Source organism: Loxodonta africana, chromosome 6 (genome assembly GCF_030014295.1).
Source record: "Loxodonta africana isolate mLoxAfr1 chromosome 6, mLoxAfr1.hap2, whole genome shotgun sequence".
NCBI classification, from domain to species: Eukaryota; Metazoa; Chordata; class Mammalia; order Proboscidea; family Elephantidae; genus Loxodonta; species Loxodonta africana.
In genome coordinates, this window is record NC_087347.1 from 81405929 (window position 1) to 81550107 (window position 144179).

Genomic DNA, 144179 nt, shown 5'->3' on the forward strand with positions numbered 1-144179 from the left:
ACATAACAAAAAAACCTCTATTTCCAAACATGATTACATCCACAGGTGTAGGGGTTAGGATTCCAACACGCATATGGGAGAGAGGCACAATTCGATCCATAACACTAACAGATAGAAAACACAGCCAAAAACGTCAGTAAAGCTATGAGATGTTTGGATGTCATGATTAAGAAACTTGGCCTAATTAACATATGTAGAACGTTGCACCTAAAATTTGAATAATGCACCTTCTTATCAGCATACATGAAATATAAACCAGGCTTGATGGTAGAGGAGCCATAAAACAATTTCCTCAAAAATGTTAAATGATTAAAATTATGCAAGTATGTTCTCCGAATACAGGGAAATTAAATTAGAAATCAAAATAAATACATCTAGATAATCTTTCAAGTATTCCGAAACTGAATAGTACTCTTCTAAAAATGGAAACCCTGGTGGTATAGTGGTTAAGAGCTAAGGCTGCTAACCAAAAGGTCTGCAGTTCAAATCCACCAGGTGCTCCTTGGAAACACTATCGGGCAGTTCTAGTCTGTCCTATAGGGTTGCTATGAGTCAGAATCGACTCAACAGCAATGGGTTTGGGTTTTTTTGGGGTTTTCTTCTAAAAATATAATAATAATAATAAAAACCCAGTGTCATCAAGTCAATGCCGACTCATAGCGACCCTACAGGACAGGGTAGAACTGCCCCATAGATATTCCAAGGACAAGAATAAACCATAAGAGAAATTAGAAAATATTTTACAGTGAATGATAATGAATATGAAATGTATCAATATTTGTGGGATGCCAAACTAAGAGAAAAAATTATAGCCTTTACTGCATTTTTAAGAAAATGAATAAAAGCTAAAAATCAATTATTTAAATAGCCATTTCAAGAATTTAGAAAAAAATAGTAAAGAAAAACCAAAGAAAGTCTATGTCTAAGGAAGATGGCTTGGTTATCTAGTGCTCCTGTAACAGAAATACCACAAGTGGTCAGCTTTGCCCCATTGTACCTGTTGCTATCGAGTCATTTCTGACTCATAGCAACCCTATGGGACAGAGTAGAGCTGCCCCATAGGGTCTCCAAGGAGTGGCTGGTGGATTTGAACTGCCGACCTTTTTGTCAGCAGCCCAGCTCTTAAGCACTGTGTCCCCAGGGTTCTGTGGATGGCTTTAACGACCAGGACTTTATTCTCTCATGGTCTAGGAGGCTAGAATCTGAATTCAGGGTGCCGGCTTCCAGGGAAGGCCATCTCTCTCTATCGGTTCTGGGGGAAAGTCTTTGTTATCAATCTTCCCCTGGCCTAAGCGCTTCTCAGCACAGGAGCCCCAGGTCCAGAGGACATGCTCCCCTCCTAGCACTTCTTTTTTGGAGGTATGAGGTCCCATCTCTCTGCTTGCTTCTCTCGACTTTTATCTCTTGTAAGATAAAAGGTGATGCAGACCACACCCTAGGGAAATTTGCCTTAGATCAGACCAGGGCTGTGACCTGAGTAAGGGTGTTGCGCCTTACCCTTATCCTCTTTAATATAACCTAATCTTTTTTGTTTAATCTTGCCTCATTAGCCACAGACAAGAGATTAGGATTTATAACACATAGGGATATCATATCAGATCACAAAATGGTAGACAAGGGTATAATACTAGGAGTCATGGCCTTGCCAAATTAATACACATTTTGGGGAGACAGCATTTAATCCGTAACAGAAAAACAAACAAAAAAAAGAATTAATAATGAAATGGAAAATAACATACAGTAGAGATTTAAAAAAAAACAAAAGTTAGTAATTTGAAAGACTAAGCATGTAAAAGGAGAGGACACAAAACACCACTATCTGGAATCAGAAAGGGGGCAATACTAAGGATTCTGCAGAGTTTAAAAAAAAAAAATAAGGTTATTATAAAAACTTTATGCCAATAAAAAAGAAAAAGAGGAAACCTTTCCCAACTGTTTTAAAAGGTTAGTATAACCTTGATGTCAAAACATAACAAGCACATTACAAGAAAGAAAATTACAAGTGGAACTTTTTCACAAATATAGATGTAAGAATATGAAACAAAATATTAGCAAAACAAGTACAGCAATAAATAAAATGGATAATGTAAATGACCAGATCGGATTCAAGTTCAATAACACAATTAGGATCAACATTCTAAAATCAGTCAGTGCTATTTATGACAATATCAGAATAAATAAGAAAAATAACACGATTATCTAAATAAGCAGAAAAAAAAATTTTTTTTATAAATTCAGCACACATGCATGATTTTAAAACAACTCTTAGAAAATTAGAACACAAAGGAACCCTCTTTAATTTGATTATGGGTATCTATAAAATAACTTGCAGAAAGTCTATAGCAAATTGGATATATTTCAAGAACAGAGGAAATAGAACACAAAATGAAGAAATCCTCAGAAGATACAAATTTGAGTGAAGAATTAATTACCATGTGAATTGCAATTCAGATAGAACTAAAATAGTAGACAAAAACACATATAAGAAATGGACAATAGGGACACAATAGAAGGTCCCAGATAGAAAAGGAGAAAAATGCAGAGCAAAACTCAAATTCCTAGAAAAGGTAAGACATATTGGACCAATAGAGACTAGATAAACACCTGAGACTATTGCCCTAACATACCCTTTGAACCTGGAATTGAAGCCACTCCTCATGGTCACCTTTCATCCAATTAATAGGTTGGCTGACAAAATAAACAGTATCACTCGTGAGTACTGTGCTCCCTTAAATAATCAACTATATGAGACCAAATGGTCAATATTTACCCTAAAATAAAGGTGAGAAGATGAGATGGGGCAGGGAAGCTAGATTAATGGGAACAAAGCAAACAAAATGGAAATAATGAGAATATTGACACATTACAAAAAATGCAACCAATGTCTTAAAACAACTTGTATAAATATTGTTAAATGGGAACCTAATTTGCTCTGTAAACTTTCACATAAAGAAAGGAAGGGAGGGAGAAAGATAAAGAGGGAGAAAGAAAAAAAGGATAGAAAATAGGTAACTTCTAAATCAGTAGAGTTGGGGAAAAGAAAAAAAGGTGTAATAATACAAGAGAGGGCAGGAAGGGTGGGGAAAATGAAATGAAAATTAGAAAATAAGATGGTAGAAATAAAATCAAATATTTCTGTAGTTACAATATATGTTACTAAGTTAAAATAGGTTATTAACAGAAAATGTCAAATTGGATATTTTTAAATCTAAGTATATGCTTTTAAATATATATATACTAAAACATAGAACACAGATGTTTAAATAAAAAGACTGGAAAATAAGACATCTATAAAATACTACTGGACAATGTAGCCACATTACTATCAGCTTAAACAAGTACAGTCATACCTGACTTCACTGCTCAAGAATAATCAATTACTCCTCACAGCCAACAAAATAATTTGCAGACTCCTTAGCACAACTTTCAAGGTTCTTCACCTCTTTCTTTGGACAGTTATATTCATCTTTGATCTCTCAGGTCCTGTCATAAAACTGATACATGGCTGACACACAAATATTTAATTTAGATGAAAAGAAAAAAATTACTATCTATGGATCTGAAATATTGGAATATTTACTTGTATAAAGTCTTCTGAACCTTTTTATAAGTATTTTTCTTTAAAAACTGAGAGAATTATATTTACAGTCCAGATATAACAGATTGATAACTATGTAAAATTTCTTTCCTTCACACCTCTTCCTTCCCTCCCCCCGCAATGGCTGTGGGTATCAACAAAAAACTTCCTAAAAATAATTTATGAAGCATTTCCTCCTATTTCTTATACTCTTCTTCCCCCCTTACTTTTCCCTGTGTTCTTCCCTCTCATCCTCCCTCCTTTACCTTTTCTTCCTTTCCACTCCCGTTTTCTCTCTTCTCTGTAAATTGTTCCTTCCATATTATACAGAACTTAGGAAAACAAGTAATCATGAGAGGTGCACCAAGAATGACATTAACAATGGGAGTTTCTCCTGTCTAAATTCGTGACTTGATAGTAAGAAATCAAATCAAATTGTATGGCTGACTAATATGATCTCCCCCATTGGTCCAAATTAATGGCTCTCTTCATCAAAGCATGTAGGATTTACCTGGGGAGATATTACCTGAAATAATACTATTTTGTAAGCCATTCCCATATTCATCTCACCCAGTATGTCCCGGGAATGGTTAGGGTGCCATAATGTACGTGTGTGCATGTGCATGGGAGGAGTACGTAATTTGAAAAAGCTCCCTATTCTGATACCACCGGCTACAGTTTAGAAGGAAGCCTTGATAAAAATGGATCTGTGTCAATTCCTCAGGCTACAAGATAAAGTACCCCCAAACCAATGATTAGGAGCCTTGTTCTTATAACTGATGGGCTATATAATAAAGGTTTGAAGGGGACAAGTATATTTCCTGTAGAATATTCTTTTCTATTGGGTAAGGGGACCTTAACTCATTGGTTCTCAACCTCAATGGGAATCAGCATCAATGGAGAGCCTTAAACACAATTAGATGCTTAGATACTATCCCAAGAGATATGAATTCAGTTGGTTTAGTTTTTTTAGTCTTGGTCCACACATTGGCTTGTCTTTTTTTTTTTTTCTTTGTGGCTTTTCAGGTAATTCTAATATTCAATGAGAGTTGAAAAGCTTTTCCTTAATTGCTCATAATTAAATGCGATGACCAAATTTGTGTCATGTTGTAATTTAGGTTTATATATTATGAGGAGTTGAGATCTAAACTTACTCAGAATTTTTGCCAAGGAACTTGTAGGAATGAATACAGAGATGCTTTGTGGATTTTAAAGACTGACAACAAATTATTGGAGTCCCTGAGTGGTGACTACTAGACAAAAAGTTTGTGGTTAGAACTAACCAGAGGCACCTCAAAAGATAGTCTGGTGATCTGCTTCCAAAAGCTCACAGCCTTGAAAACTCTATGGAGTTCTACTCTGTACACATGGGGCTGCCAGGAGTCGGAATCAACTCAATGACAACTAACAACAAGTGCACGGAGCCTCTGTCTGTAGTCTGTAACGAGCAAAACGTTTGGTGAACAGAAAAGAAAGGAGAATAGTCTGAATGAAAAATACTCTGAGAGCCCAAGGAATGGATGGAAGAATACATGGAAAAGCAGATCAAGAACACATAGGGAAAGGGCTGAAAAGGAACAGAGTGAGGGGGGAAAAAGGCAGACAGGAAGGAGAAAAGATGCACAGCTTAAAATGTTCGTCAATTTTTTATTAATTTATGTAACTTTCCACTATGCTACCTAATGCCATATCTAGGTTTTTGGCCAGTATAAGACTAGATACCCAATACACTCTTCTGAATTAATTTCCATTCCATGAAAAAACTTAAAGATTAACTTTAATCTTCAACATGTATTCTTTACATTTATTATTTCTGATAATTTTTACATGATAGAAATTTACCTTCAGAAGGCAATTCAAAGATAGAAACAAAGACAGAACAATTAAATACAAAACAAAAGCAAAACCTTTATTTTTTTGGCTTGATTGTAATGTGGTTTACCGTTCTATGGTAATAGCATTTTCCTGCATGCATTTCACCAACACACTACAAGTCAATAGCTGTAGTATAAAGAATCTACATTTAATGTTGCTTGTGAAAAAAACACAAAATGTTTTGCTGTAACTAGTAATATAATTTCGCTACCTGGTTTTGTGAGGGGGAAAAAAAGGCATGAATCCCATGTTGTATCGGGTACAGTTCTAGTGCCATACAAGTCAGTAAGAAAAAGAGCTATCTGTGTAAACAAATGCTGGAAAAGACTGATGATTTACTGATTAAAAAAGACTGGGTGGAAACATCGAATTCAAGCAACACCAAGAATATCAACTAATCTTTCCTCTTTCGATAAGGTATTATTATTTGAAAGCAAACAAACATTGGACTCGGTCTGAGATTCATTTCACATTGAAATGTGTGCGAGTTTACAGTACTAATAAAAAAGCAGAAGCTACTCTGTATCTTTGTCTTTGCTTCGTATTCTGTGAAGTGCTTTAATTTAAAAGTGCTAGGAACAGAAACTAACAATAGTGACTGTGACATCAACCTGAAGATACTTTTAATTTCTCATTTTATGTACAAAAGGCTGAAAAATAAAATAAAATGAACTTTTTACAGTATTTATATTTTCTTAGAAAACTCTAACCATATATTTTCAACAGATTTAAGCAGCTTGCAACATGTTTGTACAGTCGGGCTCTTCACCATAAAGTGTTCAATTAAAATTGGAAGAATAAAAAGCAAGAAGCTCTTCATTGATTGCTGCAACCTATTGCTTAATGACATGAAGAATGAGGTCTTAGTTGAACAATTTGTTTCACTTTACCACTGGCATATGGCTTCCCATATTAGACTTGTGAACAGTGGAAGGAATACAGCAGCATAGGCAAGATAAACATGCAGCAGTGATAGCTTCAAACTATAATGGAACCAATTACGTCGTATTACCTGTTGAAAGCTTGCAAACTATACTTACTGTGGTACATATTTGATGCAATAAATACTGTGCTTAAGTCATCATTTTTGCTTGCTCAAACATGCACCACTGGGTAAAATTACTATTTACAAAGCAGACTATTTTTTTTTTTTTAATTGACATATACTTTGTCAACCTTACCAAGAGCAGAAGATGGCTAAACAATACTGCAGGAAAAAACAGAATCAACTTTATAGAAAGTGGTGGTGGGGATGACTTGTGGTCAATTCAGGTTCTTAGAAAGGACTGTTAGGATATTTTTATTTTATGTCAAAGGACACTTATCAAAAGTGTTATATTCATGCTGCCGGGACTCAGAACGACTATGTAACGGTATGTGGGTATCTGTGTGCATGTGTGTGTATACATGTATACGTATACACACACATATTCATATATACATATATGTGTACATATAATGGATTATGTAAAAATAAAACAACTCTTTAATGTTGTGAACTCTATGGAACATGTACAGGCACATTAAAATTTTTCTGGATGAGACAACCTTAAAAATATGAATAGCTATTTAAGCACCTCAAAAATCTAAAAACATCCTGAAACAAGAAGTAAATTCTTTCCTTTTGTGATGTGATTTTTTTATGTGTGAATAAGAAGTGCAGTATGCCTTCATTTAAAATACATCCAGTTATACAACAGAGAAATGTAGAATTCCCTCCCTTTAATCCCTCACCCCAAACATAAACCCATTTACAAAAATAGTCACATATAATAGTAAACAACCTGTGAAATAAAAAATAAAAGGTGATAAATTCACAGCACGCATTTTGTAGAAATATGGCAGATGTGGCAGTTAAATCATAAACTGTGGTTACAATTACTATTATGAAGTGTCACACGTTGAATTTACATAAAAATTTAACTTCCCTCCCCCATTCAAATTGGTTCCTATAGTCTGAGTAGCCATTATGTCTCTGCTCTTCAGCAGTGTCAGCTGGTTGTGAAAACAGAAACCTCCTGTCGACGCTATTTCTCTGGTTTGTTGAGTCCCAGTTTGCTGACCAGAGGCCCCTGTCTTGTTATAGGCACTGACCTTAAGTATGCATTTGTAAAAACTGTCAGTTTGGCATAGACTTCCTGTGGGAGCCCTGTTGACACAAATACATCACCATCACAGGCTGTAAACAATTGATCGCAAAATGAAATATTTCTTGTTTCTTTTTACTTTTTACTTTCCCTGATATCTTTCCCTTTGTCTTCCTTTTCAGATTTGTCTTTTTCAAATTTTTCTTTCTCTGGCTTTGTCACACTATCATACGAAGGTGGGGAAGTGGTGGAAGGTGTCACATCGGTTTTCTCTGGAGTTGAATTCTCATGTAGTTTATCAATAAGGGTATCTTCTTTGATAGGTGTTCCATCACCTTCTTTGCCTTTGTCTTTCTTACATATACATGAAACCTTTTTAACTTTCTGCTTCAAGAGGTAGCGTCTATAAGCCCTCTGGATAACGATAGCAGACACCTCCTCTTGTTTGCGTTTCAAAGTGGTCGTAATGGGCTCATAAGAGACTTTGGAGGGATTCGATGCCATGAATCGCTCTTCCATCTGTATTCGAAGGGCATCCATCTCTCCACTCTCACCCAAAACGCGCTTTGTAAAAGCAAACAAAATGTCCAGGCAGTGGATTCGGTCACCACTGACCATGGGCAGATCCATGGCAATGAGCTGAACTTTGTTTGGTTTTGCTATGAGAAGAGGAGGATCCAGGGCAGCCGCAAAATCAGAAAGCTTGGAGAACTCGATAAACTGGGTGGCATCAGGATCAAACTTCTCCCAAACCTCGTAGAACATCTCAAAGTCATCCTCACTCAGGGGCTCTGCACTTTCTTCAGTAGCAACACTGAAGTTCTCCAGGATGACAGCAATGTACATGTTCACCACAACCAGGAATGATATGATGATGTAGCTGACAAAGAAGAAAATCCCCACAGATGGGTTACCACAGTCTCCCTTAACTGAACTTCCAGGGTGGTCTTTTTCAGGGTCACAGTCAGGTGGTCCACTATTAAGAATGGGTGCCAACAATCCATCCCAGCCAGCAGAGGTGGTAATCTGGAACAGGCAGATCATGCTGTTGCCAAACGTTTCAAAGTTGAACATGTCATCAATTCCAACTTCTCTCTTAACATAAGCAAAGTTGGACATTCCAAAGATGGCGTAGATGAACATGACCAGGAAGAGCAAGAGGCCGATGTTAAACAGCGCAGGGAGGGACATCATCAAAGCAAAGAGCAACGTGCGGATCCCCTTTGCTCCTTTGATCAGACGCAGGATTCGACCAATCCTGGCAAGACGGATCACTCGGAACAGGGTAGGGGACACAAAATATTTTTCTATAAGCTCAGCCAGAAACATACCTGTGGAAAACCAATAAACAACACCAAAAATAGTGTTAAACAGCAAGTGAGAAATTTTACATTACTAAGATAAGTACTAATTAATTTTACAAAATGTGGACATGAGAATTACATGTATGTGCTTGTGTTTGCTCAAATATTTGTTCAGCAAGATTAAAGTGCTATATTTGGTGTAATAACATTAACTTTACAGTAACTGAAGGTATTAATGATCTTTTCTAGTTCAAGAAAAAGAATATCTATCAAAAGAAATACTTAACTGCTGAAGACCTAAAGATGTCCACACTGGAGGAATTTTTTCATTCACAAATATATAGCAGCCAAGCAAAAAATGGACTTATATTTCCAAAATTCTAGTCCTAGTAATTGCATAAGAACTAATGGATAAGGCGTGTGATATTGGATCAAGAATATGAGGGTTCTTACTGTTCTGGGTTTTTTTGTAATCCTATTTTTTTGTGGGGGGATGCAAAATGAGGTAGGGGGAAGAATACAGGCTTCAGAGACAGACATACTTGGGAATAAATCCTGGCTCTTGATTTTATGCATCACTAAATGGTATAAATGCCTTCTTCCTCGGTTTTTGCTGTTGTTGTTAAATTCAATATTTACTGAGTCTTTTCTTTGTACCTAAAAACCCTGGTGGTATAGTGGTTAAGAGCTATGGCTGCTAATCCAAAGATCGGCAGTTCAAATCCACCAGGTGCTCCTTGGAAACTCTATGGGGCAGTTCTACCCTGTCCTATAGGGTCGCTATGAGTCAGAATCGACTCGACAGCAACAGGTTTTTCATTGTACCGGGCACAATGCTAAGTGTATTTACTTGCATGATCTCATTTAATTCTCACAATACTTTGCAGAAATATTACTTGGAAAACTAGGGATTGAAGAGGTGAGATAACTTGCCCTAGGTCATAGAGTTAGTAAGTCTGTATGACTCCTGAGTGTCATCTCATAACACTATCTCATAGCACTTTTGAGAGTATCAAATGGCACAGCACATTATTAAAACACATTGTTCTACCACAGAAATTAACTTTAAGGTATAAATAGTGGTATACTATCTTTCTCTCTTTGTATATGTTCTCTTTGCTCAAATAGGCAGAATCCTGTCTTAAATCTCCTTATCTTTGCTTCTAAAAAAAATCTTTGCTTCTAACACCTAGTAAAATGTCCTATACATAAACACTTAATAAATGTGTTGATGATAATGAACATTTTTGGGTAAAATGTCTATTTCTGAAAAAAAAAAAAACTATAAACCTTAGAACACTATCTAAACCCAAAGAAAACATAATGCTTATATGTATATGATATAATCATATGTATAAACACACATACGTATTAGAAGTAATCAAATAATCCATAAATATGATCTCTTTGATAATTGGAATTATGAGACAAGATGATAAATGAAAACTGAAAATCATATTTTTTTATACATCATTTCAGGCACAGCATGCAATAAAAGAAATGACAAGGTGAAAAATGAACTACCAGACTTTTTAAAAAAAAGTTTAGGATGAATGATAGAGAAAAATGGAAAACATCTTCAAAGTTTAAAACACAGATTGTCACCACTGACTTTCTTATTTGAGTAAAAGCACCTGTTCTTACCTACAATAGAGAGAATGACTACCACAAAATCAAAAATATTCCATCCAATGGTGAAATAGTAATAACGAAGAGAGATCAGCTTCAGCACACATTCTCCAGTGAATAGAACAATAAATACCAAATTGATCCAGTATAGAATGTTTGTCATTTCTTGACTCTGGTCATCAGTTTCCACCATCATGGTGACCATGTTGAGGCAGATGAGGATCATGATGCTGATATCAAAGACTTGCTTGGTTACAAAATCAAAGACCATTCCTTGGAATTTGTTCTGTAACAAAGAATATGTAAAAGTTCTTTTAGAAACTTAAAAAAATTCTAATTTCTCTGATTTTAATATTAAATATTTATACTAAATATTTAATATTAAAATGTAAAAATTGAAAAAACACACCATATTTGCTTATTCATGGAATAAATTTTGTCTACTGGAGTACCCAACTCTTCTACAAATGTCTGTATTTTATCCATACTATTCATGATACCATGTTTTGTAAAGATAAAAAAATCTATTATTTTATCAGTACCCAGAACATAGTTATGTGTATAACAGTCAATAAATATTTGCCACTTATAAGTATTTACTGTCCATGTGTTGCAGGGGATTAATCAAAACTTACTTTAAAGAACTAATACACAAATAATCCTCCAAATGTTTTCTGTCATTTTTCTCCCCTGGTTTCTGTCTTTATATTTTCTCCCCAAAACAACAGCATCTTAAATTCCACCTTAAAATGCAGCTAAGAAAGTTTTAAAAATTATAGTTCAAGGAAAAAGACATTAGTAGAAAAACTAGTGAAAGTCAATTAAGTTCTGTACTTTATTTAATGGGACTGTACCAAGGTTAATTTCTTAGTTTGATAAGTGATCTGTGGTAATATAAGATGTTAATATAGGGAAACCTAGGTGAAGATTATATGGGAACTCTCTGCAAGAGCTTATTGGTTGTTTAAGTGATAGATAACGTAGCTTTTACTAGCGATGAAAGCATGTCATTCTTACAGCAGGTCGAGGAATGGGTTTTTGTGGTTTCTTTGAACCGAGTTTTTTCATTGCATTGTAGTATTTCTTCTGTTCTTCTGTCATAAAAATGTCTTGACCTCCAAAGTAAAGAGATGAAAGCAAAACTTGTTAAAACCATGTTATTTGCTAGCTATGATATTCACCTTAGTAGTGGTTAAGCACTCAGGTACTAATCGAAATGGTCAGTGGTTTGAACCTACCAGCCATCCCATGGGAGAAAATAGCTGGCAATCTCTCACTTAAGATTACAGCCGAGGAAACCCTATGTGGCAGTTCTACTCTGTCACACTCAATGGGCCAGTTCAACTCTGTCCTATAAGGTTGTTATCAGTTGGAATTGACAGCACATGACAACAATAATGTGAAAATTGGCTCTTACATTCTATACTAATATTGCTAATATCTATAATTACGAAAAGGCATACATTCACTATCTCAATTATGCCATATTAGTCAGTCATACTTCTATAGTGAAAATATCAAAACATGCTCTTTAAATGATCAAATACCTAAAAAATTGCAGCTGACTTAATCTCTCAAAATAATTTCTAAATTTTATATTCTTTCCATTTTATTGTTGCATTTTGGAGCCAAAAGGAAATAGTGTGACATGTTTAGTTCACATTTGAGAGCAAAGATGAAGCTTTAGTATACTTATCTTCTTTTTCTGTTGGTTGAAGTTATCTATGATGACACCAATGAAGAGATTCAGAGTAAAGAATGAACCAAAAATAATAAAAATGACAAAATAAAGATACATGTATAGATTGTCTTCATACTTGGGTTGCAATTCTACCTAAAAATATGAGAAATGATTACCATTAGATAGAATACTTGTTTTATAAAAAAGAACATCAGTGACTTTTGAGTTCTCAACCATGTCTAAATTGTTGGGAGTAAAAATGTTTCATAAAATCTAAAATATTCTGTTAAAGAGACTGGTAAGGCTATTCGCTGACTTGAGAAGATAAAACAACTCACAGGAAAGTCTGAATAATCAAAAATAAGTTCACTTGATAAATGCCAATATTACTAATGCATTTTACACTGTAATGAAAGATCCAAATAGGGCATGCAAATTAAGGATCTCCTCTTTCCCCAGAATAGATGTTAGAGTAACATTGTTCTATCTTAAAACCTTTGTAATTGGCTTTCTCTGACTCAGTTTTCTCATCTGCAAAATGGAAATAGTGGGAGCCCTGGTAGTGCAGTGGTTAAGAGCTCAGCTGCTAACCAAAAGATCAGCAGTTCAGATCCACCAGCTGCTCCTTGGAAACCCTGTGGGGCAGTTCTGCTCTGTCCTATAGGGCTGCTATGAGTTGGAATCAACTCGAGGGCAATGGGCTTGGTTTTTGGTTTGGTAAGGAGCCCTGGTGGTGCAGTGGTTAAGAGCTTGGTTGCTAACCAAAAGGTCAGCAGTTTGAAACCATCAGCTGCTCCTTGGAAACCCTATGGGGCAGTTCTACTCTGTCCTATACGGTTGCTAGGAGTCGGAATCAACTTGATGGCAATGAGTTTGGTTTGGTTTTTGGTAGTTGTGAAGGTTAAATATATTAATATATGGAAAGTGTTAAGAACAATGCCTGCCAAATATTAACTCCTAGCTGTAAAGGTTTAATATGTATCATGCACTGTTTTTTTTTTTTAGATAGGCTAGAATTATCATTTAGTATGTATATAAGTAAATGGGTAAGATATTTCTGAAAATGAGTCTTGATTCTTCTTATTCAGTACGTACGAGGCACTGTTTTTCTAACAGTGAAAGCCTCTCTTGTCCAGACTACTTTTGATTAGAAAAAGATGTGATAGTTGGTTTGAGCATTGCTGTCATCTATGATTCAGGTCTAAAGGGCATTTTTCTAGCCAATTCAGTCAACCAACCACAGATAGTAATAGATGAGATTATGACCCACTGTGTCATGAAATCAATTTAGAGAGTCATTGCCAACATGTTATCTTTTTTTCTAATGAAATAGAGTAGAGACGAAACTGTCAGAAATATTGTAAAGGTACCTATTCTTATACAAGGCTTTAATTTCTGTGTCTACGTCCCTGGGGGCACAGTGGTTAAAGGCTTGGCTGCTAACCAAAAGGTCAGCAGTTCTAATCCACCAGCTGCTCCTTGGAAGCCCTATAGGGCAGTTCTGCTCTGTCCTATCGGGTTGCTATGAGTTGGAATCTACTTGACAACAAGAAGTTTAGTTCTGGATTTTTATGTGTATATGTAGCGGACAATGGTATAACACTTTACACTTTTTTTTATTAAATACAATACACATACAGAAAAGCACTTAACATAAACATAAAATGTAATAAATTGTTATAAAGTGAAACCCACAACCCAGTACATTGCCAGAAGCTCAGAAACCCTTGTTGTAATCTCAAAGATAACTATCATTCCTGCTAGAGATAATGACTCTCCTGATGTTTATGGTAATCATCTCCTTACTTTTCTTTATATATGCACCTAAGCATTTATTCCTGGACAATAAGGTTAGTCTTGTCTGTTTTTGAACTTTACACAAAGAAAATCATAGTACGTGCTTAGTTTCTTTGACTCAACATTGTGTTTTTAAGATTCATCCATGCTGTTGTATATGCCCATATTCATTCATTTTCATTGCTGTATAATATTCTATTGTTTGTCCACTTTACTACTTTTCGGTTTTTCTAGTTTTTAGTTAAGGAAAAAAAAGTATGCATTCCTATGCCTAGATCCCAGTGTGCAAATTTTTGTGGTGTATATTGCTAAGTGTGGACTTGCAGGATTATAGACTATATTAAACTTTATTAAATAATGAAATAATGGAAAACTTTTTTAAAGGAATATTTATCCATTTTTTTTCCTACCAGCATTGTAGGAGAGCTCCTATTGCTCTTTATCCTTGGCAATACTTGATATTGTCAGACTTTTTATATTGCCAGTCTGGTAGGTATGTAGGTGATATCTCATTTTGGTTTAAATTTGCGTTTTCCTGGTGACTGATGAGAATAAGAGTGAACAACTTTTCATAATTTTAGTGGCCAATTGGATCTTCTGTAAAGTGCTTGAATGTTGAGAAGTCATGTAGCAGATAGTATCTGTTAAGTTACTAAAGAAGAAATTGAGAGTAAGTTGCATATCATAAAGAACCACTTAGGCTGTTGATCAGGAAGATGAAGAGAACTTTAAATGAATTAATTAAATAGCTAAGAAACTACTGTAGAAAGTGTTTATGACTCCAGTCTTTGCAGTCAGAGTTCAAAAACATGTTCTAGCACTTCACACTAAGCTTCTTTGCGTTAGTGGTGAAATAGAGTTAATATCACTTCTTTGATAAAGTTGTTATTTAGGATTACATAAGAGTGTAAAAAATCCTTTACCATAGTGATCAGTAATAATAAATTACTATTATTATTGCAAAAAAATGTATACAACTCGGATTCCTGAGAGCAATTACAGAGATACAATGCATGGTTTCTAGCTCTCTCTTTTTCCTAAGATGGAAAAGAAATAACTCAGGAATTCTTCATTCAGAAAGCTAGTTCTTGGTGTTAGGAAAATAATTTTTTGAGCTTAATTCCTATTCTCCAGTAATAGAGCAGAAATAATTTTTTTTTCCAAAATGTAATTTCCTCCTGCACTGTGAAATAATGAGAAATTAATGGAAATTGTAAAAAAATTTTCAACGGTACAGATGTATATTATGTAAATTGTGAGAGCCCCTTCACTCGACTACATAATTTTACCTCAAGAGACACGAATAAGATTTTTGTTGGTTTTCAGCTCGGTTGGTCCCCACCCTTTTAATCAGCTCCTTAATATTACAAATATCAAAAGCTGAAAGAAATGTGTACAGGTGAAGAACATTGCCTACAAGGACATCTATTGTACAAATGAATGGAATGATCAAAGCCAAAAGTGAAATGTCTCATTTTGCAAATACATTCAGTGAATTTTTTCAGTGCCAGGTACCATGCTAGGTGCTAGAAAAGATGTTAAAAGATTTTCAATGAGGAAATAAAAACATTCTAATCAAATTTTGGAAGAAATCATGTAAGCTTGAATATTTTATTTTTTGTTAAGTAGAGGTATTCCGTAAGTGTCCATAGTTTTATTTTACTGACAGTATCATTTAATTATAATAGTGTGGAAACACTCACATGATCAAATTAAACATTTTCCCTGCAAATAAACTTACATTCCGTGAGTCAACAGCTGCATACATGATATCCATCCACCCCTTAAATGTGGCCTGCAAAAAAAGCCACATTGTTTATTTTCCCCCAAAATTATGATTTTAGAAAAGAAATTAAGTACTACATTAATTCACCAATATTCATTCAATGCAGGTATATAAAAAATTTGGGGTTAATATTTAAACTCTTTAGGCAATGTTTTATAATATATGCATTGAAAAGACTTCAACTTTATTTTCTTCTATTACATTGTTAAATGTCTTTAAATTGCAATTTACTATAAAAAGCATACTACTATAAAAGCGATTATCAACAACTTTTTACTTTGATGTGCCTATAAGAACGTAACATGCAATTTAATTAATTTCATATATGTAGCTTCAGAGTGAAACAAGTTGAAAATTATACTGCACTGTTTGATCTTAATGCTTTATTTTCTACTTATTTATTTTTCTCTAAGGGACTAAACATAAATTGTGTTACCACCAATCACCAATGATAATGGTTTGTTCTTGAAAACCTCCTTAATATTGTTGAACATGCTATTTTGAGGCAATTATTCTACATGAAGAAGCAGTTTCCTTATCAGAAAACAAACATTATATTCAACAGCAATTCATCACTTTTAAACATTTGTTTTCTATTGTGTGGGGTTAGTAATCCTGAAAGCAATTATCTTGTATATTTTTTTCAGTTCCTTAGCACCACAGACTTTGCCTTTCTTCTACTATTCAAATATTGTTGGGAACTGTCTACATGGATTCCCTAAGGAACTGTGTTGATATGGCTTAACAACAGGGCCAGTGGAGGAGCTGATTGATTTTTATAAATTTATACCAGGCATCATAATCTTGATAGCAAGGTTTTTATTTGCAAAAGAACAATCTTCCTATCTGAGAGTGTTCAGCCAGCAGGTAGATGGGAATTGGTGTGGGAATCAGGGTCAGGGGTGTGACAGTGGGGGTTTTGGGCAATGGTGGTGATGAAGATTGGGTGGGTGGCTACAGTTTAGATACTCTCTATACCTGAGCAGGAGTACAGAAATCTACCACTCTCTCTTCTCACAACCCCACCCCAGGGTTATTGCTTCTCCTTTACTCAGAGTAGGGTCGGGGGTGAAGGGCAATGGGAAGCTAGATAGAAAAAAAAAAAAAAATCCCAGTAAAAAAAGGCTTGTGCTGGGCTACCTGTGGGAGACTATAAACCTTGTATAAGAGACCTGTTTTCTAACACATTTCAGAAAAATAGTTTGGCAATGGTTGAGGAAGGATCTAGGTAGGTGCACCCAAGGAATGCCTCACAGGGTCCAAGAACCCCAACTTGTGCTGGGAAAATAGCCAATAGTTATTGAATCCCTTAAGGGGGAAGGAGTAGTGGGGCAGAAGACTTGCAAATCTGAAGAGCTATCTGTTGGATCAAGGAGAATGTAGAATTGATGCTGGACATAATCCTTGGACATCATAAGATGTCACTACATAAAATCCAAAGGCCAGGCAAGACATACCGCATGGCCATGGTGGCCAGAAAAAGTAGTACCCACACAGGGATCGAATGAGCCTCCCTGGTTCCAGGACAATATTCATGAAAACATAAGTCATCTTAGGGAGAAAGGAAGGAGAATAGAGGAGGGAGGAATCTGAATTTGACCAAACAGATAACAAAAATAGATTCAAGCATAAACCAGAAGTAAATAATTTACTATGATCTAGCAAATTTATTGTTTTCTGCTCCTGGGCAGAAACGGGAGCTTTTCTGGTAAGGCGAGTTCAGTTACTGACAAAGGTAAATCTTTGCAAATAATGAGCAAGAAGAATTTTGGACTCGTTTTAATAATATATCCCAGAGAATAATAAAGTGGCTACTTACTACTTGAAGCAGAGAAAGGTAACCAAGTCCCACGTTATCAAAGTTTACTTTCACATTTTTCCACCTGGCAGTTTGATTGCTCTCTATAAGGGCTTTACATTCACTGTAGTTGTTGACCACGCTTACATCAAACATCTCTCCAGTGGTATAGTTAATACAATGGTAAAATTTGCCAGCAAAGAGATTCACTCCCATAATACTGAATATTAGCCAAAAGATGAGACAAACCAGAAGTACATTCATTATAGATGGAATGGCTCCTAAAAGAGCATTTACAACAACCTGGCAAAGAAATGAGAAAGAAAAATAAGTGGAAGAGAATAACAAATACCTACCTTTTTTAAAACCTATTTTTAAATAATGTAAAAAAACAGTATCGATGATAGAAAATATATCTGTTCTTCAAGGTGAATATTCAGTACAGATTAAATCCTAATAGAGCCAACTGAGAATTTTAAAATGATAATTTAGAAGCGTATAAATTAATTTTATACTTATATAATGTTTTCTTAAGGATTAAGGATATACACAGCAAATTTTCATCAAACAGTGGAACTAATTACAAATGCAAAGAATAAGGATATAAATTTTGATATGATTATAGAAGTAACATCACATTTTTTTAAATCATGCAAACTATAAACTTACTCTCCAACATTTGAGAGTAAAAGAGAACACTCGTGGAATAATTTTCAGAGTGAAAGGGAACACTAATAATAATTCTTCTCAGAAGTGTAAACCAGGCAAATGTGCTGTAGGGTCACCCTATATACAGAGGCATTTATGAGCTGCCTACCTTTCAGAAGTTATTTAACTTTCCTGACTCTAAGAGTCCTAATCTGTGAAATCTCTTTCAGAATAAAATTCTAAAATGAGAGACTACAATAATCATAAGATTGCTTATGACTGGCTATATTTTCATGTACCGTTACAACTTGATTCCAAGGGTTTTGCCTGATAGCTTTGATACTTGTGGCTTTCTCAACTAAGCAAGGCATTTTAAGGAATCCTTTTCAGTACATTTCTTAAATTACTCATTCCTGAAATAAATACTTAGCCAAATATACACATACACCTAAACCACATAAGATAAAAACATTGTAAAGGAATTGTTGTTGTTAAGTGCCATCAAGTTGATTCCGACTCCTAGTGACCCAACAGGACAGAGTAGAACTGCCCCATAGGGTTTCCAAGGAGTGACTGGTGGATTTGAAGTGCCAACCTTTTGGTTCCAGCTGAGCTCCATTATAAAGGAGCTACACAACCAGGGCTCCACTATAAAGGAACAGGCATGTAAAATGTAAGAAATATATGCATAAACTGTCCTCAAATCCTTTATGGTATATACAGGAATATAAAAATACATACATACATATATAAACATATGTGGATAAATATCTTACATTAAATATGAAAACTATTCTAGTACTGAAAGTTTGATACCTTTTGTTTAACAAACCTACTACTATAAGGATGATTTCAAATAGGTAAAGCGAAAAGAATCTACCAGCTAACAATTTCTTTCTATGTACACAGACGCTTAAACACACACCATGCATTTCTGGCTTGTGTTTCCAATATCCAGAGAAAGTCCCAAGTAACTATTTTCAAATACCACAAGAAATATCATTTTCTAAAAGTTCTTTTTTGAACATACAAAGCCACCAAGATAAAAAAAAAAAAAGATAGGGCATCATAATTTCCTTGCTGGTGAAGGCATTGTGAGCTCAGGTTTTGTGCCCCAGGGGATGACAAATGTCAGTAAAAATTCTTCCCTGTTCCTTTGTGCCACCTCTCTAAATGATTGCTAGACTTCCACAGTTGACCTACTTTTTAGCTGCCTCAGTCTGAGTTTGAAAGCTAAAAGGCTGGATTCAGGCTTGAAAAAGTCTAAAAACATATCATATGGAGCAGTGAAGAAGCAATGAAGAATGGTTTGGTAGTTTTAAATTACAGTGAATGATATTTCCCGCACATTTATAAATGGAATTAACAGAACTAATCTTGATTCAGATCCACAGCCTCCACAGCATGACAGAGACTTCCCACTGAGTGAAAATCTAGTTAATTAGCAACAATCACTCAGGCATTATATTCAGTGAATCTCTCCAACAGTGCCAACTATTATAAAAAAACATCTGATAAATATTATTGATTGATTGGATACATCAGTATGAATGTAGAGGACACTTACAAATTCTCTATGGATTTGTCATTTCTAAGGTACAAACTGCCAGTCTGCTTTTGATTATAATTTCAGCATTCTAAAGCATTTGGACTTACCCTCATTCCTTCAAACCGGGATAAGGCTCTCAGTGGCCGCAGAGCTCGTAGTGTTCTCAGGGATTTGATGGCACCAAGTTCTGAGTAACCCAAGGCATTTGCTGTTAAGCTCACCAATGAAACCTATACAGAAAAAGAAACACAGTTTTGTTATTTCCAGAAAAAAATGTCTACACAGTTCAACCTTGCTCTATGCAATAGACCTGTAGTTCTAAAAATTTAGTGAGCAACAGAATTACCTGGAGGGCTTGTTAAAAACACACATAACTGGCTGGGTCTGATTCAGCAGGTCTCGGTAGAGACCTGAGATTTTTTTTTCTAACAAGTTTCCAGGTTAGGCCAATGTTGCTGGTCTGAGGATCACACTTTGAGAGCTATTGCCATAAACTTAGGAAAGGGGGAAGCTATATGTGTTCTCTTTTTGAGATTATTTACAGTATTTTTTTAAAATTAAAAGTAAAGCAATAAAGCTAACACAGAAACACAATCTTCATCTACAGATCTCTGTAACTTTATCATTTCTTATATTATTTAGCAGACATGAGAGGAAAGTTAAAACATGGTACACAAGAAAATTATGAAAACCACTGGTTAATCTGAACACAAACACATTCAGAGAGATTTGGGCCTCTAAACAGTGACTTTGCTTTTTTGAAAATCTCCTGAGAATGGCAAAAAAACGTGGATTAGATCAAATGAAAAAGTGAACTAAAAAAAGAAAATTTGAAATATTAGTATAATTAATTAGAAATTGCCAAAACAAAGTCACTTATATAGATGACTAACGCTGTTGATGATAAAAAAAAGTTTCAGCTAAAAAGGAAAAGAAAAACTGTTAGAAGTGGCAAGAAATGTCCAATTTCCTTTGAAAATAAATTAACTCATTAAAACTGTATGGTAAGAAAAGTTATTTTCGCCTAAAGTTCAACTGAATTTCAAAAAAAGATGAATGAACATAGATGTGTAATATAGCTTTTAAAAGTATGTTGTTAATGGTTACTTGAAAATCATATTTTCTAAGAAAAACAAGTAAAGCACAAATAAATTTGTTAAACCAAAACAACCTATTTAAACTAAATTATGCACGCACAATCTGAATTAGTAAAACCTCTGAATTATTTTATAAATGCGGTTTTATAATTTTCCAGCATGTGAAAATAACCTGGATAACGATTGTTACTTTGGAGGAGCCAACTTTATTGAACTTAAGTTAGTATTCTTATTTGGTAGAGAGATCTTGCTCTATTTCAACGTGAATGTAGTTTAATAAAACTTTAAAATAATTGGTTCATAGCCAATGTGCTTCTATTATCATGTCTCATACTTTTTGCCCTTGCAAATTTCCCTGTAATTAATAATCCATCAGCATTACAGACCCTTATCAACAGACTCTAGTGACAACAAAGATAATAATGTCAAAGATGCCTGTGAAGAATTTAAATACAGTTATTTTGTGAGATGTGAAAGTGGAAAAAAACAAAACTTCTAAATTAATATATTATTTTATATAACTTGGGATTTTATATTTTAACATGAAACTAAACTGATTAAGTATAACAACATGGCATCTGACTGCTTCATCTATGAAAATGTACATATTTAAATTTCAAAAAAAATTGGGGGGCATCTTCTCTTTGGGAAAATGGAAAACATCATTGATATTTGGGCCCATACAGTATTTACTGAGCACCTACTATGTGCCAGGCACCATGCTATGCTAATGGAATGAAACGAGGAGCTGCAGAATACTCACATCGACAATCAGGAAATCTAGCCAGCACCAGGCATTGGTAAAATACATTTGAAAACCGTACGCAACCCACTTCAGAAGCATTTCCAGAATGAATATATAAGTGAAAACTTTGTCGGCATATTCTAACATCGTCTTAATGGTTTTTCGCTGTTCAATATATATATCTTCAAAGGCCTGTAAGTGAAAAAATTCTTTGAATTTCTTTGCCATGAGTGGTTTCAAACTGATGTCTTATTTGAAAAAAAAAAAAAGATGCAAACCTCTTCTCAGGTGTCTAAGGCTGGAAGCCTTAGTGTTTCCCATAGCTGCCTTTTACTTCATAGTTACCTGGACATAAATGAGTTTTTACCGGGCATTTATTTCAGTCAACCAATTGATGTGCATAATTTTTAAACTTTAGTATCAGGTTCCCCAAATTACTTAAAATTTTTGAGAGGCTGCCAGCTGCTTTTCTCTGGAGCAGGAGACAGAAAGTCATCAGGGGATAAATCTGCTTTGTTGAGCATAGTCACTGGAATGTATCCTAGTAATGCAAAGGCCAGGCTAGTAGGCCCCTCAGTGTACGGAAAGGATAATCTTCCTTCTCTCTCTGTCTCCCTCCCTCTCTACTTCTCTGACTTTCCTTGCTCTACCTCTCTCTCCTTCTCTCACTCTGGGTGTGTGTGTGTACATACTTCTGGAAGCTTCCTCTATCATCATTATGCAGAGCTCTTGGGGAAAGGGTAGGGGAATTCATTTGCAGGAGCCCCTGGACCTTATCTAATGTGATCCCCTTTTAGGAAACTATCAGCATTACCTGGTGGCATAGATCGAGAACAAAGGAAAATTTTCTCTTTCGGAGAAAAAGGGCACCTGGGCTTGTGACCAGGGCTTATGTTCTAGCTCAGCTTGCTGCTGAAGCTGGAATACCCTCAGAAGCCAGCATAGTGATGTGCTCTGGTGAGTTTTGACTAAGATCATCTATTGCAGCAAGGTGGTAGTCACTTACGAGGCTTCACAACTCCCTTTCTAGTTGACATTAATACACAGGGCTGACCCTCATTGGATATGTACAAGGCAGGATGCAGAAAAAAAAAAAAAAATTTTTTTTTTTTTGAGTCTTAGTTAAATCAGAAGTGGCCTTAGAGCCTCCAGATACTATTTCATAATTCTCCTAATGAAATTAACTCCCCAAACTCTAGAGTGACTAACTGAAAATAAACAAAATACAACCACATTTGTGTCACCAAACGGGGAGATGGGTCACACCATTTTCATTATAATTAATGAGTATTTTAACTGAATTGACCATTCAGTTGAAACAAATTAGATATAAACTAAGTTTGTAATGCTTTCACTTTTCTACTAGTCCATAATTAAGTTAGTAGACACTAACTTAGGCAGGTGCCTACTATTTGCAATTAGCTATGGCTGGTATTAGCAAATTGATGTGAACACGACAGATGAGTTCCCAGCAGTATGGAGCTTATGTTATGATATTTAGCCGATAATTTCATATCATGCTTACATAGTCATTCGTAATAGGAATTGCCTCTGAAGACTAAAAGTCAGAAATATCCTTCCTTAAATATTACAAGAAACAATAATGATCTGAGTTTGAGATGATCTGAGGCCTACTCCAGAGAAATAAAAGTTGCAATTTATTGAGCCTCTCACTCTGTGCTAAACATATCAAACATATTGTCTCTCATTCCCACAAACACCTTATTTTACAAAAGAGTAGTTATGAGGTTCATGAGGGGAAAGGTAAAGGGCTTCAGGTAAAAGGAAAAGGAGAGGAGTCACCCATCACCTACCAGCGCCCCACTGCTGAGCAGAATCATGAAGACGATGAAGGTTTCGAACCAATTGTGCTCCACTATCTTATAGCAAGTTTTTCTCACATTCCACCAGAGTTTCCCTTTGCCTTCTTCTATGCTTATCTGACAACACTTGAACTTCCGTACACAGTCTAAAATATGTGTGAGTAAACAAAGAAGAAAATCACTCTTTGATTATGTACATTTGTGTTGGTGGGAGATGCATCTATATTCCCAAATATACTGTAAATAAGTTTGTTTTTAAAGATAGTATGTTCTCACAAAAATGAAAATCATCTGTACAGTTTCAAAATAATTCATTCCACAAATACTATTTTTTATTTTATGGGATTATTATAATAGTTATATTACATTATAAAGATATAATATAGGAGAAAATAGAAAAACAGGAAGTTAAATACAAAATCATCACCAAAGTTGATACTTTCATCCTAACCACTCAAATATGTTGTTAGGTGCCCTTGAGTCAGTTCCGACTTAGAGCGACCCTGTGTACTACAGAACTAAATAGTGCCCAGTCCCACACCACCCTCACAATCATTGCTATGTTTGGGCCCAATGTTGCAGCCACTGTGTCAATCTATCTTGTTGAGGGTCTTCCTCTTTTTCACGGATTAGTTTGCTTAAATTAAATGGAACAAAATTTAGTTTTTTTCTAAAGAAGTATATGAGATGTTAAAGCATTGTTTAACAAAAAAAATGGCATTTGTTAGTGGGAATAATGAATGCCAAATTTGAGACAGTGGTTTATCTCTGGGAGAGAGAGGAGGAAATGGGATAAGGAAGGGGAATAAAAGGAGTCTCTTCATTCTTAAATAAAAAGTCTGAAGCAAGTACGACAAAAATATTCAAATTGTTAAAGATGGTTAGTCAGTATCTGTATATACTATTAATGTCTATAAGATTATGTTGGTGATATTTCATACTAAGTATTTTTTAAAACTTTCAAAGAAACAACTGTCAAAAGTTGATATTACTATAATTATTATGCAAATATTTTGACCCAAAAAATAAGTTGTCTTGACAAGAGTAATAACTAATACCACATAAATTTATTTTTGTGATATACCCCTTGAATATTTTACATAACAAATGTAACGAAGTAACTGCACTGAAATGTATGTAGAACATTAGGAGATAGTAAAAAAAGTGGCTTTCCTCATCGCTTATGCCAAACAAATAGCTCTCTCTCCAAAATTATTTAAAACCTAACAATATAAAAATATGTTTTCACCAGTGTATTTAAGTCCAAAATCAATAGGTGTATGCAACATAACCTTCTCTGATAACTTTGGAAGAATCTATTAACATCGATTGTCTTTTCTAACATCTGCATGATTGCATATGTAAAAATAATTTAAAGTTTAAATTAAAAAAGCTTTAATGTTCTTAATGTACACTTGCATCACCCAAATAAAATATTTTTAGAATTAGCTGTATTCAAATAGCATCTATACTAACAATTTGAGGCCACTATTATTATTAAAAGTCAACTTCTATATAAGCAATGACTATTTGGCAATGGATTTGGGGCCAAGACAGAGTATAAATTATTAAACAGCTCTTAATTAAAAAGATGATTCAAAAATGAAGTGATTCCTGGTATTTTAAAGAAACATTTCTGTACCTGTAATAGTGACTCAGATTCCAGTAAAATCAGTTGCCGTCAAGTTAGCTCCAACTCATGATGACCCCGTGTATGTCAAGTAGAACTGTGCTCCATAGGGTTTTCAATAACTGATTTTTTTTTTTAATAGCTTTTATTAAGCTTCAAGTGAACGTTTACAAATCCAATCAGTCTGTCACATATAAGTTTACATACATCTCACTCCCTACTCCCAATTGCTCTCCCCCTCTTGAGTCAGCCCTTTCAGTCTCTCCTTTCGTGACAATTTTGCCAGCTTCCCTCTCTCTCTATCCTCCCATCCCCCCTCCAGACAAGAGTTGCCAACACAATCTCAAGTGTCCACCTGATATAATTAGCTCACTCTTCATCAACGTCACTCTCCCATCCGCTGACCAGTCCCTTTCATGTCTGATGAGTTGTCTTCGGGGATGGTTCCTGTCCTGTGCCAACAGAAGGTCTGGGGAGCATGGCCGCCGGGATTCCTCTAGTCGCAGTCAGACCATTTAGTTTGGTCTTTTTATGAGAATTTGGGGTCTGTATCCCACTGATCTCCTGCTCCCTCAGGGGTTCTCTGTTGTGCTCCCTGTCAGGGCAGTCATCGATTGTGGCCGGGCACCAACTAGTTCTTCTGGTCTCAGGATGGTGTAGGTCTCTGGTTCATGTGGCCCTTTCTGTCTCTTGTGCTCTTAGTTGTCGTGTGGCCTTGGTGTTCTTCATTTTCCTTTGCTCCAGGTGGGTTGAGACCAATTGATGCATCTTAGATGGCCGCTTGTTAGCATTTAAGACCCCAGACGCCACATTTCAAAGTGGGATGCAGAATGATTTCATAATAGAATTATTTTGCCAATTGACTTAGAAGTCCCCGCAAACCATGTTCCCCAGACCCCCGCGCTTGCTCCGCTGACCTTTGAAGCATTCATTTTATCCTGGAAACTTCTTTGCTTTTGGTCCAGTCCATTTGAGCTGACCTTCCATGTATTGAGTGTTGTCTTTCCCTTCACCTAAAGCAGTTCTTATCTACTGATTAATCAATAAAAAAAACCTCCCCCACCCTCCCTCCCTCCCCCCCTCGTAACCACAAAAGTATGTGTTCTTCTCAGGTTTACTACATTTCTCAAGATCTTATAATAGTGGTCTTATACAATATTTGTCCTTTTGCCTCTGACTAATTTCGCTCAGCATAATGCCTTCCAGGTTTCTCCACGTTATGAAATGTTTCAGAGATTCGTCTCTGTTCTTTATCGATGCATAGTATTCCATTGTGTGAATATACCACAATTTATTTACCCATTCATCTGTTGATGGACACCTAGGTTGCTTCCAACTTTTTGCTATTGTAAACAGAGCTGCAATAAACATGGGTGTGCATATATCTGTTTGTATGAAGGCTCTTGTATCTCTAGGGTATATTCCGAGGAGTGGGATTTCTGGGTTGTATGGTAGTTCTATTTCTAACTGTTTAAGATAACGCCAGATACATTTCCAAAGTGGTTGTACCATTTGACATTCCCACCAGCAGTGTATGAGAGTTGCAATCTCTCCGCAGCCTCTCCAACATTTATTATTTTGTGTTTTTTGGATTAATGCCAGCCTTGCTGGTGTGAGATGGAATCTCATCGTAGTTTAAATCTGCATTTCTCTAATGGCTAATGATCGAGAGCATTTTCTCATGTATATGTTGGCTTCCTGAATATCTTCTTTAGTGAAATGTGTGTTCATATCCTTTGCCCACTTCTTGATTGGGTTGTCTTTTTGTGGTTGAGTTTTGACAGAATCATGTAGATTTTAGAGATCAGGCGCTGGTCTGAGATGTCATAGCTGAAAATTCTTTCCCAATCTGTAGGTGGTCTTTTTACTCTTTTGGAGAAGTCTTTAGATGAGCATAGGTGTTTGATTTTTAGGAGCTCCCAGTTATCGGGTTTCTCTTCATCATTTTTGGTAATGTTTTGTATTCTGTTTATACCTTGTATTAGGGCTCCTAGGGTTGTCCCAATTTTTTCTTCCATGATCTTTATCGTTTTAGTCTTTATGTTTAGGTCTTTGATCCACTTGGAGTTAGTTTTTCTGCATGGTGTGAGGTATGGGTCCTGTTTCATTTTTTTGCAAATGGATATCCAGTTATGCCAGCACCATTTGTTAAAAAGGCTATCTTTTCCCCAATTAATTGACACTGGTCCTTTGTCAAATATCAGCTGCTCATACGTGGATGGATCTATGTCTGGGTTCTCAATTCTGTTCCATTGGTCTATGTGCCTGTTATTGTACCAGTACCAGGCTGTTTTGACTACTGTGGCTGTATAATAGGTTCCGAAGTCAGGTAAAGTGAGGCCTCCCATTTTCTTCTTCTTTTTCAGTATTGCTTTGCTTATCCGGGGCTTCTTTCTCTTCCATATGAAATTGGTGATTTGTTTTTCTATCCCCTTAAAATATGACATTGGAATTTGGATGGGAAGTGCGTTAAATGTATAGATGGCTTTTGGTAGAATAGACATTTTTACTATGTTAAGTCTTCCTATCCATGAGCAAGGTATGTTTTTCCACTTAAGTACGTCCTTTTGAATTTCTCGTAGTAGAGCTTTGTAGTTTTCTTTGTATAGGTCTTTTACATCCTTGGTAAGATTTATTCCTAAGTATCTTATCTTCTTGGGGGCTACTGTGAATGGTATTGATTTGGTTGTTTCCTCTTCGGTGTTCTTTTTGTTGATGTAGAGGAATCCAAGTGATTTTTGTATGTTTATTTTATAACCTGAGACTCTGCCAAACTCTTCTATTAGTTTCAGTAGTTTTCTGGAGGATTCCTTAGGGTTTTCTGTGTATATAATCATGTCATCTGCAAATAGTGATAACTTTACTTCTTCCTTGCCAATCCGGATACCTTTTATTTCTTTGTCTAGCCTAATTGCCCTGGCTAGGACTTCTAGCACGATGTTGAATAAAAGCGGTGATAAAGGGCATCCTCGTCTGGTTCCCGTTCTCAAGGGAAATGCTTTCAGGTTCTCTCCATTTAGAGTGATATTGGCTGTTGGCTTTGCATAGATGCCCTTTATTATGTTGAGGAATTTTCCTTCAATTCCTATTTTGGTAAGAGTTTTTATCATAAATGGGTGTTGGACTTTGTCAAATGCCTTTTCTGCATCAATTGATAAGATCATGTGGTTTTTGTCTTTTGTTTTATTTATGTGATGGATTACATTAATGGTTTTTCTGATATTAAACCAGCCTTGCATACCTGGTATAAATCCCACTTGATCAGGGTGAATTATTTTTTTGATGTGTTGTTGGATTCTATTGGCTAGAATTTTGTTGAGGATTTTTGCATCTATGTTCATGAGGGATATAGGTCTATAATTTTCTTTTTTTGTAATGTCTTTACCTGGTTTTGGTATCAGGGAGATGGTGGCTTCATAGAATGAGTTGGGTAGTATTCCGTCATTTTCTATGCTTTGAAATACCTTCAGTAGTAGTGGTGTTTTTTTTTTTTGTTTTTTTTTTTTTCAGTAGTGGTGTTAACTCTTCTCTGAAAGTTTGGTAGAACTCTGCAATGAAGCCGTCCGGGCCAGGGTTTTTTTTTTGTTGGGAGTTTTTTGATTACCGTTTCAATCTCTTTTTTTGTTATGGTTCTATTTAGTTGTTCTACTTCTGAATGTGTTAGTTTAGGTAGGTAGTGTTTTTCCAGGAATTCATCCATTTCTTCTAGGTTTGCAAATTTGTTAGAGTACAATTTTTCATAATAATCTGAAATGATTCTTTTAATTTCATTTGGTTCTGTTGTGATGTGGTCCTTCTCGTTTCTTATTCGGGTTATTTGTTTCCTTTCCTGTATTTCTTTAGTCAGTCTAGCCAATGGTTTATCAATTTTGTTAATTTTTTCAAAGAACCAGCTTTTGGCTTTGTTAATTCTTTCAATTGTTTTTCTGTTCTCTAATTCATTTAGTTCAGCTCTAATTTTTATCATTTGTTTTCTTCTGGTGCCTGATGGATTCTTTTGTTGCTCACTTTCTATTTGTTCAAGTTGTAGGGACAGTTCTCTGATTTTGGCTCTTTCTTCTTTTTGTATGTGTGCATTTATCGATATAAATTGGCCTCTGAGCACTGCTTTTGCTGTGTCCCAGAGGTTTTGATAGGAAGTATTTTCATTCTCGTTGCTCTCTATGAATTTCCTTATTCCCTCCTTGATGTCTTCTATAACCCAGTCTTTTTTCAGGAGGGTATTGTTCATTTTCCAAGTATTTGATTTCTTTTCCCTAGTTTTTCTGTTATTGATCTCTAGTTTTATTGCCTTGTGGTCTGAGAAGATGCTTTGTAATATTTCGATGTTTTGGACTCTGCAAAGGTTTGTTTTATGACCTAATATGTGGTCTATTCTAGAGAATGTTCCATGTGCGCTAGAAAAAAAAGTATATTTTGCAGCAGTTGGGTCGAGAGTTCTGTATAAGTCAATGAGGTCAAGTTGGTTGATTGTTGTAATTAGATCTTCCATGTCTTTATTGAGCTTCTTACTGGATGTCCTGTCCTTCTCTGAAAGTGGTGTGTTGAAGTCTCCTACTATAATTGTGGAGGTATCTATCTCACTTTTCAATTCTGTTAAAATTTGATTTATGTATCTTGCAGCCCTGTCATTGGGTGCATAAATATTTAATATGGTTATGTCTTCCTGATTAATTGTCCCTTTTATCATTATATAGTGTCCTTCTTTATCCTTTGTGGTGGATTTAAGTCTAAAGTCTATTTTGTCAGAAATTAATATTGCTACTCCTCTTCTTTTTTGCTTATTGTTTGCTTGATATACTTTTTTCCATCCTTTGAGTTTTAGTTTGTTTGTGTCTCTAAGTCTAAGGTGTGTCTCTTGTAGGCAGCATATAGATGGATCGTGTTTCTTTATCCAGTCTGTGACTCTCTGTCTCTTTATTGGTGCATTTAGTCCATTTACATTCAGGGTAATTACAGATAAATAAGTTTTTAGTGCTGTCATTTTGATGCCTTTTTATGTGTGTTGTTGACAATTTCATTTTTCCACATACTTTTTTGTGCTGAGGCATTTTTCTTAGTAAATTGTGAGACCCTCATTTTCATAGTGTTTGACTTTATGTTAGTTGAGTCGTTACGTTTTTCTTGGCTTTTATCTTGAGTTATAGAGTTGTTATACCTTTTTGTGGTTACCTTATTATTTGCCCCTATTTTTCTAAGTAAAAACCTAACTTGTATTGTTCTATATCGCCTTGTATCACTCTCCATATGGCAGTTCTATGCCGCCTGTATTTAGTCCCTCTTTTTGATTATTGTGATCTTTTACCTATTGACTTCCATGATTCCCTGTTATGTGTATTTTTTTTTTTTAATTAATCTTAATTTGTTTGTTTTTGTGATTTCCTTATTTGAGTTGATATCAGGACGTTCTGTTTTGTGACCTTGTGTTGTGCTGATATCTGATATTATTGGTTCTCTGACCAAACAATATCCTTTAGTATTTCTTGTAGCTTTGGTTTGGTTTTTGCAAATTCTCTAAACTTGTGTTTGTCTGTAAATATCTTAATTTTGCCTTCATATTTCAGAGAGAGTTTTGCTGGATATATGATCCTTGGCTGGCAGTTTTTCTCCTTCAGTGTTCTGTATATGTCGTCCCATTCCCTTCTTGCCTGCATGGTTTCTGCTGAGTAGTCTGAACTTATTCTTATTGATTCTCCCTTGAAGGAAACTTTTCTTTTCTCCCTGGCTGCTTTTAAAATTTTCTGTTTATCTTTGGTTTTGGTGAGTTTGATGATAATATGTCTTGGTGTTTTTCTTTTTGGATCAATCTTAAATAGGGTTCGATGAGCGTCTTGGATAGATATCCTTTCGTCTTTCATGATGTCATGGAAGTTTTCTGTCAGGAGTTCTTCAACTATTTTCTCTGTGTTTTCTGTCCCCCCTCCCTGTTCTGGGACTCCAATCATCCGCAGGTTATCCTTCTTGATAGAGTCCCACATGATTCTTAGGGTTTCTTCATTTTTTTTAATTCTTTTATCTGATTTTTTTTCGGCTATGTTGGTGTTGATTCCGTGGTCCTCCAGATGTCCCAGTCTGCATTCTAATTGCTCGAGTCTGCTCCTCTGACTTCCTATTGCGTTGTCTAATTCTGTAATTTTATTGTTAATCTTTTGGATTTCTACATGTTGTCTCTCTATGGATTCTTGCAACTTATTAATTTTTCCACTATGTTCTTGAATAATCTTTTTGAGTTCTTCAACAGTTTTATTGGTGTGTTCCTTGGCTTTTTCTGCAGTTATCCTAATTTCATTTGTGATATCTTTAAGCATTCTGTAAATTAGTTTTTTATATTCTGTATCTGATAATTCCAGAATTATATCTTCATTTGGGAAAGATTTTGATTCTTTTGTTTGGGGGGTTGGAGAAGCTGTCATGGTCTGCTTCTTTAAGTGGTTTGATATGGATTGTTGTCTCCGAGCCATCACTAGGAAACTAGTTTTTCCAGAAAATCCGCTAAAAAAAATGCAGTCAGACCCCTATCAGAGTTCTCCCTCTGGCTCAGGCTATTCGGATGTTAATGAAGCCGCCTGGGGAGGGTGGGGGAGGGAACAGAGAGATAGGAGAGTAGCACCTCAGAATATAGCCAGAGTTGCTTGTCTTGCTTGGAATGACTATTATATCTGAGATTCCCGCGGGTGCGTCGCCTATGTGTGCTGGCTGTGTGGAGATTGCCCCTGGGGGGTCTGGCCCGCTGGAGTCACGGTCAGATCCTCCGCTTCCAGCCCCACGCCCAGCGTCAAGGCTCCCCTACTGGGACGGTGCACTCTCGACTCCAAAATCAGTCGGTGCCTCCCGGGGACTTCTCGTCCCTCCAGCCGCGTGGCCTTGCCGCCTCCGTGAACCAGGTGGGCCCCCTCCCGGGGTTAGTTCAGATGGGTAGAACAGCTCCCCGTGCTTGTGCCGTGACCGAGTGTCCCGGCTGGGACGCTGTTCTCCCTGCTCCAATACCAGTCGCTGTCTCCCGGGGACTTCTCCTATCGGCTGCGTCCCACGCCGCCCGCGCGACCCAGCTGGGCTGCTTCCCGGGGTTAGTTCAGGGGGGTGGAGCAGCTCTCCGTGTTTATGCCGTACCTGCGTCCAGTCCAAATCCCGGCGGGATGGTTCCCTGGCTGGGACGCTGCTCTCCCCGTTCCAAGACCAGTCACTGCCTCCTGGGGACTTCTCCTACCAGCTGCGTCCCACGCCGCCCGCGGAACCGGCTGGTCTCCCTCCCGGGGTTAGTTCAGGGGGGTGGAGCAGCTCTCTGTGCTTGTGCCGTACCTGACTGGTACGCTGGCTCCAGGCTCTGGAAACAATCGCTGCTTCCCCGTATTAGTTCGTTCTCCGTCTCTAAATCTGTGTTTGTTGTTCAGGGTTCGTAGATAGTTATGTATGTGATCGATTCACTTGTTTTTCCGTGTCTTTGTTGTAAGAGGGATCCGAGGTAGCGTCTGCCTAGTCCGCCATCTTGGCTCCGCCCCAATAACTGATTTTTTGAAAGTAGTTCACTAGGCCTTTCTTCCCAGGCACCTCTGGGTGGAGTAAATCCTTCAACCTTTCAGCTAACTAGCTGTTGAGCATGTTAATTATTTATACCACTCAAGGACCCCATGATTTATATAAGAAGTAAAGATAATTTATATCTTGTAGTATTGCACTTAGGAGCCCTGGTGGCATAACAGGTGAGCCCTCAGCTGCTAACTGAAAGGCTGGCAGTTCGAACCAACCCAGCAGCTTCATGGGAGAAAGACGTGACCATCCGCTACTGTAAAGATTACAGCCAAGAAAACCCTATGGAGCAGTTCTACTGTCGTATGGGGTCATTATGAGTCAGAATCAACTCAACAGCACCCAGCAACGACAACAATGGTATTGCACCTATTTTTTATGCGTCTCTGTGTCATCAGTACCAACCTCCCACACTGAATCTGGATTGCCCCGGTGACTTTGCTTTTATGAACTAAATAGGAGCAAACGTGACAAAAGTGGAAGCTTGACAGGTTCTTGGTATATAGGCTTCCTTTCTTGCTCCTTTGATTTCACCATGGCTACAAGTTTTTTGTTTTTTTTTTTTACAAGTGTAGGCTAGTGTACTGGAGGAGGAGACAAGTGTGGAACGGAGCTGCAGCAGCCCAGTCGTCTCATGTGAGGCCTCAGACATGTGAGAGAGCCCAGCCACGATCAGCAAAATCACCTGGCCTGCCATGGACTTGTGAGCAAAAATAGTATTTTTTATTATATGCTAAGAGATCTTGAGTGGTTTGATACACAGTATTAATGTTACAATAGATAACTTATTTTTACCTCAAATAGTACAACTTTATCTTCAGAAAATTCTTTGAGATTATTCCAATGCATGTTATCTCCTATTATGTAACTCAACTCATAGTGTATTTTGGTCTTTCATGATCTCTTATCTATTACCCTCATTCAGAACAAGTAAAAAAATTCAACGTTTACAGGTACAGATAACTGTTGCCCAGGCAGTTTTAAATGTATATTTATCAATTATTATCCATTATAATCTGACAAAACAGTAAATTATTTCTTTGATTTTCCTTCTCTCTCTCTCCCTTCCTTCCTTAAGCTAAGAGGAATAGGTATAATTTGTCCTTTTTTTCTGTTAGGTATTCTAGAAGGCCACAGAGAAGTCAGACTGCAGCATTTCTTAGAGTTAAATAGGATCCTCAAAAATAAGAGCAATCTAATTGGAACCCTGATGGCATAGTGGTTAAGTGTTTGACTGTTAGCCAAAAGGTCAGCTGTTCAAATCCACCAGCCACTCCTTGGAAACCCTATGGAGCAGCATTAACTTTTCCTATAGGGTCGCTATGAATCAGAATTGACTCAATGGCAATGGGTTTGGTTTTTGGAATTATGTAAATTAAATCTTACCTTTTGAAAATTGCCTTTTTTTTCTATGAGTCCTATCATTATTGTGATTTTATTGCAATAAGAAGTGTTAAAGCAAAATGAGGCATTGTTTTGAATGTGGATCCATTTGAAACATAGGGCCCACAGTGCACTGCATGATGGTCTTGGTCTTAATCCTATTATGAAATTGCCTTTGTTTTGATATTGAAAAAGCAAAACAAATAAGCAAATGAGTAAACAGTTGTTAGATATATATGTGTGCATGTGTGTGTTACATAAATGAGAGCGAGATGGAACGACAGATGGCTCGACAAGAGAAGCCTAACGACCACATAGGCATTCCTTCACTCACCTTCCGTAAAACAGGCTTCAGGTTCCAGGGATTCTTCGGGTTCAGCCTCAGGTTGTTCTCCCTCAGCAGGAGCTCCTATATCAACTGTGCTGCCTTCAGATGAACTAGTTGCATTTAGCTTCTGTAAATCAGAAAATCAACCCCACAGAAACACTTTTAAAAATTTTCTTTAATCTATAATAGAAAAATTCATTAGGTGTGCCCCCATGTCTTCTGTATGCATTTCCTTGATCTGTAATTTAAGAATAAATGTAATGCCAATCCGCTTTGGTAGAGGTGGTGGGTCACAAGATTAGATACAGCAAAACAGTATATATATATATTTTTTTTTCTTTGAATGTAGTGCTAACGACTTAAATAATTTTTTAAGCCCACGTATAGAGGTTCTGAAATAAAATCCTGCAGAAAACTTGCATAAGCTGCCAGAATCATATGATCCTCTGTGCTCTTACTTTTGTATGTTAGTTTGCAAATGGTAGAGCTCGTTTTATTCTAAAATTGTGACCCAACCAACGAAAGCTGCTCAAGTGTATTTTCATGTCAAATGCAGAAAAGATTTGATCAATGCACATAAACAGCAACAGTCTAAACTTATCCACTTTTCATTGACATGAAAACATGTACTACCAGTTGTTATTAAATATCTTCTGTAGTTTTCTAATTCCGGAAAGAGCAGGACATTGTTAGCTTTATAGCAAGAGCTGATAGTTTGCATTCTCTTTGGCCAATGCACTCCTTTGTTTCACTGTGCATTTGGAAACTACTTGTTACTTGGCACTCTTGCCTGTCCTGTTAGTACAGACAGAAATGAATCTTTGCCTGTTGTTTTGTTTTCCTTTAGCTTAAATCAAATATCACCAAAAGAAAAATGTAATAGAGAGAAACTTCTTTAAATCTTGAAATGCAATAAACTCTAGCCAGGTCAGATCATTCTTGGGATCAGAATAAATGAAGGGATCCCAGTCTTAAAATGCTGTAGAAATGATGCAGGGCCAGGTGTGAGTGCCACACAAAATCAGAGTAGTTTGGGCCACAGCATTCTTGGACCTGTTACAATGTTATTACCATTAATGCATAACATCGGGAAATGGCTGAGCTGAGAACAGCTATTGTATAGAGGGGATGAAGTAAGCACATGATTAAAATGCACATTAGAGTATGTTGAACTTCTATAAAATGGATGCTCTACTCACTAGGGGAATCATTCTACTCATATTTGGACTAGGGTTAGAAGCTTTTCTCTAGGAAGATGGTGCCTTTATTTTAGGGCAATAATCTATATAAAATATTTACTTGTAGCGGTGCTGATAAAGTAAAAATATTTTTCTGTGAAATATATGAGATTGAAAATGCTTTTACCTCATGTAATCTAACAATACCAATGATACAAGCAAAAATATCAGATACGTCTGCCTTCACAGAACTAGTTTCAGGACTATTTTTTTTATTTTTCTAAAATAGTTAAAGACCATATAAGATGTTTGAAGATTGTTGATTTCTCTGTCTACACATTAGGTATATCATAATACTACACAGACAATCATAATATTTTTGTCATTAAAATTCAAATACATTTTATCCTAAAATGAAATATCAAAGTAAAAAGATTTATTACAAATATTCTAATTTTTTAGATGTTTTCTAATTTCCTGTTCTTTGTCTTTGGGTTAGACTCTTAGACAAGTATAGCTGTATTTATATGCATGTAACTGACTAAAAAATGACTAAATTATCCTCTTATTCCAATCCTTCTAATTATCATGATGCTGTTATAGAGAACAAAAACAAAACACCAAACCCGTTGCCTTCGAGTTGATTCCGAATCATAGCAACCCTATAGGACAGAGTAGAACTGCCCCATTGGGTTTCCAGGGAGTGCCTGGTGGATTTGAACTGCCGACCTTTCGATTAGCAGCCATAGTTCTTAACCACTACACCACCACCTGAAAATACTAATCTTGCCATTTGCAGAATGTTGAAACAACAGATAATCAGAAAAACGGAAACTTCATCACTCTGATATAACCATAGACAGCCCACAATAGAAGATGAAAAACATTCCTTTTAGGAAAAAGGCTCACACTGCAAACAGAATGGGGAAGGAGCAGGGGGTGGGTCCAAGGGAAAAAAAATGAGGATCCATATTTAGGGTGGTCCACATACTCAGGCTGGGCCCTGGTTGCCACAGTGGTTGAAAGCTCAGCTGCTAACCAAAAGGTCGGCAGTTCAAATCCACCAGCTGCTCCTTGGAAACCCTATGGGGCAGTTCTACTCTGTCCTATAGGGTCACTATCAGTCGGAACCGGCTCAATGGCACCTAACAACATACACAGGCTGGCACTGGAGTATGTTTCAGCACCTAAATCAGTGCTAGGTGTGTTGTAGGTGCTCAATAAATACTGCTTAAATAATGAATGGATGAATGAATAAATTATTTAACGGAATGAAGGCAGTAACTAGTGACTTTGACAGTAATTGGGAGACGCCACTAGACAACATATTCCTGGGACTCTTGGTTCAGAACATTCAGAAGGTCCCAAAGGATGCCTGCAACGCCAACTATGACTCCTACTTCCAGGTAGCTGGATTGCTAAGCATTTCATTGACTTTAAGAACGGGGTCATGATGACCATTCCTTTCTTCACTATCTTTTGCAACAATCAAGCTTCCTTCCCCTCATCAAGCTTTTCAGACAAATCTGGACTCTAATTTTCCCCACCCATCTTCAACTCACAATATGCACCCTACATTGTTCAAAATTTTTATTGTGATTTGTTGTACATTTTTACTTTTGTTAAAACGTGGGTTTATATGTTCATTTATTGTTTCAGACATATTAATTTTAGTGTCCCTAACATGCTTGTAAAATCTTAGGAGGCAGGAATCACATATTTTAGGTCGTATGGATAATTCAACACTTAGAAGCACACTCTATATTTCCAATATGCTTTTCACGTAGCATTAAATCTTGATTAAATGAATGAATGACTAGGTAAGTAATCTGTTTTTAAGCAGATTGTTGAAATGTAACAATTTGCCAAATAATTTGATCCAAGTTTTAATGTCATCCAGACTTTGCCGTACTTGAAAATGAGACTCATCTAAGAGTTTAAAAAATTTGTTTTTTAAGTCTTACCTACAGAAATTCTACTTATAAAAGAGACTTCTATATTTTCTCTTATTGAAATAATATTAAAAATAGGAAAATTAACATTGTTCCCTTTTATTTAGTATAAATAACTTAGTACTGATATAGAATTAATACATACTTTTTATCTTGAAGCCACATATTTATCCACTGAAAGGTCAGCTTATTAATTTTTCAAAAATTCAATATAGTGTATTTTGTTTGTCTAGAAGATGTGTATCCCTAGACTTGATTTTTTGATGCAAAGATCATGCTTTTGCCATCTTTGTATCCCTAGCTTTATCGCCAATGTTTGTATTTAATAAATGCCTGTTGGGTTTAATAAATTAACGAACAACCAATACATGTTGTTGTTAGGTGCTGTCGAATGGATTCCGACTCACAGCAACCCTATGTACAACAGAACAAAAACACTGCCTGGTCCTTTGCCATCCTCACAATCGTTGTTATACTTCAGCCCATTGTTGTGGCCACTGTGTAAATCCATCTCCTTGGGGGTCTTGCTCTTTTTCCCTGACCCTCTACTTTACCAAGCATGAGTCCTTCTCCAGGGACTGGTCCCCCCTAATAACATTTCCAAAGTATATAAGACGAAATCTGCCATTATTGCTTCTAAGAAGCATTCTGGCTATACTTCTTTCAAGACAGATTTTTCATTCTTTTGGTAGTCCATGGTATATTCAATATTCTTCGCCAACACCAGAATTCAAAGGCATCAATTCTTCTGTCTTCCTTATTTATTGTCCAGCTTTCACATGCATATGAGGCAACTGAAAATACTATGACTTGGGTCAGGCACACCTAAGTCTTCAAGGTGACATCTTTGCTTTTTAACACTTTAAAGAGATCTTTTGCAGCAGATTTGCCCAATGCAATGCGTCCTTTGATTTCTTGACTGCTGCTTCTGTGGGTATCAATTGTAAATCAAAAGTAAAAAGAAGTCCTTGATAACTTCATTCTCGTCTCCGTTACCATGATGTTGCTTATTAATTCAGTTGTGAGGATTTTTGTTTTCTTTATGTTTGGGTGTAATCCGTCCTGAAGACTGTGGTCTTTGATCTTCATCCGTAAGTGCTTCAAGTCCTCTTTATTTTCAGCAAGCAAGGTTGTGTTATTTGCATATCAAAGGTTGTTAATGAGTCTTCCTCCAATCCTGATACCATGTTTTTCTTCATATAGTCTAGTTTCTCAGATTATTTGCTCAGCATAGAGACTGAATAAGTATGGTGAAATGATACAACCCTGACACACACCTTTTCTGACTTTAAACTACAAAGTATCCCCTTGTTGTGTTCAAAGGACTGCCTCTTGAACTATGTACAGGTTCCTTATGAATGCAATTAAGTGTTCTGGAATTCTCATTCTTCTTCAATGTTATCCATAATTTGTTGTGATACACACAATCGAATACCTTTGCATAGTCAATAAGACACAGTTAAATATCTTTCTGGTATTCTCTGCTTTCAGCCAGGATCTATCATCAGCAATGATATCCCTTCCTCCATGTCCTCTTCTGAATTCGGCTTGAATTTCTGGCTGTTCTTTGTCGACGTCCAGCTGCAACCACTTTTGAATGATCTTCAGCAAGATTTTACTTGCATGTAATATTAATGATATTGTTTAATAATTTCTGCATTCAGCTGGATCACTTTTCTTTGGACTAGGCATAAATGTCAATCTCTTTCAGTTGGCTGGCCAAGTAGCTGTCTTCCAAATTTCTTGGCATAGATGAGTGAGCACTTCCAGCGCTACATCCATTTGTTGAAATACTTCAAGTGGTGTTCCCTCAATTCCTAGAGCATTGTTTTTTTTTTGCCAACGTCTTCAGCGCAGCTTGGACATCTTCCTCCAGTACCATTGGTTCTTGATCATATGCTACCTACTGAAATGTTGAGCACTGACCAATTCCCTTTGGTGACTCTGTATTCCTTCCATCTTCCTTCAATTCTTCCTGCTGTTCAATATTTTGCTCATAGAATCCTTCTCTATTGCAATTCGATGCTCGAATTTTTTCTTCTTTTAGCTTGAGAAATGCTGAGCATGTTCTTCCCTTTTGGTTTTCTAACTCCACATCTTTTATAATACTTTACAATTATAATACTTTGTCTTCCTAAGCTACCCTTTGAAATCTTCTGTTCAGATCTTTTACATCATCATTTCTCCTACTCACTTTAGCTACTCTACATTCAAGAGCAAGTTTCGGAGTCTCTTCTGATGTCCATTTTGGTCTTTTCTTTCTTTCCTATCTTTTTAATGACCTCTTGCTTTCTTTCTGTATGATATCCTTAACGTGATTGCACAACTTGTCTGGTCTCCGGTCATTAGTGTTCAATGCATCAAATCTATTCTTGAGATGGTCTTTAAATTCAGGTGGTATATACTCAAGGTTGTGCTTTGGCTCTTGTGGACTTGTTCTAATTTTCTTCAGCTTCAACTTGAATTCACATATGATGTCTGTTCGGCCGGCAGTCAGCCTCTGGCCTTGCTCTGACTGCTGATATTGAGCTTTTCTATCATCTAATTCCACAAATGGAGTCAATGTGATTCCTGTGTATTCCATCCAGCGAGGTCCATGTGTATAGTCACTGTCTATGCTGTTGAAAAAAGGTATTTGCAATGAAGTTGTTGGTCTTGCAAAATTCTATCATGCGATCTCTGACATCATTTCTTTTGCCACAGCCATGTTTTCCAACTACAGATCCTTCTTCTTTGTTTCCAACCTTTGCATTCCAATTGCCAGTAATTACCAGTGGATCTTGACTGCATGTTTGATCAGTTTCAGACTGCAGAAGTTGGTAAACGTCTTCAATTTATCTTTGGCCTTAGTGGTTGGTGTGTAAAGTTGAATAACAGTTGTATTAACTGGTAGTCCTTGTAGGATTTTGACAGTGCATGCAACACCATTCCTCTTCAAGCTGTCATTCCCAGCATAGTAGATCATATGACTGTCTGATTCAAAATGGCCAACACCATTCCATTTCACCTCACTAATGCCTGGGATATCTACGTTTATGTGTTACATTTCATTTTTGATGATTTCCAATTTTCCTAGATTCATACTTCATACATTCCACTTTCTGATTATTAATGGATGTTTGCAGCTGTTTCTTTTCGTGTTGAGTCATGCCACATGAGCAAATGAAGGTCCCAAAAGCTTGACTCCCTCCACCTCATTATGGTCGACTCTACTTTGAGGAGGCAGCTCTTCCTCAGTCATATTTTGAGTGCCTTCCAACCTGAGAGATTCATCTTCTGGAACTATATTAGACAATGTTCTGCTGCTATTCATAAGCTTTTCACTGGCTAATTTTTTTTCAGAAGTAGACAGCCAGGTTCTTCTTCCTAGTCTAGCTTAGTCTGGAAGCTAAGCTGAAGTCTGTTCAATATGAGTGACCCTGCTGATATCTGAATACTGGTGGCACAGCTTCCAGCATCACAGCAACATGCAAGCCCCCATAGTATGACAAACTGACAGATGCATGGGGGAACTAATGCATAGACTCTTTAATTCTATCATTAACCACTTCTAATGCCTCATATCTGATACTTCCCTCTCACATTCAATGGAATGCAAATAATATTCTCCCTCACGTGGAGAGTAACACAAATCTTCAAGATTCTGAGTTGTGTAAACAATGAGCAATATATCTTATAATCAGGAGTGCAATGTCAAAACCAGGCTCCCATTAATTCAGAAATGAGAGGAATCTATGAAGTAAATTGGAGTTTAACCCTGGAGTCAGGGAAACTATTACTGAAAATTTTTGACAGTGTTGCCCCTCCTTCCGCTCTGTGTGCATGAATCTATAGGCCCAGTGGAAAATAGAATCTCTTTAAGAAGCGGCGATTTCATCCTTCCTCATTCTTCCTCCTGAAGTGGGACAGCACAAAGTCTACCTGTCATCTAGGTTACTTAAATACCTTTACACTCCTGGTAAGTGAATCAACCCAACAGCAACTAACAACAACACAAAACACTTACGGTACTTGGATTACAAATAAAAAAGAATATAAGCCTCACATTAATCCTTAAACATCAGCCAATATAGTGTCTATTTTAGTGGAGAAAATGTGGTTTTAATCGTCTTGTTGAAAGTCATTCTGGGTCAGTCCCTAGACTTGGGTCTTTTACACTTCATTCTGCCATGTTCACTAAAAAATTTCTTTCACGATTCATAAGCAAACCCAGACTTTTCTGCTTTAAAAACATTTTGTAGACTAGATATATAACTAAGCATTGTTGGCTCAAGATAATGCTTGTGGTTTCCATTTTTCATGATCATGAGCTTCAGCATTAATTCAAGTTATATTCCTAATTCTATTATGCAGGGTAGAGCTAAATATACATTGAAATATTTCATGAACAAAAAGGTTTACTTTAAACAATATCCTGAGATTTAGGCAAGAAATTTGATTTGTAAAGCTTTTTTCTGATAACATCGATTCAAATTTCTTAAAATGAATTAAGAGGCAACCATCATAGTATTATGAAATATGTTAACTAAAAAACTTAGAATGTGTGAAGAGTCCATAAAAAGACAAATGAATCAAATCAAGACTATAAATATCTTCAGCTTTAGATAAGGTCATAATTACAAACTCTTCCAACCGCAGTGCATATTCATCAATTAGAACTGTCAACGATACATCATTTTATGGAGCTATTAGAACTCACACACTTAAAGAAGAATGTTCAAATAGAGGTTGCTTGTAAATGCTCCAATCTGGACATCTTTCACTGAAGAATTCCACAAGAATAAAAGACCAAATTACAAACTGATTAGAAATGGAACAAGTTTGACAAGTTCTATACTTCCCTTTCACAAAATTTGGATGTTTAGGTTCCCTTTTTATTACATGTACTCATTTACCAGGAAACTACTAAACTGAATGATATTGTTAGAGCAACCCTTCCCAAGTAAAGCTTTAAATGGGCTCTGATGTTAGGACGTTAAAGATATCAAGCAGAATGACAATTGTTATTTGCTGTGAACAGCAATCATTTGCCTTCAGGTGAAAATGTTAGTTGAAAAGTTTATTTTGGTGGAAATCTCTTATTACAGTACTCTTCCCATTGACTCTCTGCTAGGTACATTTGAAGTGCTGAATAATTACAGTCATATGAGTTAGGCAGAATGGAATTACAGTCTTCTTAAAGGTCTTTTTTTTTTTTTAAAGGTCTAATAAATAACCATCTAGGCACACAGTATTTTATTTAGGTTTTTTAAACCCTATACTTCTAAGCTTTAGTTTCCATATACTTCTAAGCTTTAGTTTCCACATCATTGATAAGTTACTATTAAACTTCAACATCACAAAATAACAGTCTTCTTTTAGAAAGTACATGCAGTTTTTAAAATAATCACAACAGAAAAAGGGAATGAAAATATTACCTTCTATTTTGTTCTATATTTTTTATAGTCACACTTGTTTCTCATTATGAAGTTATGATACATTTTTTAAAAAACGTGATTAGTAAAGATTGTATATAATTTTGTGGGAAAATGTATATATTCTAATTTCATTAAAAAAAACAAATTCGGATTTAAAAAAAATGAATAACTTCAAATACTGATTAAATTAAGTGTTCAATACTTGATTTTGGTCTCCAGGAATGGTAATCTTTTGTTCCATCTGGATCTTACTGTACCTAAAGGGCTCTAAGTGACTTTACTAGAGAAATCTTCACAATGAAACAATGGAAGTTATATTCTTGCTGACTTTGGGATAGGTTTCAGGACCAAAGTGACACACTAATACTAGAAATGAATTCTTGATATTACTTTCTTAATAAGGATGATGGCAAAATCAAAAGTACCATCCAGAAAAATCAAAAGTTTCATCCAGAAAATAACACTGATCTTTATCGTGAATAAATTATACATTTTTCTAAACCGTAAGTAGCAGGAATTTTAAATCTCTTCCTGGAGATGGCAAAAGAAACACAAAATTCATGCCAGCCTATCCCTTTGCAGTTTGATTACCTGTGGCCCCAAAACGCATGTTTGACTCATTTTGTTCCCCAGTGATTAAGTGCTTGACTACCCAGTGCCGTTGAGCGACTCTGCTAGCTGAAATGTTGGGGGTTCAAACCCACCCAGTGGCTCCAAGGGAGAAAAGACCCGGAGGTCTGCTCCTGTAAAGATTTACAGCCTTGGAAAGCCTAGGGGCAGTTCTACTCTTCCCTATAGGGTCATTATGAGTTGGAATTGACTGCAATGGGTTTGGTTTTTTGGTTTGTATTAAGGACATTAGAGCTTCCCTTCCCTCCTCTGCCTCCATCACTATCTCACTGGAAAACTTTCCCAGGAGGACTACACATTCTTCAGGAGAAAATCATAGATGGGTTCCTGTTGAAACCATCCAAAACCCTCCCTATACATCTTTGTCCCCCTCCAAGTCCTCTGTACTGTAATTTAGTATATTCTCTAAGGCAGTAGAAAATATTTATGAGGGAGAATCAGACCTATTCTGGTAAATTGGTAGGTTGAGACCTAAGGAAGTCAATTTAAACTAGTTCTTGCTTAGTTTGTGCTCCATGACACAGTCCAGCTAAATTTCCTAGATACATCGGTAGATAATATACCTGATGGTCATTTTTCTTCAAATACCTTGGAAAATGGGCTACTTGGAGGATAAGGAAATTAACCTTGCGTCCTTCCAAGAAGCTGGGAAGAAGAAGCCATTATCATAAAGAGCCAAAATTTCATGTTTTTCTGAAAAATTAATATATAAGAGGGAAAAGCAATTCTCTTTAGTCCCTACATATATGCGTAAGCAATAATACATCCTGGATCCCACTTTATGTGACACTATTCCCCTAATATACAAGGTATTATCTTTCATGCATCTAGAGAAGCAGTGATTGATTACTTTGTTCCTAATACAAAAGAATGCTCCAGAAATGGCATGATCATGTCCTCTTCCAAAGAGCCAAATATGCTTATTTGGAGCATTCTTTTATAGTTTTAGTGATAGAAGGAGAGGAAACTGCAACTAAATACAAAGTATTCATTAACATTTCTTTAAAAAATAATTGCATTGGACTGAAAAATTTAGTTAACATATTTGTGTACTACACTGTGGTTTCAACATCAGGAGATTAATGGTTCACCCCATGGAAGTCCGTAGAAAAGAGTTATACTCATTGCTGTAATCATTTGATATGTAAAGCTCCTTCATTTGAAAAACACAAAAGGAGCAAGAGCTCACAATGATCTCTTCCTCTATAGGAGTCTGCAGTACATGATATATTTAAATAATATTCTTCAGAAGAAGGTTTCCCAGCAGATCTGAACGAAATAGAGGAGAGAAAAAAAAGCACAAATGGCAGAGAGGCCAACAGGATGAAGAAGGTGGAATCCAGGTCTACTTTCAGGATGAGCATGCCATCTATAAGTTTATCTTTCATTATATATATATTTTTCCTTTCTGGCATACAAAAGGATTTACTTCCTTTTCTCTCCTTTTTAAGAGATTTGGGGAAAAATATCAACAGAATCTCTAAGGAGATCATATTCTAGATGCAAAATACTTTGTTGATTGCTAAATAAAGTGATACTATAATCCCTAAAATGAAAAAAAAAAAAAAATGAGGCAGATATAAATTGTACCCATGCTGCTAACAGCCAAAATATAAACATTCCAATTCATTTAGGTTGTTACTATTAAAAAAACCTTAAAGAAGTTTGCATCTGAATAAGAGATTGCTTTAAATTGCAGATTACCCTTCAGGACACTTACTATGACACTAAAAAATTTACCGATGAGTTACATTCTTTTGGGGCTATTTTAAAGAAGGGGGGTTGGTAATGGGGAGAAAGCTATTATACAAGTTGTTCAGAGTGGTTACATTTTTCCTTTAGGCCTTTAGCATGTTCAAAACTCCATAACGTTAAATGGAAATTAAATAATCCATAAAGACATGCATTTTTCCCTTTTCATTATATATAACGTCTATTAAAGTGTATGGTAAGAACATTAGCAGCTAAATCATTAAAAAAAAAAAAAAAAAGAAAGAAAGTCAGGGTTGTCAGTCTTGCCTGACCATGCTTTATATGACTCAGCATAACAGCAGCTATGCGTTTCTAACTTACTGCCAATGGATGGATAAGGAATATAGCTGAGTAACATGCAGGCCAGTCAAATTCATTTAGAAACTGATTATGTTTACATATGTACAACTTGCTTGGGTAACCTGAGTAAAAGTGGTGGCACGAGCTTCTGGCTGGTTAAAAACCACCAGAGCTGCATTCTTGATGGCTCCAGCTTGATTTTACTCCTGTGAGAAGAATGGTAAGCAATGAAGGTCACCATATTGCACTACTAAATTTCACTCTGAAAATAATTATTCAAGCATGGGTTCAACACAACTAAAAATTAAAAAAAAAAATCAATCACTCAGAATCATAAAGTATAAAAGGAAGTACATTAAATATAATCAAAATAACATGAGAGTTAAAGCATAAACAACTATGACATGAATTTAAAATGACATACCGTATTTTTTGAAATAACGCACCTACATAAATAACACACACACATATATAAAGTGCAGAAATGATGAAATTAAGTAAAACAGTTCCGGCATAGTGTACCCACACATATACTGCACATGTCTCGTGGCATGTCCAGAAGTGAATTTTGGCCTCATTCACCCGTCCTCCCAATTTACAGGTAAATCATATTATTCTGTTTATTTTCTTCTGTTCTATTCATTCTCTTTAATCTCCTGCCTATTTGTATAAAAACAGCCCAAAAATGTTATTTTCGACCGTAATTGTATAATAAAGGCACAGCCATGGTCAAGAAGTCATGGATCAAGTTTGGTAATACCCCAGTAACCAGAAAATAAACAATCAGAATTGTGTATTTATTTCTATTAATTTAAGTTGATAATTACAACACATTAGCTCAACAGTTGATTTACTGGTAAATACTTTTGGCTTAAATTTCAAATAATATGAAATCAGTACCTACCATAAGTGAACCTTTCATTTAATCAAAAATTGAAATTGAAGTCTGCAACAGATAAAAAAACACTGGCGTACCATGCTTAGGAAAATAAAGCGTGGCCGGTTGCTTAGATGGTAAAAATACATATAATGTGCACGTTATGTGCATAAAAATACGGTACTCTAAAGAACTCACAGAAAGCTATTAAAAAAATTACATAAATTTGGCAATGACATAAAAAAGATTTAGTTCAGACACCTAAACAAACTCTGGGTCCATTCTGTTAGACTTCCTTATAAAAAGGTGTACATTTAGGTATTCCAAAAAAAAAAAAGTTCTCATTTTGTCCTTTAATTTTTTAATCATTTAGAAAAGAACAGCAATAAGCCTTAAACACCATTTCTAACTACTCTACAAGTGATATTTAATAGAACTCTTCCATTGCACCAGTTCAGAAAATGGCAACACAAAAATGACTAGACTGAACACTAAAAAGGTATTTCAGGTGGGAGTGTTTGAAATTCTTGGATACTTCTTTCAATTCTTTCTTGTTTTCTAGTGTAAAGCTACCATGTAAAACACTGAAAGGTGAAAACCTATATATATTTCTTTCCTAGACTATTGCCCTAATCTTTTATCATTTTATGAACTTTTATCCTAAAAATTTGATATAAATCCATAGTTTAAAATTTCTTCAAATAATGCATTTTATTAACTCTAAGCTTATTCCTAGGGAGGGAAGGTATTGGAAGGACTTCACAGCTCAAACAATATATTAATTCTGTATACTTCCAACTGGCAGATCAGTTCTCTGCTTTTAATTTCAAAGTATTGACTTCACATATGTTATTTTGGAGTACATTACTTAAAACAGAAAACAAATAAAAAAGTTAATGGTAACAAGAGAAACTGGGAAGATAGTTTAGGTTTTCATATTATAAGCCACACCTTTTTGGACATCCCTCCTATGTTAAACATAATGGTCTGATGTGAGGCAAAATACATTCTCTTTTGGAAAAAAAACTGAGGGATACTGAGGGTTTATAATTTCTGAAAATTAAAAAGACTGGCTGTCAAGTTAGCCACACCTCAGAAAGTACTCCAAAAGATTAAACAGATTTAAAATTCCAACAATTGATTTTTCATAATTCATCCCTAGTTTTTATACACTCTAAAACTAAACATATATAAAAAGTGACTTTCTTTACTATAGGGAAAATATCCAGTATTAAGAATAATGTCAAAATAATGAGAAAGAAATATACATTTAAATTCTAATGACCCAGTTTTATTTTCTGAAGGTTGACCTCAGCTTTTAGTGGTATACAACATCAGATATTGGGCCCCATTCTTTTAGCATAACTCAGCCAACCATTCTTATACAAAATTTTATTAATCAGATCTTGAGATGTTATTCAATATTTAAACAATGGTCTAGTTAGTAAAAATCTGAATTCAGTTAATTTCAGCAATTCTTTGACCTATAAGGTTTTTATTACTTTTCTCTTGAATCTCATCAGTTGTTTTGCGAAACTAGTAGCTATGGCCTTGTTGAAAAAAAAAAACAAAAAACTTGTTACTTAGATCTTAATTTATATTAATACATGTATTTAAACTTTGTCTGAATGTCATGTTTAAATCTACTTAAACACTGAATTAGCAATATTACCTACCTAATAAAGCAGAAAGACTGGACAATAGCATATTCTTTAGTAATCTTACAGAATGAACACAGGAATACTGATAAATAGTAAGGTTATCTTCTTAGAGAATATATTTTTCCTCATAGTTTTGTTAACTGGCCCCTAATTATGTTATCATGACTTTGTCATGCTACTCAAATTTTTGTGCCCCAATCTCCCCCAAATTATCTATCTTTCTTAGAATGAAAGCGGTAATAGAGGCTTTTATCTTCCCTGTAATCAATTCAAACGATAGGGATGGGTGCATCTTTGTTTTTGATTTATTACTTTTGTTTATTTATGCAAGTTTCAATAACTGGGAATCTTGTCTTCATTTTTGTATAGTTAAGCAACTAACAATTAAGGTTTTAAATTCCTTTTTCTCCTAATCCCAACTCTGTATTTATTAACCTATAAACTAACTGACTCCTATTACACTGGGTTTAAACTAACTGAAAGCATATTCACTCTTGTATTCACACTCCTTTTGTAAATTAAAGAATAAGCTACCAAGACTCTTACTGTAAGTTGGCCAATTCACAATTTCACATTTAGCTTGTTTGTTTGAACAGCAAGCACTGAGCTCAGTAGGGTTAAAAATATATTTCAGAGTGATTTCTCATCACTACCTTATTTTCCTTAAAAAATTATTTATTTCAGGAAACATGAAACTATATATAAAAATCAAGCCAGGACCTCAATCAGATATTCCATGAACAAATATGCTTGTTCAAACTAAATAAGACCACCATTTATGAAGTATTTCATAAGAGCCAAAAAAAAAAAAAAAAGAGCCAAGAATGTAATAAACAGAGTTCGAACTACTCTCCCATCAAGTCATTTTCTAGGGCATACAAAAGCCACCCCCGTGAAAGAATTACAAAAAATAACGTGGATAAATTGAGGCATTTTTCACAAGTCTAAAATTGTTTAAAAATACTTAAATTTTACATTAATCTGTATGTTAATTTTATCGAGATGCAAAATGGTGCATATTTGAAAAATGTCAGCGTTTCATTTATCTGCTTATATTTTAGTCTATCATCAATTTATCTATCACCAGTTTACCATAGAAAATGTATTAATAGAGATTTCCTATTTTCTTACAGAAAGAAAACAATTTGAAAATAGTCTGATAGTTTTAAGTTTTAATGCAACAGGAATACATAATACCAATATATCTTTTTGTTTAAAAATACCTACCTCTTTGCTTTCTTCCATATCTGATTCGCTGCTGAATTCTTCAGTATTTAAATTTTCAAAGTCAGATTCTCCGACAGCAATTGGTACAGTCACAGTGAGGCTGGGGTTGTTTATAAATGACATGTAATCACTTTCATCCACGACATATTTTTCTACACTGCTGCCTATGCCACTCGTAGTTCCATTTCCATCTTTGAGATAATTGAGGTCTTTGCTTATTTCTACCGTGGTATGATTGGAAATACAGCTGTCTTTTTTGTTATTTAGATCTTCAAGAGGTTTAATTTCATCCAAAGCTTTCTGCTTTCTAACAAAGGCTTTCTGAATAAATTCACGTATATTTCTTTTAACATAATCGATTCCCTTCTGCATCCTTCCCACAGCAATCTGGAGATTGTTCATTTCATTATCATCATCAGTGGCGGCAAGATTGTCAGAACTAAATGAACTCAAGAGCAAGGCCAGGAAGAGGTTCAGAACCTAAAATGCAAAAAGAATATGTGATCAAACCTTTTTTTGTTTTAATTGCTACTGACTATAAATTTCCCAACATAGTTCTTATATCTCGTTTTTTTCCTAATAGGTATTTCTTCTAGTTTATGATAAACTATTCTAAAAAGAAAAAAAAAAAGAAGTGAATGAGTTTAAAAATACCTGGCCTATATCAAGCAATGCTGTTAGCACTATATCCTATTTAGCTTTTGCAGAATTTTGAAAGCCACTGTTGCATGAAACTTCTATATTAAATTCAGTACCAAAAGAGAAATCTTAGTTACCTAGATTTGAACAGGGAAGAAGGGGAAAACAAAGTTTTATTTGGGATACTAAGTATTTTGACCATGTAACTTGGATTTCTGGGACACTGATAATTAATCTATAATTTTATTCCTAAAACCAAAGATGATTTCAATATATTTAAGTACAATGTGATTTTTATGCCTTTATATCAATTTTTGTACCACAATAACTTGCCAAAGTAGAAAAAAAAAAACTATTGCTAGATCAAAACTTCCAATATTTGGTTCAGAAAATCATGACCACCATGATTATACCTCAATTTGAGATACTATAAAAAATGGTAATTATGCTACAATAATGATTTAAATATTGAGATAAAGATTGTGGAGTCAAGGCATTGCCATGAATAAGGCTACTAATTGGTCCGTAAATTGGGTCTCCAAAAATAGGCCCTGTAGTATGAATGAGTATAAAAATTAGTGACTTTAAGCCACTGTGTATTCTCAAAAAAAAGGTGACTTATCAAGGAGTCAGGCAGTCTCATGAGCACAAGACTGAGTCATATAATTTTTTCAGGATTTGATTGACAAAGTCAATGACTTCCTGATTATTCAAACATACAGAACAAAAGAAGGATAAAGATAGTGAAAGGGGCCAATTGCCAAAGTAAAAAGCAAAACAAGAGAAGAATTCTAGGAAAGATTTTAAATTCCTTGAGTTTAATTCCAAAATTCCAATGAAAAGAAAGCTGCGTTCGTGTTGCATTCCTGTCTTTCCAGTGAGCTTATGAGGCTTGTGCTTACTTGTTTATTTACAAGTTAGTCTAAGTAACGGTGGTAAAAAAGGTAAAAATGTGTAAGATCCAATGAGGACTGTGTGTAATTTTGAGAGTAAATACTGACACATCTCTCAATTATTGTGCCATGGCTCTTGGTATTCACACTAAGACCAGTTCCTTTATTTATGGAATTTTTCAAGAAAAATTATGTTTTACTGCGATTAGTCTTTGAATGTATTATTTGGATGAAAAATAAATGAATGAAGGAAAACAAAAATAAATTTTGATTTTTTGTTCTACAGCAGTGGGTTTGATTTTGGGTTTTGGTTCACAGTAGAAGTGAATTTTGGTAGCATACTTATTTTCTCAATTTAATTTCATATGGTTTATTAATGCACTATACTTGTCTGTTAGGAAAATTTTCTTGATACACATCAATCAATCAAACTTCCCAGAGGGAGAGTCCACTATATTTCCTCTTCAGTGCACGAGGGGCAAGTCTCTGGGGAACTTTTCCCTACTTCAGGTGAGGAAGAGAAGAATTAAAGGAGGTGGTGCATCAAGTTCACTCACAGTCTTATTTAAGCAATATGACCTGAATGTATTTCCTTAATAGTGGTAAACATGACATTTTGTGGACTAAGCAATCTCATCAAAATTTAATTGGCCATAGATGTATGGGTTTATTTGTGGACTTTCAATTATATTCTTTTGGTCTGTGTGCCTATTATTATACCAGTACAAGACTGTTTTGGTTACTGTAGCTTTGTAGTATGTTTTGAAATTGGCAAATGTGGGTATTGGTTAAAGGGTACTGAGTTTCTGTTAAGGGTGATGAAAAAATTTGGAAATGGATAGTGATGGTTGTTGCACAACATGATGAATGTAGTTGACGTCATTGAATTGTACACATAAAAGTAGAGCAATGTTTTGTTACATATATTTTATATAATAAAAGAAATTAAAAAAGAATAGGCTAGAGTTATGTAAGCTGACTGTGGGAAGGCTGAAATCTGGAGATTAGTAGAAAAAAATGATAATCTTTGGCCTTTTTTCTTTCCTTTTCCTTTTGGCAATTGGATGTTAGTTTTTATATGAAAGAAAATCATGTCTATAAATTCCATACTTTGAAATATTGGTTATGGAAGTTCTTGTTCTATTCCACTGGTTTGTGACCTAATCAAGCAACTCAGTATAAGTACTTTATATCTGAGGTATGAGAGCCTGATCCTTCTCACAGAGTCTATTGCTCTCTGGTTCTAAAACATTGGTACACTCTTAATACTACATAATAATACATATGGCTGTCGTAATACATATGACAGGTAGACCCCGCACTGTCCTACTTCAGGGGGGTGGTCTACCATTCCTTCTACCAAGTTTTATCTTACATTTCCATTAAAAATATTTCTGGTCTAAGCTCCTCGGCAAAGCATTCGCCGATCATCCTTGCCATTCTGAAGCAATATTTCCATCTTGTATAATTGCCATATGGCATTTTGTTTTTACCATTTTTCACACATATTAGATAATCACTATTTTTACTCCTGTGAGTACATGTCTCATAACCCGATATCATACTTTTCTTCCTATGCCTCAAGAAATCAGTACGGTGGTGCCAGGCATGTTTCCTTTTACATAAAGTGATGAGACAAATGTTTCTTAAGCTAAGCTACTTGTTTATAATGTAGTTTCTAGGCACTGAATATGCTATATGCTTTTAATGATGAAATACAGACTGAGACAGTCACTAATTTACTTAAAACATTTTCAAGTAATCCATTTGTTAGTATCTATAAATAAAAGGAGTGACTGTTCTTAGCAGCATTTCCATGATTTGCAGGAACTGAAAGATAAAAGCCACAAATGATTGCCTCCATAGAACAGTAAGAGGTTTAGTAGGAAGAACAAATTTGGTTCAAAAGTTATTTTTTAAGGGTTTATGTGAATTTCAATCATCTAAACTATATTTGGCTCCTACAGTCATGAATAATTTAGAATTGGAAATGTCCTTGATATAAAATAACCATATAAAACATTCTTCAGTTGAACGCGCTTTTTTTTTTTTAATGGTTACACAACCTTTTAGTGAAAATGAGTAAAATATGTTTTACTACATACCACTAGGTTTCCAATGACCATGACCATCATGAAGACAGTAAGGCACATGGTTTGGCCAGCGACCTCCATACAGTCCCACATGGTCTCTATCCACTCCCCACACAGCACACGGAACACAATCAGGAAGGAGTGGAAGAAGTCATGCATGTGCCAGCGTGGGAGTTCACAGTCGCTGGAGATCTTGCAGACACATTCTTTGTAGCTTTTACCAAATAGCTGCATGCCGACCACGGCAAAAATGAAGACGATGATGGCCAACACCAAGGTGAGGTTGCCTAGAGCCCCCACTGAATTTCCAATGATCTTTATCAGCATATTCAAAGTTGGCCAAGATTTTGCCAATTTGAAAACTCGGAGCTGAAAATAAAAGCAAGGAGGTTGTTACTGACCTGCCTTCTAAAGAATCTGCTATTTTTCTTGCAGGGAAATTCTACAGTATAACTGTTCAATTATAGGATGATAAATTATTTGTGTCAAACTATCACCTGGCAACTATAGTAGTTATTGGATACCTTTAGGTATTTCTGTTTTCACTGTGAAATGGTCCATATTATAAATAAAATAATCATATTAGTCTTATACTGACATTTTAATAATAAGATACACTAAATTTTATAGACTCCCACAGTAAAAAAAAAAAAAAGGTATATGTAATATACCTTTTGTTTTTCTCTAAGGAACTAAGATATCTAAAATTAAATGGTGGTTAATTAGCAGAGACTGTTTCAGAGAAGTAGAGACTCTCATTTAAAAGCACAAAGTGAATATATTTTTCAGTTCACTTAATATATCATGCTGAAATAGATCAAATCATATAAGGTACAAGAGCTAAACCAACTAATTTCTTTAAATCTTCAGATTGTTTTAATCTCATTCTACCTTTAGCTTGCTGTATCTTAGGCTATATTTTAAAGCAGATTTACTACATTTAAAGCAGAAATAATTGGAATTAAGTAATAAGCTGCTTTTTGTCATGTTTTATGACTTTGGGAACTTAACCAACTCATTAGAGAGTATAAATGGCTCTCTGCCACTGTTTGACATTTTGGTTGTATCAGGTCATAAAAACAAAACAAACCCATTGCTGTTGAGTCGAGTTCAACTCATAGCGACCCTAAAGTAGAACTGCCGTATAGTGTTTCCAAGGAGCACCTGGTGGATTTGAACTGCTGACCTTTTGGTTTGCTGCTGTAGCACTGAACCGCTACGCCACCAGGGCTTCCATATTAGCTCATAGAGGCCTCTAAAGTACCACTTACACTTAAACAGCAGCAGCATTTTATTTCAGATGCTTTAGTAAATATCAGGCTGAGATTAGTGCATTATTTAGTGGTATCTAACTGGCCCAAAGGAGTGAATATAAGCAACTAAGGGTTTAATTTATTTCCAGAGAATAATTTACACAAACGAGCTTGATATGTTAGTAAGATACTAATGATATTATGCTTTCTATTTTCACAAGTTATATCACATTATCATGAAAGTTTACTAGTTTTTTTTTTTTAGTTAATTGCCCATACTACTTGTAATACAGTCATTTCTAATTTTGGTTTTATTTTCACATCCGTCTGGCTTCAGATTACACCCATATCTATCCTAGAGGACTAGGGAAGAAAACCATAGCTCTAAGGGTCTTGACACAAATCTGAACTTTGAAAGTAGTAAAGGAAATTCTAAACAGATTTCACAACAAAGTCTTGAGATTAATCACCATTAAGATAAATCACCTACGGGAATCCGTCTTTGGTAACTATTTACAACCTCGTTTATTTGCTAATTAGTCATAAAAAGTTAGTTAAGTCAAGTAGCAGAACCAAAAACATATCAAAACTTTAAATAGAAACATGTTATATTTGTCTCTTGATTTTAAAAGATCTGTAAATTTATGAAATAGAAAGAGCAAATGGAAGACATTTTCTATAAAATTAACAGAATATAATACAGGCAACTTTTCTCAGAGAGCAGACTTGGTGACTTGCTGATCTGGTTGAAGGATCAGATGTTTGGGGGTGCTTGTATGCTTATTTCTCACTCCCCTGTTCGTTATCACCAGTTCCAAGTCTTGGCTTCTATGGAAGTAAGGTAGGCAATGAACAACTGCAACTCCTGAGCCCCTGACTAAAAGGTGAACCCATTCTAGATCTCAGGCTAACCTTGTGCATGGTTAAGCAAAACTCAGCTAAGAGCTAACTATGGGGTTATTTAATGGTGATTTGGGTTTACCTGTGACTCCCTTTTTTTCCCTCCCATTTATTTACCATTTCTTTAATTGCTAATGAGAGAACTTTGATTATTCGTTTGAACAAATTTAATCTGTCCATTAATGCTATGAAGAAGGAGAAATTACCCTTTGGTTGCAAGGCAATCTGGTTTATTTTATAAATGTGTCCAAATAATATAATTACTGGAAATCTTATAATTATTATTAAATAAAAATGAAGACTAATTAAATTAATTATAAAACATAAATATTATGGATACTCCCAGTTAATTTACCAGCCGGAATGATCGGAGAACTGACAATCCTTCCACATTTGCCAAACCAAGTTCCATTAAACTAAGGCTCACAATAAAACCATCAAAAATATTCCAGCCTTCTTGGAAGTAATAATAGGGATCCATGGCGATTATCTTGAGAAACATTTCTGCTGTGAAGATCCCAGTGAAGACCTAAATAAGAAACACAGTTAATATGTGAGAATACCCTTGAAAACATAAGCAATTGTGAGAAGTTTAATTTATACCCACAAGTCACAATTAAATTATGAGTTTTAAAAATTTACTTGGGCTCACTGGATTGTTACCCTTCAAATGCCTTGGATTCAAACCAATATTTAATTGTTCGCAATATTTATGGCTTTTCAAGTCCTAAAAGTACATAATTATAATTAATATAGTGAAAGTACATAGATTAAGACAATAAAATTAACATTCTTATTTTCAGATGAAAGGTACAGCTGACTTATTATGATCACCTGCTTGGCTCCACTCTTGATGTTTCTACCCATCAGAAAAATCATCAATGTCTCAAAAATGCTCTCCTATGCTTTATTTTAGAGGTTTTATTGCTTCAGCTTTTACAGTTAGGTCTATGATTCATCTTGATTTTTATGTATGGTGTGAAGTTGGGGTGAGGTTCAATTTCTTCCATACACTTACTAAGTGTTCCAGAACCTTCCTTGAAAACACTTTCTTTATCTTATGGAATTACTTTGGCATCCTCATCAAAAATCGATTGACATATATTTTGAGTCTATTTTTGAACTCTTCATTTTGTTCCACTGATATATTTGTTTATGTCAATACTATATTCTCTTGGTTAACATAGCTTTAAAAATACTTAAAGTCTTGTATGTTAATTCTAACATTATTTTTTTTGTAAGTATCATATTGGCTATTTTAAGTTCTTTCTATTTTTACGTAAATTTAAAAATTACTTCATCAAATTCTGCAAAGAAAGTCTACTGAGATTTTGATAAATTTGGGTAGAATTGAGCTCTTAACAATACTGAGTCTTCCATCTCATGAACATTATATATATTTTTTCCACTTATTTATATCTTGTTTTTTTATATATATATCTTGTTTATTACTCAGTCATGTTTTGTAGTTTTAAATTAGAGGTCTTACACATGTTTTCTTAATTTTATTCCCAAATAGCTTATGTTTTTGGTATTATGTAAATGGAATATTTAAATTCATTGCTTAGTTCTATTAATTGTTTTGCAGATTGCTTAGAATTTTCTACATACGTGATTGTGCTGATAAACATAAAGACAGTTTTACTACATTTCAATATTTATGCATTTTATTTATTTATTTCTATTTTTACTTTATTGCACTTGATAGGACTTCCAGTGCAATGCTGAATGGTCAGAGTAAATATACTTGCCTTATTCCCCTTCTTCTTTGCTTTGTTCTTATTCATAAGGGCAAGTATTTGATATTTCACCATTAAGTAAAGCATTAGCTGTAGGTTTTTGTTAGATGTTCTTTTTCAGACTTAGAAAATTTCCTTCTATTACTAGTTTACTGAGAGTTTTTATCACAAATGGCTGTTGAATTTTGTCAAATGCTTTTTCTGCATCATATGTTTTTTTCACCTTTATTCTCTTTATATGATAAATGAATTGATTTTCAAATGTTAAACCAACCTCGCATTTCTGAGATAAACCTCACTTGTTCAAAGTGTGTTACTTTTCTATCTATTGGTGGCTCTTGTTTACTAATATTTTGTTGAGGGCTTCTTTGAGGTTGGAGGTTTAAGTCTACCCAGAGGTGCCTTGGAAGAAAAGCCTGAAAATCTACTTCTGAAAAGTCAGCCATTGAAAACCCTATGGAGCACAGTTCTATTCTGACACACATGGGGACGTCATGAGTCGGAGCTGACTCAGCGACAGCTGGTGGTGGTGATGTTCATGCGGGACACTATTCTGTACAGTTTGTATTGGGCTTCTTTGTTTCTCCTTTTTTGTTTCTGTTTCTTTCTCCAAGATATAACTTTTTGTATTATTTATTTTTTAGTGGTTGCTTTAGGGAAGTGGTTCTCAACCAGGGTCAATTTTGCCCCTAAGGGGACACTAGGCAATGTCTGGAAACATTTGGTAATATTTGGCAATATCTTTGATTGTCATAAAAGGAGGGACAGTTGCTACTGACATCTAGCAGGCAGCAGCCAGGGATGCTGCTAAACATCCTACAATACACAGGACAGTGCCCCACAACAAAGAATTATTCTGTCCAAAATGTCAGTAGTGCCTTTTTGAGTGCTCTAAAGTTTGCTATATGCATCTTTAAATTGACACAATCTTAAAATAACACAATCTTCTAAGAATTAATATTGTATCACGTTACATAAACTATAAGAACCTTGCAACAGTATAATTCCATTTGCCACCCTAATCACATTGTGCTCATCTTTTTATGTACAACTTCATACCAAGTACTTTACAACTACGTATGTCATAAACACTTGATTTAAACAAATCATTTGACTTTTAAAGACATTAAGATAAGGAAACAGTCTTTTACATTTACTCACATTTATCCATTTTTAGTGATCATCATTCCCTCCTGTAGTTTCAAATTTCCACCTGATGATTTTCTCCCTTCATCCTAAAGACCTTCCTTTAGCATTTCCTGTACTGTAGTTATGGTGGCAAAAACTTCTGTTGTTTTTTGATTATCTGAAAATTCTTTATTTCACATTAGCTTTTGAAAAACATTTTTACTGTCTATAGAATCTTGGGCAAATTTTTCTTTTTCTTTCTTCCTTCTCTCCCCTCCCCCCTGCCACCCCCTTTTCTCTCTTCATCAGGCTACTGTCTTCTAGTCTCAATTGTTTCCGATGAGAAGTTAGTTCCTTGCGTGCAAATGTATTTTTTTCTGGCTGATCCCAAAAATTTCTTCTGTTTTCAGCACCTTGACTAAACTGTGCCCAAATGTAGTTAATTTTGTATTTATCCTTCTTGGTGTTCATTGAAATTCTTGGATATGTAAGTTAATGTTTTCCACCAACTTTGGGAATTTTTTGATCATTATTTCTTCAAATATTGGTTTTGTCCCATTCTCTCTCTTTTCTCTTTTTGGGTCTCCAATTATTCAAATGTTGGACCACTTGATATTATCCCAAGGATAAGTGATACTCAGTTAATTTTTTCTTTCAAAAATTTTTTCTTCGTTGTTCAAATTTGATGTTCTATTGATTTGCTTCAAGTTCAACAATGCTTTCTTCTAACATCTGAAATTTTCTTTTACAACCACCAAATAATTTTCTTTAGTTTAGAAATTGTACCTTTCAGCTCTAGAATTTCCAGATGATTCTTTCTTATACTTTCATTTTCTCCATTTTTTGCAAATTTTTAAATATATTTGTTGTAGCTGCTGTCTTTTCCTCTTAATTCTAAAATCTCAGTCATCACTAAATCTATTTCTATTGACTGATTTTCATCTCAACTATGAGTCACGTTTTCTTATTTCTTCACATAACTTACAACTTTTATGTGATATGGGTGATGTGTTATAAAGACTCTTGTTTTCATTATCTCCTCTGAAGAGTGATTTTTATTCTAGCAGGCAGATAAATTATAGGTTGGTCACACCTGGAAATTCTGGTAGCTTGGATTTACATTTAGTTAGGGTAGGGATATTTTGGACTTTCCCTTGGTCCTAACTGAAAATTCTAGTCCTCTGACACAGTTTTTACTCCTCAGGCATAAGCCATCTGAGATTTTGAAGGAAAGCCCAAGGTGGTTATCTAATTTCCCTATCTCAGTTGGACCTCAAATACCAAATTCTGAATCACCTGCAGTTGGCAGCAACTGAAATATGTGCTCATTTCTTTCAGCTTTTCACTACTGTATTCTGATGGGCTTCTTGGTGTCTCCTTCACACAGTTTGTTTGGGGGTCAGCCAAGGATTTGAGTTTGTGAACAAAATTGAGTTTGGGACCCCCCCCTTCACATGGTTTTCTCTTTCTTGAGATTTTCAAATCAAATATCCAAGCACTCTGACAACCTTAAACTTCAACTTCTGACATTATAAACAAAAAGGATTTATTCTTGAGTTCTAGAAGTCTGCACTGCATAGACTTGGGGATATCCTGAAGGGAACAAGCATTATCAATATGGATCTCACCTAGTGTGCTTCTTTCTTTCAAGGGTCAAACCCTGTGCCACTTCTGCTTTCTTCTGGTTGCTCTTTATGTATATATATATGTTATTTATTGGAGATGCCATAATTGGAACATGAATCCTGCATAATCTTTTAAAATCAAATACCTGATTTTGTTGTTTCCTTCTGAAAATTCTTCAGTGGTTTGCTACTAAGTTCAAATCCTTAACTGACTGTGTAAAAGTTGCTTGCAATTGGATCCAGAATGGATCCAAAGCCATGCCATAGGAAGATGAATTTCTTGATTTTTGCATGCAAGTATCATCTCTCAGATTGGTAATAATAGCTACTATTTATTGATTACTTACTATGTACCTTGTATTGTATCTTACATGTTTTATCTCATTTAATCCATACAAGTTAGCCTTGTGAATCATATTGTATTATAGTCAGGAAATGCAGGTGTAGGTGGCTAAGTAATTTCCTTAAGATACGGATTCAGTAAGGGATATGGGTGAGTATGAAACCAGACTGTCTGACTACAAAGTCTATACTAAGCACACCACTGTCCAAAATAATCTTCATCTATAGATGGAACTTCTTTCCAAATTTTCAAGGCTGTACAATATAAGCAGATCCAGACCCATTAATCATTGGTTTAGCATTAAGCCCATGCTTTTTGCTCCTTTCATTCACTTTTAATTAGTCACTGTCTTGTGACTCTGGTTTCTAGAACTGGAATTCTGTTTTTTGTTTTATTCTTCAGGGACTAGTTCCCTGCCATATACCTCAGTCACAACTTTAATGCCTATTCATTCTTTTATTTTGTCCCCAGGACTTGCTTTCACATATTTCAGCTCTGCTACACATGACTTGACTTGACAGCAACGGGGTTTTTTTTTTTTTCACACATGTCTAGGCACTAGTTCTCTGCTAATCAAGTGTTCTGCTTGTAGCTACACAATTTAAATCAGTTCAGGTATTCTGCTATTACTACAGCTGTTTTCCATTAGTTTTATGTTGGGGCTTCCCATTTTTTCCTTCATAACTTTGACCTCTCTCATATTTTCCATTTCTTTATTGCTTTCTGAAGCATTCTGATTTTTCTTCAAATCTATTTCCCAGTTCACTAATCCTCCCTTCAGCAGTACCTAATCTGTTGATTTACTGTTAACCTAATGATTATAATATTTTTCATCTCTCAAAGTACTACTTGGTTATTTTTAAAAATTGGAGTGATCTTTTTCACAGTAATCTTTTAAAATATATTAATTATTATGTCTTTAAACATTTTATAATTTTTATTGTATAATCTGTATTCATTTAATTTCTTAAGTTCTTGGGAGATCTAATTCTACTGTTCTTGTTTCTGATGACTCTCTCACAGTGAATTTTGTTGTAATTATGGAAGATGAGCTCAGGATTGGGTAGATTTTTATGTGGGGAAAAACTGTGCAGCCTGGGTAAACCTTGGGTCTATTTTTTTTTTAATTGTACCTTAGATGGTTTACAGAGCAAACTGGCTTCACATATTGTTTTATAACATTCCTTAACAACCCCATGACATGTCAACACTCTCCCTTCTCGACCTTGGTTTCCCTATTATCAGCTTTCCTGTTCCCTCTTGCCTTCTAGTCCTTGCCCCTGGGCTGGTGTGTCCCTTTAGTCTCGTTTTGTTTTATAAGCCTGTCTAATTTTTGGATGAAGGGTGAACCTTAGGAATGACTTCATTACTGAGCTAAAAGTGTATCCAAGGGCCATACTCTCAGGGTTTCTTCAGTCTCTTGTCAGGCAGGTAAGTCTGATCTTTTTTTGTGAGTTAGAATTTTGTTCTACATTTTTCTCCAGCTCTGTCTGGGACCCTCTATTGTGATCCCTGTCAGAGCAGTCAGCAGTAATTGCCAGGCACCACCTAGTTGTGCTGGACTTAGTCTGGTGGAGGCTGTAGTAGTTGTGGTCCATTAGTGCTTTGGATTAATCTTTCCCTTGTCTTTAGTTTTCTTCATTCTTCTTTGCTCCCGAAGGGGTGAGACCAGTGGAGTATCTTAGATGGCCACTCACAGGTTTTTAAGACCCCAGACGCTACTCACCAAAGTAGAATGTAGAACACTTTCTTCATAAATTATGTTATGCCAATTGAGCTAGATGTTCCCTGAGACCATGGTCCTTAGGTCTGTTTTTGAGAGGGGGCATGCATTTACTTTGGCAAGGCTCACCGGATATGATCCAATTGATTAGATCAGATTATTCACAAAAAATATATTCCACATGGGTTGAATATTTAAATGCTAAGAAATATGAGAAAAAAATTAATTTATCAAATTTTAGAAGTGGAGGAGAATTTCCTATGAACACAAAATAAGGAAATATATTTGATAAATTAAAAAGTTGTAAGAAAAACAAACAATCCATGACTAAAGGCAAAACAGAAATGGTAGATTGAAAAACTTCTGAGAAATATGAAAGGCAATTTGTTAATATTCCTAATAGTCAAAGTAGTTTTGTAGCTCATAAGAAAAGGACAAAAAACTCGATAGGAAAAGAATGTGTAAAAGATACACAGAAGAAAAAATTCCAGTAGCCTAAACATATGAGACAATGTTCACTCTCTCCAGTAGTGAGAAAAACGCAATTTAAAGCAAAAAAGAAAACGTTAATCCTCTTCCTGAATCAAATTGGCACAACTTAAAAGGAGAAATGATGTCCAGTGCAAGGCACAGGGAAATGTGCACCTTCATATATTGTCGGTTGTAATGTGACTTACTTCAACTATTTTGGAAAAGTAATCTGACAGTGTTCATTAAAATTAAAGATGAACACATTATTGGTCTGCCCAGTGCCCCAGTGCCCAGTGCCGTCGAGTTGATTCCAACTCATAGTGACCCTATAGGACAGATTAGGACTGCCCCATAGAGTTTCCAAGGAGTGCCTGGCGGATTCGAACTGCCAACCCTTTGGTTAGCAGCTGTAGCACTTAACCACTACGTCACCAGGGTTTCCATTATTGGTATAAAAACTTTAATATTGGGAATCTATCCTACAGAAATTAAAGCAGCTTTATAAAAATGATATATACAAACGTGCTTTACTATATAGCATTATTATGGCAGTAAAAACTTTGGCACCAACTTTTATGTCCATCAGTAGGTAACTGGATGGATAAAATTGTGACATATTTGTAATATAGAATTGTAAGCAGCATACAATACAGTGGTTTTTAGTATATTCTCAGAATTGTGCAACTATCACCACTGTCTAATTCCAGAACATTTCATCACTTCAAAAAGAAACTGCCTACTTATTAACATTCATTCTCCATTACCCCCTTTCCCCAGCCCCTGACGACTAATTTACTTTCTGTCTCTATGGATTTGCCTATTCTATGCAAATAAAATCATACAGTATGTGGCCTTTTGTGTCTGGCTTCTTTTACTTAGTGTAATGATCTCAAGGTTCATCTATCTTGTAGCATGCATCAATACTTCATTTCTTTTTATTGTTTAAAAATATTCGTTTGTATGGATAGGCCACATTGTGTTTATCTGTTCACTAGTTGATGGCCATTTGTGTTGTTTCTACTTCTTGGCTATTATGAATAACCTGCTATGAACATTCATGCCCAAGTTTTTGTATAGACATATATATTAATTTCTATTCTTTTGGATATATATCTAGAAGTGAAACTGCTGGATCATATAGTAACCTTATGCTTAACTTTTTGCGGAACTCTCAAAATGTTTTCCAAAGTGGCTGTACCATTTTACATCCCCATCAGCAATGTATGAGGGTTCCAATTTCTCTACATCCTTGTCAATACTTGTTATTGTCTGTCTTTTTTACTCTTGCCATCCTAGTGGGTGTGAAGTGGTATCTCACTGTGGTGTTGATTTGCATTTCCCTAAGAACTAACGGTTAAGCACTTAGCTGCTAACCTAAAGGTGGGCAGTTCAAACCCACCAGCAGCACCAAGGGAGAAAAGATCTGGTGATCTGCTCCTGAGAAGATTAAAGCCTTGGAAACCTGGTGGGGCAGTTCTTCTCAGTCATGTAGTGATGAGTCAGAATCAACCGGAAGACACACAACAAAAACAATGACTAATAATGTTGGGCATCTTTTTGTTGCTGTTGTTGTTGCTTTGCTCCTTTGTATATATTCTTTGGAGAAATGTCTATTTAAATTCTTTGCCCATTTTAAAATTCGGTTATCCTTTACTTGAACTATAAGTGTCCTTAACATATTCTGGATACAAATCATTATTACATACATATAATTTGCATATGTTTTTCTCATTCTGTGGATTGTCTTTTTTACTTTCCTGAGGGTATCATTCGTAGCATAAAAGTTTTGGATTTTGATGAAGTTCAAGTTATCTATTTTTCTTTTTTCACTTGTGCTTCTGTGTCATATACAAGATTTCATTGCCTAACCCAAAGTCATGAAGATTTTTATAAGGGTTTTATAGTTTTAGTTCTTACATTTTGGTTCATGATATATTGTAATTTAATTTTTGTATATTGGATGAGATATAGGTCCAACTTCATTGTTTTGCATGTGACTATCCAGTTGTTTCAGCATCATTTGTTGAGAAGATTATTCTTTCCCCATTGAATTGTATCAGGGCCCTTGTTGAAAAACAATTAACCATAAATGTAAGGGTATACTTCTGGACTCTTAATTCTATTACATTAGTCTTTAAGTCTATCCTTATGCCAGTGCCACCCAATCTTGATTACTGTTAGCTTTGTAGTAAGTTCTGAAATTGGGAAGTGTGAGTTCTTGAATTTTGTTTTATTTTTCCAGATTGTTTTGGCTCCTCTGAGTCTCTTGCATTTCTGTATCAATTTTAGAATTAACTTTATCAAGTTTGGCAAAACAGGTAGCTGGGATTTTTATAGGAATTGTATTAAATCTGTAAGTTAATTTGGGGAGTACTGCCATATTTATAATATTACATCTTCTAATCCATAAATGCAGATGTTTCTTCATTTATTTAAGTCTTTAATTTATTTCAAAAATGTTTTGTAGCTTTCAGTGTACAAGTCCTGCACTTCTTTTGTTAAATTTATTCCTAAGAATTTTATTCTTTTTTACATTATTTTAAGTGGAATCCTTTTCTTAATTTCATTTTTAGATTGTTCATTGCTAACGTATAGAAATACAACTAATTTTGTATATTGATCTTATATCCTGCTACCTTGCAGAACTCAGTTGTTTCTAACAGTCTTTTGATTTTGTGAAGAATTTAGGATTATCTACTTAAAATATCATGGTATCTGAGAATAGAGATAAGTTTACTTTTTCCTTTGCAATCTGGATGCCATTTATTTATTTTTCTTGCCTAATTGCCCTGGTTAGAACTTCCAATACAATGTTGAATAGAAGTAATGTGAGTAGGCATCCTTGTCTTATTCCTAATCTTAGGGGGAAAGCTTTTAGTCATTCATCATTAAGTATCTTGTTCTCTATGAAGTTTTTTTGTTTGTTTTGGATGACCTTTATTAAGTTGGCAAAGTTCTCTTCTATTCCCAGTTGTTGAGTGTTTTTATCATGAAAGGTACCAGATTTTGTCAAACACTCCTTCTGCATCTATTGAGATGATCATTTTGTTTTATCCTTTATTCAATAAATACTGGTGTATCACATTGACTGATTTTCTTATGTTGATCTAACCTTGCATTCCTGGGATAAATTCCACTTGATCATGGTGTATAATCCTTTTCATATCTTGTTGGTTTCAGTGTTCCAGTATTTTGTTGAAGGTGTTTGTGTCTATGTTCATATGGGATATTGCTCTGTAGTTTTCTTTTCTTGTAATGTCTTTTCCTGGTTTTGATATGAGGGAAATGCTGGACTCATAGAATGAGTTGGGAAGTGTTCTCACCTCTTCCATTTATTTTGAAGAGTTTATGAAGAAATGGTGTTCATTCTTTTTTAAAAAATTTGATAGAATTCACCAGTGACGCTATCAAGGCCTGGGTTTTTCTTTGTAGGAAGCTTTTTGCTTCCTAACTCAATTTTTACTTGTTGTATCTGTATTTCTTCTTGAGTCAGTTTTGGTAGTTCGTGGTTTCCTAGGAATTTGTCCATTTCATCTAGGTTATCTAATTTGTTGGCATGTAGCTATTCATAGTAGTCCCTTATACTCCTTTTCATTTCCATATGGTTATTACTGAAGTCCTCTTTTTAATTCCTGATATCAATAATTCGAGTCCTCTCTTTTCTTTTGGCTAGTCTAGCAAAAGATTTAACGATTTCATGGATCTTTTCAAAGAATTAAATTTTGGTTTTGTTGATGTTTTCTATTGTTTTTATATTCTCTATTTCATTTATTTTTACCCTATTGCTTATACTTCCCTTCATTCTGATTGCTTTGGGTTTACCTTGCTCTTCTTTTTCTAGTCTCTTGAGGGGAAAGTTTTGGTTATTGATTGAAAATATTTCTTCTTTTTTAATATAGGCCTTTACAGCTGTACATTTCCTTCTGAGTACTGTATTATCCTGTAAAAAAAACCATTGCCGTTGAGTGCCATAGAGTTTCCAAGGAGCGCCTGGAGGATTCAAACTGCCAACCCTTATCTGCATCCTTTAATTTTCCTTGTATTTTCATTTTATTAATCTCAAATTATTTTCTAATTTTCCTTGTTATTTTTTCTTTGATCCACTTGTTATGTAAGTGTATATTGTTTAGTTTCCATATATTTGTGAATTCTTCAAATTTCCTTCTATTTTTGTTTTCTAATTTTTTATTTAATTTTATTTCTATTTTGTTAGAATATTTTGTATGATTTTAATCTTTTTAAGTTTATTCAGGCTTATTTTATAGCCTAACATATGGCCTATCTTGGCAAATGTTCCCTGTGCCCATGAGAAGAATTTGTAATCTGACTATACATTATATATTCAATGTTGCACCTCAAACACAAATCTTACTTTCCTTAACACGTAACACAAGTTTCACCTTGAATTGTCAATCTGTGGTTTACATCTTTTCAGTAGCCATTCATCCTTTTTCTGGTAATGACACCAATTTTTTTTTTCTTCATAGTTCTACTAATATTCTCTATTTCCACTACTAAGATGTGACTCTGGTTTGGCTAGTAAGGCATTCTAACTCTAGAATCAGATAGACTGGCTGGCTTAGGAGCGATTATGTACCTCCAACCAGATCAATGAGATTTAATTCTAGGGGCTTTACTGGAGCTACTAGGTGGGAAGCACATTCTTTCTGCTCAAGGAGCTAAGCTGGTATGATAAAAGTTGGTAGAATGTTGTTATCAATAGGGAAAAAGCCAGCCAGAGACTGAAACAAACATTTGGAAGCAGTGCAGCAAGAAACAGACTTCTAATGCCACTGATCAAGAATCTGGGTATAGCCAGATTATAGGCTGGAGCCAGTCCCAAATTTCCATGGGCTTTTAATTACTTGAGGCAATAAATACACTTTATATTATTTGAGTTGTTTCCTAATATCCACCTTCATAAAGCTTTTTTGAATTGCTTGCCATATTTTTAGCAATAATTTGAAGAGACTCTTATATAAGTTAAAATTTAGACTAGGTAACAATTATTGTCCTTTCCCACTCTAAGATTTTATGATTTTTCAACCACAATTTACTACAGTCTCATGGCTTTCAGACTCTCCATTGGTCTATCATATTCTCATTGGTACATTTTCCCCAACTGTAAAATAGAGATAATCATAAATATCTTCTGTGAGATTGACTTTGTGGGAATCTGGAGAGAGAGATTTCATGCAAATCATTTAAACCAGTGCCTGTTACAAAATAAGTGATCAATATATGCTAACAATTATCTCTGGATTCAGTTAAGACATATCTGAGATATAATAAAATAATATTGTGGTTACTTCAGAGCCTAAAATTATTGTGTATTATATTTTAGAATATGTTACTCACAGTTTATATACAACCTGGTTATATATTCATTTATCACGTTTGGAAGTGCATAAGAACTTCACAATCATTTTATATCAGTATCAACATATTTTTGTTGTGTGATTTTATTTATCTTTTAATTTTGAATAAGACCATTTTACTCTTTACTTTTATCACTGTACCATGTATCCAGTGAATGTTAACACAAATTTTTAATGAAAACATACATAAAAACTCAACATTTATAAATTAATAAAGTAAATGGAGGAATCCAAACAGAAATAATAACCCTCTTATATTTCCTCCCCAAAGAATCCACCTTCAGGTTATTTACAAATATTTCAAAATGATCTCACTTGGCATACTTTATAGTTTTGCAAATATAGACATTTTCTAATGAACCTATTCTAACTACCTGAGAAATATGTCATGGTTTTGTTATCATACACCAATTCCCTCTAAAACTCATCATCGACTTTCTAATTAGTGGGTAATTTAATTTTAATTCTAAATCAAATTATGCATAAAACCATTGAATTCTTCTGCACTGTATTTAACTCTAGAAATATGTTTTTATTATTAAAAAAATACTAAACCTTTACTATCCAGGTATACACAATTAGTTCATATTTAATCTGAGAGTGATATATGAAATTCATTAAGGCAATCATGAATTCTTTTAATGGAAACAGTAGCCCTCAGTGAGCCTTACCAGGTTTCCAACGGACAATACATTGCTGAACTGCTCTGTCATGGGATAGTGTTCCATAGCCATGAAGAGTGTATTTAAGACAATGCAGATGGTGATGGCTAGGTCAACAAATGGGTCCATCACGACCAGGTTGACAAGGTGTTTCACCTTTAACCATGGTTTACAGCAGTCCCAGATCAAACACATGTTTGCAAATTTGTACCAGCAAGGTGGGCATTTCTGTCTGGATTCTTCAAGTTCTGAAAGAAAAAAAGTTAAAATACTGATGAAAACTGATTGCTTTCTATTAAGCAGCCTTCAGTTAAATTAAAAGAAAAATTAAAAAAATTAAAAGTTATTAAGAGACATCATGGGTTAATTTGATGGTGGAGCAGGTTAAAGTTTATAACGGGTTTGCTATTATAGAAAGAGTGGGGACAGAAAGGCTATTAAAATTTCCAAATTTAACTTTTTTTTTTTTTAATGTAGTTTCCAAGATTTGATCTACAATATTAAACTAACTCAGAGCTGAAGCCACTCCCAAAGTCCACCTCTTAGCCAAAGGTTAGACAGGCCTATAAAACAAACAATTACATATGTGAGAAATGTGCTTCTTAGTTTAATCAAGTATATGACACGAAATGAGCAACACCTGCCCAAAAGCAAAGGTGAGAAGGCAAGAAGGGACAGGAAAACTGGACAAATGGACACGGGGAACCTAGAGTAGAAAGGGCAAGGGAGAGGGTGCTGACATTATGCAGGGATTTAAACTAAGGCCATGAAACAATTTGTGTATACAATTTTGAATGAGAAACTAATTAGCACTGTAAACTTTCACCTAAAGAGTAAAAAAAAGATTTCATAAATTGGGACTCATGCACTACTGGTAAAATATAAAAGGATTTGAGGTGGAGCCCATGTGGAATTCCTAAATTGTCATGGTAAGCATTTACTTTTTTAAAGCAATATTTTATTGTGGTTTAGGTGAAAGTTTACACAACAAATTAGGTTCCCCTTTAACAATTTTTATACAAATTGTTCTGTGCCATTGGTACAATTTTTACAATATGTCAATGTTCTCATTATTTTCATTTTGTTTTTTTTCTGTTTTCGTTGATCTAGTTTCCTTCCTTTCCTTACCTTCTCATCTTTGCTTTTGGGTAACTGTTGACCATTTGTTCTTATATAGCTGATTGTTTAAGGAAGCACATTACTCATGAGTGATATTGTTTATTTTATAAGCCAATCTATTATTTGGTTGAAATGGCTTCAATTCCAAGTCTAAAGCATATCTTAGGGTGATAGTCTCATGGATTCCTCTAGTCTCTATTGCTTCAAGGTCGGGCCTATTTTAGGAATTCCAGTTTCCTTTGATATTTTTCTCTCATTCTATCCGGGACCTTCTATTGTGTCCCTGGTCAGAACAGTTGGTAGTGGTAGCCGGGCACCATCTAGTTCTTCTGGTGTCAGGTTAGAAAATGACGTGGTTCACGTGGGCTATTAGTTCCATGGACTAGTTTCTTCTTTGAGCCTTTGACTTCCTTCATTCTCTTTGGCTCCATATGAATAGAGACCAGTAGTTGTATCTTAGATGGCTGCTCGCAAGCTTTTAAGAGCCCAGACAGTACTCACCAAAATAGAATGTAGAACGTAATCTTTGTGAACTCTGCTATGCCAGTTGACTAAGTTGTCGCCCGAGACTATGGTCCCAAGCCTTGTGAGGCAGTATACCAACTCTACAAATTGTTTGGCTATGTCTAGGAAATTTCTGTGAATGTGCTCCTATGTTGCATTTACTTTAATGTATTAAAATATGTAACTATCACACCAAAATTATGATATAAATATTCTTTTAAAATACATTTATTTACCAAAAAGTACGATGATTTGAAGAATTTCAATTAAAAATAGGAAAGAGAACACAAATGCAGATATTTAAGGTGATACCCAAAATGGTGAAATCTGGTAAATATTGGCAAAGAAAGGAGCCCTAGTGGCACAGTGGTTAAAGCACTCAGTTGTTAACCAAAAGGTTGGTGGTTTGAACCCACCAGCCACTCCATGGGAGAAAAATGTGGCAGCCTGCTTCCATAAAGATTCACAACCTTGGAAATGCTATAGGGCAGTTCTACCCTGTTCTGTAGGGTTGCTATGAGTCAGAATCAACTTGATGCCAGTGGGTTTGGTTTCTTGGTTATTAGGAAAGAATTTTTTGGAATTAGGAAGGGAAATATTATCTACCACCTTCCTTTAGCAAGATGATTTCTTAATCAACTCTGCAGGAAAAGAACACAGAATTTGTAGGTTTTTGCCAGTAGTATCACTGCACACCTTATTACCTGCCCTGCCAAACACAGAACAACCACTTCTAAGCATTCAAATAGAGGAAAGGATTCTGTTTTCTTTTGACTCTGATCAGTCATTGTAGTATTTCTATTGTGCCAACTAGAATATCCCCCCAAATCTGGCAAAGTTTACTATGAACTAAGCTTTTTATGGGAGCAACCAGCATATGAAATGGACAAATACCATATGTAATGATTTTTGTTATGTTGATAAACATTTTCTGCTAACAAATGCTGTACAGTTTACCATTTCCTTGAAGTAAATTAATATCCTGCTTATTTTTAGTGGTATTCTATTAGAGAAAAATTCTTTAATTTTATCTTTAGATATTGAACTTCTTAAAAGCACTCCTTTTATTTCCATTTCCCCTAATATGTAATTTTGTAAACAATAAAGAGTACTTGGGTTATAAATCAGAGAAAAATATAAATATAATTATTATATACTAGTCATTTTGAGAGAGAGCCCTGGTGGCACAGTGGTTCAGTGCTCAGCTGCTAACAAAAAGGTCTGAGGTTCGAACCCGCCAACTGCTCCACAGGAGAAAGATGTGGCAGTCTGCTTCCACAGAAATATCAGCTCGGGAACTACGTGGGGCAGTTTTACTCTGTCCTATAGGGTTGCTGTGAGTCGGAATTGACTCGGTGGCAACGGGTTTGATTTGTGGTAGCTATTTTGTAAATGCTTTTAAGACCCCGAAAATAACCTCATGTTTATACTGAAGATAAAGATACTATCGATTACAGTAAATAACAAAAGATAAATTACTAAAGCTGTCTTTGCCTGTGTACTCTCAGAATATGTATTTTTAAAAAATACTACTTGTCATTTAGTAGATAAAGAGAAGCAAACAGAAAGTGCTTAGAAAAAGTAAATCAGAAAAGTTCAAAAAGGAAACTTCAGCAGGTGTTGCCCATCTTGACACCAGAAAACACAGCAAAGTTGTTTAAATTCTAAAATATAATTGTTCATTCATCCATGCCAAAAAAGAGACTACTGCACTTTGAAACAAAGCAGAGTGCTCAGGAGAGAACTACAGCCACCTCTCCATTATTCCTGTGTGGGTTACCCACACCAAGAACCAGTTACAGCTAAATTTGTATCTTTTGCTGACTAACCTTGATTCCTCAGGCACTTATAACTCACCCTCCCACCTTCCCGCCTGAGTATATGACCAGGAAATATTTCTACATATTTTGCATAAAATACAATTGATAATCAAATTATTTTTGTTTATCCACTACTGCTTCATTAAGTATGAGGCTATTCATTACTCTGGACAATGGGGACTTGACTGTAGTTAAAAAGTCGGAAAACAAAAGTTGTTCGCTGGAGCAACATGCCTGATTCTTAAAAAGGAAAGGTGAACAAAATTATTAGATTTAGAAGAAAGGGTTCCCAAATAATCAGATTATGTCAATCTAAGAAACTTTTCCACCATTATCAAAAGCCAAAAAAGTGGGGGAGAGGAGAAGTACAGGGAACTATATTAAAATCAGTGTGTACATGCTGAGAATTGCTAATAACCAATCTTAATCAATGCCACAGTAAAAAAAAAAAAAAGTTCAGATATAATTAATTAGTTATATAGAATCTTTTGATTCTATATAACTAATGGAAAACAGAATGAAAACCTAGCCATTACCCCTCCCCAAAATACAAAGTCAAGAACTGTGCAGGTATTAAAACCAAAGGACTGTCAGCCTCCTGTTTCCTGAGTTATTCTTTTTTCTGGGTCATCTTTTCATCACAGGCAACTCCATAAGACATATTTCCACTGAGGGAGCTGTAGATGCATTCATTTTGAACACTGCAGCTTAATCACTGGACTAGTCCAATCTTGTGGTGGTGTTTTTTAAGTAATGTCTTATGTTAGCTCAAACTTAATACTATCAGAAGTGCAAAGTATGACTGTTTAGACTTACCCTGTCTCCTTCTCTACTTCCTGCTTTAGGGAGCAGACATGCTGCTGACATCGGTAGCAGAACCACTGGCAGCTTCCTCTCAGTGGTTTTGCTATGGCAAGGAGCAGAAGACCAGAGAATCTTCAAAAGATTTACCTGGAGGGACAGGGAGGAGCAAGCTACTGGCAGCTGGGGGGGAAGAGGGAGTGCAAGCTAACGCAGGCGAGGTTGGGGAAGAATGCACTAGAGTTTAATATTCTGTAGAAATCAGTGAAAAGATTTCTGATACTGCATTAGGACATGAAAATTGGGTCTTGTAATCCTGATATGGCTGTGCTATATACGGCCATCTACACTGTGAGTTTTTTTTTTTTCCTGGCTGTGACTTTTAGACTTCTGGTGTTAGTATTTATATCACGGGATCTTTGCATTCAGATTGGAAAAGCATTATTTCAAAAATCTACCCAATCTCAAGAGAAAGTGTAATTAACAACAATGAATCATGCGTGCTTTCTCTCTTCTTCTTTTTTCTTTACTTCTTTCTCCTTTGACACATCAGTGCACACACACGCACACACACACACACACACACATATACCACCTGGGGAGCTAGGAAGGAGGGAGATAAAAGAGAACAGAGGAAAGCGAAAAGGGGGCAAGAGGAGATGATAGAATACATTTTGCATGAAAGTATGTTCCAAGTAGTTGAAGCTGATGTTTGAATTTGCTTACAGTATGGAAAGGCACAAACACCTTAATTAACAACAAAAAACAACAATAACACATCTAATAATGACAATATTTATTGAGTGCCTTTTATGTGCCAGGTACACAGGTGATTTATATATAATGCCTCATTAAATTCTTACAACAACCTTAAGCCTGAACTTCATTGTTCACATTTTTCTGATGAGGAATCTGAAGTTCAGAGTCATAAATTAACACATTCAACACATGGCAGAGCCACAAACTGATCATAGGTCAAGCTGTCCCCAAAATCTTTATTTTGGCATTATGTGATCCAAAATTCTAGACGATATGTTAACTACTCAGATATAATCTACAACTACAAAGAAAGCCGATATATTCAAATACTTCGGTCACAGAGAGGTAAAAGTAGAACTACAAAATTTTGAAAACATTGCTTCAGTGAGGTTAATATCAAATCCTAATTCACATTTGTCATTTATATTCCTGGTTAAATCAAAGGATTCCATGACTTGTGTCTCAAGTAATTAATACAATTCAAATGGGGTGGCATAATAACAAATTTTTACCATTACACTCCTTTCGATGCCATGCAGCAAACTTCACCAGTTTAGAATCTTATCTATGCAAAGTGGTATTTCAAATTTACCTTGAATTTGTACCAGCTTCCTGGAGGCTAAATGTAAAAATCTACACAAGATAGTAGAATCCATGGATTGTACATAGATTTTACTTTTAGTTAGTAAAAGACATGAATGATGATAGGATATCAAGTAGTGAAGTATTTTCTTGGAGTTTATAGAAGTATTTTTTGCATCAGACCAAAGCAGTACCAAATAGCTATGGTGTAAGACTTCTGACATACCTTCCATGGTGTTGGTCAAAATACTGGCCATACTCATTGCTCTTTGCTTTGCTGTGGGGTCTTCTAACAAATCCATGGAAACATGGTAAGAACTGGATCTCCTCTTTCTTATTTCTGTTTCAGTAGTAGTGCCCTAAATATAAAATTTCAGATGAAATGACCATTACTCATTAAGGCAGCAAAACCCAAAGCATTTCTATAAATTGTGCTACTTACTATTCACCATGGTGTCTCATATCTAAACAGTACATTAAGGCATTGCTGGAATTGTCATTCTTGAGAAGTATTTAAAAGTCCATCAAATTCTCAGCTCTCATGGTTGCTTGAGATAGCTATCCAGATGGACTCTTTCTATTCCTCCATGCTGGAGCTTTGGGCTGGAGAGACCACGCCTACTATTGACAGATAATCATTTAGCATTTCAACCAAGGCTACCTAGAACTTCACTGGTGCATATTGCTCTATGATTTGCTCTCAAGTTATTAGATCTTGATAGAAATACGTTCATGTATTTTAATGTATGAAAAGAATTTTAAAAGTTTCCCTAGTATGTATCAGTAATACTTCCCCTAAAAATGTAAATTCCTCTTCTAAAATGCTTTTATCCATTACAGAAGATAACATTTCTAAACATCCCAAATAATTAAACTAAATTTTAAAACCAATTTACAACTTTATCCTACATCTACAAAAAACTCCATTCACAAAATGACCTATCATTGGCTATCATCGGCAATGAAACCCTAGTTTAGGGAGAAAGCACCAACTGTTGCTGTTGTTGTTAGGTGCTGTTGAGTCCATTCTGACTCATAGTGACCTTGTGTATATGAGAATGAAACACTGTCCAGTCTGGCACCATCCTCATAATTGTTGCTATGTCTGAGCCTATTGTTGTAGGCACTGCATCGATCCATCTACTTTACCAAGTATGATGTCCTTCTCTAGGGACTGGTCCCTACTGATAATATGTCCAAAGTATGTGAGATGAAGTCTCACAATCCTTACTGCCAAGGAGCACTCTGACTGTATTTCTTCCAAGACAAACTTGTTTGTTATTCTGGCAGTCCATGGTATATTCAATATTCTTCACCAACACCGTAATTCAAAGGCTTCAAGTCTTCATTCTCCTTTATTCACTGCCCAACTTTTGCATGCATATGTGGTGACTGAAAATACCATGGCTTGGGTCAGGGGCACCTTAGTTGCAAAGTGACATCTTTGCTTTTTAACACTTCAAAGAGGCCTTTTGCAACTGATTTGCCCAATACAATGTGTCATTTGATTTCTTGGCTGCTGGGTGTTCCATGGATGTTGATTGTAGATACAAGTGAAATGAAATCCTTGAGAATTTCAACATGTTCTCCATTTATCATGATGTTGCTTATTGGTCCAGTTGTGAGGATTTGTGTTTTCTTCATGTTGAAGTGCAATCCACACTGAAGGCTGTGGTCTTTGATCTTCATCAGTAAGTGCTTCAAGTCCTTTTCACTTTCAACAAGCAAGGTTGTGTCATCTGCATATGGCAGGTTGTTAATGAGTTTTCCACCAATCCTGATGCCATGTTCTTTTTCATATAGTCCAGCTTCTCAGATTATTTGCTCAGTATACAGATCGAATAGATATGGTGAAAGGATACAACCCTGACACACACATTTCCTGATTTAAAACCAGGCACCCCTAGTTCTGTTTGGATGACTGACTCTTGGTCTATCTACAGGTTCCACATGAGCAGAGAATTAGCCCCTGTCTGAAGCAAATCTTTTTTTCATTCTGGTGAAAATATACATAGCGAAAGATACACCATTTCAAACAATTTCTACATGTTCAATTCAATTACACCGAATATAGTCTTCAAATTGTGCTACTATTCTTGCTATCTTTTACCAAATTATTCCACCACCATTATCTTAAACTCAGTGCCCCCATTCAACCTTTTGTGTTGCTGTTGTCAATTTGATCTCACATAGATAATTCTTTAAAAGAGTACAATGCTCAAAGCAGACATACTTTACTAATTAAGATAAGGTATTTTTTGGCTCAAAGAAGACTTCAGGGGGGTACTTTTGATTTAAGGTTTAAGTATAAGATTATCTCAGGGCAATAGTTCCAGGGGTTCATCCAGCCTCAATGGCTCCAGAAAGTCTGGATTCCATTGAGAATTTGAAATTCTGTTCTAATACTCTTTAAATTAAAATGGTGCCTCTCAGAATTTAAAATATTTTTCTTGGTTAGAGAAAGAAAAAAGTTAAAAAAAAAAATAGGGTTGCTTAAAGGTCATTTAGTCCCTCCTATGGAATTATATGTACAATTCTAGATCTGTCTATTTTAGTGATAGATTCTAAAACCTCTAAGACATTCTTTTTTTTGGGATAAGCCTTAAATCTGAGGAAATTCTTAAGTTAAATTACCTCAGTTGCATTTACGTGTAAAGTACAGGAAAAAGTACATTTGCCCACAGCTGTTTATTTTGTATTCTCATTTCCCCTTTGCAGTCTCTCAAAGCCTACCTTGTTTGTACTTTCAGTACATTCTGCATCATAGTGCAGTGCCCAGCCTAACTGCAAGATTGAAGAACGGAGAAGAAGAAACGAGAAATAATGGGATCACTCTGGTGTTTGCTTCAAATTGGCTCCAATTTTTGCCTTCAGAAGTTCATCTCCTCCTTTCTGATAGGACATGAGATTCATGGTAATTACTGATAAATGCTAAACAGCTTCTAGATCTGACAGAATGGCATCCTCTTCATATTTATGCAAAGAAGTTGTAGATTTGTTTTTGTCTGCTCAGTTAAAATTTACCAATATCAGTGATGGTCATACTTTATTTTGTATAAGAATAATGTAGGACACTTGTTAAGAAAAGAGATTCCTAGACCTGTCCTTACTTGATGGCACCTAACAACAACAGGTCTAATTAGGCCCTGGTTATCTCCATTTTTCAGAAGCATCCCAGGTGGCTCCAATATAAGTAGTCTGAGAGTGAAGCACATTTGATAAATCTAGTCAAAATGAAAGTGTTTGCTTCCTTAGACATCTCGTCTTTTCCATTTGAGCAAGTTAAACATTTCAGTGGGAGACAAGATTGCAAAATTGATAGAATACGGCTTCAGTAGCCAGTATACCTGGGGTCAAATTCCAGCTCCACCATGCATGGAACTCAGTTTCCTTCTCTGTAAAATGGGGGTGATATTAGTAACTATCTTAAAGGGATTCTGTGAGAATTAAATGAATTAATACATGTAAAGTGTCTGGATAGCATTTGTCATATAGGTAGTTACAATAATTCATTAAGAGTAGTTGACTATCCCTTTGTAGTCTTCCTGGTTGCTTCATTACAAAGTTTTACTTTTCTCATCATTTGATATTACTCCAGGATACTTGGACACTTCTCTGGGAGCAAGGGGTGGGGGAGAGGCTATGTGAAAAAAGGGAAGAAAATCAGTGGCTATTTCTATAAACCAAAGTAAGAAGCTCTTCTGTTAGGTAACTAAAAGCTAGCTCTATATGTTTTAATGTGGCTTAAAGAGCTTTTCCAACAATAAGTGGAATTACGTGAAGAAAATTGTACAAAGAGGATTTTCATATGATTCATAAAGCTACAAAATAAAACCAAGTGGCATTTCTGGAATATCTTTATACTGGCAAAATGAAGTTTTATTTAAGACCAAACGTTAAAAGCATTTTAGCTTTTATAAAGGAAATGTCAATAATATATCCTTATAACTGTTTAGTAGTTAGTTGAAATCCTTTCCATATGGTTGATTTTGGGCCACTTTTTTTTTTTGTTTACAAAAAAGAATTCATGACAGTTATATAAGAATTGAAATCTGCCAAAATAATGACAACACATGACTCCGCAGCAGATACTTAGAATGGCTTCTTTACCACTCGAATGTACAACAGCTGAAGCCATTTGAATGGATGTTAAAAACGTTACAACACTCTGACCTACAAAGAGAGGGAATGCTGCACCACAGGGTTTATGTACAGTTAGTAATAACATCTACTTCAAGTGGGAGTATCAAACTCTCATTTTCAACAAACAGGTAACAATATGCTTAAGATGAATTTTAATGTCATTTAGGAGCATTAGCTTTCTTGTATTTAATGCTATTATATTAATTAAACATTATAATTGGCAAATGGTTGCTTGGCTTTTTGGCAAGTTCCATACTGTATAGTAATAATAATGATGGGATAAATCTATTCTATGAGGCCCAATCTATGTTTTTTAGTTCATTTGTAGATAAGTCTAAATAGAACTATTTGGCAAAATAAGTTCACAGCCTGATTGAACCAACCCCTGGTCTTTGAACATTCACTCAGCAGAATTCTTAGATATAGTTTAAAGCAAACATCAAAAAAACATTCCTGCCTGCATCAGCCACAGCTCTCTTCCCAGCAGTTTTAATTGTCCTCACCTCTGGCAGGAGCTGCCCAATGGGAGATGTGAGGGCAGAGGGGCCCCCTACCAGAGAGACCACGCCGTTGCAATCCACAGCACTGTGCATCTTCCCGTTCATGGGCAGAATGGGGAGCACCCTGGAGGCGCGGCTGGCCTGGCTGACGTTGCTGTGGCGCCGCTCTCCATGTCTGTGCGGCACAAACAGAGAGTCTCTTCGGCTGTCATTGTCTTCAAAGGTGCTGTGCTCATCATCCGCAAAGTCATTCTCAGAGCCAATATCCTTTGCTCGACCTCTGAAGCTGAAAAGGCTTGCCCGACTGTTGCGTCTTGGGGAGAAAAGGGAGCCACGGATGCTCAATAAAGACTATGAACAACAAGAAAAAACAGAACAAAACGAACAAACAGACAAAAAACCCAGATGAACAAAATTAAGAGCTGACATTTGAAAAAGATGAAACTTGACTCGTTTCACAGTTGTACCCCATAAGGTTAATTCAATGGACAGGTGGCAACTGCTTGTGGTGGTCTAGTACTCTCTACTAGGTTTACCTTTTTTTGTTTTGCTTTTCCTTTTTCTCCCCTCCATCATTTCTCATCTTTTATTTTCTCATTTTCTTTTACTCTACACATGCTTTAAGAGGTACCCTGGATATTCCTTTGTCCCATTACTGGTATCTAGAACTAAAATTTGGAGGCGGGGGGGGCACTTCTCTAGAAGCAAATCTCATTTAACAATTTAATGGAAAGCAACTGAATATACACTTAAAAAAAATTTTTTTTTTCAATCTGTTAAATGCTGTATTTAAATTCATTGACGGAAATAATACAACCAATAAGAGCCCACTAAGTGACCACACAGAATTCCTGAGTGGTGCAAATGGTTAACATGCTTGGCTGCTAACCCAAAAGTTGGAGATTCGAGTCTACCCAGAGGTGCCTCGGAAGAAAGACTTGGTGATCTACTTCTAAAAAATCAGCCATTGAAAACCCTATGGAACACAGTTCTACTCTGACACACGTGGGGTTGCCATGAGTCAGAATCAACTCCACTGCAATTGGAGTGACCACATCCTAATGCAAATCTTACCACAGAGAGAAATAAAATTAATCTCACTAGTAGGTTTGCTTAACTTAGTACAATGAGCAGCCTTTCCCCTTCCCTTTGCATATTTTATAATGGTCTTCATGAATAAGTTAAACAAATCAAACTGAAAGTACTATATGATTCATTCCCTGATTTTCATTCTCCTGTCTGTCTCAGGAAATCTGAAAAGCATCATATTTACAAAAATCTAGTTTTTACTATAGATCTGGTCACAATCATTAAACAATTTTCTAGATGATTAAATTGTCACTGCTATCATGCAGTTTACCTCGTTTCTTAACCATAGCAGCATTAAGCACGATGAATCACTTCCTGTATGTTACCAGTCTACTTCTGCAGCCTCCCTGTAGTGAACACCTCTTGTTTTTGTTTGTGCAGTACCCATTTCTACTTCATCTCCTACCTGATTGTCCTTGAGATATGCTCCTAAATTCCCATACCAGGTAATTTGGCAGGAACTGACACCAATTCCTGAATTAATTAGTGGAACTATGACTCAGTCCTCGCCAGTAAGTGTATTCCATACCTCTGACCATACAGGATGGCTTATAATGGGCAGGAGACCCTACTTGGCCCACTAAGAACCACTTCTTTTTTAAAACTGCTGGGGTCGCTGAAAATATTGGATATAAGTTTCGACCTGCAGTAGTTATCTTGCCATCATATGAGAGGAATCTGGACTGAAGTATGGAGAAAGACTTGGCCATGACAACATAGTTTGAGCCCCTGGATCTAGCCACTCCTAATGTTACTCACAGACATTATTTACATGATCTTATAAATTCTCTTTCTTGCTTAAACCAGTTTGAACTATAGTTAATGTCATTTTTAATAGGGAGAATGCTAATTCCATCATTTAAGTATTATTAACTTGATATTCTTCTCTCCAAGGGATTTAAAGCTGACTAAAATTATGATTTTTATATCTATATATTCTTACTCTTCCTGACCAATAAGTATGTCTTTAGTTTTCTATTCAGCTAAAGAATTACTTTTCTCAGTAATACATCTACTTCTGTTAAATGATATATTACGTGATGCTATTCATTATTTATAGAAAGCATCACATCTAAGATTTCTCCCTCCTCCAACAGAAGTCATTGCTCCTTTTCCTGTTCCCGTGTTTTTTCATCCTATAATCAAATTCATAAATCAGACTCTGTTTATTGTTTTCCACATAAGTGGCTACTTTTAAAAAAAACCTTTTAGACTATAAACCTTCAATATCTTTTGTGTCACCTTTCTCTCTTTTTACAAGGAACTTTGAATTAGCTCTGAGGACATGATAATTGCAGGATTTGTGGCCTTCTGATTATCATTAGCTCAAAATGAGAGAAAGAAGAAATGCTTGGAAATAAATACAGTAGAAATTATTTATATGTATCACTCTTGGTGAGAGAGCTTATATTTTGATCACAAGTATTCCATTCAATAACAGCTAGTGGAAAAATTGGATGGAAATAAGTTATAAAATTGCACACAACATTTCTTAAAGTTCAAAAGTGAATTATGCCACACAAGAGCATAGTTTACATGTGACAACCTTATGAAAATAGATTGCACCCCATCTGTTATCATCAACTTCTATTTTTTACATTGATCTAAAACATATAACAATTAAATGCTATGCTATAAATAAAGATGGCCAGTAAAAAAAAAAATCTGCCATATCAAATGAATTTCTAAAAAGCAAAATTCCTGGTTTATAACAAACAGCAAGGGAAATAATCACTTCGGGAAGTCAACTATATCTTATAAAGGTTTCAAAACAAAATGTCCAAATGTCTTGAGAGTTGATTAGAGATTGTACTTTTGGCTTCATTCTCCTTTTCTTCCACACTACCCAGTCAAATTGGAGTCTAAAAATTATTTTATGTAATTTACCTATTCTACTGAGAGAATGATAAGCTTACAGTAAAAGCCTACATTATTCTTTTTCAATATGAAGGTAGGAATGGTTACTCTTCTTTCCACTCTGTCACTACAAAACAGTAGTTCTTAAAATTGGGGGGTTTTGAATCCTCAAAAGCCCTGACAGAAGCTATGGACCTTTCATCACAGTACCCATATTAATAATCTACATCTGATGTAACATTGTTAGCCTTACTTCCAAGGCTTGCAAAGTGGGGTTAGTGTGTTTCGACTGGATGGCAAGGGGATTTTATTTTTCTTCTTTTGTTCTCTCTCTCTTTCTCTTCCTCTCCCTGTCCCCCTTCTTTTTTCCCCCTATGTAATTGTTTGACTATTTCCTTAATATGCTAAAACAAAATATAAATAAAAGAAGTCCTTAATTCTATTTTTACACAAATACCTCTTAAGAAAAAGATATCAATTTGAGTTGACATTTCATACTGTATAACTCAGTGATCACTTACAATGCCTGACTTGCTAGGAAATAAAGAATAAAGGACAAAAGAAAAGAGTACTGAGAAAATGATATCTGTGAGCAAAATTTACAGAACACAGCCTAACCGTCTCAAGCTTCACTATTTTGCTTAGAATTAGCTCTTTTCTATGTATAATGTCTTAAAGTCAGTTGAAGAGAATCTCTGTAAGTAAGTGTTGACATGCAGTTTTACCTTTAGGCAATTTTGCTTCAAGCAACCAGTCCTTCCTTTCTCCCTCCTTCCTCCTTCCTTCCTTCGTTTTTCAAAATTACTGATCCTATATAAAGGGGATTTGATTTCTACAGGATTCATATTTATTAAGATTAATGTCCCCACTAATGGAATTATGATGATTGTGACAACGAATGATGGAGAATGAGTGTTGATATTTAGCTTAAAAAGACCAAATTCTATTTTAAATTTGAATTCAACCCCACTAATCTCTTAATTTATCCCATCTCGTAATGCCATTTGGATTTGGAATGAATCAGAGTGGCCTACAAAAAATTTACATATATTAAACGTAAGAATATGTGAGACAGTCTATACTATAAAACGCACTAAGAACAAGTACAATCCTAAATACGGGTATCTTTTAAGTGACATCCATTGCAAATTTCCTCATTATTTGTAAAGGTATTCTTTATTGTCAGCCTGAGGACGTGGAACGTTCAAAGGTTTTGGAGGCCGAACTTGAACACCACCTCACCCCTTACTAACTATGTGATATTGGGCAATTTATTTAACTTCATTGTGCTTAAATAATAGTGAAAATAATAAAATATAGGGCTGCAGTTGGCATTAAATATATGGTGTAAATAGAAGGCCCAGCATAAAATAGGCATTCAACAAAGGATATAACCCTTCCCTTCTCTTTACATCTGTACATTGGAGATGATAATTACAGTATTTATATAGGGTTGTAGTGAGGGGGTTAAATGAATTGATATATATTGCAAGTAGCACTGCACTGTACAACTGTTAGCCATTATCGTTGCTATCAAAGCTGTTGTAATTGCTATGACATGGGCATTAAGGTTTCGGTCCTGGTGAAATTGTCTTCTGATGACCGGTCTTCCTGGTAATTAATTCTTTTGGTAATTTCAAAGGCAATTAAGGATCCTAAATTTTTCAAGTTTCAATAGCTTGTGCGGGTACGTAAGCCAGAGGAACCAGGTAAACGTTTACCTCACTATTTCACATTAAATATGAAACACAGATAATCAAGCATAAAACACCACTGTACATTTATTGTCATAAATCTTCCTAAGTATGTCTAGCCAGGAACGGGGCAAAAAATTTTTGGTCCAGCTCTTTTGAAACAAGAGAATGAAGAATTCATTCTTCATGTGAAGTTTGTAAGTAGATGGGAACACTCGCACAGATGGTCTCAAAGAGTCCACGGTCGAGTTCTGGGAACCTGCCACTCAGAAAACCCACAGTTCACTGAGTCCAGGCACAGGAACTAAGAATGGATGGAGACCATCTGCTGACGATTCTTCATGTGGAAAACTGCCCGCAATGCTTGAGCAGGTAACAAAATCTCAAGGCCCTGAATCTCCCAAGTCCAGTGGAATCTATGCTCTAAAGATTCAAAACGTTGTAAAACTAGCAAATTCTCTTAAGTGATAACCAAAATATTTTGATGATCATTGCCACTCTGAAAGCATTGTGTCATCCAGGAGGAAGGGAATTTTATCCTTCAAATTCTGACAACTTCGGAAAAAGAAATCATTTGTTAGGAAAACGCAACATAATCTGGTAATTTTACCTGGTGTGGAGAAGAAAACCTCTTTTCATATGTCAATCTACTTCCTTCTAAGGAAAAACGGAAACCTTTTCTTCTTATGCTGTCTTCGGATTCAGATTTGCGGAACCTCTCTTCCTTCTCTTCTTCTCCAGACTGTTCTTTCTGTTTCTTCTTCTTCCTTCTGTTTTTCATCTCTTTTTCACTCTTGGAGCTCAACTTGGATACTACCGACGAACTCTCTGAGAAAACCCCTAACCCGCCAGCACCACTGAAGTCTCTTGATTCAGCGGATGCTGCTGCCGCCGCTGCCTAGAATAGCACAAAGTAAATAGTAGTTGCATATAAATGATTTTTAAATTTACCCGTGTTACTGCTTAACTTACCTTTAATACTGTGAATGTGGACCTTGAAAAAGGTCCATTCTACTCTATATTTTGAAAACCAGTAGATTGTAGTTAGATCAATCAAAGAAGAAAATTGACACGTGGAAGATGATACATGTGAATTTGATGGACACATTCAAGTTCTGGCCTCACATTATCCTTTCTAATTTTAATAACATGAACATGACACTTAAATATCATGGCAGATTTTGCTATTATTTAAACAATATCTTAAGAATGGTAGAAGTTAAGCATAATTTTTTTTTTTTTTATTTAAACCTGAGAGGTGTTTGCTTTCATCACAGATACACTTTAATGCGAATTTTAGCGCTGGTCTAAATTACTACATTTAATTCAGTCAAGTATTTTAATAAATACATTTTTCTCTTTAAGTGTCTCAATAGGAAAAGAACAAGAAAGACATACTATAAATCATATATCAGGGAATACCAGATCTTTGCCCTCTGTGTGAATTTAGCTATTATAGTACAGTTTTAGAAAAAACATAATGTTAGAAAAACATAATCTACCCAAGTAGATTTTACTTGTCTGACCTTTATTACATATCTAAGGATCTCAGTGTTAAAAGGAAACTGACCTCAACATTCAGAAAATGCCAAAAATAGGCAATTGGATTAATTAATGCCACTAAATTGAGCAAATACAATTATGTTGAAGCTTCATTAAGTCCAAATTTAAGGACTTATAGGGTGGGAGGCAGAGAATGTAGTTATTTTGTAATGTTTACCCACTATGTTCCCCTTATGGAACCCCACAAACTTACAGTTATATACTCTTCAAACAGAGGAGAATAAATATTGAATAGGTCCTTGTCTTTTCAAACTCTGTGAAATAATCTTTCAGTTTGACTCTGGCTTTCTGACTTTTCCTACCTACAGTGACACTGTAGTAAAGAAGCAACTATAACTAAATTTTCAGTTAAAAATATTTTGATTGAGGGCACGTGGAACTACAGTGTAAATGTGAGTAAGTGAGGGTGTTAATAGTTTCCTTAAAGGGTAGAAAAATAAAGCCAATAAAGTAATTACAATTTCCCATGTTTAGAGGCCATTAATATTGACAATAATCATCAAAATAAAACAATAATTTCCTAATAATCAAACAGGCTCCTAGCACTTAAAAACGTGATGTGCTTCAAATGCCAACTACTATTGCCAATTCTGTGTACTAAACAACATTGGCCTCAATATTCAGGCCTGAGAATCGAGATAAACAAAAACAAAAAAAAGTGCTGTTTTTGCTAACTCTACCTGAGCTTCTTCTTGTTGCTTTTTTAACTGTTCGAGCATTTGCTGAAATTCAGCTTCTTTCTGTTCAGCTTCTTCAAGTGTTGCCTGATTCTGTTCCTCATAGGCCATGGCCACCACAGCCAGGATCAAATTTATTAGGTAGAATGAGCCCAAGAAAATGACCAGCACAAAAAATATCATGTATGTTTTCCCAGCAGCACGTAGTGTCTGCAAGAATGGAAGAGACACTTCATAAATTTTACATAGGGTGCTACAAGCTTACACTCTATTGTAATAAAAGATTGTACAGCAATTTTTTTGATGTCAGGCTTTCATGCTTCTCACAAAAATCATTTTCTCTGTCCTTACCAGTTGATAAAGGTTTTCCCAGAAGTCTTGAGTCATGAGTCGAAATAAGGACAAGAAGGCCCAACTAAAGGTGTCAAAGCTTGTGTAGCCATAGTTGGGGTTTCTACCAGCCTTCACACAGATGTATCCTTCTGGACACTGGCTGTAATTAGGTAGAGGAAAGAGAGGCATTCAGCAACCGCAAGTCGGCTTGTAGACCTTTCCTGTTTTACAGATGTCAGCAGCTATTTTGTAAACCACTAGGGAAAGCAGCTTTCTCTTAGTTTACCAAGGACTTAACCCAGCACCACCTAGACTGATTTATACAACAGCATATATTAGTTTAATTTTGTGTTTATCCGTGATTGATTACTTGTCATTATTATACTTACCATGCTTCTATGTAAAAGCAATCCTATAATGATTAAAATTTTTTGATACTTGTGAACATGAACAAATAAATATGTCTATACGGAAAAACTGATTTTCACTGAAGATATCTAGATACAGAAGTGTGTGTGAGTGTAGGGGTAGGGCAGAGAGGTGAAGAAAGAATGAGAGTTTGAGGGGCACATTGAGAAGAGAGAATAGTCTTGTATAATGTGGCTTTGATAGTATGACTTTGATAGTAAAAACAACCTGCCCTTGATATCATGTCTGCCACTCTGGGTTCCATAATCTTGGGCAAGTTTCCTAACTTTGCTAATCTTTGGGCACCTCATTTGTAAGATCAGGCTAATAACAGAGTATGACTCTCAAATTGTCAAGAATCTAATGAGATAGGGTACATAAAGCATTGAGTGCAGTATAGATGAGGAAATAAAATCAGTCTGATTTGCATGTTGCTGGAATCCAGAATAAAGGCAGCATTATCTTTATCATAGGAGCCAAACGCAAAGCCTGTTATCATGGAGAATTTCATTACAGGTAAAAATGTGTACAATATTATCTTCTATCAGACATCTGTCTATAATTCTAAAATCTTGCCAAATAGGAAAGACAGCAATTTTTCTGAATTCTTACAGCCATTATCTTCAGGTTCCTACTTATCAATAATAAAGGTTCACATGATATCAATCACCATAATTAAAAGTACTTATTGAGTGGTCTAAGAGCTATGTATACATTAATCCACTTAATACATTACATCTCCTTAATCTTCACAACAACCTTACTATTACACCCATTTATGGCATGAGGAGACTGAGGCAAAGGGAGGTGACATTTATGGTGTAGGTAGGGCTTGAACCCGCACAGTCAGACTCTCCAGTCTATGCTCTTAACCACTTTGCTAAAATATGGTAGACAAACCCTGACCATGCCTCAGATATTGACATTATCCTCAGAGATCTTACACTCTAAGCCCATGGGGACTACATTAGCATATATAAAACATCACACTTATAAGAGTACATGCTTATTAATTCTATTAACTTAAGCTTCTTATGTATAGTGCTGCTGCTCGCTCTCTTTTTATTGTACTTATTTAGAAGATTGGATGTGACCTAGTATGGAAAAATAATTGCTGCATATGAGTGTGTGAAGGAGGTGAGAATCCTCACTTATCCCAGCTATTCTGGGAGTCAGCGTGAAGTGGAATTTATGGAGGTCTTTGAATGAGGAGCTAGCGGGGGCTGGGTGGGTAGGAAGTGGCAGGTTATTGAGGCCGATGGAGCAGTGAGGACTGAGACTCTATACAAAAGTACCACTTACCCTGCATCTGAGCTGTTGCCACAAAGCAGAGCATCGTTTTGCCCTTCCAAAAAATAAAAATGACCTATTTAAAGAGCAAGGAATAAAAAGAATCATTAAAAAGCCCTCAAAACAGTTCAACCATTGCATCTAGGTAATTAAGCTTGCAAATTTATTTCAATCATAATGAAATCGATAAAATAATAAATATGCATATAGACGAATGAAGAGATTTCATTTGAATAATAATGAAATAATAAACAAATATTAAAATATAATATTTTTGATTAATCAAATACATAATAAGTCTGGTTTAAAAAGAAAAAATTCAGGAAGAATAATTATAACTTTCTGATATCAACATTTATTGCAAATACAAACTCAAGTTGCTTGGGATACTTTAAGAAAGAACTGTCAACTTGACACTGTTTCCTTGGCCCAAAAAGTGACAGAGGAGGAAGCCTTGTTGCTTCTAAATGCCTCCATGCAAATAAAATATTACTTTACAAATACCCTTTACCTGGGATCAGAATAGGTTCTGACATTTTTATTTATTTATGTATTTTTTGCCAATATAAATTTAATTTCCCATGAGAAGCGGGCTCAGGTGTTTGTTCCTTCTTAAAAACCCGCTGCCGTCGAGTCAATTCCGACTCATAGTGACCCAATAAGGCAGAGTAGAACTGCCCCACAGAGTTTCCAAGGAGCGCCTGGAGGATTTGAACTGCTGACCTTTTGGTCAGCAGCCTAGCACTTAACCACTACGCCACCAGGGTTCCTTCTTATGATGCTGTAAGTCAATGTTTTGTTTTGTTTTTTGATTACTGTTTTTCAAATGAACATTATAAACTCGCTTCTTTTGGGTTATATTTTCTAAGTATATCTAATTCCTATTTTCAGGGTATACTGTATATGTAATTTTACTAAGTTGCAAAAGTGGTCTCAGTAAAATACATAGACACATACATATTCATACAATCTCATGCAAAAAAATACAAACATACACACATAAACAAACACACACTTATCTTTTATTTTGTTCATTGATATAAAGAAAAATGAGTAAGATGTGTTATTTCTCTATTACATGTGTTATTTTAAATTGGTTGGGCTAAGTCATTTGGTTCATATCAAAACTGAGATAATTTCCACTGTGTTCATACATATTTATATATTTAAAGGACTAAACAACATTTAAAGGACTTGATGTTCAAAAGAATATATCTTACTTTTATCCTCAATATATTCATCCCAGTTAAACATGCTCACTGTCCTATTGATAATGGTACCATTCACATCCAATGAACTACTAAAGAAGGAAGTGATGTTTATTTCAAAGGTAGAATTATCTGGGGGCCATTGCAAACATTTATTCCTCAGGTTGCCCATGAACAGCTGCAGCCCAATTAGCGCAAACACACTCAGACAGAACACAGTCAGGATCATGACATCTGAGAGCTTCTTCACTGACTGGATCAGGGCCCCCACAATGGTCTTCAAGCCTACAGATAAAACCAGAGGGAGTTTATTCAATAGCTATTTTACCAACAAAAACATGAGCTTGTCCTGGGAAATAAAGATATCATGCAGAATGCCAACAATTTTCACTTTATGTTTGTGATTGAATAACATTTTCATGAAAAGCCTGCTAGCTGGTGGAAATGAATGAGTAGCAGAACTTGTATGTTCGTTAGAACACTGTGAATGGAAATGAAAAAAACGTGTATTTCCAAACACTCCTTAGAGCAAAAGAAATGATTTTGTTATTCATGCTTAAACATCAACCCTATGTAAATATTTTGCTTTTATTTGCAGATGTCTTACTCCTTAACCCCTTATTGATTTTAGAAAAGTCTATATGAATAGAGCATTGAGAAATCTTAAAGTCAATGGATTATATGGTCATATATTTATGAATTCTACAAGCTTGAGTATGGGTTAAAGAAGGAAGACATCTGAAAACTGAGCCCCATGCAACTCTCATGCTATCCCTTGCTATTCCCTTCATTTACCTCATTAAAAAAATATATCAGTTTAGGACCTGAATGGTCAAATTTGCATCACTTTGAATGTCTCAATTTAGCTTCTATGCGAAAAGCTTGATGTTATAAGATGCAAACCATGTAGCCTGTTACTGAAAATGCCTCATGCAAAAACTTGTTAAACTCAAAGGCCGATTTAGGGGAACTTTAAAGAAAGCAACTGCGCAGTAAAAAGCAAAGAATCAAATCCATCCAAAATCTGGTGTACTGATTCTTGCTTTTTTACATATACATTTGCAATATGTGACAAGCAACAAGGCTTATGCTCTAAAGCTGCGATTGGCACCGATACAGCTAAAATCAGCCTCGGTGTTTAACCTCGCTCTCACCTGGGATGACTGAAATGGTTTTCAATGCTCGGAGAACTCTGAATGTTCTCAACGCTGAGACATTGCCCAGGTCCACAAACTCTGTCACATATCTGTAATAGGGATTTCACACACAAACACAATGACAGAACACGAGAGACAATTGGAGATATAAGGGGCCTACCACCTTATACCAGTTTCTTCTTACCTGGAATTACAGAAATAGTTTTCAAAGCTCTCAATACTCTGAAAGTTCGAAGAGCTGAAACATTGCCTAGGTTTACAAATTCTGTTACATACCTGTAGAATTAAATCAATGTTATTTAGAATTTTGGAAACCCTATTTTTTAAGGCTATGTTGGTCTTTCATCAAGACCTTTTCAACTTCAGAGAGTGTTGCCATCAGATTTCCCAGTTAAGTGAAAATTAACATTTTGTCATCAGTCATAATCTCTGCTATTTGCAGGAACGTTATTTCATTACTTTACAGCAGACAGGGAAACCAAAGCCATATAATTTACTATAATAGTTGTTAATTTCTCCAAAGTGAATAATTGGATTGGAAGAAAAGTATTCTAAATTCACGAGACAACTAAGAAAAATGCTTGATCTCTCAAGGGAAGCCACCAAGGAGAAATACAGTGTAGGCTCCCATCAATGCTTTACTCTTCCACGATGAAAAATGTAAGATACTTACGCAAAAGTGATGACTGTGAAATCCAACCAATTCCAGGGATCCCGTAGAAATGTGAAATCTTCTAGACAAAAGCCCCTTGCAAGTATCTTTATAAGTGATTCAAAAGTATAAATTCCTGTAAATGTGTACCTGAGAGAAAATAGCCAAGCCAATATTAAAGATTGATTAGGTAATTTACACGTATGTTTTAAAGGAGACCTAAACAACAAACGAAAAAATTTGAGGCCTCCATGTGGGTCTCCCTATCATATAGACCTTAGGAAGGGTTTAGGGCAAAAAGAAACATTAAATTCTGAAAGGTATTCTTCTTGACACTAAGCGACCATTGCACTTTTCACATTAATTAAAGGATCCAGATTATATGGCTTGATATGAAGGTATTACCTGCAATACACTGGCTTTGATCCTATTATATTCTAAAATATTCATATTATAAAGTGATTTAAGCAAATAAATACTATCCAAAAATGAATGAAGCATTTGGGTTTCACAAAATATGCATTATCGAAAAACAAAACCTGATGCTGTTGAGTTAATTCTGACTCGTAGCGGCCCTATAGAACAGAGAAGAACTGCTCCATAGGGTTTCCAAGGAGCAGCTGGTGGGGTCGAACTGCTGACCTTTTGGTTAGCAGTCAGACACTTAAACAACTGTGCCACCAGGGCTCCAAATGCACTATTAAGAACCACGAAAAATACTAGTGAAGTATAACACTGTCACAGCCACAGAAAAGGAACACACAAACTAGATATGACTTTTATCAGTGGATATTAGTAATCACTGAGACCTTCAGAAGAGTGCGAGACTCACAAGAAAGACAAAGGGCTACAAGTACTGGAAGTTAAACCAGTGCAGTAAGTTAAGCAACTCAATGAGCTGCCACGAGCTTTGACCTAGAAGGAGTTAGTGGTTGAAATGAACTTGAATCACTGTCTAAGAGTAGTTAGTATTATTTGCTATATAAATGGGTGAGATCTCAAGATGTTAAAAGCACAATTTGAAACATAAAAGGGATGTTAATATTGAAAGATATTTTTAACTTTCTACTTACTCCACATTCTTTGTCCAGTCAGGAGGGTTACTCATGGTCATAAACACACAGTTGGTCAGAATAGTGCACATGATGAGCACGTTGAATAAAGTGAAGAATATCGTCAAGGAATACAAAGTTCAACAAAAAATTTTACTTTCGTGCACCATCATGCCATTCACCACGATGAAGTTGAGAACTCTTAAGCTCTTATTATTTTATCATTGAGTTTTCTTGGTTTGTTTTTTATCATTTCTGTAATTCAGCAACCCCATATCTAGGCCATGCTAGCAACTATTTTGAGCTTATTTAGGTGCCTTTAGTCATTGAAAAGATTGCTCTTGTTGTGTGCTGTCAAGTCGATTCCAACTCATAGGAACCCTATAAGACAGAGTAGAACTGCCCCCATAGGGCTTTTTAGGCAGTAAATTTTTTATGGGAGCAGACTGCCAGGTCTTTTTTCCTATGGAGCCAATCTTTCAGTTAAAGCTTAACCACGGCACCACCAGAGCTCCTTATTAAAAATAATAAAGGCAGGAACATAAGTTTATTGGTGAATACGTAATTTCTCAATTCAAGTTTCCTTAATGACAGGCTCAGATGAACAAATGAACTACGAACTCAGTATGTATGTAAAACTCGGCAAAAATTCTACAGGAGAATTCAAGCAATTAACCAAGTGCATTATAATTTCATTTTAAGTGTCACCCTAGAGGAATGCCTTATAATAAGGGCCTTTCTGTAATTTTGCTCATAAAATTCTAAATTGTCAGAGAAGATGGCTGGTGTCAGCAATGGCATTCCTTAGGTTTGACTTTGGCCAAATACTTAATAAGCTCCCTGATTCTCAGTTGATTTGACCATAAAAGTGAGAAAAAAAGTAATCATTTGCCGGGATTGCTGTAAGGATCAAATTAAAATATGTTAAAGTAGTAGATGTTCAATAAATGGCTTTTCTTACTTTCTAAATCATAAAGAACACTGCATATAACAAGCATCTGGTTTGTTTTACCCTATCCCACTTTACCTTTGTGGGCATAGTCAAAGTCCTTTAGTTTATACTGAAAAACAACACAACAAAATTTGGTCAAGAAAATATTTAGTAGTTACATAATTGAAGTAGTTTTCCTTCATGTTTAATAAAAAGCACAATAAGGATGAAGTTGTAATTATATAAATCATTGGTCTTGATCAATGTAAATTTAGACAATTATAAAAATCCCAGAGAGGGGAATAAATTATATTCATCCCCCTTCTCACTCTATTTTTGTGTTAAATCATATTACTTTCATATAACAAAATACCAACACAACTTCAAGTGCAGCACTGTGGGACAGTGAAGAGCCAATGTCATGTTCATCTAGAAATGAAGTTTCTTCGCACTTGCAAATGGCTTAGTCAAAGCAATAATTTATTTTTCGTTTTACTAGCAGTGATATATAAGGCAAATGCTTAATTCTCAGTTTCTTCAAATGCATCCACATGAAAACAGTCACAAATGAATGATGTCGATTAGCCACCTGAGGGCACTACAACCTAACAAAACAGAAAAACCTCGTTTTGAAGAAGAAACATTTACTTTATTGTGGAACACAAATAAAAAGATAAAATTAAAGATGGTATGTTTCTACTGTATAAACTACAGGACCCTTTGTGTCTGCTGGCCTGCTATGCTCTACTGAAGAAAATAACACCGCTGGCAGATTGACACCATTATAAATGCATGGTCACCAACCTCCATGGTCCTCAACACAGTTCTGTATTTCTCCACTTGGCTCCTTCTCCTACTCTCTGCAAAGATGATTTCAAATATTCTCCACTCTCCTCACATCTCCAACCCTCTTCTTCCTTCTCTCTCAGTTTCAAGGAGATGACCTCACTGCCCTTTTCCCAGAGAGAAAAGATAGCATCAGCCCACCATGTCTCCACTTCCCACCCCAAATTGACCAATCTCTCCGTATTGGCACCTATTCTTCCTTCCTGAGGTGTCCAGTCCCTCCACGCATATACTGAATATCTTCAACCTTTCCAGAAAACGTCAGCAATATCTTATCTTTTCCCTGACTTATCTTTAATGGCTCTCACTCTATTGGCCTTTTCTTATCAATACTTAAATATGCTTATGTCTACTACCTTGGAAAAAAATTTAAAAAAGAGTACTCTCCTATAACCCACAACTTTCTTCAATAACTTACAGCTCTATCCCTCCTCTCCATTTCCCAGCCAAACTTCTTGAAAGAGCTGTTTATCTTTTATTTGTGTATCAATGACATCTTCAGCCTACAAGCCCGTTGAAACTTTTCTCTCTAAAGACAACAAAAATCTCCTTGTCGCTAAAAGCAAAAGGATAATTTTGAATTCTTAGTTGACTTGATTTCTCGGCAGCAATCAACAGGTCGATTTTCCCTCTCTCATTATATTCTCTTCCCTTTGCTTTTACAGGGTCTCAACACTCTGGTTTTCTTCATGGACAATGATTTTTCTGTATTCTTTGAAATGCTGCACTTTCCTGGGGCTATATTCCAAGCTATAGGGTCGCTATGAGTTGGAATCGACTCGACGGCACTGGGTTTGGTTTTGTTGTTTTTGGTATATCCCAAGCCCCCTTCTCCTGTCTTGCTATATTCATCTAGTAGAGCTCAACAACAAACATAGCTTCAAGTACCATTTACATACTCACTAATCTCAAATATTTCTCTACAGATTAGATCTGTTTTGAACTCTACGTGACTTCAATCGTCCACATACCATCTGTACTTACATATCTCATCAGCACTTCAAAGTCATTTAGAGATTTTTTTCTAAACCTGAACTAAAAATCTTTTTATACCCATCTCCCCTCACCTCTGAAATACTGCTCTTTTGGGGTCTCTACATCTTAGAAAGTGTTCCATAGTCTTGTTGAGAAACTAAGAACAATCTTGAATTTCTCTTCCCAAATCCTCACATCCAGATTAGCACCACTCTTGTCAAATCTGACTCCATCTCTGGATTCAGTCCAGTTCTTCTATTCTCAATCGCTGCATGGTCCAAGTAACCATCAGTTCCAACCTAGGTTATTATGCTCACCTGTTGCAGTCGAGCTGACTCCTTTTCATGGCGACACTATACCCACTGCTGTGGAGTCGATTCCGACTCAGCGACCCTTTAGTTACCTCTGTACTGCTATTTCTCAATCCATTAGAGTTCTTCCAGTACATTCTACATACTGCATCAAAGTGATGTTTGTAAATGTAAATCTAATCAGTTCAACGACTCTCTGTTACTCTCAGTAAGATGATCGCGTCTTAACATAGATTCAAGATTCTAAGAAGTCTGTCCACTCTCTACTTCGATTTCATCTTCTTCACTCTTCAACGACATTCTCTCCATTCCAATAATATTGTATGTGTTTTAGACTTCCAATGTAATGAGCTCTTTTGCAAATCAGGGTTTTTGCAAATGCCAGTCCCAGAGGCATAGCGAGGGTAATATGTGCGCAGGGGCAATGTCTAAGTTTGCAATCCACCCCCCACTGCAGTGGGGTGTGTGATTTGTGGTGGGCCTCCTTTGGTGTCCCTTTGGACTTGTGTCTGGGGGCAAATGCCTGCCTCTAACCTCCCCTTGCTGTGCCTGTTACCACTCCTTCCTGGAAACGCTCTCTATTTCACTCTAGCTAACTTGTAATTTTTCTTCTGTACTCAAATCAAAAGTTCTATCAGTATGAAACTGTTCACAACAGCCCTTGACCTGTTTAGGCCTCCCCACTCTCCTACAATATTTTACATTATTCCACCTAGGACTTACTTAACATATGTATTTTTTTCACTAGACTGTTGACTTCATGAGGGCAGGGACCTCATCTATATTGTTCACCACTGTATCTGCCATTTCTCATAGTGTAAGTTGACTGTAGAATCAAATGGATTTTGAAACTTGTTTATTACTAAATAAATTTTTTCCTTTTTAATGATTCTTGATGATGCATTTAGTAACATGGAACAAAAAATTCAGCCCAAAATTTGTCTTCACGAAAGTAAATATTTATGCAGTAAATAAAGTGGAAATATTAAGCCTCATGAGATTTATGTCATATAATGGACTGAAAGCTTAAAGACTCTTAAAAATATATATTCTTTATAATGGTAAAATTTAGTTATATAAAGTAAGATACATATTTCAATATTAATAATAGAATGATTACTGTTCAGTAAGTCAGTTAATAAAAATTATGCTAAAAACCGTTTTCCACATTTCATGACTAAAATTTTAATAATAAAAATAAACTTAAGTTGAAAATTCTGACATACTTAAAAAAATCAAGTAAAATTGTTTAACCTTAAAAAAAAAAAAAGAAGTGATAGCTAGAGTCGTATTTTTATGCTTTTGGTTTAACAGGTGTCTCTAAATATTAAAAAAAAAAAAAACATTAGCTTTATTAAATGACTGTGAATTTATGTTTCAAACTCCTGCACTTTGGTAAATGACTGAAATCATAGAATTTCAGATATTCATAACAAATATATAAATGTGAAAAAATAACACAGATGTGGATTTTGTATTGGTGTAACCATACATTGCAAAGATATAGACATGTCACAACAAGGGAGAATTCAAGGGGCTAGAACTAATAGCAAAATGCATTCTTCTTATATTATTTTTTAAATACTATGTAGGCCAACACATAAGCTGGGGTACATTTTTCTTAGTAATAATGTACCCTGAACAATATCTCCTTAAGAGCTTTGGAATATAAAATAAATAGAAGCAGACTACATAATATCAGGAAAAAAATTATCTTTTAAATCTATTAATTTCCCTATAAACCCATTGCCATCAAATCGATTCTGACTCAAAGTGACCCTATAGGACATTGCCCCATATGGTTTCCAAGGCTGTAAATCGTTACGGAAGCAGGCTGCTACATCTTTCTCCAGCGGAGCAGCTGGTGGGTTCAAACTACTGACCTTTTGGTTAGCAGCTGAGAGCTTTAACCACGATGCCACCAAGGCTCTTCATTTCCTTATGCCAGATATTAATAAAAATCTGTTAACCTATACATTTGTATTAGCCTGCCAGTTTCCAAATCTAAAATATTTTCTATATGGATATGATGAACAAAAACCTCTTCAAGTTTATACTGAGAATGGTTTACTTTGTCTTTGACATGTAGCCTAGATGATTAAAGTACTGACAGGCCTACCTTATATCCATGACCTTCAAAACAAGGAGTTGTGAATCAGATGCATCCTTTACCAACCATGTGGGCTTCAGTAAGTTATTTAATTCTTTGAGGCTCAGACTTCTTATACAAATGAAAATGGAAATAGAAGCTTTCTTAACGAACATTTTCTAACATAAAAATGGGGGATCCAAAATAGAGTAAATATCATTGCTTATTTCTAAGCCCTGTAGAAATATTCATTGAGTAAATGTCGTATGTTTACTAGTCAACTCTTGAGTTATTTGATTTTATTATTAACAAATTCCTATTTGCAAGTAGGTAACTGTGATAACTTCTGAGCATTGACAGCAGAAGAAATGGAAATTCTGAGCTGTTTCCACCCCTCCCACTTTCCTATACCCCTGGCCTTCAAGTTGATTCCTACTCATGGTGACCCCATGTGTAACAGAGTAGAACTGTTCCATAGAGTTTTCTTGGCTGTAGTCTTTAAGAAAGTAGATTATCCAGTCTTTCTCGCTTTCCTATGTATCTGTATAGGCTTTTGCGTAGAAAACCATGGTGAGTCTGATTTCTAAATAGATTTTTTTCCCCTTTTTAATGATTCTTAGTGATGTATTTAGTGATGTAGAACAAAACAAAACCAACACACAAAATTTGTATGTAGATACCAGATAAATTTGGGATGAGTTAAGAAATCCATTTTTCCTTATTTAATCAATTAGTAAGTAGGAGCCCCTGAAAAGAGCCTTTGAAATGCATAGAGATAGAGATACTGATAATGCCCTGGTTCATTATACCTGGAGGTTTAGAAGTTGGTTTTCTTTTGCTAGATTGAAAATGCAGAGTACTGGGCTAGGAATAAGGAGACCTACCTTTTATGAAGTCTTAACTCTGCCATAGATATAAAGTATAGCATTAAAAATTAGAAAGCACTAAACATCTCTGAGTCTCAATTAACCCATATGCAAAACAAGGAGGTTTTGTTTTGACCAAATTGTGTGTTGGTCACTTACAGCTCCAAACTCTACCCCACCCCAGTGCCGTTGAGTCGATTCCGACTCATAGCGATGAGTTGAGTCCAAACTCTAGCGCTTTATAAATAGTTTGTTTTCAAAGCCAAGCCGGATCAGAGTGGTGATTTGCAAGGGTTGTTCATGGAATTCCTCATGCAATACGAGACATTTCCCCTTTTGATGACCTTGCAGCAGTTGCTGCTAGAATTGCAGCTACCACTACCAGCGATGGCTGTCATAGCTACCATTTATGAAGAACCTACTGTCAGTCATGGTGCTAAGAACATACATTTTATTATTATTGATATATAAATTAAGAATATAATTTTAAAGATGGAGAAACAGATTCAAAGAAGTTGGAGTAACTTTGCTCAAGGCTACCTATCTAGTAATTAAATCTCAGAGGTGGGGTTTTAATACAGATTTTCTGATGCCAAAACCTGTGTTTTTCATTTTCCTATCCTTTGTGAATGGCTCAACATTAGTCAAGTGACTTGGGTCTTTGATGGCCTAATACAGTCTCATGACTTTAAACCCATCTATACACTGACCTCTCTCAAAGTTCTATATCCAGTTCTGATCCTTTTCCTGAACTCCAAACTTGTATATACACCTAACTCCTCAACACATTCATTGGATATCTAATAGGTGTCTAAAAAATAACATGTTCCAAATGAAGCTCTTGATTTACCCACCAAATTGCTCCATCTGAAGTCTTCCCAAGCTCAGTAAACAGCAATTCCATTTTTCTTTCTGAACTAAACACTTGGAGTCATCCTTAGCTCCTCTCATTCCCACATACTCCATAGCCAATTGCTCAGCAAATCCTGGCGGCTCTTCTGTAAAATACACCTACATTTAATGATGTTTTACTACCTTCGTTTCCACCATAGTCCACACCACCATTATCTCTTGCCTAAATGATTATAGTAGGCCCTGATCCATTTCCTCACCTTCGCCTTTTGCACAATATGCAGTCTATTCTCCACACAGCAGCCAGAGTGATCCTTTTAAAATGTGTCAGGTCATGACATTCTTCTGCTGAAAACTCTCAAATCATCAAATACAACCACATTCAGGGTACATTCAGTCTTTACTATGGTTTATAACTTCAGCCCTTGACCTCCACTCTCACTGACTTCAGCCCCTGTGGTCTTGAAGATTCTTGAACATATTAAGTGTACTTCCACCTTTGTACTTTACCTTCATGCTTGCTGTTCCCCTTGCACTTACTTTTCTCCAAGATTTCCATGAAGCCTTTTCAGAGAGAACTTCCATGATTATACTATCTAAAACAGTTCCCTGTCACTCCTCCCTTTTACGCTGATTTATTTTTCTTAATAGGACTTATCACTAGCTGACATATGATTTATTTATTATGCTTCTCCTCCCAAACCACACAAACACACACACACACATGAATGAATATAACTACACAAGAGCAGAGATTTTGTCTTTTTCAATGCTGCGTCCCAATGCCTAGAGGAATATCTGTCACATGGTTTAAAAAAACCAAACCAAATCTGTTGCCACCAAGTGGATTCTGACTCATAGTGACCTTACAGGACAGAGTAGAACTGCCCCATGGGGTTTCTAAGGAGTGGCTGGTGGTTTCAAACTGATGATCTTTTGTTTAGCTTCCTGTAGCTCTTAACCACTGTGCCAACACATAGTAGTACTCAATAAATATTTATAAATGAATGAATGAATGAGTAATGAATGTAAAATAAAGGAGGAGAATTTACATATTAACTTAGAATAATAAAAATCAACCAGAAACACATTTTGAAGTCTGATGGAAAATTTTAGGAATATAGATTATTTTTAACTTGTTAACTATGTAGAAAATATAACTATGTTTCATTTAACTATCAAAACAAGATACTAGACACGTCAAACCATTTTCAGTTTTCAAAATATACCTTGGCAAAAACATAGTAAGCATAACTTACCCTTCTGCCAAAATAAAGAAACAAGGCTATTTTGGTATGCAATAGCTCATAATGAAGATAAAAACTCTTTATGAAACACGGGGCATTTTGTTGCAATCAACTTGTTTGCTTTGGTTTTTGGCTTGTTGGAAGTAAAGGTATCAGTACAAGTTTAATACACTAATTTCTTTATTGTGGGCCATTTGCTGGTCTATAAAATAATAATAATCAACATACAATGACCTCCAAATTGTCCCCAAACCCATAGTGACCCTTTCCAAACATTTTTTACTTACAGAAAAGGGCACTGTGCTTAAAGTTAGAAGACCAGGGTTTGAGACTAGGGTTGTGTTTTGAGGAATAAAAGACAAAATCATTGGGAAACCCAGTTGCAAACTCTACAGTATTACATAAATCTATGTTTATCAGGACCTCTGATCACTTGTGCCACCATCAGCATGAGCCTGAAGGGTATCTCCATCTTAGACTATAAGCCCATCTGCCTTTTCTTTTCTCGTATCTCTACTCCAAGGAGAGCTATCTGAAATATAATATTCTAATTCAGTCAATTAGAGAGTAAAACAACCAACCAAAAAACACTCTTCTATAATGGAAGAAATTTATGGCTATAAACAACTGGTAATCTAATAGGAGAGCCAACAGTTGAGCTTGGCATACTGTTCCTTGGTTGGTTTCACATGTCAACGTGCTTCATTGTGGGCCACCTAACAACTCTGCCCCATGGAGACTGAGTTCTTTCTTCTGGGTTCCAACTTCAAACCCTCAAAATCAGAACTTATAAAACTGCTATCTCCCTCTACCACTGGGAGTCTCTCTCACTAAACAACAATACAAAACAAAACAAAAACAAATTCATTGTTGTCAATTCTGACTCATGGCAACCCCATGTGTTACACAGCAGAAGTGAGCTCCGTAGCATTTTCTTGGCTGTAATCTTTACAGAAGCAGATCACCAGGCCTTTTTTCTGTAGTGTCACTGGGTGGGTTCAAAACACTAACCTCTTGGTTAGTAATTGAGCACGAACTATTTGTGCCACCCAAGGATCCTATGTCTCTCTTTCCATAGGGTCTCGGATTGGGATTTTTGGGTTCCATGAACCGTCTAGGTTTCTATGGAGTAGGGATAATAGCTTTCACAGGGTTTTCAAAGAAATATACAATCTTCCCACAAAAGTTTCTTTTTAAAAAAGTGTCCTTTTCTTTAATACTCAGCTTTCCTAATTCCATCTCATCATTCAGATTTGGGACAAAATAGATTTTTCTGATCCATCTAAATCTTCCCTCTGTCACTTGTTTTGTATCTGATTCTCTAACCTCTCATTCATTAGTCATTTATTTATTCAATATGTACTCTCACTGTCCACTACAGAGCATGAGGATAAATCCCTAGTTTTCCATCTAATTTCACAAACAAATTATGTTTATACAAACCCATTGCCATCTAGTCGATTCCAACTCATAGCGACTCTATAGGACAGAGTAGAACTGCCCTGTAGGGTTTCCGAGGAGCACCTGGTGGATTCAAACTGCCAACCTTTTCGTTAGTAGCTGTAGCTCTAAACCACTATGCCAGTTATACAATTATTTAAATATATAATAAATAATTTATGGAAGGGTTTATTCAGTGGACAGATTATAAATACTTACAATCTGTCCATTCCTAATACTGAACTGACTCAAAGACATTTTTTTCTTCTCACAACTGAGTTTTCTTGCTTGAAAAACAGTGGCAAAACACTATTGCTAAAGGTAATTCATACGGAATTAGAAAATCTTAAAACACAAATATCAAATGAAAATATGTTTATGTCTATGCAAAACTTGGGGAAAAAATGAACTGGAGGTTATTAAAAGGAGACCGAATTCCAGAATCCCATGCTTCTATGGATATTATTTATCACATTGCCGGGCAAGCCTGGAGATATGCTTTGCACCTGCTCCTCTCATAACTGTGATGAGTTCCCTAAACAGCACTTATAGATTTCCTATCTTATCTAATTCCTCACCTTATCTAATTCAAATATTTTGTCATCTTGCTAGCATTGGTGAGCTTATATATTGCAAGGGTGAGACCCTGGGCTGACCATGTCATGGAAATTAGGGGCAATGACATTAACAGAAGAAATGTTAAATGTTACTCTGTCTAAGGCTTTGTTTAAATTTCCATTTCCCTTTCCTTACCTCTGGTACTTGATGCATATCAGTCCTCATTCCAAGCCTTCTGCATTCTTCTTGTAAGTGCCCTTGCCTGTCACAGCCAGAGTCTTCCAACTTTTGTTTCCTTGGCCTTTCCAGGCTTGGCTGTCAGCCAGACCACTATTCCTGGCTTGTAATAAAGCTTCTCATTCCTAATTATTCTACCTAACTTCCAGGAGTAAACCAAATTACTACCGCCCACCAAGATATCATAAATCCAATTTTCAGAAAGTAGATACTTCATAAAAAAAAGGAGAATGAAAAATAAAATGAGGAGGTATATGGGCAGATAGACATTAAGCCTTTAGCTTGCAATAACTATAGCAGAACCTGTTCCTTGAATGTAACATAGGTACAACTGCCAAGAGAAGGAAGGAAGGAAGGAGTAAGAGAAAGAAAGAAAAAGAGAAATCACTGTTGGGAAAGTGATTTTAAGAAGTACTTGACAGGTTAGTGTTTATATAGTCACACTTGTAAACATTTACTAACTTAAAGCTTTCAAACACTGAAATAAAAAGCAAAAAGTAATAAAATTCAGACCAAAAATATATAAAAGTATACAATTCAAATTACATATATATATGTTCCAAATGGAAAAGCAGCAAAGAACATTAGTTCATGAAGTTTACTCTATTACATAACATTGGAAAATTGAAGACACAGTAATAGGGTCAAAATTAATGAAGAACATGTGGATGCAGCAAGCAATTCATAAGGGAGCAGAGAAAACAAGAAGAAACGCAGCAGTGAGTCAGGTAAAGGAGAAATAGTTAGAAGGTGAGGAAAAATAGTGTACTTACCCATGATTCCACTTATGCACTATGCTAAGTACTAAGAGGAAAGAAAAAGAGCAGGTAACATTGCCAGCCACATATATTTTGAGAAAATGCCCTACTCAATAATTTAGTCAATTAGCAAAATTATATTAAGTGACTATTTGAAAAAAGGATATGAATGTACCAAAATCTTAATAGCTAATTTTCTAATAGGGTTGAAGGGAGTTAAAATGTACAGGGCAGGGGTGGCACTGAACCGAGAGATTGCTTTCCCTTTATTCAATACTATAAATGTCTGAAAAAGAAAAGACAACACATAAAACAGAATTTAGGATTCACATTAAAGATACTTTAAGAGAAATGTGAGACCATTATTTAGAAATAATTGCTCCATAAAACAATGCAGTAATATACTAATCACCACTTATGAAATGACAATAGGTGCTATTTCTTTCTGAGCACCATAAATTCTCCTGAATTTGGTAAGGTACATGAGGATTTAAAGAAGAAAATTTATGGTCAATATTACAGGAACTCTAAGCATTTTTACTGAGTTTTTATATTAGTTTCTGCTAACTGCATTTATATATAATTCACATACAACACAAAAATGAAGCTTTAACTAGTTCGGTTAGATAAACTTTTCTCATGGGAACTTCAGGGTTTTCCAGGTGTGTTTTTTGCTCAAACTTTTTTTTCACTTACAAATCAACTGCTGTGTTTTCTTCTATAGGGTCATGGAAAGGGCAAAAATCTATGGGATGAACACATAAACCTGCTGAACATCAAAGAAGCTTTTATAGATATAGAGATTGTAAAGAGATATTTAGATACTACTCATGGAAATACAAAGTCAACTTATCATAAATGGTTCCCAGTTTTCACTTTTACTTTATCACATTGTAAGAGAATTGGAGTTAATTTTCACTCTATTTAGGAATATAATGAGCACTCAAAGAGGCAAATAGTCTTTTGCCCTTCTCCAATTCCTTCACTGCAGGATGACTCTAGTTTTCTGCCAGTCTCAGGGATGTAAGCTCAGGTGGGTGCTTCCAAAAGACTTCTAAGTTAATGGACCCATTACCTGGTTAGACCTACCTAGAATCCTAGTCATACCTTAGAAGGAAAAGAAGAGAGCACAACACTCTTTACCAGACACCTTGAGACTAGACCAGAAACAACTAGTAAGTTGGGCAAGGAAAGGCAAGTTGACTAAGAACTCACTTTCTTATTAATATAGTACGGGTCCAGATCCTCCAGAGGCTCTGATACCATCTCTGGAGGAATGTCTCCATAAATAAATGGAAGGGATTTTCCTGCTTCCAAGTCACTATTTGGCTTTGGGCCATTTTCATCATCTTCATCCTTGCGCTCTTGTTTGGGTCTCTTAGCTTTCTCTTCTGCAATGCGTTGTTCAATAGCAGCAAGGGATTCCCTGGTGAAGAAGCGGAAGCTGTCAGGTCCTGGAGGTACCAGCACTGACTGTGCCATCTTTTCATCCTGCTCCTTTAATCACTGTTTAGCTCCTTGCATAAGAAAGTGCTATAGAAACAAGGGGAAAAAAAGTAATGGCCATTAGGATAAAAGGTAACGGGAGTAATTGCATGACATTGAGATAAAATATATAAACCAAGATTTCTATGTATATATATATTTTAAGATGCTGTATTTGGCATTCAGGGATTCTGATGCATGCATTCATTTGCTTGCATGGAGATATATCTTCCACATTCAGTAGGTGTCTATGATGTAATCTAATCTCCCACACCCAAAATGTTTTAAGTGACTATGTTACTTGGGGAAAAATATTCAAGTCAGAGCTCGGAAATGGAGGATACTGGCTTATGCTTGCTGTTACACTTGTGTGACTATTTTGGCAGCCATCTTTTTCAGCATCCTTTCCGAAAAAATATCAGAGATTCAAAACAAGAGATGAAGAATCACAAAATTGTAGAACGCAGGCTTATGAGGATCTTGCACATACATCTCTTATTTTTCCATGTTCCCTTTGGCCCACTTTACCACCTTTTAAAAAAAAAAAAGCTCACTCAAAATCAACGTACCTGGGAAAGAGCTCTGGAGATCCTGAAATCCCAGGCTGTGGAAACACAGGTAGACACTGCTGAAAGCAAGGGAGGGAGAAGGAACAGGGGATGCCCGATTGTGATGGAACTGCTCGGAAGCTGCACAGGAAGGGATCCGGCTCCTGCCAAACCGAGCAGGAAGTCACCTACGTCAGAGGTCTGTGGCTTGGACTCCCTGGCTTAGCAACCTGCTGCTAGCTAGCACAATTGCTTCTCAAATGAACAAATTTGCAGTACCTTAGGAAATACAGTAGAGAGAACCCATTTTCTCCAACAGTGCCCATTTCACAGAAAATCCAGCATAGCAGTCAGAGTGGCCATTTCAGAATTTGGACATGAAGAAAATAAGAAGTTTAAGATAGTTTGTGTTTTAAGGAAACACCTATTATATGGGTTTTTGTATAATATAATTGAGTTTTACTGGTGTTCTAATCATATTTTACTATACTAAAGTATATAATTCAACACAACACACCAATCATTCTAAATTGTTATCTTTGAATCAGCAGCAGAGATTTCTGTTCTATTTAAAACCATACAACCGAAAGGCTTGACTCCTGAATGCCATCTGTACAAAATCATTTGTCTATGCTTTCCTTTAAAAAAAAAAAAATCAATCCATTTAAACCTTCACGCTACACAAGAATGAGATTTGCCATTTAAATATATAAAATGCATTCTCTAAGAGTAAAATGCACTAATATATGGTTAATCTTTGCAGTACATGCCAGACAAAACAGAGGGAAATCTAAAATAACATATGCTATTGTACCATTTCCATAAAATTTCCTTTTGAAGCAGACCTTTCAGACGCCAGCAGTGAGCTGATATTAGCAGACTGCCCTCTCAGGATCATAGTGCCTCCAGGACATCCCTCCTTTTCCTCATCCATCCCGAGACCCCTCATGCCTAGCTACAGGCATAGGATTGAAGATGGTCCCTGCCCTCTTGGAAATGAAACTGCCATACCTGGATGCTCTAATAGAAGACACATGCTAAGACATGCAGCCAACAGCTTCAGAATGAAACTGGTCCCCCTGCAGATTCCCCAAGGATTCTACTCTAAAGCTATGGAAGCATCAAAGAGAATAAGCATAAAAAGAATATTAAAAAACATTACCCCTGCAGAATCTTTTACACCCAGAGTTTGGGATTGACAAACTGGCACCAAGAAGACTGCAGCTAAAATTCCATCATGCTTTTTTTCTTTTCTTTTTTTTTTTTTAATTCTCCTTCAAAGACCACACCTAACTTCCTGTACAAGGATTCTGGTAACTGAAGTAAGAACAGGCATTTCCTGTGCGGGAACTACAAAGTGGAATCATTATAACTACCACTAGAGGGCGGGGAAACTGTGAAGAGAAACACCTTCACAGTGTACACAGGGACGTACACGTGAAACAGCCCAAAGCTTTCGATTATGGAACTCAGATCTTCTGCAGGTTTATTTTAAAACAAAAATGTTAAAACTTGGATGATTTCAATTATTAATTTTGCTAGCCAATAATGCTTCTGCTCATATTTTTTATTTGCTAGCCAGAGTCACTCAATCAATATAACTAATTCAAATTAAACATAAAAACAAAGTAAATACTGAGAGGTTAAAAAGAAAAACTCATATAGAAGAGCAATTAAATTAATGAAAGTCTCACACAGAGTTAGTATTAGCCTCAGCCCCAGAGAATCTGGAATCCAATAAAGTTATTTGCTAATTCAATACAGAGATAGACTTTGTGCCATAAAAGTTACTTTTCCCTAGAAGAAAATTAACCTGAAGAGACAGCAATTGCAGCATCATTATTTTCTCTCTTATTTAAATCTTCGAAAAGCAACCAGAAAAAGGAACTGAAAAGGCAGTGAAATCCTAAAGGCCAGTCTGTCAACTAATCACAGAGCTAACCTAAGATCATACAGGCAGGATTCAAACTCAAAGACTCTCTGATAACAAAAATCTGTGAGTTTCACCCAGTCATAAAAAAGAAACACCTGCTCAGTAAAGTAAGAATTAAATAAAAATCAGGCAATGACACCAATAATAATCAGAAACAGTTCTAATTATTAAATCAATATATTCTGCATATTTTCTAGCCTTACCACTTTCATTAGAAAAATATATTTGTTGGAGACCAGTAAGAGGAAGATACAGCCAGAAATTTTTTTACTTACTCAAACAGGCCTCTTTTGGTCATAAGAGATATATGGCTGACTCACATCACAAAAAACAAATCAGCTTAAACAAAATAAAATGTTCGTGGTTTATTGCCTAGGGCTAGCTTTAGGCATGGGATTATTTATGGGATGACTGAGGAGTCAGGAGCTCAACTAATGTTACCAGCACCTAGTTATGCTGCTTCCTTTGGCTCTGACTTTTATGGGGACAGGGCTCCTGTAGATTCTTCCCTTATAGCAAGACGCTGTAGTACTTCCAATCTCACAACCACCTTCTAGACTTAAGTACAGCAAGAAGAAAGACTCAGTGAGTCTTCCTGCATCTTACCGGCTCTAACTGGGCCACGTGCCCATCACTCTGTCCAGAGAAATGCTATGCTTTAATTGGCCTCCCCCAAGCTACATGCCCCACCCTTGGAACTAGAAGGGAGCCTCACTTGAAGCATTTGAATACCTGGGGCGGTAGTGCTGGCATGAAATTGAAGTCATATTACTGGAATAAGGAGGGATTGATGATGGGCAGCAGAAGCAAACAAGTGTGCAATTTAGCCACATATTGGTCATCTTTGCAGTGCCTTGGAGAATAAAATTGTCAGCATATGTATATAGATGTATGTATTCCGTGTATACCGTCTCAGAGACCATGCAACATGTTTAGAAGATTTGTTCCCCAAAGTAACTTGTTTCACCGTATTCAAGCACTCAGGTATTTCACAAATCTCTATAATGAGCATCATTCTTATTCATCAAATGAATATTTCTGGTTCTGCTTTATAGATGTGCTCAGCAATAAGCCAACTCGTTATACAAAAGATTATAATTCAAAAAATAAATGAGGGCATAAAAAAGTTTATAAAGTTATTTTCCATATATATTTTTGGTTTTGTTTTTTGGGAGGGAGGAATATTAATCATATAAAACACATATAGTGTTTACTTTTTGTCAAGAACTAGCTTAAGAGTTATAAAACCATCTGATCCTCATAACAACCTGATGAAGTATACACTACTTTAATACCCATTTAAAATAAAACCGGGACACCAAGAATTTAAGTAACTTGCAATGCGCATAAGCTCTCACAGCTGGAAGTTGCGGAGGCAGAATTTAAACCCATGCAGTTTGGCTACAGATTCCATGTTCCTAATCATCACACAATGCTTCTCAAGCCTTTTTTTTTTTTTCTTCCCAGAATTATTCACCGTCAGGAACACACCAAAATTATTGCAGTTTACTTTACATACATTGTTAGGTCATCCCTTCCTCTCCCATTGATGCTAGCTGGTAAGCATGTTGCAACACAACCACTGTCTTAGAATTATTGAAAAGGTTGAACACAAAATGTTTTAACAAAATATTCAAGATGCAAAATGAGGAACATCTGAATTTTTTTCCATCTCAAAAGACTTTTGAGAGGGGGGCCAAGATGGCGGACTAGGTGGACGCTCCCGCGGATCCCTCTTGCAACAAAGACTCGGAAAAACAAGGGAATCGATCACATACATAACAATCTATGAACTCTGAACAACAAGCACAGACTTAGAGACAGAGGACGAACAAATACGGGCAGACAGCGACTGTTTTCAGAACTAGGAGCCAGCGCACCAGGCAGGTGACCTTCGGAGCTCGATCGGGGGCAGAGCCCAGGGGGGCAGACGGCACAGAAAGGGGGCCCACCCCTTCCCCCCCGAACCCATCCCGGGAGGAAGCCTAGCAGGTTGGCGCGGGCGGCGTAGGGGCGCAGCCGGAGGGAGAAACACCCGGGAGGCAGTGACTGATCTGAGAGGGGGGAGAACAGCGTCCCAGCTGGGGTGCCGTGCCGTCCGCCGGGAGTTAGGCGAGAAGCCGACGGGGCGCGCGCGGGGGGGGGGGTCAGCTGTGTTTCCCTGGAGTGACCCCAGGGCGGGGCCCACGCGTTCGTGCGGGAGGACGCGCACCCAGTCCGCGCGTGTGGCACGGCACACCAGAGGGAGAAATCCCCGGAGGTGTCTGGTCTCAAAACAGGGAAAGCAGAATCCCAGACGGGGAGCCATTCCGCTGCGCGCGCGGGGCATGAGCGCGGGGTCCATTTTTATTACCCTGAATTGACCCAGAGGGCGGGAACACCTGGTCGTGCGAGTGACGCCCTCCCAGTTTGCGCGAGAGGTGCGGCACACTGGAAGGAGAAGTCCCCGGGAGGAACTGATTGGTCCCAAAGCGCAGAAAGTAGCGTCCCAGACAGAGTGCCGCCCTGCTGGGGCTTGGGCGCGCGCACGAGCGGGCCGTGAGCGCGGAGTCCATTTTTATTGCCCTGAATTGACCCAGGGGGCGGGCCCACCTGGCCGTGCGGAGGAACTGATTGGTCCCAAAGCGCAGAAAGTAGCGTCCCAGACAGAGTGCCGCCCTGCTGGGGCTTGGGCGCGCGCACGAGCGGGCCGTGAGCGCGGAGTCCATTTTTATCGCCCTGAATTGACCCAGGGGGCGGGCCCACCTGGCCGTGCGGAGGAACTGATTGGTCCCGAAGCGCAGAAAGTAGCGTCCCAGACGGGGTTCCGTCCTGCTGGGGCTTGGGCGCGCGCACGAGCGGGGCATGAGCACGGAGTCCATTTTTATTGCCCTGAATTGACCCAGGGGGCGGGCCCACCTGGCCGTGCAGGTGACGCCAACCCAGTTCGCGCGAGAGGTGTGGCGCTCCGGAAGGAGAAGTCCCGGGGAGGAAGTGACTGGTTCCCGAACAGGGAAAGCAGCGTCTCAACCCGGAAGTCATCCCGCTGGGATTTGGGCGCGCGCACAGGCGGGGCGTGACCGCGGGATCTAATTATAATCGCCTGAATAGACCCTGGGGGCGGGCCCACCCGTTCGTGCGGGAAACGCCCACCCAGTGCCCACGAGCGGTGCCGCGCACCGGAGGAAGTCCCCAGGAGGAAGGGACTGGTTTCCGAGCAAGGAAAGCAGTGTCCTAGCCAGGGACCCGTCCAGCCCGGATTTTGGCAAACGGGGGCGGAGCGTGAACGTGGTGTTCAGCTCTATATTCTGTGGTGCTACACTCCTAGCTCTCAGATCCCTCCCCCACCCTCACCAGGCGACCCCATTAACATCCGAATACCCGGAGCCAGAGAGAGAATTCAGATAGGGATCTGACTGCATTTTTTTTTAGCTGACTACTTGGAAAATCTAGTTTCCCAGTGATGGCTCGGAGACAGCAGTCCATATCAAACCACATAAAGAAACAGACCATGACAGCTTCTCCAACCCCCCAAACAAAAGAATCAAAATCTTTCCCAAATGAAGATACAATCCTGGAATTATCAGATACAGAATATAAAAAACTAATTTACAGAATGCTTAAAGATATCACGAATGAAATTAGGATAAATGCAGAAAAAGCCAAGGAACACACTGATAAAACTGTTGAAGAACTCAAAAAGATTATTCAAGAACATAGTGGAAAAATTAACAAGTTGCAAGAATCCATAGAGAGACAGCATGTAGAAATCCAAAAGATTAACAATAAAATTACAGAATTTGACAACGCAATAGAAAGTCAGAGGAGCAGACTCGAGCAATTAGAATGTAGACTGGGACTTCTGGAGGACCAGGGAAACAACACCAACATAGCTGGAAAAAAATCAGATAAAAGAATTAAAAAAAATGAAGAAACCCTAAGAATCATGTGGGACTCTATCAAGAAGGATAACTTGCGAGTGATTGGAGTACCAGAACAGGGAGGGGGGACAGAAAACACAGAGAAAATAGTTGAAGAACTCCTGACACAAAACTTCCCTGACATCATGAAAGAAGAAAGGATATCTATCCAAGATGCTCATCGAACCCCATTTAAGATTGATCCAAAAAGAAAAACACCAAGACATATCATCATCAAACTTGCCAAAACCAAAGACAAACAGAAAATTTTAAAAGCAGCCAGGGAGAAAAGAAAGGTTTCCTTCAAGGGAGAATCAATAAGAATAAGTTCAGACTACTCAGCAGAAACCATGCAGGCAAGAAGGGAATGGGACGACATATACAGAGCACTAAACGAGAAAAACTGCCAACCAAGGATCATATATCCAGCAAAACTCTCTCTGAAATATGAAGGAGAAATTAAGATATTTACAGATAAACACAAGTTTAGAGAATTTGCAAAAACTAAACCAAGACTGCAAGAAATGCTAAAGGAGATTGTTTGGCCTGATGACCAATAATATCAGGTACCAGCACAATACAAGGTCACAAAACAGAACGTCCTGATATCAACGCAACTCAAACAGGGAAAGCACAAAAACAAACAAATTAAGACTAATTCTAAAAAATAAATAAATAAACAAAATAATACACACAACAGGAAATCATGGAAATCAATAGCTAAACGATCAAAATAATCAAAAAGAGGGACTAAATATAGGAGGCATTGAACTGCCAGATGGAGAGTGATACAAGGCGAAATAGAAGGATACAAGTTAGGGTTTTACTTAGAAAAATAGGGGTAAATAAAAAGGTAACCACAAAAAGGAATATCAATTCCATAACTCAAGAAAAAAGCCAAGAAAAACGTAACGACTCAATAAACACAAAGTTAAACATTATGAAAATGAGGATCTCACAAGCTACTAAGAAAAACGTCTCAGCACAAAAAAGCATGTGGAAAAATGAAATGGCCAACAACACACATAAAAAGGCATCAAAATGACAGCACTAAAAACTTACTTATCTATAATTACGCTGAACGTAAATGGACTAAATGCACCAATAAAGAGACAGAGAGTCACGGACTGGATAAAAAAACACGATCCATCTATATGCTGCCTACAAGAGACACACCTTAGACTTAGAGACACAAACAAACTAAAACTCAAAGGATGGAAAAAAGTATATCAAGCAAACAATAAGCAAAAAAGAAGAGGAGTAGCAATATTAATTTCTGACAAAATAGACTTTAGACTTAAATCCGCCACAAAGGATAAAGAAGGACACTATATAATGATAAAAGGGACAATTGATCAGGAAGACATAACCATATTAAATATTTACGCACCTAATGACAGGGCTGCAAGATACATAAATCAAATTTTAACAGAATTGAAAAGTGAGATAGACACCTCCACATATATAGTAGGAGACTTCAACACACCACTTTCGGAGAAGGACAGGACATCCAGTAAGAAGCTCAATAGAGACACGGAAGACCTACTTACAACAATCAACCAACTTGACCTCATTGACTTATACAGAACTCTCCACCCAACTGCTGCAAAATATACTTTTTTTTCTAGCGCACATGGAACATTCTCTAGAATAGACCACATATTAGGGCATAAAACAAATCTTTGCAGAATCCAAAACATCGAAATATTACAAAGCATCTTCTCAGACCACAAGGCAATGAAGCTAGAAATCAATAACAGAAAAACTAGGGAAAAGAAATCAAATACTTGGAAAATGAACAATACCCTCCTGAAAAAAGACTGGGTTATAGAAGACATCAAGGAGGGAATAAGGAAATTCTTAGAAAGCAACGAGAATGAAAATACCTCCTATCAAAACCTCTGGGACACAGCAAAAGCAGTGCTCAGAGGCCAATTTATATCGATAAATGCACACATACAAAAAGAAGAAAGAGACAAAATCAGAGAACTGTCCCGACAACTTGAGCAAATAGAAAGTGAGCAACAAAAGAATCCATCAGGCACCCGAAGAAAACAAATAATAAAAATTAGAGCTGAACTAAATGAATTAGAGAACAGAAAAACAATTGAAAGAATTAACAAAGCCAAAAGCTGGTTCTTTGAAAAAATTAACAAAATTGATAAACCATTGGCTAGACTGACTAAAGAAAAACAGGAAAGGAAACAAATAACCCGAATAAGAAACGAGAAGGACCACATCACAACAGAACCAAATGAAATCAAAAGAATCATATCAGATTACTACATAAAATTGTACTCTAACAAATTTGAAAACCTAGAAGAAATGGATAAATTCTTGGAACAACACTACTTACCTAAACTAACACATACAGAAGTAGAACAACTAAATAGACCCATAACAAAAAAAGAGATTGAAATGGTAATCAAAAAACTCCCAACAAAAAAAATCCTGGCCCAGATGGCTTCACTGCAGAGTTCTACCAAACCTTCAGAGAAGACTTAACACCATTACTATTGAAGGTATTTCAAAGTATAGAAAAAGACGGAATACTACCCAACTCATTCTATGAAGCCATCATCTCCCTGATACCAAAACCAGGTAAAGACATTACAAAAAAAGAAAATTTTAGACCTATATCCCTCATGAACATAGATGCAAAAATCCTTAATAAAATTCTAGCCAATAGAATCCAACAACACATCAAAAAAATAATTCACCCTGATCAAGTGGGATTTATACCAGGTATGCAAGGCTGGTTTAATATCAGAAAAACCATTAATGTAATCCATCACATAAATAAAACAAAAGACAAAAACCACATGATCTTATCAATTGATGCAGAAAAGGCATTTGACAAAGTCCAACACCCATTTATGATAAAAACTCTCACCAAAATAGGAATTGAAGGAAAATTCCTCAACATAATAAAGGGCATCTATGCAAAGCCAACGGCCAATATCACTCTAAATGGAGAGAACCTGAAAGCATTTCCCTTGAGAACGGGAACCAGACAAGGATGCCCTTTATCACCGCTCTTATTCAACATCGTACTTGAAGTCCTAGCCAGGGCAATTAGGCTAGACAAAGAAATAAAGGGTATTCAGATTGGTAAGGAGGAAGTAAAGCTATCACTATATGCAGATGACATGATCGTATACATGGGAAACCCTAAGAAATCCTCCAGAAAACTACTGAAACTAATAGAAGAGTTTGGAAGAGTCTCAGGATATAAGATAAACATACAAAAATCACTTGGATTCCTCTACATCAACAAAAAGAACACCGAAGAGGAAATAACCAAATCAATACCATTCACAGTAGCCCCCAAGAAGATAAAATACTTAGGAATAAATCTTACCAAGGATGTAAAAGACCTATACAAAGAAAACTATAAAACTCTGCTACAAGAAATTCAAAAGGACACGCTTAAATGGAAAAACATACCCTGCTCATGGATAGGAAGACTCAACATAGTAAAAATGTCTATTCTACCAAAAGCCATTTATACATACAACGCACTTCCAATCCAAATACCAATGTCATACTTTAAGGGAATAGAGAAACAAATCACTAATTTCATATGGAAAGGAAAGAATCCCCGGATAAGCAAAACATTACTGAAAAAGAAGAAGAAAGTGGGAGGCCTCACCCTACCTGATTTCAGAACCTATTATATAGCTACAGTAGTCAAAACAGCCTGGTACTGGTACAACAACAGGCACATAGACCAATGGAACAGAATTGAGAATCCAGATATAAATCCATCCACGTATGAGCAGCTGATATTTGACAAAGGACCAGTGTCAGTCAATTGGGGAAATAATAGTCTTTTTAACAAATGGTGCTGGCATACCTGGATATCCATTTGCAAAAGAATGAAACAGGACCCATACCTCACACCATGCACAAAAACTAACTCCAAGTGGATCAAAGACCTAAACATAAAGACTAAAACGATAAAAATCTTGGAAGAAAAAATAGGATCTACCCTAGGAGCCCTAATACAGGGCATAAACAGAATACAAAACATTACCAAAAATGATGAAGAGAAACCCGATAACTGGGAGCTCCTAAAAATCAAACACCTATGCTCATCTAAAGACTTCACCAAAAGAGTAAAAAGACCACCTACAGACTGGGAAAGAATATTCAGCTATGACATCTCAGACCAGCGCCTGATCTCTAAAATCTACATGATTCTGTCAAAACTCAACCACAAAAAGACAAACAACCCAATCAAGAAGTGGGCAAAGGATATGAACACACATTTCACTAAAGAAGATATTCAGGCAGCCAACAGATACATGAGAAAATGCTCTCGATCATTAGTCATTAGAGAAATGCAAATTAAAACTACGATGAGATTCCATCTGACACCAACTAGACTGGCATTAATTCAAAAATCACAAAATAATAAATGTTGGAGAGGCTGCGGAGAGACTGGAACTCTCATACACTGCTGGTGGGATTGTAAAATGGTACAACCACTGTGGAAATCCATCTGGCGTTATCTTAAAAAGTTAGAAATAGAACTACCATACAAACCAGAAATCCCACTCCTCGGAATATACCCTAAAAATACAAGACCCTTCACACAAACAGATATATGCACACCCATGTTTATTGCAGCTCTGTTTACAATAGCAAAAAGCTGGAAGCAACCAAGATGTCCATCAACGGACGAATGGGTAAATAAATTGTGGTATATTCACACAATGGAATACTACGCATCGATAAAGAACAGTGACGAATCTCTGAAACATTTCATAACATGGAGGAATCTGGAAGGCATTATGCTGAGCGAAATGAGTCAGTTGCAAAAGGACAAATATTGTATAAGACCACTATTATAAGATCTTGAGGAATAGAAAAAACGGAAAAGAACACATACTTTTGTGGTTACAAAGGGGGGAGGGAGGGAGGGAGGGAGGGAGAGGGCTTTTTATTGATCAATCTGTAGATGGGAACTGCTTTGGGTGAAGGGAAAGACAACACTCAAAACAAGGAAGGTCAGCCTAATTGGACAGGATTAAAAGTAAAGAGGTTTCCGAGATAAAATGAAAGCTTCAAAGGATAGCGAAGCAGGGGCTGGGGTCTGGGGAACTTGGTTTGAGAGGACTTCTAAATCAATGGGCAAAACAATTCTATTATGAAAACACTCTGCATCCCACTTTGAATTGTGGCACCTGGGGTCCTAAATGCCAACAAGCAGCCATCTAAAATACATTAATTGGTCTCAACCCACCGGGAGCAAAGGCAAAGGAAGAACACCAAGGTCACACGACAACTAAGAACCCAAGAGACAGAAAGGGCCACTTGAACCAGAGACCTACAATATCCTGAGACCAGAAGAACAAGTTGGTGCCCGGCCACAATCGATGTCTGCCCTGTCAGGAAGCACAAGAGACAACTCCTGAGGGAGCAGGAGACCAATGGGATACAGACCCCAAATTCTCATTAAAAGACCACACCTAATGGTATGATTGCGACTAGAGGAATCCCAGAGACAATGCTCCCCAGAACTTCTGATGGCACAGGACAGGAACCAACCCCGAAGACAAATCATCAGGCATGAAAAGGACTGGTCAGTGGGGGGGAGAGAGATACTGATGAAGAGTGAGCTAATTAAATCAGGTGGACACGGGAGAGTGTGTTGGCAACTCTTGACTGGAGGGGGGATGGGAAGATAGAGAGAGAGGGAAGAAGGTAAAATTGGCACGAAACGAGAGACTGTAAGGGCTAACTAAATAGGGGGAGAGCAAGTGGGAGAAGGGAGTAAGATGTATGTAAACCTACATGTGACAGACTGATTGGAATGGTAAATGTTCACTTGAAGCTTAATAAAAATTTAAAAAAAAAAAAAAAAGACTTTTGAGTAATGTAGGTTTGAAATAAGAATTATAGTCTCTTATTTGTAATTTCCCAGGATGAGGTTTTCACAAGTGATGAACATTGGTCATTCTTCCATTTGCTCTGACTCTGTTAACAGAACCGTGATATTCTATGAGAATACTATATGGCATAAATTACCGGAAGGTTCTTAAATTTCATTCAGTTGTATTACATTTTACAAAGAAGATTTTACATTACAATTTTTAAGGTCAAACACTATATTTTGAATACCCTTTGACACATACAGAAGACATACAATATTATTGTAAGTAGCTAGAAAGGAAAGAATATTCAGAATGTTGGATTTCTAAATTTTGGTGACATTTCTATTATGTTTCCCTTTCAATGCTTTCTTTTCTTTAGTGTTTTCACTTGTAAAAAAGGAGTATTCATTTTCTAAATTAAAATGTTTAAAAAAAATACACCATGTTATTTTACATGATGACATCTGCAAAAAAACAGTACTTACAGTTATACGAAAGATTGGGCAATAACAAAATGAGAATGTATAGTAATAAATATAATACTACTTTAATTTCTTTCCACAAAGAATTCACATTTATAATAATAAGTACTCTAAAGATAAATTTATACTAAGGAAATGGTTGACCTATTAAATTTCATAATATGTAAATAATTATATGACAGCTTAGATTACAATTAGGGGTTTTGGATAAGTGCTCCAAAAGCCTAAAGAGATTTTTGTATCCAAGAATTAAGAAAACTGCAGAAGACTGAAGAACGTCTTTTTTCTGAAAGTGATTTTTTAAATCTTATTTTACAAGTGGAAATTTTAGTTTTTTATAGTAAATTAGAGTAATGTTGGAAATATAAACTCAGAAAAGGTTTGCTATATGTTTCCTGAAGATTTATTTCCCAGATTTTCTAGCTTCCTTAACCCTTAGGTTTGAGTCTATTTCCTCATTGACTTCTGAGGTACTTCTTGTGTTTTTGTAGATTCTTCTCTCTTTAGCCTGGGTCCACTAGCTCCTTCCTATAACAATTTCTATAAGGGGGAGAAAGTTCTGACAACCAGATTTACATTTTTGTTTTTTTTTTTTGCTATAGATTAGGAACCATGCATAATAGGAAATGAAAGACTTTAGTATGTACTGTTCAGATAAACTGTCATTTCCCCCTTAAATGCTAGGTTTAGTTCCAGTATGAAACATACTTTCAGCACTTTGTATTTACATCGTTACTTGTCCAATGTTCTTTCAAAAAGTATAGTTATTCTTCTAAATGACTGCTATGTTTAAAATCATACATACACGGACAAGTTTTGTTTCTCTTTAACAGAAACACACACCAATTTTATCATGACAATCCCTTGGAAATATTATTCAGTTTATAGATAATCACTTTACATCTAACTTTCCTGGGAATAAATAGATCAACTACACATAAATGAGTTGGAATCGATTCCACAGCAATGTTTTGTTTTTTTTTTTTAACATAAAATGAGATTATGGCTTCATCTTTAACCATTTTTATTTTATTGCATGTAGAATGGCAGATCCATTTCTACATCCTTTCTTAATCTTGGTATGTATTAAGTGCATGTTTGTATACATCCATGAACTAATTCAACCTTCTCTAAATGGCTCATCTGCTGGAAGGCCACCTCTAATCTGATTAGATATTAGTATGTTTTCGATGGATAGATTACGTTGAAATTATAGAATTCTACTCATGAATCTTAATGAAGGTGAGGCTATTCTATTTGTTCCAAATGCCTGGAATATTTCTAGCTCAGTTTTGCTCATTCCTTCTGTTTAATCAAAGTCTTCTAGCTAACACACCCCCATGCCACCACTTCCATAGTGGAGAAAAAGCAATCCTTAAACTCCTTGCTGTGCAGTAGAACTGAATACCTGGGTATCTTCCCCAGGTCAAAACAATAGAACACGCAGGCAGAGCCAGTAGCTGAATGTCTTTGGAATGAAAATAAATGCCCAAAAGATAGCTACATTCCAAAGTGTGGTAGATACAAAAATATATGTGTGTGTGTATATGGATTTCTGTGTGAAAGCAATAAAGAGACAGAGACAGCAGGATAGAGAGAACATGAGAAAAGGAAATTAGATCGTAAGAGAGCATGGATGTACTTCTTCACATCATATTAACATGACCTAAATTCTGGCCCTCTACTAGGTTTTACTAGGTTCTTGATATTAGCTATCTTATTTAATCCTTGCAATATGTGATGAAGGAAGTAGTACTGTTGTCACTTTCCAGATAAGGTGATGGAGGTTTGTGGAGGCCAAGTAACTTTCCACTGTCACAAAAAGCCAGAGTTTAAAATCACATGTGTCTGATTTCAAATTCTAAACACATTTTCATTGTTCCATTTTTCCATAAAAGAAATGTGCCATGAAGATGCAAAGGGAGAAGAGTAATGTGAAATAAGTCTGATATTTTAAAAGTCACTGAATCTACCTATACCCAAGGTATCTGTAGAATTCCATTAGCCTACTTTTATTGGACAAACTGATGTTCTACTAGGAATAACTCAGGTTCCCCTTTCTATAATCTTGCTATTGTGAGGTTGGCTTAACTCCTGTTTGAAAGCAGAAATTGTCTCCTCAACATCTTTGCATCTACCATAATGAATACACTGGTCCCAGAAACAGATGAGAAGTTTACACATGACTTGATTGATGACTATTTTGAATTTGCAGTCCTTGACTTCTGTGTCAGTTCATCTTAGCCCTTTCTGACCATGCCTTCTTTGCCTTTTTGGGGGATTATCTTCTTCCCATTTCCTTCTATTACCCATTTTCTTCTGCAATACTGTATGCTTCTCACGTTAATTTCTTGATTAGGTGTGTCCACTCTCATGACTTCAGCTTATACCTGTATAATGATGCTCTCAATCTATATTCCCAGTCTTGAACCCTCATTCAGGATTCTGTCACATATTCCTAACAACCTAGAACATTCTCTCATTGGCTATGTGTTCTCAGAACCACAAATGAACATTTCAAAACTGAATACACCTTTCCATCTACTCTAGGAGGTTGGAGTCTTGTATGAGTGCGTGAAGCTGGATTAGCAATGGCCTCTGAACTGATCTCTCTGCTTTATTCAAGCTCTCCTACAGTTTATGCCCAATGTAGTAGTGTGGTAAAATGAGTTCCTTTATGTGACCTTTTGCCTTGGTTCTTTGGAAAAACAACTTGGAAGATTTTTTTCCCCAAAGCCCTGAGAAATTACCTTTGCCCTAGTTCTTTGAAGAATAAACTTGGGGGGTAGGGAAGTCCCTGGTTGTTTTCTACCCTAGAGGGTTTGATATTTTTGCCCAGGGTACTTACTGGGTTGACTGACATTTCCTGGGTAAGCTGTAAACAACTTGATAGTTTGATACCTTTACCCGGTAATTAACAAAACCTGAGTTGGTTGATATCTCATGGTAATTGAGGATTGATTGAACTCTGGGCTTGTGAGGGAGTCCCCTACCTTGTAACTAACAAGGATATGTAAATGGCTAAAATGTAGACATTTTGAGAGGCCTCCTGGAAGAGAGAAGATGCTGACCAAGAGCTAGGCTGGCAGGGAAGCAGAGACATATGGGAGCTGAGTGGTCCTGAAGCTGCTACAATGCCTATGAGCTGGGCCTATTAGCAGCAGAGAGGCCGATGACTGAGATGCCTGATGGCACAGAGGCATGACATCAGAGAGCAGCTAAGAGAGCTGAGCAAGTTGCTGCACTGGCTGTGAGCTAGGCCAGTTAGTGGTGGAAAGTCATATGGCAGAGAGCCAATGGGCAGGGGCTGAGGGCAGAGAGGCCAACAGCAGACAGCCTGATGACAGAATGACCAGCAGCCGAGAGGCCCAAAGGCAGAGAGGCTCAATGGCAGAAAGTTGCTAGTGGGAGAGCAGCAGCTGGGAAAGCTGCTATACTGGCTATGAGCTGGGCTAGTCAGTGGCAGAGAGGCCAAGAGCAGAGAGGCTAATGGCAGATAGCCTGATGGCAGAGTGTTTGACGGCAGAGAGGCCCAACAGCAGAAAGCTGCTGCTAGGAGAGCAGTAGTTGAGAGAGCTGCTACTCTGGTTATGAGCTAGGCCAGCTAGCAGCGGAGAGGCCTACCGCAAGGAGGTTGATAGCAGAGAAGCCCAATGGCGGAGAGGCCTGCATGGCAGAGTTATTCCTGTTACTTCCAAGTTGATCCTGATCCTGAATTGTAGCTTGTTACTTCCCTAATAAACCATATAACAGTATAGTTTGTGAGTTCTGTGTGGCCGTCGCAACAAATTATCCAGCTCAGTAGAGAAGCAGACAGTGCCGGGGGGAGGGGTATGAACGGCGTCAGAAATGGTGAAAAAGTTGGAGAGTGGAGGTAGGCCTGGCCTCTACCTCATGGAAACCAGCCTTGTATTTATCCCGATTTTCATCACTCATGAATATAGGCAACCCATTATGCTATAAGTAGTCATAGTGATTTTTTAAAAAACACAAGATGAATTGAGGCATTCTTCTGCTCCAAATTCTGCAATGACTCTCCACCTTCCTCAGAGGAAAAGTCAAAGTGTGTAGGCTTACATGGGCCTGCAAAATCTGCCCTCCCCCTCACTTACTTCTCGCATTTCTTCTCCTGCCCTGTACTTTCCCCCTATAGTCATTCCTCTCCAACCACTTTGGTGTGCTTATTGTTCCTAGACCACTCCAGACACAGTTCCAGCTCAGGTCTTTTGCCCTTGTTCTTCTCTCTGCCTGAAATGCTCCCCTGTCAGATATCTGCATGGCTCATTCCCTTGGTTCATACTAGTCTTTACTCAAATATGACCTCAGTTATGCCTTCTGCAACTTAGCTATATAAAATTGCACACCATTCCCTACATTCACACACACACAGACACACGCATGTGCACGTGCATGTGTGCTAACTGCATCTCCTGTCTTATCTCTCTATATATAGCTTCAACTGCTCCTATTATACCATATTCTCTAGTTATGTATATTATTTATTATCTGTCTCTACCCATTGGAATGTAAACTACATGTTTTAGGTCAGATTCCTCAGAAGAAGACATTGAGATGAGGCTTAATGAACAAGGGATTTATTTATTAAGGGAGTGCTTAGGGTTTTTTTTTTTTTAGGGAAGAAACAAGCAAAGGAGTGGGGGAAGGTACAGGTCTGAAAAGAGAAGCAACTCAAGGATGTGATTTCTGGCAAAGCCCCACTGTAGGCAGTTTTCATCTGATCCAGTAGGGGAACTCTGGAATATAAATTATGCCTTAGGCATAAAGGCTGTGGATGGGGGATGTACGCTTTAGGTACTTCAGATTCCATACCAAGTTCAAACAATGATTTAAATAACCCGAAGACAGGCCTCCAAAGAGAGGCACAGGTGCAGAAGCTTAGAAGCAAAAACACTCAGCTGCTTGGGGAGACGCACACAGAAATGATTAAAAGGACCGGGCGGTCTGGTCTGGGTAAAACAACTTAATGTCTACAACACAAAATGAAAGAAAGGAATTTTGTTTGTCTTTTCTTCTTACTTCTATATTTCCAATGCTTAGAACAATCTCTGGCACAGAGTAGGGACTGAATACATGGATAAATGATTGTATGGAGTACCTTCTATGGTCCAGGAGCTGTAACAGTCTGGGGTACATAAAAAAAAAAAAAAAAATTTTTTTTGTGGTGGATAAAATCGACATAGAACTTCCCACAAAGTCAAATCCTTTTCCAAACTTCTCTATTTTTTGTTAAAGGTGCCATCTTCTAATGCTTTCAGGTTCACAGCCTCACATCATCTGTTTTCCTCCCCCTTGCACTGCTCTCCACCAAGTTCTGTTAATTGTGCTCCTGAAATTACTCTCATATCTATCTCCTCCCTTCTCTTCCCATTAGCAAAACCCAGGTTCAGGACCTTATAATCAATTAACTGCACTGCTATAAATAAATCATCTCCAGTCTTCAGTGTGTTTCCCATTTAATCCATTTATAGAAAACCACTAGAATGATATTTTTTAAACATGGCTCTGATTACACCAATAATCTGATCAAACGCTTTAAAATTTATGTCTAATAAAGAGAGAAATTTTGTTATCCTTTTGCATCCTGATCTTAGCTTTCCTTTCCATGGCAAATACTGTAGAAATGGTTCCTGTCTGGATAAATAATTGGAATGTATAATTCTAAAACATTTCCAGTTACAAGATTCTATGATTGTCTAAAAATAAAGTGCATCAAATTATCTTTTACTAAAGTAAGAAGAATGAGGGCAACATTGAATTAATTATTAAGATCATTTACATAAACTCTGGATTGGAAATAACCCAGCACCCAGAGAACGGTCACTGAATGTGTCATCTCCCTGATCTGTGATTGATTCCATTTGGCCCCACGAAGGCAGCAAGCTTGTCTGTTTGCTGATGACTTTTCTGTCTCCAGTGCTTATTGCATTATGTGGGGGTTTCCATAAATATGTTGTAATGAATTAATAATAATGAGACCGAATTTGCATTTGCATAACCAGATCAAAAAATGTCGAAGGAGAAGGCAAAATAAAAAAGAATTTTAACAGTGCAATCTAGCTCACTTCTAAAATATAATTATTACAGCTTCTTGGAGTATAATAAGGAAAATATTCAAGAGCAATGTTATGAAAGCTTCCTTTCCTCTTTTTATGATCATGAATGAATCTATTTGTTCTTGTTGGGTTCATGTTGTAAATAATATGTTTTGAGCAAATATGTCAAAATATGTGTCTGGATACGTTTTCCTTTTTAAACGAGTTACTTTGGAGGTCCAAGCACTTAACCCAAGAGTGCTGTGACTCTGATAGTTTTGGATTTCCTTCCTTGAAGTTGCCTCTTGTCTTTTTAGAGAGCTAATTTACAGGTCTTTTTTTTTTTTTTTTTTTTTAACCAAATGTTTTGAAATTCAGTTTCTAACCATATCTTATTCTTCTTTTTATACCAGGGATTTTGAAACTCGGAATCGACTCAGCAGCAGCAAGCTTGGATTTTCTTGGTTTATTTTGAAATTTAGTTTCTAACCATATCTTATATCAAAAAATATTTATGTAACATCGCTCATTTTGGCGAGCTCATATTGGTTTACTACTCCTCGGTAGTCAGCATGCGTCTGTAAAAAAACGCGGTAACTTTGGAAATAGACAGACTTCGTTTGCATCCTTACTCTGCTACTTTCTAGCTGTGATTTTTTGAGCAAAGTGCTTATATTGTTGTGAGGATTAAATCAGATAATTTAAGTAAAATATCCAGCACAGTGCCTGACACCTAGCAGATGCTCTTACTTAGTAGCTTTTTTCACCATTCCTTTCCAAGCTCTTACACATAACGTTGTACTCTGAAGAATGAATAAGGACAAATACAAAACCTGAAGCAAGATCTTTAGGAATTTACAAACCAGTTGTATCATTTAACAAGCTTTCAAAAATGCCTACTAAGGGCCAGTATTTTTCCAGGTGCTCGGAATATAGTAATGAACCAGACAGACAAAAATTCTGCCTTTATGGAGCTCATATTCTATGTATTCTAGTAGACAGGTACAGATAATATACAAGTTAAGTCAAATATAGCATATGGCAGATGGTGCTCACTTCTACAGAAAAAAAAAATAACACAGGAAAGAGGGATAATACATTATCAGGGTAGAGGAGGGAGGGTGTGTGACAATTTTAAATAGGGTGGTCGGGGTAAGTCTTTCTGAGGAAATGAAAGTTAAGCAAAAGCCCTGAAGTTGGTGAGGAAATCAGCAGTCATCAACCTTCTTGAATGAAGGGGTTCCATGCACAGGAAATACATCAAAAGAGTTACAGAAAGATATTCATATTAGGAAAGGCCTATAGAAAGATAAATACCTTTAAAAGAATAAAATGACAATGCACGGCAATAACACATCAACAGGAAGTGGAAAATAGAGCAGGTAGCAGTGACAGGGGACACAACAGCAGACGCTGCCGTCCTCAGTTAGGCCGGCCATCTGGCTTCACAGCAGTTTCACCAGTGACACCTGTGACATAAATGTCAAGATCAGAGCCCAAGCCAGACCCTGAGAAGCAACAATCGTACCTGAAATAAAGGAAAGCTCACGTCTGAACCCAGAGGGAGGATGTAAAAAGCAGGATAACCATGCCTGGGCTGCCCAGAAAAATCTGAACCTGGATGGCTGCCCAAAAGGTAGACCCAAGAACAGCTTTAGGGAGATGTGGAGTCCAGCAGCCAAATTGAGGCACTAGAAACAGCTCAACATGAGAGAAGTAGACAAAGCAAAATGTTGCATATTATTAATGCCTAGAAATATTTGTTGAAATCTTAAAGGATTAGAAAAGGGATACTCTTTTTGACCATGATGCAGTTTTAAAACAAACAATGGCAACAATTAAAAGATATGGCTACAAAACAGGTATTGCTGCACAATTTTGTTTGTTTATTTCCACGCTTTTGGTGTGAAAAGTGTGTTGGTAATGCATTACTCTATTCAATATGTTGGAGCCCTGGTGGTGCAATGGTTAAGAGCTCAGCTGCTAACCAAAAGTCGGCAGTTTGAATCCACCAGCCGCTCCTTGGAAACTCTATGGGGCAGTTCTACTCTGTCCTATAGGGTCATATAAGTTGGAATTGACTTGATGGCAACAGGTTTGAGTTGGTTTGGTTTATTCAATATGTTAGCAGCTACCTACCTTCCTTAGCACATTCCTTCACTCCTAACTACTTCTAAATACCAAATAAAGAGAACAAATACAGAATTAGCCACTCTGTTCCTTAGTTCACTTGACCTCTTGACCCTTTGTTTTTTTGCCTCCTCCCCCCCCCCCCCCGCCCTTTTTCTTCTCTCTTTAGATTAAGGATTATTCCTGTCCTGGTCAAATCAATAAGGTTGCTGTTGGAATAAATCGAGATTGATAGAAGTAAAGCCTTTTTCAAACTGTAAAGCATTATATCAATGCTACTTAATTTTCTTTTCTTTATATTATAAATATATCATGTTTTTCTTGTAGGAATGAATGGGGAAAAGGCATTTTAAAGACAAAAAAAAATAATCCTCTGAATTCTAGGCCTAAAAGTTTCCCTATGTAATACAATGTATCTGAATTTGAAAAGTATGCCTAGGCTCATGTTATGGTTAGATTTTGAATATCATCTCTACCAGGTGAACAGAGGCAAAGCCCACAAACTTTAGATTCATGTGATTTCCACCCCATCATATTGCTGTACCAGTTTCCTCTGCAAACTAAAGAAGGAAAAGAGTAGGCTTTAGAAGGATAAAGGGCAAAAGTCTCAGGAAAACGTGCCACCTCCCCTCAATAAATTGTCCAGTATAAAGTGATCAGTTGCCTTCCACAAATATTCATTACTAGGTTCATATTCATGAATGGTATTTTATATTTTTCTCACTCCCAGCTTAAAAAAAAATTATTTAAGGTAAGGACTGATCTCTAAAAGCAAAGACTCATCATTTGGAAATTGTCAAAAGGCAAGAAATGACTCATCCATTTTTTGAAAGTTCAAATCATGCTCATGAAATGCAAACTAAGTTTTTTTTTTCTCTTCCTCATAAAATAAGAGAGAGAAAGAACAAAAGTATGGTTTGAGTTCAATAATGAAAATATTCTTCCAAATAAAAAAAAAATCGTGACTTAGAAGATATAATGTAGATTTAGAATTAAATTCCTACTCTTCATTATGATATTGAACAAGTTTTTTTTTTTTTGGCACCATAACCAATACTAATTAAAATAATGTTTTTCGCGTGTGCAGTTTGGAAAAGGGCCCCTGGAGAGATCATTTCATCAGACTACTTATATTCATTAAGGATTGAAGTAAAATCAGAGACAGATGGTTTTGTCTCATATCTCAGAACAGGAATTTCACAACTCTTCTCGGTTGTCTATTCAATTTTTTAATCACCATCTAACTAATTCTTTGGGAATCCTAGTGGCGTAGTGATTAAGAGCTACAGCTGCTAACCAAAAGATCCACAGTTCGAATCCACCAGGCGCTCCTTGGAAACTCTAGGGGGCAGTTCTACCCTGTATTATAGGGTCACTATGAGTCTTTTTTTTTTTTTATGAGTCAGAATTGACTTGATGGCATTTTTTTTTTAACTAATTCTTTATTTATAATCCCTATCAATATTAACATAATCCAGCCTATTTCCCCTACTGTCCCACTGGATGGAAATGGAAGTAGCTGGTCAGTTCCTTGTTATAACTGTATTAAATTAGGTATATACACACTATTATATGGAGCTTATCAGGAGAAAATTTAAAACATTCTTTTTTTTTTATCAGGAGAAAATTTAAAACATTCATTTAGCATTCTGTTTACTGACACACTGAAAGGCTATTTTATCCATTAGTTTAAGTAAGAGCCAATGGCTTTATTATAATTGTAGTAGAATAAAAACATTGACTGATGAGGGGCATGATTCCTTAAGAGAATTCTCAGCCTTCAGTCTTCTTTTCCATCCATCCCCTTCATCAATTCTTCTGAAAAGAATGGAATGCAGATTTGATTACATAATCTTTCCCTCAGGCAATGGAATGGTTAAAGGCATGAATACCCAGATTTTAACATTTTGTGTTGTAATAATTATTCAGTAAAGAACATTTTCTAATTTTTATTTTGGTTTCTTCTTTATTTCATGGGTTACCTATAAATGCGTTGCTTAATTTCCAAAACAACTGAACTTTTTCTAGGTATATTATAGTTATTGGTCTCTAATTCCATTGCATTCAAATATTCTTTGAAATTTATGATGACTTTTTTATGGCATAGCATATGGTATACGGTAAATGTTCCATGCACACTTGAAAAGAATGTGCATTTTGCAGTTACTGGGCATAATAGTTTATAAATGTCAATTAGGTCCTGATGTTTGATAATTGATAATATTATTCGAGTTTTCTATAGCCTTACTAAATTTTTGTCTACTTGTTCTATCAATTACTGAGAAGGAATGGTTAAAATCTCTAAGAATAATTGGGGATTCATCTATTTCTCACTTTTTTGTTGTTGTTAGTTGCCGTTAAGCTGATTCCAACTCATGATGACTCCATGTGTGCAGAGCAGAATTGCTCCAAAGGGCTTTCAAGGCTATAAACTTCTGGCAGCAGATAGCCAGGCCTGTCATCCGAGGCGTCTCTGGGTGGGTTTGAACCATCAACCTTTTAGCTAGTAGTTGAGCACTTAACCATTTGTGCCACTCAGGGACTTTGTCACTTTACTTCTGCCAATTTTTGCTGCTTGCATTTTGAAACTCTTATTTTTTCATATACATTTAAGATTCTTATGTCTTGTTACAAAATAACTCTTTTAAGCCTACAAAATGACCCTTTCTGTCTGTGTTAGTATTTCTTGTCTTGAAGTCTGCTTTATTTGATACCAATATAGCCATATCAGCTTTCTTTTGCTTAATGTCTGCATGCTTATATTTTTTGTTATCGTTTTATTTTCAACCTGTCTTTGCTATTATATTCAAAACATGTCTTTTGAAAATAGCATATAATTGGATCTTGCTTTTTTTATTCTACCTGGTGATCTCAAGAATAATGAATATTTACACTCACAGACTTATACAAGAATGTTCATAGAAGTATTTTTCATAATAGCTAAAAACCCAGAAACAACATAAATGTCCAAAATAAGTTATGATATATTTATACAATGGTGTACTACTCAGCCACAAAAAGCTACGAACTACTTTTACATGCCACAACGTGGATGAATCTCAAAACAAAACAAAAACAAAAAGCATTCTACTGAATGAAAGGAGTAAAGGAAAAAAAGAGTATAAACTTTATGATTCCATTAATATGAATTTTCTGAGCAGGTAAAACCAGTCTATGGTGATAGAAATCAGAACAGTGGTTGCCTCTGGAGGCAGGGGAGATTGACTGGGAAAGGGCACTGGAGTTACGAATATGTTCCACGTCATTACTGGGTGGCAGTTACTCAGGGGAATACATTTCCCAAAATTCAAACTAATGTACACTTAAAAATCTGTGCATTTCCTTTTATGAAAATTATACTTAAATTAATGAAAATGATGTGAACTCAAGTTCCAGTGCCTTTCTTCTACTTCCTATTTCCCATAAGCCAGGCCTGGGTAAGGTGAGATAGGCCAACCAAATTTTCTCACTCTCTTGCTGACTCTGTTTCAGTTGACAGAGTGTTGTTTTTAGGTATCTTAAATTTACTTTTTCAGGTAAACATATGACTACCACACGACCCAGCAATTTTGATCTTAGGTATATACCCCAAAGAATTGAAAGCAGAAACACAGCAGAAATACACCCAGTGTTCAATGCAGCACTGTTCACAACAGCCAAAGGGTGAAAACAATCTAAATGTCCATTGACAAATGAATGTATAAACAGAATGTAGTACACAAACACAATGGAACGTTATTCAGCCATAAAAAGGAATGAAGTCCTGATACATGCTACAACATGGATGAAACTTGAAAACATCAAGCTGAGTGAAATCAGTAAGAAAAGGACAAAGAGTATATGATTCCACTTATATGAAAGATCTAGAACAGGCTAATGTATACAGACCTAAGGTTGTTAGTGGTTACGAGGGGCAGATGGGAAGGAGGGGGAAAAAGGGACTCACTACTTAGAAGGCACTGAGCTTCTGTTGAGGGTGATAGAAAAAGTTGGAAATGGATAATGATGATGGTTGCACAGCATGATGAACACAATCAATTACTAAATTATACACGTGGAAAATGTTGAAATGGTAAATGCTTTGTTTCATACATATTTATCAAAATTTAAAAAATGTGATAAAAATTACATTATCTGTGTGTCCAGCCAGGACACTGTAAACTTCTCTGACATGGATTCACATTTTAGTGGGAGATAAAAGCCCAAGTAGGTCTCTAAGATAATTGGGGGTTGGCTCTTTCTGGGTCTTTGAGTGTAAGACCATTAATATTCCCTGTCCCCAAAGAAGTCATAATATAGTTAAATTGACAAGTGGACATTTAAATAAAAACACTGAGTTCAATAACAACATAAAAAAACAATACAAGAGAATTAACATGGCAATGAATAACAAGGTTGAAAAGAATTTTAAATTTTACAGAACGTTTTATATACATTATTTTAGTTATCACTTACAACAACTCTTAGAAGTAGATCAGGGAGGTAGAAATGTCCTCATCTTATGGATGAAGAAACAGATTTTAAGTTATGTGACTGGTCACAGCAGAGAGGTGACAGGCGCAAGACTGCAACTCATGTATTTTCACTCAAAAGATGAATTTCTCCTATATCTCTTGTTTGAAAAAGTTAAGTCATGGAAGGCTGAAGTGATCTACAAAGCCTTCTTGGATGAGGTGGTACTTTAAAGGCTGGGCCTGATAGGGAGGGCATACTAACTGGAAGGAAAATCATGAGCAAAGGCACTGTCCAAGCAGGGCCTGGCTCTGACTCATTTAAAAAAAAAAAAAAAAGGCAGGTCAGGACAACAGCCGATGAGGTCAGGTGGACTGACATGAAGGTTCCTGCCTGTCTGAATACTCAAGAAATGTGGCATAATACAACATTTTAATAACCGATTTTTTTTGTTGTTCATTAGCAAAATCTAATATTTGTTGAAATCTTACTAAGGCCAGGTACTATTCTAAGTGCTTTACATGTACATCGTATTATTTAATTCGATTTTTTTCAATAACCTCTCAGGTAGAAACTATTTTAACCCCATTTTACACAAGGAGGTCCAAAGTGGTTTATTACTTGCCCAAGGACAGATTAGTAAGTGGAGAAGCCAGAATTTGGACTGTGGCAACCTGAGTCCAAGTTCTCAACTAATATGTTTGCAGAGGGAGCAAAAAAGAGTTTATAGGTAACTATAAAATGTATTCATGGGTCTATTTCCTGTTACAGAATTAAGATTTGAAAATTTTATTTAAGCTCTACTTTTACCAGGTGAAGGGGCCCTGATGGAGCAGTGGTTAACAGCTTTGCTGCTAAACTAAAGGTCAGTGGTTTGAACCCGTCAGCTGCTCTGCAGGAGAAAGATGTGACAGTTTGCTTCCATAAAGATTACAGCCATGGAAACCCTACGGGGCAGTTCTACTCTGTCCTGTAGTGTCGCTATGAGTCAGAATCAAGTCAACGGCAAAGAGTGTTTTATTACCAGGTCAGATTGCAACCACTGCCACCTCTCCAGTCTTTAAATCCAATAGAACCTTATGCTGGAGTATAAAGTCTCTGGGGTAAAGTGGCCTCATGTGCAAGTTAAGAAATTAGGATTTGTATACTAAGGGTGCAGGGAATCATTGGGGAATATTATTCAGAAAAGCAACATGATCGAGTTTATATTTTAGAAATTACTCTGAGAGTGTGGAAGAGCACAGAAGTGTGAAACTCCTCAGGGATATAAACAAACACACAAAAAGCAGGCAAGAGCCCAGGCAAGAGGCAATGAGTGTCTAAACTAAAGCAGAAGAATGGTGCTGGAGAGGAGATGATTAAGCACTTCTGAGGTTTCTTCAGTAAAATTTGAAATTTGACTGACTGAATGTTGGTAGAAAAGGAGCTACAGAACCTTAAGATGACTCCAGAGTTGTCTGAGAGACTGAATGGATAATCAAAATAATAATTGATACACAGGAGTCAGAAACCTTCTCTGGATTTCCCAGCCCTCACTAATCTTTATCTTCTTTGAAGTCCAATTCCATGTGAAGCCATCCCAAATTTATGGAAAAAAATAGAAGTTGCATTTAAGAAAAATTATACCGACAGGGATATTGAACAAGGGGAAGACTAAAACCCAGAAGATTAGCTAGTAATCTCTTGTAATCCCCAAAGTGAGCTGAAAATTGAATTGGCAGTGGAGGAAGAAAAAAATGGATACTTCTGATTATTTCACATGAGAGGAAAAATTGGGTGAAGTCTGAATGACCAGTATACATAACTTTTGCTACTGCAAAGATATATACATGGTTTTGAAGAGTTGGTGGCTATTTTCACAGTTCACTAGCCATCACAGACTTTTTTCTATAAAAGGACATAAAGCGATGATCTTTTAGAGAAGAGAGTTAAATATTAGGTATTTTATTAACTAAAATGAAATGTAATAAAAATATTATGGCAAAAGAAATGTAATAAAACAATGAAAAATATCCTTATTCCTTTAACAAACTGGTTTTTAAATTTTGTGAGTCTGGTTGAGCATGAATATAGTATTAAAAAGAAAGACTATCCCATTAAATAGTCAATCAATACAAAAATTGAGTGGGATTCTCATTTACAGGAAAGTTGAATTATTTCTTTATCAAAAAGGCCAATAATGACCAGAAAAAAAAAAAATGGCCAATACTTAAGATTCAACAAAAGGCAGCTTGGTCACTACAAGATAGGAAGGAAAAGCATGCTAAACAAGTCCCATCCTTTTTGTAGATGGGCATGAAATGCACATAACAGAAAAACAAAACATCAAACCTTGGCATTTTTGTAAGCCAGAGTTTGTATCTTTTTACCATGATAGATGTCTGGACAAAACACTAATCGGCTTTAAGTCTTTACCACAATTTTTTTTTTTTTCCAATTGAGACATTTTCAGCTAAAAAAAAAAAAAAGAAGAAGTCATTCCATTTGAGAAATATCCAAAGAACTCAAAGGGTATTTTCATTGTGCAGATTATAAAATTATAAAAAATTTTTTTCTGGGTAGATTATAAAATCAATAAAAAAAATTACTCTTCATTATTAATTGACACCTTAGTATGACTGAAAGTTCATCTTTTTTTCTCTTTTGCATACAACTAAAGCACATTCAACATCATCTGTAGTGATGGAGACCGACTAACATGATGGTAAGCTCATTTCAGGTATGAGAGGAGGGGATAAAACCATACTCTGAGATAATTTGCAGCAAGAGAGGTCCACACAGAGAATTCCCCAAATCATTCTCACTTCATAGGTGCACCCCACTCTTGAGATAGTTAAGCAGCTTTTATTTCTGCTAATGATGTAAAATAAATAGGACAGAGAAAGCTGATAGAGGCAAAGCCAAGTTTAAACCAATTTAACAGCTCATCAGTTACCCCGCGCATCACTTCTCCGTTATGCTGAGTAATCCAGAACCACAGTATTGAGCAACCTGTTTTCTAAATAAGAAAACAACCTTTTCCCCACCTTGCTGGATCACTCTACAGTTCTTTAAACATGGGATCAGCCTAGCAATCATTCTAGTAACGTGGACAAGAAGAAATATTGAGCAGGAAAGCACTTAGAGATAATGTACTGCATTTCTTTTATTTGGTGGGTGATAAAATTGAAGCCAATAGAATTTAAGAATAGAGGTAATTAGTGTCAGATCTAGGACCAGAGCTCTGTTTTTCCGACTACTAGTCCAGTGCTCTCTTCACTGGTAATAAGTTGTCATCTCTAAGGGGGAAAAGGAAAAAGCTATGATATTTTAACCATTTGAAGACTCAATTATTTTCTCCTTTGAATTTTTTGATGATACTATGTGTTTTCACTAATGAAGGCATGCTGATGAAAGGATCAGTTCAGAATTTTTGTTATGAGTTATGGATTTTGATAGCTATTATCCAGGATTGCATATGTCCCAGCAGATCATGGACAACTTAAATCCTAATGATATGAGTCAATGATAAAATCATTTTTTTCTTGAAAATTTGCAAACCATGAGGTAAAACATGAAGGCACCTGGCAACAACTGTGCATTCATTTTATTCTAATCTCCTTCTTCTTAGCCTTTTTATTATTTTTCATGAAACTTTTCCAAAACATGGTACAAATGCATTCTTCCTTACTGCAAAAGCGTACTTACAGCCCAAATAAATAAAGCCAAGGAATTTTTTATCTCAGGAAAATTACCACTACAATGCATTCTTCATTATTGCAAAAGCAGTACTTACAGGCCAAATAAATGGTTAAATGATACAGCTACTAACCGAAAGGTCAGCAGATCAAATCCACTAGCCACTCCTTGGAAATTCTATGGGACAGTTCTACTCTGTCCTCTAGGGTTGCTATGGGTCGGAACTGACTCGACAGCAACAGGTTTTGGTAAAGGAATTTGAATCTCAGGAAAATTACTACTACTATGTATTCTGCATTATAACAAAAGCAGTACTAACAGCTAAGAAGAGGAAACAGCTGCCCTGGAATATTGCAGAACTGCTCACAGTGGTGCATCCAACCTGCTATATCTGGAAGAAATGATTGGGCCCTAAGACTGAATGCAAGGTAAAAATGACTTACAGGAGTTCCAATCTCTTGAAAAGTACCCCTGCAATGCATTATTCCTTATTGGAAAGGCATTATTTACTGTTCAGAAGCTAGAAAAGAAGGGAGCCAGTAACACCTAGAAACAAAGAATGGCATAAAGGAGAAAATGGCCACTATGATTGAATGAAGACTGGCAATAGCTTGTTGTCATGAAGTACATTATCACGAGAACACAGTAACTGGGAAACAGAACAAGGAGACTTATCTCACAGAAATAAAGGCAAATTGTCGAAAGTTTAGAAAATTCACACATCCTGGAGTCACCTAAGACAATGCTCTATCTACACAAAAATGAGGCTCCCACTCAGGATGTTTAAGTTTCATGCATTTCAAAAGGTTCCCAACTTGAGGCTAAATGCATTAAAATTGGGTTACCCCATTTCCAAAGAATTCCAGACGCATAAAAAGTGGGTGGGATAGTATGTCCCACAAGTTTTGAGTGGGTTTTAAAAAAGAAAACAGGGAAAAAAAGTTATTTGAACAAAAAGACTGTAACATAGGAATTAATTTGTATTTGATAAACACAAGTACATATTTATTAGACTCTGTGAAGACTTCTATTATATTTTTTTTTATTTCTTAAGGATCTTAGTATTGGAAGACATTCACTTTCAGGTAAAACAGTAACCTGGCCACAGACATACAATCACTTTTCTTCCTATTTGCCACCCTCTCACCTTGCATTGTTGTTATTGTTGTTAAGTGCCGTTGAGTCAATTCTGACTCATAGCCACCCTACGTACAACAGAACAAAACACTGCCCGGTCCTGTGCCATCCTCACAATCACTGCTATGCTTGAGCTTATTTGTTGCAGCCACTGTGTCAATCCATCTACCTGAGGGTCTTTCTCTCTTTTGCTGATCCTCTATTTTACCAAGCATGATGTCCTTCTCCAGGGACTGGTCCCTCCTGATAACATGTCCAAAGTACATGAGACGAAGTCTCGCCATCCTTGCTTCTAAGGAGCATTCTGGCTGTGCTTCTTCTCAGACCTCCCAATAGCCAGATGCAAATGAAATGAGCAGCGCACTTTCTGACATGAATTTGAGAGGGAGAATCTGTATCATCCTTGGAAATTTAGGGTAGAGAGACCTGCACATACCATAAATGTCTCTTTCTAGATATCGTTCAGATCGAAGGGAAGACCAAACACATGCAGGATTGCAGACATAAGAAAATCAGTTTAATTCAGAAGTAAACTAAAAGGTGCCCATAGAACACTATTATCCAACTGGATCCCATGGCACTGGGCTGGAAGAATAGCATGTTTTCAGCAGTAGCAGGACACTGCAGATGTCACCAATATTTCTGAGATGCTCACCAGAAGGGAAGGTCTAAGCTCAGCTTACACCAGGTGCAGACAACCATGCCAAGCAAAGAGCGGAAATAGTGCTCCTCATGAAGGCAATTGAATTCAGGAAATAATGCATCAGTTCCCAAGATTAGTCCTGGCTGCCAAATCTACACAGTCCCTGCTACGATTGACTCTTAATTTCCTTAGGCCACTAGACCTGGCAAAAATAAAACAACTGGGAATTTAAATGTTTCCCTTTTACCTAAAAGACTGCTAGATGTTTATAGGAAACCAATAATATTTGATAGAACAGTCTCAAATCTTAATGTTATACAGTATAGAATATTCTTTGCAAGAATGAGTAAGTGGAGAAAAATCATCAGACATGTGAATAGACACCTTTGTTCAAAATAAGGAGCATGTTCTTAATAATTGGGGCAGATACCTCCCTATGAAATAGAATTATTCTAAAAAATAGAAAAGGGCATTTTTATGTTGAAATACACTCTGATTAAGATGAAAGAGGACATTTTAAATATGAAAGTAAATCTGACAGTTATCAAGAGAGTTCAACTGGAGACTGCGTGGATATTATTAAGAAGTGCTAAATTCATAAGTGCAGTATAAATAGTAAACAGCAGATTTACAAATGCAGGAAATTGAATCAGTTAAATAGAAGACAAACTTGAGAAATATTGCCAGATGTCTGAAGAAAAAAGATAATAAGATGAAAATAATTATTAAGAATAAAAATATGGAGCAAAAGCTAAGAAGGTGCTATAATTAAAAACAGTATCTTTAGAAGGAGAAACTAAAGTAAGCAGAGTAGTTGCAGTAATTTCTAACCTCAATAATGAAATCTTTAAAATATACTGTAAATTAAAAGGGATCATAGGTAAATCAATAAAAACAAACCAAAAATATAGATATATTCTCTTGAGCTAGAGTAGATTAAAAGATAAAAAACAAATGCTTTAAGTTTCTGGTAGGGAAAAATGTTTAGCTTCTAAAGAGGAAAAAACAAACAAAAATTTGGCTGTATCTTATTCTCCCTGTATTAAATGTCTCATGTTATGGATTGAATTATGTTCCACAAAAATATATGTTGTAAATCCTAATCCCTATACCTGTGTTTGGGGCCCTGGTGGTGCAGTGGTTAAGAGCTAAGGCTGCTAACCAGAATGGCGGCAGTTCAAATCCACCAGCCCCTCCTGGGAACTCCTATGGGGCAGTTCTACTTTGTCCTATAGGGTCGCTCTGAGTCAACATCAACTTGATGGCAACAGGTTTTTTAACTGTGGTTATAATCCTATTTGTGAATGTTTTTTTTTGTTATGTTAGGGTGTAGGGTGTGTCTTGAGTCAATCTCTTTTGAGAAATACAAGGAGCAGAGATGGGGGAAGACAGATGCCATGCCAAAAGAAGATCACCAAGGAGCCAAGGAATAGAAGTTGTAGGGACAACAACCTTTCCCTAGAGCCGGCAGAGAGAGAGACCTTCCCCTAGAGCTTTATTTTGGACTTCTAGCCTCCTAACTGTGAGAAAATAAAGCTCTGTTTGTTAAAGTTACCCACTTGTGGTATTTCTGTTACAGCAGCACTAGATAACTACAATATCTGAGGAGAAAAGAACAAGATGTTTCAGGAAAAAATATTTGCGTACTAACTGAAGTTGTCATTCTTGTGTGACATTTTCACACAGCAAGAACTGAGGAACTATATCATCAATGAATCCTTCATAAAAAGAATTCAAGGTATACTTCAGCTCTGCAGAAGATGATTGAAAGAATGGTGAAACTGGGATATAAAAGAACTCTCACTTATGACATGGAGTTATGCCATAGAAAAAAAAAATTTTTTTTTTCAAATAGAGTTAGATTTAAATTATTATTGTCAACAAGGTTATAAAACAATGTACTTACAAAGAATGTTTCTTTAGTATGAAATACCAAATTATATATAAACCCCATTATATATAGAAATTTTATATAGAGAGAAATTATATATACATACATGCAATATGTGTGTGTGTGTGTGTGCGTGTATGTATATATATAAAAACTGGTGGGAAATCGTTGGTGAGGGCCAGAAGGAATTATAAGCTATTTAAGTTTTTATCTTACATGGGGGTAGTTAATAGGTACTGTTTTATTTATGATGTTAATTTCTTTTAAAATAATAGAATGAATACAGGGCTATGTGTGTATTCCAAATAACTAGAAAAAATACAAAAAAGAAGAATAAAAGAAAGAATGAAAAAACAAACAAAAAAAACCCTACAGTTTATATATCCCAATAGGGAAATCAGGGTAAGGAAAACGGAATAAAAGTAGGAACCACAAAACAACATAGCAGAAGAAAGACCAGATATACTTAACATTTATGATATTACACTGTGAATTGGTTGATTCATATTAAATAACAAAAAGTACCAAATTAGATCACAAAACAAAAGTTGAACAGATGCTATTTATTTAAAAGAAGCATGGAACAAATTGCTAAAGTTAGAAATAAAAAACGGGCAAAAATATATCAGGCAAATACAAATAAAAAAGAGGTTTTGCAACACTATTAGAGACAAAATATATTTCAAGGCAAAAAAAAATTTAATTGGATAAATAAGGTAAATTTATATTTGTAAAGATACATTTTCACATAAAGGTATGTTGTTGTGGTCAGCTGGCACTGAGTCAGCCCTCCAATAAAGATATACTGGTCATCAATAAAGCTATACTAGTCATAAATTTATAAATTTAAGAGCAGTGCATTATTTTGCAAAAACTCTTAGAAATTTAGCACAATTGTAGTAGAAGATGCAAATTCATTTTTCTCAGTCTTTGACAGATCAAGTATACAAAAAAAAATTATAGACTTTAAAGATTTGAATAATTATTACTGTTGCTTTGTTAACTATATACCAAGATTTGTACCATACAGAGAAGACTATATTTTAAAATTTCCAAAACTGATCAATCACACTGCAACAAAGCAGCAAAAAAACACGCAATCAAACAAAAACAAAAATACCTCAACATGCTCTAAGAGGTAGACATTTTATAGATCTAACCCACATTCTTTGGCCACAATACACTAAAACTTATAAAAGTAAAAAAAAAAAAAAATTGAATTACTCATTGCTAACTGGAGATTGGAAACTTAAAAACATTTTTTAAAATAAATCTTGGTTTAAAAAAGAAATCAGAACTATTATACAGATGCATGCAGTCTCTTATGAATGTTATCACAGCTGTTTTCAAACAAATTCATTACCTTACATGGCTTTTTAATAACTACATAATAACTACATATTAAAGAAAAAATATATGCATAAATAATTTATTTCAGAACAGAAAAAAGAACAAAGGAAGCCAATATAAATAGGAAAAAAAAAATTAAGGAAAAAATGGAAATCGATTAACTAGTACATAGAAAATTGAGAAACATTGAAAATTGAGCCTTTGCAAATCCCAATAAAATGGAAAAAATCTTGGTAAGTTTGACTTTAAAAAGAAAAGACAGAAAAGGCAAATACACAAAGTGAGGAAAATGACTATAACAATAAAACAAAGATTAAGCTTATTATGTAGAACTATGTTAAGATCTTTGAAATTGTACATGAAATAGACAACGTTGTATGAAAATAAAGTTCTCAAAACTGATGTAAGAAGTAGAAAACCTGACCAAACTAATTACCAGGAAATAAATTGAAAAATATACAAAATTTTGTCCAAATAACAACAAGGTATGAGTTATACATGAACCCTGGTGGTGTAGTTAAATGCTCCAGCTGCTAACCAAGAGGTGAGCAGTTCAAATCCACCAGGCGCTCCTTGGAAACTCTGTAGGGCAGTTCTACTCTGTTCCATAGGGTCGCTATGAGTCGGAATTGACTCGACGGCAGTGGGTAATACATGAATTATATTTTCTTGGAAAGAAATATTGAAATTTTCTCGGAACAATTTTTTTTGTATTATGCAAACTGTCTTAAAGCATAGACAAATAGAGATATTACTACAAAAAATTTCAGAAGCAAGTACAAATTTGATATTAAAACTACCAAATGAACACCCTCAAAAAGTGAATCTACAACTGTCATTAACATAGATATAAAAATCTTAAATAAAATCAAAGAAAATAAAATACCTCAGCTAATTCATAAAAAATACACCAAAAATAAGGTACAAAATAGTAACATAAGAATGATACAATTTTAGAAAATATATTAATGAAATACAATTTGTCAATGAGTTCTAAAAGAAAAAAAGAATATAAACTATATTACATGCTTAAATGCCATTTAACAAATCCCACATTTATTTGTTAATTATTATAAGTCCTGTCCATAAATATAAATAAAAGGGGGATCATAGCCTCAGGGCACATCTACAGCAATTGGCACAACATAGTTCATAAAGACAATGTTCTGCATCCTACTTTGGTGAATGGTGTCTGCGGTCTTCAAAGCTTTCGAGTGGCCATCTAAGATACAACTATGGGTCTCTTCCCATCTGGAGCAAAGAAGAGTGAAGAAAACTAATGACTCAAGGGAGCAGTTAGTTCAAAGGACTAACGGATCACAAGAACCACAGCCTACGCACCCTGAGGCTGAAGAACTAGATAGTGCCCAACTACCACTACCTACCGCTCTGTCTGGGATCACAACAGAAGGCCCTGGACAGAGCCAGAGAAAAATGTGGAACAAAAAATCAAATTCACAAAAAAGACCAGACTTACTGGTCTGACAGAGACTGCAGGAACCCCCAAGACTATGGCCCTAAGGTACCCTTCTGACCTGGAACTGAACCCATTCCTGGAGCCCACCTTCCAGCCAAACAAAAGACAAGCTCATAAACAAACAACACCCAAGAGGAATGTGCTTCTTAGAACAATTAATTATGTGAGATCAAAAGGGCAATATTTGCCCAAAATCAAAGATGAGAAGACAGGAAGGGTAGATAATCAGAACAAAAGGAAACAGGGAAACCAGGGAGGAAATAGGGAGAAATTTGGCACATTGTGGGTAATGAAACTAAGACCATGGAACACTTTATGTGCAAACTATTGAATGGGAATCTAATTTGCTCTGTAAACTTTCACCTAATGAACAATAAAAATAAATAAATAAAAAGAACCTCCTTACGTGACGAAGACTATCCACCTCAAATCAAATTTACATCGGTATAATTTATATCAGTATGGATATTTACGTAAATAATTTTTAGTGATGAAATACTATAAATATTTATATCAAAATTAAAAAAAAAAACTAGATGTTTTTACCATAAATATTTTTCTGGAATATTTGCTGAAGTAATTAAAAGGAAACATTAATTAGAGGTAGTTATTGGAAAAGAGTAGATATAATTGTAATTATTTGCAGAAAAAAATGATCATATACAGCAAAAAGGATCAACTTGAAAAAATGGCAGGATAGGAGATACCTGTAGTATAGTTTTTTTTTTTATATGTTTATTACATATTATGAAATATGCTTTCTCTACACTCAAACCATTTTAAACTAAAGACTATAAAAGCCTAGGCTAGAAGTAATCTGTCAGTTGTCATCAGGAGGGACCAGTCCCTGGAGAAGTACATCATGCTTGATAAAGCGGAGAGTCATTGAAAAAGAGGAAGACCCTCAATGAGATGGATTGACACAGTGGCTGCAACAAAGGGCATAACAATTATGAGGATGCCAAGAACCGGGCAGTGTTTCATTCTGTTGTACATAGGTTGCTATGAGTCAGAACCAACTTGTTGACACCTAACAACAATAACAACAATCCGTCAGTGATGTTATATAAAAAAAAACAATCTGCTAGATATCATGCAGATTAAAAATGGCACCATAAAAGCCTATTTAGTGTTGTGATGAATGGTGCAAACTTCATGGGAGAAAGATTATTCACTATCAGATTACAATAATTTTCTTATGTTCAGGGGATTTTGAACATAAAAATTAGTAAGGTCAGGCAGAAGACACTAAAGGGTTAAAAAAAAAATGGTTACATCACCTTCCTTTCCAGTTTCTGTGTGTAGAATGATAACAAATTCTGATAAGTCATTTTGTCATACTCCAATGTGAAGATCACAAGAATTTCCCAGTAAATAAAATTTTCATTTTTTAAATAATTGAATGATACTTCTTCAAAAAAAATTTTTTAATGAAATTTTTAAGACAATGAATGTGCATATTTAGGGAGATAACTGATAAGTAGAATGCATTTATTGATTTTACTTTAACAAATTTTTAGGGATTCAAGTAGCATTGTTTTTATTTTCAATTTAACGCATATACTTTTGGTTACTGAAAAGCGGTCGCAGATAGCAAATAGATTTTTCAGTTAGCTTTTATGATATATTTATATTAATTAAAGGCTGTCTTTGTATACTGAAGAAGATGTTGCCTGCAGAACTACAATAGCATCCCAAAGCCTTCAGACATGCAGAATGCATATCTAGGCCATTTTACAAGTCCAGATAATCTTCTTGTCTTTTGTGTTTCATCTTATGATCTATAAACTGAATTTACCTCATATGCTGTGTATCATTTTTATCATTTTTCCCAATGTACTTAGACCTTGAATATGGGATTTATATAGGCACCCAAACTACAAGATTATATTTTAAAGCATATTAATTAATGTACTGCCATATGTAAGTTCAGCTCTGGAGTCAGACTCCTGGATTCCATTTTTCACTAAAACAGTTATTAGCTATGTGGCCTACAAGTTACTTAAACTCTATGTTCTTTAGTTACTTAATATTTTAAACGTGATTAATAATACTGTCTAACTCATAGGGTCTTTATGAGGATTCAGTATCGATTCCATGTGAATTGTTTGGAATAGTGACTTATTATAGTAAATATTCCATAAATGTTGGCTCTTTTATCCATCAAATTCTTGGCAGAAAACAAATGATACATTTGAGGAAGAAAATTAAATTGAAGAGAATTTAATAAAAAGGCTATTCACAGAAGTGGGTTAGTGTTAAGGGAAACCAAGAAGGCATGGTGTTTCATTCCAAGGCTAGCAACAGCAGGAAGCTCTTGGTCTAAAGGGTTAAGAGGAGGAAATGATCACTAGAGGCTGGAGAGAATATGGGCCATTTGGTAGGAGCTGTACCCTTTGCATCCAACCCATGCCAAACTGCCAGGGAGGGATCCATGGACATCTTCCAGACCTCCAGTCCCTGTTGGTGTCTGTCATTGGTCAGCCCAACCAGAAGCCATAGGCCAAGGGTGCTTCTTGATACACTACCAACACAGCAGCCTTCCGAGTCTCCAAGCAGGGTGTAGAAGCCTTCCAAGTCTCAGAACGTGGTGTAGAAGAGTGAAGGATCAAAAGAAAAGTATCCAGCCCAGCTACTATTCCATTTTTCAAACCATCCTTGTATTAAGAAGTGTGTCCATAGTCTTTTATTACCATCTATTTGCCACTCTAAACCACAAACTTCCCAAATATATTTTTTGACAAAGATAAAGTGCTAATTTAACAGTGTTGCATATGAATAACATAACCTATGCCTTCAGTTCACCTGGTATCAGTAGATAAATCTGAAAATTAACATGCTCTCAATTAAGTTCTTAAAGAATAAATAACAGATGTTTAGAAGAGATTTTCAATGAACTCACAATTTAAATTGTCAAAGATTAACTCAGAAAGAAAAAGTACAAGTTTGTTAGCGTTAGGGGTTCTAATTTACTAAATGCCATAGTCATTTCACATTTAATAACAATGTATATTAGTTTCCCATGACTACTGTAACAAATTATCACAAATTTGGTGGCTGAAAACAACACAAATTTATTGTCTTACATTTCTGGAGGTCAGAAGGCCAAAACGGGTTTCCCTGCTTCCATACTTCTATTTATCTCTGAAAAGGGGAGTAGATTTAACTTCCTGTGATATGGTCACTAGAAATTAGACAATGAAGATACTGCAACGATTAAGTAAGAATGGAGCCCTGGGTCAAATATCAGCTCTATCACATCTGTAAATACGAGGACACCAATATGTCTCTTCAGGATGGTTGAAAAAAAATAAAGGAATGTACATAGAGAAAGCTCAAAATGCATAGCATAAGCTGGATTAATATTAAATTTTAAGTGTAAATTCATTCTATGACTAGAATATTTTGAAAATTTCTTATGCGTCACGCACAGGACTAGGTACTTAGGAAACAGATATGAAAACTCAATTCCTGACTTTGAGGAGCTGACAATTATCGACATGGACAAACGGGCAAAGAATTAAGTCATATCAAGAAATATATTAAATGTTATACAATTCAGGAGTAGGCCTTTAGTCAATTTTAATGTTGCATTCACTCTCCTGTAAGGCCTGATTTTGTGAAATTAATATACATTTCACTTTTCTTGACATAAACACTGAGTAAAAAATCAGACAGATTGCAGTGGGCATTTGTGAGTGTGAATCAGTCCAATAAAGGTAAAAGAGAAAACATGGTGCCCCTTAGCATATTTAAATGAATACAATTTATGTTTGTAAGATTCATTCATTTAGTTAACAAATATTTTTTTAGCTCTTTCTTGTCAGGAAGTATTCTAAGTACTTGTGTTGCATCATTGTATCAAACAGACAATAATCTCTGTTTGGAACTTACATTCCTATTGAAGGAGATAGAAATTACACAATACGCCAGAAGGTGATAAGAGTTATAAGCAGGAAAGGAGAAGAGAGGAGAGGAAAGTATATAAGATAAAAGAAAGTGGAGCAGAGTATCGGGTAATAGGGGAATTGGCATCATTTAAAAATGACATTTGAGCACAGACTTAAAGCAGCTAAAGGGGTTAGTCATATATAGGCTACATGACTGGGGCAGATATATCTGTGGTTGATGAAGGAACCTTCCAGGCAGAGGAGAAAACCCCAAAGACAGGAGTGTCCTTGGCATATTCACGAAGCAATAAAAATGTAGTGAATAATGGAAAGAGAAATTGGAAATGAGATTAGAGAAATAATAGGACAGAGGTGGGATCTTAGAAGGACTACTGGAAATTACAAGTTGGTTTTTACTCTGGGAGAAATAGACGTTCATTACAGGGTTTTGTAAAGAGAGATGTGACATAATCTGACTTCTGTTTGCAGTGTTGAGAATAGATTATGAGGGGAAGGCGTAGAAACAAAGTTCCATTAAGAAGATATAACACAAATTCAGGAGAGAACTGATGGTGGCTTGGGACAGAGTGGTAGCAGTGGAGGTGGTAAGAAGTGGTCATATTATGGACACATTTTGAAGATGAAATCAACAGGATTTAGTAAGAGATTGGATACAGCATATGAGAGAAGAGTCAAAGCTGACTCCAGAGTTTTTGGCCTGAGGATCGGGAAGGGTGGAGTTACCCCCAAAGGTAAAATAGGGATGGATGGGGTGGAGCAGACTGATTCGGGAGGGGAAGAGCCAAAATTTAGTTTTGTGTATGCTAAA

General features: G+C 36.1%; 1 protein-coding gene across 11 annotated transcripts; it reads right to left on the reverse strand.

The window, feature by feature from the left end:
• Positions 1–6508: 6508 nt before the first annotated feature.
• On the reverse strand, positions 6509–103906 carry SCN2A (sodium voltage-gated channel alpha subunit 2). 11 transcript variants are annotated; one of them, XM_023542881.2, is made up of 26 exons: positions 103639–103906; positions 102591–102709; positions 91335–91424; positions 90283–90411; positions 89607–89698; positions 88465–88737; positions 87257–87320; positions 85565–85706; positions 85217–85423; positions 83584–83871; positions 78484–78684; positions 73917–74049; positions 68115–68353; positions 55392–55565; positions 52896–53252; positions 49259–49738; positions 34271–34391; positions 23388–23542; positions 21592–21765; positions 19839–19961; positions 17556–17837; positions 15688–15745; positions 12169–12302; positions 11490–11594; positions 10488–10758; positions 6509–8870 (listed from the first exon to the last, which is right to left on the reverse strand). In XM_023542881.2, exons 1-26 carry the CDS (start codon positions 103903–103905, stop codon positions 7675–7677), a joined length of 5874 nt encoding a protein of 1957 aa, XP_023398649.1. In that variant the 5' UTR covers position 103906; the 3' UTR covers positions 6509–7674. The 11 variants fall into 11 exon arrangements, with proteins under 11 accessions (XP_023398649.1, XP_023398648.1, XP_010601164.1 ...); XM_023542880.2 differs by having other exon boundaries at positions 12169–12306; positions 15692–15745; positions 78388–78684; XM_010602862.3 differs by having other exon boundaries at positions 12169–12306; positions 15692–15745; positions 78337–78684.
• Positions 103907–144179: the final 40273 nt, after the last annotated feature.

Coding starts and splice junctions, on each gene's coding strand:
- SCN2A (XM_023542878.2), bottom strand. CDS start 103,905: ATGGCACAGTCAGTGCTGGTACCTCCAGGACCTGACAGCTTCCGCTTC. Junction 90,412..91,334: donor GACTGGACAAAGAATGTGGA/GTAAGTAGAAAG, acceptor ATTTTCTCTCAG/GTACACATTTACAGGAATTT. Junction 78,685..83,583: donor GGTTTTCTTCTCCACACCAG/GTAAAATTACCA, acceptor TGTTGTTCATAG/TCTTTATTGAGCATCCGTGG.